This window comes from Pithys albifrons, chromosome 18, assembly GCF_047495875.1.
Source record: "Pithys albifrons albifrons isolate INPA30051 chromosome 18, PitAlb_v1, whole genome shotgun sequence".
Taxonomy (NCBI): domain Eukaryota; kingdom Metazoa; phylum Chordata; class Aves; order Passeriformes; family Thamnophilidae; genus Pithys; species Pithys albifrons.
In genome coordinates this window covers 2,024,951-2,138,061 of record NC_092475.1, presented here as the reverse complement: position 1 = coordinate 2,138,061, position 113,111 = coordinate 2,024,951, and the positions used below count along the sequence as shown (strand labels likewise).

The window sequence follows — 113,111 nt, the reverse complement described above, 5'->3', positions numbered from 1 at the left end:
GGCGTTATTACAACCAAGTTTTAACCAACTGAGCTAATCTCAGTTTCCTTTTCATTCATGTTTTTCACTGAGGTTTTCGCAGTTCAGTTGAAAGGATTTATCAGTCAGATCCTGGGTTGGGTTAACCTGAGGCAAAAATTCTCATTTCATTGAAAGTATGAGGAGGCAGAGTTGCACCCAGCTCTGGGTGAATGCAGGTCAGTGCTATGAGACATGCTCAGCCCGAGAGCTCCTGGTCCATCTCCCCTGGCCAAAGTGACACTGACCTGTCACAGTGGTGGGTCCCTGGTCCTCCCTCACTGCTCAGCTCCTCTGTGTCCCCCACCTGGGACAGGTCTCCTGCTGTGCCTCCTCTTGCTTCCTCTTGGAGACTTCCCACTCTCTGGATGCTGCTTGAACACAGAAGGGAACAGAAATTGAGTTGGTGAGGGGAAGAAACGAGGGCAGGAAATGAGGAGAGACTCTGTGGGAGAGGAGCACCTCCCGACATCCATGTTCTCTGTCCCACATTCTGGGCTGCCCTGCACACCTCAGCCATCCCTGCTCCTGCTCTAGGGCAGGACTGACTTTCCTGGGTTCACCTCTGCTTCTCCAGCATGGCTGGCACTGTCCCCCTGGATCCAGCACTGGTACCAGGGATTCAGTCCCTGCAGAACCAGCAGTGAGGGACAGGTCTCAGCAGGCACAGAAGGGAACTAGAAATGTGCTCCAAAATAAAATTGGCACCTCTGGAATAGGGGTGGGTGAATTCAAAAAAGTCAGGTGTGTGTTACCACTCCCCAGGTCCTGTCTCACAGTGTGGGAGGGCTCAGCCCACAGTCACTGCTGAGTGACATGGGAGGGTGAGGACAAGGATGAAAACATGGGGAAATCTGCAGGCAGGAGGGTGAATTTACCCATCTCGTGACAAGGTGGCAACCCCAGGGCCAAGAGGGCTGCAGGCTCTTTCAACAAGCTGGATTGTGTGTTTGCATTGGTTTCATCCCTCTGCATCTCTCTGCACACCTCGGAAAATTCCCCACCTGGGCTTCCCTCAGCAAACTCATCTCTCTGCACCTGTGAGGTCAAGGTGTGAGGCAGCTACGTGTGACCTCACCAGGAAAACTCCCCCTGACTCCTTCCACTCACTTTAGTCATTCATCTAAACCTGTTTCAAGCCCTTGGAGCTGCACTCACACTCATGGCGCTCTCCTGGCATGAGGAGGGATGTGCCCCAACAGCTCCTGCAGGGAGCATGTCAGCTCCCACCCTGAGTCACTGCCACACCTGCAGGGCTGCAGGGAGAGGGGGCTGAGAGCCCACAGCCCCCACCTAACCCCCCTCAGTGCTGTAAACCAGCCGGTCCTTTTGTGGGGCTTTATCCCTTTCTCAGCGTTTAACAGCAGAGGGAAGCCTGACGTGGAAGAACAGTGTGGGCCTGGACTTTATATGGAATGCTTGTAAGCATTTGGAAAATTATCTTCTGCGTACTAAACATCTGAGTCACCCCTGGAGAGCACTGCATCCACTTTTACATGTTATGATGTGCTGTCCTCAGCCACAGCTTACGAGGAAAAAGTCATTTAAACCATCGGGGGAAAAGCTGCTCTGCTGACTCTTCCTCTTCTCTCTCCAGGCTTTGGAAACTTCAGTGGAAACCAAAAGGGGTTTTCATCCTCTTAATTTCAATTAGATGAAAAGGTGAAATATCTCATGATCAGCCCAAGGGTGGTTTGGGAGCACTCTGGGTGTCAGGTGGTGGGAGTGGAGGTGAGGAGAACTGGGGATGGCACCAGGCAGGGCCCAGCCTGGCTTTTCCAGCAAAGTCTGTTTCCTGGAAGCCAAGAAGGACTCACGTGCCGGGGTGTTTGGCCACTGTTATAAAGGTCTGTGTTTACCAGATCCTCCACAGTCACCCTGTCGGGGAGAAAATTCCCTGCACAGAAATTCCAACTGACTCAGCAACAAGGGAACCTGGGTCAGGGACAGACCTGGGGGGAGACTCCAAACCCCTCAGCAGAGCACAACAACAACACAGGGGTGCTCAGGAAACGCCCTGTGGTGGCACCAAACCAGGGAGCTGCTGGCAGCTCAGGGCAACATCCCCCTCCCCAGCCCTCAGTGCTGCTCTGGCCAGTGCTGGGGAAAGCCTGGCAGGGCCATCCCCAGCCAATCACCCTCTCCTGCTCTGGAAAGTTGAGGTGTGTGGTTCCCACTGAAAACTGGCACAGCATGTGGGTGCCAGACATTCATCACCCCCTCCAAGGAGGGGGTGGACATGGTTGACCCACACTCCATGCGGGAGGGCCTTGAGGCTCAGCAAGGCATCACTTCTTGGGAGGATGGGAAGGAGTTGGCAGCTCTGCTCACCCTTTCACACCTATACAAGTTGTTTGAGCCCTTGGAGTCTCAGTGGTGGGACAAACTCTGGCAAACCTCTGGGTGAGAGCAAGTCTGTCAGAGCACCTGCTCCATCTGTTCTGTCTGAAGGAACAAAGGGTTTGTGCAGCAGGTGTCCAGATGGGACAGAGCAATCATGATGCCAAGTAAAACCTCCAAAATAACAAAAAAGACCTCAAACTTCCCACCTCTACACCAACACTCAGCAGAAAAAAAACGTTTCCTGAGCTCTTCTTCATGGCTGCTCTGCTCCCACCTCTGCCAGCTCCTGGTCAGAGCTGGACCCCCACAGTGCCCCTGGCCATGAGACACTGCCAGAACAACCACAGCTCATCTGGGAGCCCAGGGACCAGTGCTGGCTCCTTGGGACTCCCTGTGTGACTGCTGGAAGCCTCCAGCCCACAGCCCAGGTTTTGCCTTGCTGGTGAGAAGGGCAGCAAGCCCCAAGGAGCACACGAGGTGTCCCAGGGCCCTGAGCTCAGCCACCAGGCCCCCCAGGGGCTTCCACCTCAGCACTGAGGTCCTTTATCACAAAAAATACACAGAAAAGGCACCTCTTTCTCTTCAAAAGTAACCAAACTAAACCAGCATCCAGGACAGCAACTGTCAGCTTCTTGCCAATAATATTCCCACTTCCCCTCCCTCCCAACTCCCATGGTAAATACACATTGGAATAAGCCAGGGTGGTGTGGACAAAGAACAGGAGGTGCTTCTGTACTAAAATGTCTCCATTCTTGTTCCACTTCAGACTAAGGACACAGAATCCTTCGTGCTGAGTCAGGACTAACTGCAATGCAGCAGGATGGGAATCCCTCAGGGAGCTGCAGCCAATGCCAGAGGCTCTGGCTGCTCCAGCCTTCAATCCACCAGCTCTGGGTGTCCTGCCTTGCACTCTGCCTTGGAGCAAACTGCTGCAGCTCTGCTTCAAGTCTCACAGTGCTCCGATGGGAACCCTCCTCATCTCCTGCCCCAGCTGCTCTTGGACTGTGCTGGCACTTCTCTCCTGCCAAGGGACTTGGAGCCCGTGACACTTGGGGACTGAGCTACAAACCACTGGGATAAAGTATCTGGGAAGGGCAGAGATCAGATGGAGTGATAACTGAGCATTGGGAAGAGGGTTCTGGTCCCCTGTGAAGCTCCTTGGCTTCAAGGCCAGGCTTGAGGAAGCCTCTTGAGGGGATTGCCAGGACTGAGGGAATTGCCAGGATCAGCCCTGGCTGAACTCGGAAGTGCAAGTGGAGAGTCCCCTCAGCTGCTTTTCAGACATTTCCTTCTCTTTGTCCCTGGTGAACTGACCCAGGGCAATTATCACTGAGCTGCTTCATCCCCTTTCATCCAGATTGCCGTGGATGAACTTGTCACAGCAGCAGGAAGAGCCCAGGATGTGTCTGTGGGCAGCAAGGGGAGGTTACAATGCCCTCCTGGCCTCGGTTATGTCAACTTCCCCCTCAGCTTCCTCCCAGAGGGAAGTGTGGGGGCACTTCCACACAGTGCACACTTCAGAGAGCTTTAAACAGCTCCAAGCCGGGGGGGATATTCCTCCTCTGAACCACAAACTATTCCTGGCAACTGCTGAGCTCAAAAAGACCTATAAAAAGTCAGACTCATTCAAGGCAGATGTTGCTCTGCGTCATCTTTTCTACAGGCTGGAAAATGCCCGAGGGGGTCACTCTTGTTGACTTCCCTAAGCAACATCTACTTAAAAAACTTCTGCAGTCAGCACAAGTGCCCCAAGCCTGGTGCTTGGCTGACTGAGCAACTCTTTGCTTGCTGCAGTGTCTGGTCTGGAGGCAGACCTGGGGCTCAGGAGGGTCATAGCTGGGTTCAGCCAAGAGACATGAGCTTCCCCCCGGCAGTAAATGCCAGGGCAGGCAGAGTGCATCCCACTGGCACATCCCAGGGCAGGCAGAGTGCATCCCACTGGCACATCCCAGGGCAGGCAGAGTGCATCCCACTGGCACATCCCAGGGCAGGCAGAGTGCATCCCACTGGCACATCCCAGGGCAGGCAGAGTGCATCCCACTGGCACATCCCAGGGCAGGCAGAGTGCATCCCACTGGCACACAGCCTCACCAGGGCTGTGGGGTGGCTGGTGTTGTGTGATCATCAAGTCACACCATAGCTGGAGCTGAAAGGGACCTTAAAGTCCATCTTGTTCCAACCCCGTGCCATGAGCAGAAACACCAGCATGGAAAGAAGGATGTGCAAAAAGCAGGCAAGGGTGAGCAGGGTCAGATAATACAGAGTGGGACTCCCAAAATCACCTCCAAATGAGACTAGGAAAGGACTCTGGTAACAGAGAAATGTATAATAAAATAACTTCTTTGGTTTCTTTCTTTAGAAAACATCTTTCACACGTGGTATAAAACCAGGTAGTTAAGAAATACTTTTCAAGCCAGGTGTACAAGGGACTGGGGGGCATCTTCCCCCACCCTGTGCCTCAGCAGCAAACTTCCTTCTCAAACAAAAGCATGGCAAACAAATGCAACTGAATCCTCTGTGGGAAATACTGTTACATAACTAACCCCCCATCCCCAACAAACCCAAACTTACACAGTCTAAAACAAAGCCAGACAGTTAAAGGGGACTGGGGTCTCTGCAGAAATAATGACCCTGGGTGCAGGTGTTTCTTCTGATAAAATCCTGAGCCTTGTCAAAGGCTGGAAAATCAGTGACCAGCACCTGGAGAGCTCCCAGGAGCTGTGCTGGTGTAAGGACACTGCTGCTCATACATCCCATCCCACCCCACCAGCGGTGATGCAGCTGCCACAGCTCAGTGTCACTCCCACCCATCGCTTATCTCTCACGCTGCTTCTCAAGTTATGCTTGGAAATATAAATAAATTAAGGAAGCCACAGAAAGCAAAAAACCAAACCAAAAAGCACCCAAAAAGTCCAGTCCATGCCCTCAGGGCAGCAGGAAGCGCTTGCGGACCTTCTCCTCGATGGAGTGGAGCTTGACAACGCGCAGCGCCTTCAGCAGCTCCTTGGTGACCTCATAGTGCTCCTCCTTCTTGTGAGTGAGGAAAGTCCGGAATTTCTCCTGGATGGATGCCCTGCTCCATGGCTGCTGCTTCTTTGGTGAGCGCTCCAGGAGCTGCTGCAGGCGCTTCAGCTTCTTGACAGGCATGTTTTGGTACACCACAAAGTCTATCAGGGCTTGTTCGCAGTCGTCGCCCTCCGGAGCTGGTGGGGAAACAGCCAGAGGTTAGAGGGGACATGGGAGAGCAGGACACAGCCCTGCCAAGCCTCTCCGTGGGACATCTGCCCAGGGAGGTGGTGGCTCCCCATCCCTGGAAGTGCTCAAGGCCAGGTTGGATGGGGCTTGAAGCAACCTGGGCTGAGCTTCCCATCAGTGGCTCATTGCTGTACAGGGCAGTTGGAAAACAACGTGTAAAAGTTTCCGTAATTCTGAAAAAAGTAAATATACCTATTCCATGCTTCTCCCTGTCAGGGAGTGGAGGAAGAGGTAAAGTTCATAAAAATCTGAAGTAATTGCAATAAGTGTTTACACATGGTTTTTCCTGGAAGTTTCTGTTTTCCCACGCGGATTTGTACATCCTGTGACAGGACAAGCCCTGAGCACAGCCCCAGTCAGGCACAGGGACAGATCCAGCCTCAGCTGGTGGAAGCTGCTGGAGTGCATCCAGCACAAGGAATGAAAACAGAAAGAATTTTCAAGAGGCCAAGGCCAAAGGATTACTCAGTCAGGGAGAGAGATTAGGCCAGTTTCATGCTGTTGCAAACTAGGAATGGCTTCACTGGTTACAGTGGGGCGGGTTGGGCTCTACTGCTCTGGCTCTGCCTCTCCAGCAGGCTCAGGCTGATGATGGGCAGGTCCCTGTGTGCCCCCTGAGCAGAACCACAGGGAACCAGAGCTAAAAATACCCTTCAGCTCTGGCTGCAGGGACTGTTGCCCGACACACGTGCTGCTGACGCTGCTCCCACCTCACCACCCCCAGGCCTGTGTCCCGCTGCTGACGGAGCTTTCCCTCCCTCTGCAGGGATCATTCTCCTGGCAGGAGCTCATGGTGTGAGTCAGGTCTCAAAAGGGGAAATGCTTGGGTTGGTTGTGCCAGGAGAGGATGGAAAGGTGAAAGCTGCTGGGGAAAAGAGCCTCCTCACTGGTCACCCCCAGAGCCAGCCCTTTGCTCTGCCCTGCACCTGTTCTCTTGCCAAGAAAGGTTGGACCAGATGGTCCTTGAGGTCTCATCCAGCCCAGGGTTCTGGGATTCCCTGATCTGTGCCCACTGGCTGCTCCTGTCTGAGCTCCCAGCTCCACTGAGGCTCATCACTGTATCATGGTGAGACAACTGATACATCATCTCTATTTTTTCAGCTGACAGGTCAAAATCCACCCTACACACAGCTCTGATGAACCTTAGACTCTGCTCCATTCAGTCTGTACAAGACCAGGCTATGCTGCAATAAAAGGTTCCGGAAAACAGGCTGAAGCCCTGGAAAAGGGAGTGCAGGATCCATGGCAGGAGCCAGGCTGGGCACCTCAGCCCTTTGCACCTCAGCTGTTTGCATGACCATCAAACACCTGTTATCAGCTGCAGCTGTAAGGCTGCCAAAACTGTCCTCCTGTCCCCACATTCCCAGTTGTTCCCTGTCAGATCCAGCAGGATTTCACTGCCAGTTCTTTGTTCTGGCTGAGCAGTGGCCATTGCTTAACCCCAGCAACCCATCCTTGAGCTGTGGGCCTTACCCTGGAGGGGAGGGAAAGCAGACAGCTATATTCTATCTACAATTAATATTAATTATGGATCACTCCATACTTTTACAAGCCTTTTCACCTCGTTTTGCATCTAAGTAGGAGCAAACCACCAGAAAAAAAAAGTCACCACAAAGTCCCCTCTTGCCCTGGCACCCCGTGGCTCACCTGGTCCCTGCGTGGTGTTGCCTCTCCCCACTCCACAGGAGGTGCAGAGGGTGTCGTGGTACTGGTTGCCCTGAACGTTGGTCACCTTCCCCTGCTGCTCACAGTTCTGGTGTGGCTGGCATGGGTCGGTGCTGGAGTTGGAGGAGAAGAAACCAGGGGGGCATTCGTGGCACTTGGTGTCCTCAAAGGGGGTACCTGTGCACAGAGAGGCAATGGGACTGTCAGGGGACAAGCTGGGAGGAGAGGCAGGAGCTGATGCCACACACCACTGGAGGGTGATGCTTTAGAAATGGTCACTGCCTGCAACTCCCTTGGGAACTGCATGTCCTTGTGTGGGGCAAACAGCAATGCTTTGCCCAGCCTTGTCCCAAGCCCATGCTGGCAATTGCCTCCAGCCCCCAGACACAAGAGGACACCTCATCTCTATGAAAAGGGCCATCTCACAGCCAGGCCAGTGGGTGAGCTGCTGAACCAGCCCTTTGGTTCCCAGGGAGCCAGTGGCTCCCAGCCAAGTGAAAGTAAAAGTTGCTGAAGGCCTCCCTGGCACTGGGCCAGCCCTGCCTGGTGTCACAGGGATGGTGCCACGCAGCCAGGATTGCACCAGGCATCCTGCACATTCCCTGGGAGAGTGGGAAGAGCCTTAGCACAGCACATTTCACACCCCTTTCACCTCCACAGATCTAGTTAACAAGACAGTTCATACTTTGTCACACTCTGCTTTAGGCTGTTGCTTTGGCTTTCCCAGGGGAAGTCTTATCTTTCAGGTCTCTCTCAACCCAAACTGGTCTGTGCTTTCATGTCCCAGCCAGCCCAGCCATAACCCCAACTCCTGAGCCACTATTTGTAAATGGGAAATCCCAAAGAAGCTGGAGTCCTGCAGAGGGATTAAAGCCCCCATCCAACCTGAACACCAGCAAGCTCTGCCCTCAGCCCCCAACCCACACCATCCCCATCCAGTCAGCAGCACCCCAGCCCCAGAGTCCTTGCGGGGGGGTTCAGGTGCTGGGCTGGGGTACAATCCTCCCCACACAAGAAGCAATTTGTAAAAAGTAAATAACAAAAACCAGCTTCTCCTCAGATGCTCAACTTGCACACACAACTCCTCAGTCCTACAGCCAACCCTTCAGACAAATGTCATGTTTCATTTCAAAGAGCTTCCCTGGACTGCTTGGTATTTCACTGCATTACTGCCTTTTGTCATGTCCTATAGAAAATTAAACCCCAAACCTCAATCTTCAGCACCAGCTGAAAACAGCAGGTGTTTCTCCTCTGGCCAGTGAGCCTGGAGCTCTTCCTTCAAAAGCCTCCACACTTCAAAAGCCTCAGCACTTCAAAGCATGAAACAGGATACTGCTGGGCTTGCAGGTGCTGCCTATGCTGGTTTGTTGTGGTTTCCAGGCAGACCCTGGGCCTTGGGGACTCAGGGGGGACTAAGAAGAAGGGGAAAGTGGGAAACCCACTCATAGGCAACTTATATTTTCAGAAAGTTTGCAGACATACACAAAAAGTAACTAAAGGACCAGAGAAATCCATACGGGGAAAACAACGGGAAAATAAACCACCTAAAATCTCCTGGGAGTTACATCATGAAAGGAGATGGAGTCTCAGACTCAGGAGTCGAAACAAGGCTGATTTTATGGGTTTGGAATCTGGCCATATACCCACTGCAAGTTTTCAACACAAATTGCTCTCCAAAATCCAACCTCACAGCTACACACACCCACCAGCCCTGTCTCTGCATCATCAGCCACCTTGCCCAGTCCATATAATCAGCATTCCCAGCTCCTGGGCTACCTGATGAAAGAATAAGGGAGCTGACAAAGAAGCAGAAGCAACTTGGACCTGCCCACCTGTCCAGAGCCACACATGGCCAGCAGCTGCTCTGGGCACGGGCAAGTCCCAGCCTGGCTTTGCCTGCTGCAGTAGGTGAGGCAGTAACTGGGATCAGCATGTCCCATCCGAGTGTTGTGCCAGGGATTTCACAGGCTTTCAAAGTGAAAGCTGGGGGAAAACCCAACAAAATTCCTCCTCGGAAAAAATCTAGGAGCAGTTTCACATGCCAGCAAGGATGGCACTGTGACAGTGAGCTAAAAGGGAACAAACAGGCTGGGCTATTGGCAAGCGCTGGCTGCTGTATTTCTCCTTGATTTTTAGCTCCAATGGGGATTTAGGGGTGTGACAGGAGCCCTGTGAGCATTCACGCTGCTGCCTGTCCCGGTACTTACCCGATTTCTCCACACCCGAGCCCGGCGGACACTCGGAGTGCCTGATGCAGAGCTCCATGTCCGAGTAGTACCCCGGCTGGCACTGGCAGGCGCGGTTGTGCGTGGCATTGCACTGCTGCACCTCCAGCTGCCTCTCCCCGCAGATGACGTTGCAGTACCGGCACTTCTCCAGGTAGTTCCAGTACTGCGTGTAGTGCAGCTCCGGGCAGCTCTTGCACTCCGTGGGGCTGTCCCTGCTGCAGTGCCGGAACACGAAGGTCCCCGGCGGGCACTGCTGGCACGTCACCCTCTCGCCCGTCTCAGCGTCCTTCCATTGGTACGTGGGGTCGGCGCTGTAGCCGAGCTCGGCCAGGAGCAGGAGGAGAGGGGGAAGCATCCACTACAGCAAAGACAGCGCAAAGAGCCCTGAGCTCGTCCTCTGGCCGAGGCGGGAGCAGCAAACGCGGCTGCTGCTGCTGTTACAAAACTTGTTATTGTTGTAGGTACAATGAATTATCCTCCCTCCCTCTGCTGCCCCCAGCCCCAGAGGTAAAGCATCAGTGGTACCAGCGAGGAGCTGCCTCCCACTGTGCCTCCCCATTGCCCTCCCTCGCCATCCCAGGTGACAGAGCATCTTTCCCAAAGCCATTTGTGTTGCTTTCATAGCCCTGTTTCCCTCTTTCAGAACTCAAAGCAGATCCAATACATTCCCCTCTTTCACCCCAGTCAGTTCTCCCCTGTTTGGGGTAAGAGAGACCTTTGCAGATCAAGAAACAGATGGGAAGTTTCCAAACTGGCAAACATAGAACATGCTCCATAGCAACTAAAAGACCTCTTTGGAAACGCAGATGCTCGGGGTGGTACGGGAGAATCCCAGACCTTGTTTTATCCTCCCTTCCCTTTTCAAAGCACGTGTGCCCTACCTGAGGAGCAGACGATACTTTACCTTGGATGGATGCCCCAAACTCGGCATGTGGCAGGATGGCATCACACCGAGGGCTGCTGAGCGTCGGGATCAGAAACCTGAGGAGACAGAGGAGGTTTCTCAGGGGTTGGTGCTGGCTGGGCTGGAGCTCCTCTCGGCGGCAGTGGAGCCAATCCAGACGGACAGCATTAAAGCAGAGAGAGGGACACAGGGAAGGGCAGAATGGGAAGGGCTGCTGGGAAAGCCTGAGTTTCCTCGCCTGCTTTCCTTCGAGTCAGCCCTTCTCCGAGGGAGATGCCGGCTCTCCCCAGCCCAGGGACAGAGCGGAGCCTTATAGGGGTTGCGTGTGGGAAGCTCTAACCGCACACCCACGCAGCGCTAGACACGCGTAATCGCCCGCCGGGGGGACAAATCACCCCCAGCCCACCTCGGCCGAGGGGGACCAGGAACGGGTGAAGTGATGAGGCGGCAGTCAAGGTCTCCCATCCCTCCCCATCCCATCCGCCGGGACCGGGACCGGCTCCGCTCCCCGCACCTCCGCCCCGCAGCGCTCCGCGCCGCTCCCCGCGCCCGGGAGCACCTTTATAGCCCCGGCCCGTGGGGAAGACCCCTCTTGCGCAAGCGACGGCGACATCACAGCTCCATCCCGGCCCCCCAACCTCTCCCGCCGTCCGGACCCCTCCCGCAACCCTCCTGGACCCCGGACCCTTCCCGAACTCCTCCCAGATCCTGACCCCCTTCCGGACCCCGATGCGGCGGCCGCGGCTCCGCTTTCCCATCCCGGCGCTCCTTCTTTTCCTGAGCGCCACTTTCCCTCTCCTTTCTGCGTTTGCCTCTGAAAGTGAAGCTTTTGGGGCAATAAAATGCGTTTACCTGCGCGGAGCAAAGAGCCAGGTGGAACTGGCAGAGTTTTTCAAGGCTCTGTAAGTTTTACAGGGGGTTGAAGTGGAATTGTTTTCTGGCAAGGGGAAAGGTGGGGAAATTCCCCTACGAGCGCCTGTTCCCCGACTGTAAATGCAAAATAATTTCCCTGTAAGGGCAGCTGCGTTTCGCTGTCAGGGCACAGTTTGCCCCCCAAAGGCAGCCCAGAGGGGCCGATCCTGGCCGGGGCTGGAGGGAAGGGGCATCATCCCCCCAGCTCTGCCCACGGGCTCTGGACAGAGACCCCATGCCAGTCCCTCATCCTCCGAGGGCACTGACCCTGCCCGAACACCCCGATCTCAGTCCCCAGGCACTGCATTCCTAAAAGCTGCTCCGAACTTCAGCTCTGCCCTTCCAGGAGCCCCAAGAATGGCACTGACTGTAACACTGAACACTTACAGGTACCTTTTGTGGGACCACAACATTCAGCAGCAGAGGAGCTCAGCGCTTAAATCCATCACAGGTGACACTGCCCTAAGTCTTGGATCTCGAGGATTTGCATGGAAACTGAACTCAGCTGTGCAGGTTCAGCACCTGGCAGAGCAGCTGCTGGTGCCTCGCTCTGCACTGCCCCTGCTTCAATACGTGGGACTCCTGCCCTTTGTCCTTCTGCCCTGTCTCACCAAATTCCCTCTGAACAGGCGTTGGTGAACGTTCAAAACCAGATCACAAGCTCAAAAAGCAAATGCAAAATCTCTGAAGTGAGGGAACCACAGTGAGGACCTGAGAGAACAGAGGTTTTTCCCCTCAGGAGCCAGCAGCCAGATCATTTTGCAGATCACTACAGAGAATTAAGGATTCTGCATTTGCCTTCTGCAAGAGGGGAATGAGCTTCTCACCTCCAGCTGTCAGTCACTGGGGCTGCAGGTGGAGAATACCTTGGACTTCATTCTGAATGGTCTTTAAGATCAAGCCTACAAGACCTAAACTCACCATTCAGCAAGAAAATCAAACCCAGTTCTCTGCTACCCAGGAGAAAACCCTGATGGTCAGGGAGAATCCAAAGCTCCTTGCAATAAGTTGAGTTTCCACCCACCAAGTTTAGAGAAAGTCCTCTGACTCCAGCAGGAGCCAAGGGGGTCAGAACTCTGGTCCAAAGGCAGGGTCTGGGCTGTGTTTATTTGCACTTTACACAGAACAGGTGATGGGCTGAGTTTCACAGGCCTCTCTAAAATGGTTTTTAATTTTACTGCGACTTTATCTCAATCCCCTGTACCTCTCCAAAATAATCCTGATGATTTGTAAATGGTTTTGTCATAATCCTGGATTTGAAGCCTTCCAGTCTTTTGCTTCCTCACTATGTATCACCTCAGGAATTAGCAAACTAATCTCCCAGCACTCCAAGAGCCTGAGGCACAGACCTTGAGGGTGTTTTTTTGATGGAATTCACCACAGGACTGGACCCAGGAGGAAGCCCCACTCTGAGCTCGCCTGGCTGGAGGGTTTCAGCAGGATCCCTCTGCCCAAGACTCACCCAGCTGAGCAGCCACAAAGCGTTTCCTTCTCTGGAGGCAGAAACAGGATTGTGATTTTCCTGCCCTGGGTTTGATGTGGATCCCACAAGGTCCGTGAAGCACAGGCAGGTGGCACATCCTGGATGGTGCCTGGTGGCCATCCCTGTGTCCCTGCCAGGTTCTGCTGGCCAGGAAACTCCTCTCCACCCTGCAATGCCTTCACCACCAATTATTGCTGTTGTGAGTTTATCAATGACAAAAACGTGTCGTGGGAGTTTCTAGAGAGAGAAACACATTAGAGAGACAGAAAAGGCTTCCCCAGGCAACCTCCACCTTTTGGGGAGGTCAGAGTGTGGCACAACAACCTTTGGTTAATCTTTGTGTTTTTCTGGTCCAACAAATCTCCCAGAACAAGTTTGCTGGTCACTGCCTGGCCATTGGAAAGCAACAAAACGACTCATCAAGGACTCTCTGACCTGTGTAGTGTAGAAAAGGAATTCTGCATCATAGTCCCATGGCTCTGGCTGCACTCACTGCATCATTCACACTTTAGGGTGTTCAGCAACACCACTTTCCAAACCTTTTCTTGCAAAATAAAGTTTCTCACTAATCAGAGAAAATCTGTAAAGCAAAGAAATTCCTCAATTCCCAGCAGTTTGCCAATCAAAGACAGGGCTCATCTCTCTCCTGGTAAATATTTGCTTTGGGGGGTTTTTTGGCCTCTTTCCTAAGTCCCTTCAGCTCTTTTGGGGGAGGAAAAAAACAGCAGGAAAGGTTTATTCAGTGACACATCACTAAAATTTCAGAAAATGTTCCAGGTCTAGTCATAGCACTGCAAGGCAAGGGCAACTAAGAGATTTAATACCTACTTCCTTCTTGATCAGTAACCCATGTGTCATTTGCTTCCAAAAACCAGCAAGGAGTGTCCAGGATGGGTTTCCCTCTCCCCAGACATCCAGTACTTTGCATCAGTTCCTCTAAGCACTTAAAAGCAATATAGATTTATCTGAAACAATTCTTGTTTTCACTTTCTGGTCTTCATAAATAAAAAACTGCCTCCTGTCTTTCCTTCTTGTAAATTCAACTATTTTCAAGAGGACAGAGTATCACTCTGCAGCACATCTGACAGCTGGGGACCCCCTTCAAGTCTCATAGAATCATAGAATGGGTTGGGTTGGAAGGGACCATCTCATTCCATGCCCTTGGCATGGACAGGGACACCTTCCACTAGTTGAGATTGCACCAAGCCCTGTCCAGCCTGACCTTGGACACTCCCAGGGATGGGGCAGTCACAGCTTCTCAGGGCAACCTGTGCCAGGGCCTGCCCACCCTCACAGGGAGGAATTCCTTCCTAACATCCATCTAAACCACACAAAAACACCCTCCCAATAGGTAAAGAGGTTGCTGTTTAATGATGGCAAGTGATCTACAAAGGCAGAAATCTTGAGACTTCTCCTCTCCAAGACAGGTCAGGAAGGACGGGCTCATTAAATCCAGTTCTTTATTAAAACAAGGTGGTGAGCAGGTAACCCACAGACAGGGACAAGCTCCCCCAGGCTGGATGCTCTCCCATCTCTGGGACACCCATCTGTCCTGTGCAAGTCACTGACAGCAGGGATCCAAACTCCCAGTCCTGCTGCAGTGCCATCCCCACTGCCCCAGAAAACAGCACCAAACACAGACAGCTCCAAACCAGTTCCATCCTCTGGCAGATTCACTGGTGGGACACTGGAGTGTTTCAGAGCCTGTCAAGGTGAGTTCAGCCACTGAAGGAAAGTGACTATAAATCACTTCAGAAAGATGATTCAGTGACTATAAATCTCTTCAGAAAGATGATCCCTCTGCTGAAGAGTAAGAGAAGGAATTTCTGGATGAAGAAGTTTCCAGGACAAAAGGATAGAAATCCTGGACAAAGGACTGGAGTGTACCCTCAGCAAGTTTGCTGCTCAGCACACAACAATGAGCTACTGGAGAGGGTCCAGCAGAGGTTACAAAGATGATTTGGGGTCTGGAGCTTGTCTGTCCTAAGGAGAGACTGTGGGAGTTGGTTTAGTCTGGTTGGTTTCTCCAGTTTAGTCTGGAGAAGACTGGGAGGGGTCTCACTAATGCATCTGTCTCAAAGGTGAGTGTCACAGGACAGTGCCAGGCTCCTGCCTGGTGTCCAGTGTCAGGACAAGGAGCAGTGGCCATAAACCAAACCACAGGAGGTTTCACCTCAGCACGAGGAAGAACTTCCCATGGAAGGTGGCAATAGGGAGATCATGGGGTCTCCCTCCCTGGACACATCCCAACCCCCCTGGACAGTTCCTGTGTCACCTGCCCAGGTGACCCTGCCCTGGCAGGGGGGTTGGTCTGGATCATCTCCAGAGGTCTCTTCCACCCCCAACCATTCTGTGATTCGTCTCTTGAAGGCACCAAGACATTCTCAGCATTGTTTCTCTGCCCCAGGCAGGAACAGTCCCCAGACTAAAACAACTCCAGGAAAAAGCACAGCTAGAAAGGTGTTTTATTTGAGGGGGGAAGCGTGTCCTGTTTGTCCCAGCCAATCCCACACATCTTTTCGGATCCTTTCATTAGTGTTGCTGGATCTGGCAGCATTTTTGCAGCCCACAGCAGGTAATTTCCACCAGCAAAAGTGACCAAACCCACCGTGTCCCTGTCCTGAGGATGCCCAGAGCTCACAGCCGTGCTGTGGTTCCCTCCAGTGGCACGAGCACTCAGCTGCAGTTTCCTGGCAGAGACTTCACAGCAGACCAGGCACTGAACTATCACCAGTAAATGCCATTTTCCTGCTCCCTGTTCCCACCCTCCCTTTCCCCTGCTTGTCCTGCCCAAGGAACACACCAAGAATTAAAAATGGGCATCAAAAAGGAGTCACAGAACCTGCTCAGGAGCAGCTGTGGAGTTTTGTCCCACACAGAAAATCCAGAGCACCCCAAAAAAGCAACACATCAGCCTGGTCTGCTGCCTCTGGCAGTATCTTTTATTTGTTTTTTTAAATCTTCAACAATACAGGAGTCGTATAAAAAAGCAACAGAGAATTAAGGATGAAGAAAAACTCTCAGTGTAACTTGTGAAGGTTCAACTCCTCGACCAAGAAACAAAATAAGGCACATTTCAGGTATGGAGTTGCTTTGATTTTGGGAAACAAAGTTGGCTTCCGAGTTTCTGGCAACATTTCAGTCCAGCAAAAAGTGGTTTTTCCATGATTAAACATAATGCACACCCAGAGACCTTCTGAGGGACAGAGTTTCAAATGCTGCCCCCACGACACCATCATTTCAGATCTTTCTCTTTTCACAGCACATCTGTACAAATATCCATATTTCCCACTTACATTTCACACATCCAGATCTTTCTCTGCATTATTATTCTTGTTTTCAGGCTCTAAACCACTACCAGTGGTGCACTGGTAAGACACATGGACAGAAGGTAAAATCCACTCACAGACTTAAACATGACAGAATGTAGAGTAGCCCAAAATCATTTCAGTTCCTACCTAAAATCTGTGCTATTTTAATTATTAATCAAGTACAAAAGTTCCAGTTGCACTGCCAGCAACTACAGGATTCAAAGTGACACCAGTTTTGAATTCTATAACCAGAGGAAACAAGAACCTTTGCAAAAATGCAGCTTACTTTGCAACTTTAGCAGTTATTAACAATAACATGTTATTAACATGATATGAAAATGACCTACAGGGCACAACATTTCCACTTCTCCCTACCAAGAATGTTGGGACCCAATATCTTTATATCTGGTCATTTTTTGAAACTTTTTTTTATAATCAAACCAAGCCCTAATAAGACAAACTGGTTTTATTTACAGCAGTCATATTAGATTTAAAACTGATACAATTTTTCAGGTTAACCACTTACACCAACTACTCACAGAGAGTGGAAGTACCAAGGAATTTTATTAACCCATCTAACATGACTTATTTGTAGTGTTTTAGATTGATTAGTTCTCTCTTCTTTTTGGAAAACAAACATCAGATAACACAAGCACATGGAAACTCCTTATAAATAAAGACTCCTTAGAAGCACATTCCAAGAAATCCCATCAGGATGGAAGGTGCAATCAGGCTTTGGGTGCAAGGCAGAGGAGAAGGAGCTTCTGCTCCCCATCCACCACTGTAATTTGTCTGTAAAAAAAAAATTATCCTTCCAGCATCTCACCTGGTATTACCTGAAGGGCCTGTAAATGACAGATGCACCCAGAACATAAAATCTCAGCCTCACAGTGGCCAGAGGAGAATTCACAGGCTGAAATAACTAAAAAATTAACCTTCTTAAGTCAACCTTTTTAATTCTAACAGAGGAAAATGTTCTGCTTTGTTTCCTGCAGGGACACCTTCCAGACTTGATCCTCTCTGTAGGCAAACAAGGTGTTGGTGTTGGTGCACAGCTCGTAATCCAGAGGAAAGGAGCAGAGGGAGTGACAGGAACCTGCTCCTGCTCTGAGAGCCAGGGGACAGCCACCCCTTCTGCTGGCACAGGGGGCTTGGTGCCCTTCCTGTGGGTGGGATCATTACCAGACGAAAGCTTGGAATAATTGCTTCTTCCTCACCCTACACAGGCACTCGGGGCACTTCTTCACCTGCAGAAACCAAGGAACAACACACATGGATAAGGTATTTGTCACAGAGGAAACACCACAAATGGAGGGCATTTTTCTGTGGGCAGACAGTGACAGGGCAAGGGGCAATGGTTTTAGACTGAAAGAGGGCAGGGTTATATCAGATTTTAGGGAGAAATCCTTCCCTGGGAGGGTGGGCAGGCCCTGGCACAGGTGCCCAGAGAAGCTGTGGCTGCCCCACACCTGGGAGTGTCCAAGGCCAGGCTGGATGACACTTGGACCAATCTGGACTAGTGGAAGGTGTCCCTGCCCATGGCAGGGAAGGGAATGAGATGAGCTTTGAGGTCCCTTCCAAGCCAAACTATTCTATGATTCTACATTAAATTCTCTACCACGTTTTGCTCAACATGAACCACAAGCTGCACGAGTCATGGGGCAGCCCCCAGATATCTCATCTGCCTGTTGCAACCTCAGAGTCACCATGCAGGTACTTCACTGCCAGTAATAAAAAGAAGAGGAAAAAGTCTCCCAGCAAAGTGGTCCCAAATTTCCAGCAGTTGGCTCAGGTTGGTTCCAGCTATGACACATGTGGAGGACTGAAATCCAGGAAGGAGGAAACACAGAGCTGCAGCAGCTGCTGTGAAGTGCAGCTGAACTTTGGAGTAAAGCACCGTTGAGTGGCTCATGAGTTCTCTGAACTGCTGCTTCCTCCTGCACAGATGGGAAGGAAATATCTCCTGGGCATCCCAGGACATGGGTGGCACACGTGGCCATGAGCAGGAGAGGAACCAAGCACACTTATTTCTTCATAACCCCCCACACCTTCCTCCTCAGCAGCAGGAGACGTGAGGGCACATGAGGCACCATTTCTCCACTCATATTGCAGTTTGCTTCTTCACTAATCTTCAATTTCAAAGTCATTTGACCTGTACATGAATCCCAACTGCTCTTTTCACAGCTTTCAAAATACCAGTAAAACTAAAATGCTCTGCTTAATTCAAAGGGGGAGAATAAAAAAATATTTTAAAAAACATTGTTTGGGAGAAGGCTGCCACCTCAGGAGGCTGAAATGATGGTCACTCCCATCAGTGGCACTGCACAGGCTGCCACCTCAGGAGGCTGAAATGATGGTCACCCCCATCAGTGGCACTGCACAGGCTGCCACCTCAGGAGGCTGAAATGATGGTCACCTCCATCAGTGGCACTGCACAGGCTGCCACCTCAGGAGGCTGAAATGATGGTCACCCCCATCAGTGGCACTGCACAGGCTGCCACCTCAGGAGGCTGAAATGATGGTCACCCCCATCAGTGGCACTGCACAGGCTGCCACCTCAGGAGGCTGAAATGATGGTCACCCCCATCAGTGGCACTGCACAGGCTGCCACCTCAGGAGGCTGAAATGATGGTCACCCCCATCAGTGGCACTGCACAGGCTGCCACCTCAGGAGGCTGAAATGATGGTCACCCCCATCAGTGGCACTGCACAGGCTGCCACCTCAGGAGGCTGAAATGATGGTCACCCCCATCAGTGGCACTGCACAGGCTGCCCTGCAGCGTGGAAATGCATCATTAGAATCACAGAATGGTTTAGGTTGGAAGGGACCTCAAAGCTCATTTCATTCCAACCCTCTGACATGGGCAGGGACATCTTCCACTAGTCCAGGTTGGTCCAAGTGTCATCTGACCCTTGGACACTTCCAGGGATGGGGCAGCCACAGCTTCTCTGGGCAACCCATGCCAGGGCCTGCCCACCCTCTCAGGGAAGAATTTCTTCCTGATATCCAACCTAACCCTGCCCTCTGTCAGAGTGAGGCCATCACAAAGAAGGGTGCAGACTGTAATGGAGGCTCTGGCAGTAGGATTTGGGTTCAATAAACATGAATTGAAATAAATGGAAGGGGAGAGGAAAACTCCCTTTACCTCCCAGCAGACACTGATTTGCCAAAGACAATTTTAAGTGTAAAATATAACTGTGCAATCTGATAATATTTGCCCATATTATACAGATAGCCCAAATGGGAATAACACAGTCTCTGTGGAAGAGCTGCATGAATAAATGATGCACTGAAACACTGGAGAGCAGCAACAGAGCCCTGGAGAGAAGGATATACCCTAAAGCAGCATGTCATGGCCCAGTCTCTGCACACTGAATGACCCAACATGCTCCAGCACTAATCCCCCTAATCCCCCTCCAGCTGCAGGGAATTCTGACTGCTCCTCCAAGGGCTTCTAAAAGCTCTCAGAACTATTCACTGCCTCTCCCCACCACTCTTTCACTAAAGTAACAAATTGGAGAAGATCACAATTTGCAAATCCTGCTTTGTGAATGAGACTGTTAGTCACTTCCTCGGAGGACAATACACACCAAGGGATTTTTGAGCTGAAAAAACAGTGAGTAAGTTGTTAGCAAAGAAAAAAGGAGTTTTAAATGCAGCCCAGTCAGAGGTGACAAAGCCTGGTGCCCTCTGATGAGAGCTCAGAGAGCAGATATGGTTGCTCATTTCCTGCTGGTAAAGGTACCCCTATCCCAAACACATCCTCGCCACAGATGGAGCCAATTGCCTGCTTGACTTCCCAAGGCATGAGAGAAGTTCCATGGGAATGAGGATGGATGTGTTAGGAGATGGCTCCTCTGGGACTGGTTTCAGAGAAACACAGAATCATCTTCCTCTCTGCAATGCTGAGCTCTCCCCAGGAGGTTGTGCTTCCTTCTCAGCCCCAGGACCAGCACAGAGCAGTTCTGCCTCCCCTCTGCATCAGTTCAAGGAATATCCTAACCTACAACAGGAGAGGGTTGGAAAGCACTGAACAGGCTCCCAGGGGAGTGGTGGGGTCACCATGTCTGGCAGTGTTCAAAGAACACGTGGATGCAGCACCTCAGCACGTGGTTTAACAGAGAACACAGTGGTGGTGCTGATGACTGGACTTCATCTTAAAGGTCTCTTCCATCAGTCATGATTCTATGACTCTGATTTGACAAATTTCATTATTCAAATAACATTTGAATCACATCATAAGCTACTTAACACTCCTGTACATGGCCAACATTCATGACTATGAAGATATGTCATAAGTAGGATTATTCAGCTAACAGGCAAATACAGAAAGCGTTAATAATAAATGGGGAAATGACTCATTAATAGTAAATGAAAATTACTCATTTACTCAAACATGGGTTTGTATTGGATATCTGAATTGAAGAGAAGGAATACTTCCAGTTGGAAGGAACCTACAATGATGCTCTAGTCCAACTACCTGACCACTTCAGGGCCCAACAGGAGTTAAAGCATAAAGGGCTCTGGGGCAATGACCACTCCTCTAGGAACCCTCTTCCAGTGTCTGACTCTCTCTTGGTAAGGAACATTTCCTAATATCCATTCTGAATCTCCCTGGAAGAGCTTTGAACCATTCCCATGCATCCTGACACCAGGGAGAAGAGCTCAGCACCCTCCCTCTCCATGTCCCCTCCTGCAGAAATCCACCCCTCAGGCTCCTTTCTCCAAACCAGACAATCCCAGAGGCCTCAGCCCTCCCTCCCAGCAGGTTCCTCCCAGCCCTTCCCCACCTTGGCTGCCTCCTCTGGATGCTCTCAAGTACTTGAGTCTGATACACAGTCTAATCTAGTAGGTCAGGCTACTTTGACCTCTGGTCTAAGAGATATCAGTCAGACAAAACAGCCAATTAAAAAAATGTTTTGAGCACGTTGTCATTTATGAGCTATCAAAACACACACTCATTTGAGGATTAAGATGAAATCCAGACCTCAGAATGACCAATTTCAAGATGAAAACCACAGAACAGGCTGCTACAATTGCTCAATATACAATAGTTCTAACTCTGGATTCTTAAGCTGATGAAACAACAATTACAAGTTCAATCTTACTGGCAAAAGGAGTGAGTTTTCCCCCAGACTTTACGAAGTCAGAACTCATGGGCTGAGATAACACAACCACACTGGGGGACACTAAAATGCTTGCCTAACAAAGAAACTCCCCAGGGAGCTCATTCTGTCCTTAATCATCTCAAGCCTCAAGCAGCAGAGAATATAACCACACACTAGTAAAATTCTTGTCATGACTCTGTTGTGGCCCTTTTTGCAGCAGATGATTCTGCCTGACAGATGTTCACCCCCATCACACTGTGGCATAAATGCAAAAATTAAATGTTCAGCAACAAGGCCTATTAAAGCCTATTTGACTGCTCAATCTGTAGGAAACATGAGATGCCTTTCTTTGTCTTTCTTTTACTTTCTTGCATATATTCTTTATAATCAAAATCGCCTGCATTTTAACATTTTTGAGGAAATATGACAGAGCAGAGTGAAAATTAGTTGAACAGCTGTGGTGAATTCCCTCTAGATGTGTCTGGACATTATGGAATGAGTCCAGAGGAAGCTGCTGAGTTGATCATAAGGCTTGAGCCCCTCTGCTCTGGACACAGGCTGAGAGAGCTGGGGCTGTTCAGCCTGGAGGAGTCAGGGCCCCAGGGAGACTTTAGAGCCCCTTCCAGTCCCTAAAGGGGCTCCAAGAGAGCTGGAGAGGACTTAGGATAAGGGGGAGTTACTTCAGACTGACAGAGGGCAGGGCCAGATTGGATATCAGGAAGGAATTCTTCCTTGTGAAGATGGTGAGGTGCTGCCCCATCCCCAGGATTGTTCAAGGCCAGGCTGGACAGGGCTTGGAGCAACCTGGGCTGGTGGAAGATGTCCCTGCCCAGGCAGGAGGTGTGGAACAAGGTAAGTGTTAAGGTCTCTTCCAACCTCAGCCATTCTGTGATTCTCTGCTTATTCTATATTCCCCCTGGACTAAGTGTGACTTGGCTGTTATATTTATTTGGATGTTGGCACTCTGTTTTCTATGCTTAGCTGACATAATTCAGTGCCTCCTTCCCGAGAAAAAGGCCTTTCTCTGGAACTTGGATAACTGATTATTTTGTACTTGTTTATAGATTAACAGGCTGAAGAAGTTTCTTTCCCTGTTTTTGTTCCCAAGCTCCATTACCAGCAGCCTTGTTCATCCCCTATGAATGCTCAGAAACCCCTCAGCTCGTGTAACAAACTTCCAAACCCAGATTATTAACACTTGGCTGCCAAGTCAAATGTTGGGTAAGATGCTGCCAAACACACTGCTCTGTAGGACCAGAAAAATCCTCTTACTTAAAGAATTCCAACTTACACAGCTGGAAAACCCATCAGACAGGATGACACAGGAGATATCTGAGCAGGAATTCAGAATCACAGATTCACGGAATCGTTTAGTTGGGAAAGACCCTTGAAGATCATCGAGTCCAACAGCTGATCCAGCACTGCCAGAGCCACCTTTAAACCACGTCCTTTAGTGCCACATCTACACGTCCCCTCCAGGGATGGTGAGTCAACCACTTCCCTGGGAATTCTTTTCCTGATTTGCCTCATCCCATGACAGTGTTTTACAGTAGGATTTTGATGGGGAAAATGATGAAAATAATTTAGGAAAAAATTAAAATAAAGGCCAACATATGCAATAAAACAACACATTTTTTCAAATTGACTCGCAGCTTGTTGCCTTTGTAGTTTTAGACAGGAAAACACATGAAGGCAGCTCAGAAAGATGCAAAGGTGTAAAACCCTCAGCTTAAAGCAGAGGTCACCTCCAATCACATTGCAGAACATGGAAAACATTGAAAGAAGTGGCAAATCTTCCATCAGGATTTGGGTGTTGTTTCTGCAAACAGAGGAATTCTGTTTCCAGGCCTGTTCACAGGGTTCTCAAGACAAGCACACAATTCTACAGCAGTTTCAGGAAATAAAACAAACCAATGAACAAGAGGACCTTTAAGAACTTCTCCCAGCACGTTTTGCAGCACATGAAGCGACATGATGGACACTCCAAAGGCAAACGACCCTCAGATTTGCAGGTAGGGCAGTAGTAACTTCCTAGAACAGAGGGAGGGGGGAGAGAAAGAAAGGGAGGAGGAAATGACTAAATTCCAGTGATTGCCTGTGGAATTTTTATGCATCCAGAGCAGTCCAGAAAACAATGACAATAAACTACTTTAACAGTGCCATACCTGGCCCTACTACGTCATTTCTTTCACGTGACTGTGACCTCACTCAGCCTCACAGTGCTTCAGATCTCCTTTAGAACCTCAGATTACATCCTTCCTTTACAAGGAAGTTGTAGAGAAGAATTCAGTAAATTCTCAGGAAACTATTGCACCATTGAGACAGAGACAATGAAGCACTTTCAGAGCACGTGGAAGCTGCAGAAAGTACAAATTCTACTCAGTAAACCACTCTGACCACATTACACCAGAGAAAAACAGGCACCACTCATGTCACAGATCACCAGTGCAATTCTCATTTCTATAACTTATTACCCAGCACTAGGGAATGACATCCCAAATCTCAGCTATACCCACCACGCTCTGAATCTGTGTCTGAATCCAATGCTGAGGGAAAGATGGGCACAGCTCCAGGGTCTGTGGGTGCTCTGACACTGCTGGTTCCTTCAGATACTCCAGCCCTCAGCCACTCAAGTTCACTTTTGAGGCCAAAGGAGGAAGAGGAACACTGAATTTTCTCTGGCTCACTCTCAGAAGTGGAATAATCTGGGGATAAAAAGACAAAATCAGCATATAACCCTGGATCATGCAGAACACAACACACAGACTCTGAAAAGCACAAACAGCAGTAAATTCAACTAAGTTGCCATTATATAAGAAGAGAAACAAATTTTAATAACTCCTTTTTTGCCATACACCACTCATTTCACAGACCACCAGTGCAATTCTCATTCTATAACTTATCATTATTGCCAAGCATTAGGGAATGACATCCCAAATCTCAGCTATACCCACCATACTCTGGTCCCAGGGCCGGATCGAGATCTGAACCCAGGTCCGGATTGAGAGCTGATCCCAGGTCTGGATCCAGATCTGATCCCAGGTCCGGATCCAGATCTGCTCCCAGGTCTGGATGAAGGTCTGGGGGAAAGTCTGGCACAGCTCCAGGGTCTGTGGGTGCTCTGACACTGCTGGTTCCTTCGGATACTCCAGCCTTGAGCCACTCAAGTTCACTTTTCAGGCCATAGTAGAAGGAGGAAATCTGAATTCTCTCGAGCTGACTCTCAGAAATGTGAGACTTTTTATCTGGGGATAAAAAGACAAAACCAACACATAAACCTGGATCATGCACAACACAACATGCAGAATCTGAAAAGCACAAACAGCAGTAAATTTAACTAAGGTGCCATTGTATAAGAAGAGAAATAAATTTGAATAATTACTTTTTTGCCATACACCACTCATTTCACAGACCACCACTGCAATTCTCATTTCTATAACTTTTCTTTATTGCCAAGCATTAGGGAATGACGTCCCAAATCTCAGCTATACCCACCACACTCTGCTGCCAGTGCTGCTTCCAGTGCTGGTTCCAGTGCTGGGGGAAAGTCTGGCACAGCTCCAGGCTCTGTGGGTGCTCTGACACTGCTGGTTCCTTCAGATACTTCAGTCTCTGGCCACTCAGGTTCACTTTTGATGCCAAAGGAGGAAGAGGAAATCTCACTCTGAATTTCCTCTGGCTCACTCTTGGAAGTGGAAGCATCTGGGGATAAAAGACAGAACCAGCATATAACCCTGGACCATGCAGAACACAACACACAGACTCTGAAAAGCACAAACAGCACTAAATTTAACTAAGGTGCCATTGTATAAGAAGAGAAACAAATTTGAATAATTACTTTTTTGCCATACACCACTCATTGCACAGACCACCACTGCAATTCTCATTTCCATGACTTATCTCTGTTGCCAAGCATTGGAGAATGGCATCCCAAATCTCAGCTATACCCACCACACTCTGTTTTCAGGGCTGGGGAAAAGTCTGGCACAGCTCCAGGCTCTGTGGGTGCTCTGACACTGCTGGTTCCTTCAGATACTTCAGTCTCTGGCCACTCAGGTTCACTTTTGAGGCCAAAGGAGGAAGAGGAAATCTCACTCTGAATTTTCTCTGGCTCCTCACTCTTGGAAGTGGAAGAATCTGGGGATAAAAAGACGAAACCAACACATAACCCTGGATCATGCAGAACACAACACACAGACTCTGAAAAGCACAAACAGCTGTAAATTCAACTAAGATGCCATTGTGTAACAAGAGAAACAAATTTGAATAACTTTTTTTGCCATACACCACTCATTTCACAGACCACCACTGCAATTCTCATTTCTATAACTTTTCTTTATTGCCAAGCATTAGGGAATGACGTCCCAAATCTCAGCTATACCCACCACACTCTGCTGCCAGTGCTGCTTCTAGTGCTGGTTCCAGTGCTGGGGGAAAGTCTGGCACAGCTTCAGGCTCTGTGGGTGCTCTCACACTGCTGGTTCCTTCAGATACTTCAGTCTCTGGCCACTCAAGTTCACTTTTCTGGCTCAAGAAGGAAGAGGAAACCTCACTCTGAATTTTCTCTGGCTCCTCACTCTTGGAAGTGGAAGAACCTGGGGATAAAAAGATGAAACCAATATATAACCCTGGACCATGCAGAACACAACACACAGACTCTGAAAAGCACAAACAGCAGTAAATTCAACTAAGTTGCCATTGTGTAAGAAGAGAAACAAATTTGATTAACTACTTTTTTGCCATACACCACTCATTTCACAGACCACCACTGCAATTCTCATCTCTAGAACTGATCTTTATTGCCAAGCATTAGGGAATGGCATCCCAAATCTCAGCTATACCCACCACACTCTGGTTCTGACTCTGAGGGAAAGTCTGGCACAGCTCCCGGCTCTGTGGGTGCTCTGACACTGCTGCTTCCTTCGGATACTTCAGACTTCGGACACTCAATTTCACTTTTCTTGCTCAGGAATGAAGAGGAAACCTCACTCTGAATTTTCTCTGGCTCCTCACTCTTGGAAGTGGAAGCATCTGGGGATAAAAAGACAGAACCAGCATATAAACCTGGACCATGCAGAACACAACACACAGACTCTGAAAAGCACAAACAGCTGTAAATTTAATTAAGTTGCCATTGTGTAACAAGAGAAACAAATTTGAATAAATACTTTTTTGCCATACACCACTCATTTCACAGACCACCAGCACAATTCTCATTTCTATAACTTTTCTTTATTACCAAGCATTAGGGAATGACATCCCAAATCTCAGCTATACCCACCACACTCTGGTGCCAGTGCTCCTGCTAGTGCTGGTTCCAGTGCTGGGGGAAAGTCTGGCACAGCTTCAGGCTCTGTGGGTGCTCTCACACTGCTGGTTCCTTCAGATACTTCAGTCTCTGGCCACTCAGGTTCACTTTTCTGGCTCAAGAAGGAAGAGGAAACCTCACTCTGAATTTTCTCTGGCTCCTCACTCTTGGAAGTGGAAGAATCTGGGGATAAAAAGACAAAACCAGTATATAACCCTGGATCATGCAGAACACAACACACAGACTCTGAAAAGCACAAACAGCTGTAAATTTAACTAAGTTGCCATTGTGTAAGAAGAGAAACAAATTTGAATAAATACTTTTTTGCCATACACCACTCATTTCACAGACCACCACTGCAATTCTCATCTCTAGAACTGATCTTTATTGCCAAGCATTAGGGAATGGCATCCCAAATCTCAGCTATACCCACCACACTCTGAATCTGTGTCTGATTCCGACTCTACAGGAACGATGGGCACAGCTCCAGGGTTTGTGGGTGCTCTGACACTGCTGGTTCCTTCAGATACTGCAGCCTTCAGCCACTCAAGTGCACTTTTCAGGCCAGAGGAAGAGGAACACTGAATTTTCTCTGGCTCCTCACTCTCAGAAGTGGAAGAATCTGGGGATAAAAAGACAAAACCAACATATAACCCTGGATCATGCAGAGCACAACACACAGACTCTGAAAAGCACAAACAGTTGTAAATTCCATTAAGTTGCCATTGTATAGAAAGAGAAACAAATTTGAAGAACTATTTTTTTTGCCATACTGTTCGGTATCAGAAGTTTCTGATGCTAACAGAATCAATATTACTGAGAGACCCTTAATATTGAAATGGTTCTGTGGAAATAAGCAGAGTGGGTCCACTGCTGCTCCCACTCCACTTAGAGAAATTCTGCCTTCACCCCTAATGCACTTCAGTTTAAAGATGGCAGAACCATAACTAATTTCTTCCCTGTTTCCTTGCATTCCCCATCTCATGGTTACCTTTTATCCTACAGGTGTTTGGGTGAGTGTTTTTTAACTCAGTTTGGACACAACCAACATATATGATCCTCCTTTACAAGCCTTGGGCAGGGAGGCTCCAGCCCAGGAGAGGGACTTTTCACAGGGGCATGGAGTGATAGGACAGGGGGGAATGGCCTTAAACTAAAGGAGGGCAGGTTCAGATCCTTAGGAAGAAATTCTGCCCTGTGAGGATGGTGAGACCCTGGCACAGACTGCCCAGAGTTGCTGGAATTGCAAGGTGAGGTTGGACAAGGCTTGGAGCAACAGTGGAAGGTGTCTCTGCCCATGGCAGGGGGTGTGGAACAAGATGAGCCTTAAGGTCCTTTCCAACCCAAACCATTCTGTGATTCTGTGATCCTAAGGCTGTTCAGCACTACCCATTATAATAATAAATAAGATTCTAAACTTCAGACAACTGTTCATTCCTCACCTTGCCCATTGCTGATTCCTTTGGTCAACCAGCTCTCCAGGCTCAGGGGTTTGGGTTTCTCTTCCCTCTGCACTGGCTGCTGCAGTTGCTTCTCTCCCTCACCACAGACCATGCCAGTCAAATCCTTGCACATCTCTTTGAACTGCTCTTTGTGGTGAGGACGCACAAACATGTAAAACCCTGGCCAAAAGAAAATATAGGCAAATACATATGAAAATCAATGCCCAGTCATGGAAGACCCCTTCCTTTGGAGGGGAGAAATTCTTTGGAAGCTGAACAATAGCAGCCATATTCCTCAGAGTATCTTCCACTTGGTGCAACACAATGCCTGCATGATTTTTATAATTATGGAGCTTTCCTTGCCAGAAGGCAGATGAGTATTTATTATGAAGAATAATCCCAACCCATCTTGAATTTCTTCCATTCTGCACAGCTCAGCAGAATTACCTGACCCACCTGACAACTGATTCAAGGAAATCAGGTACGGGCACAGTATCTGGGAAAACTCTCCAGAAAGGAAATTTCTTGTTACTGTTTGGTTGACAAGGATTCACAACATATACAGAGAAATTCTGTACAAGTCAATTATGACTTATTGTCAAGCACAGACAATTCTAGCACAAAGCCCTGTGCACTCAGAACACTTGCTCAGTAATGACACTGACTGTGAGTGCTCTAAGGAGGTTATGACTCAGTGCCACATAATTCATTTTCCTCCCACTCTTCATTATGCCAAGACTAATCAAACCAGGTCATGCACCAGAAAAAAAAAAAGATATTTTTGACAATTTGCAGACTACAGTATCTATCTAAGGTCAATATAATAGTTATTGTTCTTTCCTAAAGACAACAAACTCAATCAGCATTTCCCAGCATACACCAAATGTGTAATTCCTGCAGAGGAGTTCACCTGAGGCAATCAGGACCAGCATGTAATACCCCTTCTTCTTCTCCTCCTTTAAATAATAAAGTCCAACTTCAAATTTTGAAAACCTGCAGCTTCCTAAATCTTTCCAATTAAACCCATGAAAATAAAACAAACCCAACCACTTCTGAGAAAATAAACTATGACACAGTTCCACGACTATTTCCAAGTAAAGCTTTGTAGAAGAATAGTGAATCAAAGTGTGATTGTTTACTCCAAAAGCTAAAAGTCATGTAAGAGCTTTAGCACCAGTATAGCAGTCACTGGGTCATGGGACAAAACCTGAGCCTGTTGAATAACCAGCACTGTCCTTTCTGAAGGGGAATCACTTGTGGTAACTGAGGAGAAAAAAGGGTCAAGAAAGCATCTGACTGAAGTTGGCTGGGCTGAAGGTTAGGACTGGAATTACTGAGATCTCATCTAACATTTTTAATGGACAATTTCTAACTGAACAGACAGAAACAGCATTTTATAACCTTGGCGTGTTTTGCTCTCTGAATGACCTTCTTTGAACACATCTCTCCTGCTGCCCCATTGATCTGGATTGCTAAACCAGAAGATGAGAGCCCACATGAGATCACAGCACCCACAGCTTCTTTTCAACTAAATAAAAGTGATTTATCAAACCCCTTTACTTTGCAGGAGGTGGAAGTCCTGGGGCCTCTCCGTGGTGAGTGCTGCGATCACCGATACCATCGCAGTGTAATTATCCGTCTTCTTGTAAGTCACCAGCGCCTCGTGGAACTGCCTGTAAGAGCTTTGGCCCAAAGCCCTTTGCACATCCCTGAGATAGGCACTCCTGAGGGCCTGGTGATGGGCTTCCCTGGAGCATGGAGCCTTCCCAGCCTCTTTCCTTGGAGCTCCACTGCCACTCTGCCCTGAGAGACAAAGGACACGTGAGCAGAGCTTGAGGAGAAACAAACAGGTCACTCCATCATATTGGCTTCTCATTTCATTTCCAGGGGGTTGCTGGGCTAATTCACAGTGGTAAAGCCAACCCCACACACCTCCCTCCTCCTGGAAATGCCAACGGAGCAAAGCAATTCCAGGAATCACTTTTATCAGCTTGTGGAGTTCTTTGACCTTCTCCAATGTGCCAGGAGGTCACCAAGGAATGAGCAAAAGGTGGCACAGCAGACTGTGCATGTAGGTCAGCAATAAACCAGGTTTTGTGCTCCACTAAAGGAGTAAAAGCATCTCAAACAGATCAACTCTGCTGGCCTGACACATGGGCAATTCTGAAGGACAGATTGCTCACCCATTAACAGTAAAAGGGGAAAAGGGGGGCAGGGGGTTTCCCAACAGGAAAACAATGTCAAAAAGACTATCTAAGCTGAAATAACACTCAAGAGAGCACAAGAGCAATGCAGGAGGACAGCAGAAGGTATGAGCAGCTTGGAATATCCTGCCAATCTCTAAGTGGACTTTGTTCAAAATGTCAATCTTTAATTTCTGATGTGTTTTAGAGGAAAGAGTTCTGATTTGCATATTACAGGCATACAAATATGGATGAAGGATATGATAAGAAACTGCTTTAAATAACCTGCCACATCTTTTGGCATTTAGCTCTTTAAGAATTCTTTATTGGAGGATAAAGATCTTTTAAGTTTCAAAACATGGGCTTTGTTCCATTTCCTGAAAAGGGAAAAACCTGGATGTCAGTTTAATGATCAATATCTTTTATTGCATATCCCAGAGCTTTCTAACACTTCCACAGAAGCATTTTCTACTTAAGGAGTGAGCAACAGAAATAACATATCCCTTTAATGCTATTATTGTCTCAATTACTTTTAGTGGAAACAAGTTTCTGTGAAACCACTCTAATAGTTTCAGGACAAAATAATTACCAAATATTCTGTTTTATTCAAATATTCTTAAAATACAAAAGAAGGGGGAACACAAATCGAAAGAACAACACGGCTTCACACATGAAAAACTTCTAAAGCCTTCCAGGAAACTGGCTTGTTTTGTGTGTTTTGAAGAAAGGATTAGCTTTCAACCACTCTTTATCCTCTAAAGAAAGACTTCTAAGCTGTCCAATGATCCAACTCATTTCCTTATGAGAAATACAAAAAATTCCCAGCTGTTCTCAGGAAAGCCATAATTAAATAATAATTGAGCCTTTGAGTTTGAAGATAAATACAGGACAGAGTGAGATTAGAGGGATGCACACAGAGATTACTTTTGCTGCTCTGTTTCTGCAGAACAGACAGACTGTCCACAGGAGGAGTGTCCACATCACACCCAGAACAAGCCTCTCCTTCCTACCTGCATTCCCACTGACGTCATCTAAAGTCACACCTGGCTCTGTCACGGGCCCTGGACAAACAGGAAGCACAGCACACCTGCACTCAACCTGCCCTTCCCCAGCTCAGCCTCTCCTGAAAATGTCTGGCTACAGATGGTTTCTTTCATATACACCTTGATTTAATTCACTGACTTCTGTGTTTTGTTTTGCACAATCCCTGATGAAAATCCTGCATGACCATCACCCTTACCTGCAGAGATGGTGAGCACAAAGAACACTCACTGGTGCCAGTCAGTGGGGAAATAAAACATAACACGTAGTACTTTGGGACTGTGTTTTTATTAAACGTGGAGGGTACCTGCACTGCTCAGTCCTGTTGCCAAGTGGATTCCTCCCTGGTTCAGGTGCAGTTCAGGGTTCAGCTGAGCACATGAGGCCTCGGAGAGTGTACTTTTCTCCTTACTCTGTTTTCCTTCTGCTAAATAAAACCAGTCTGTTAACAGTGAATTTAGGGAAGAATGAACATAGAAAGGTGCCTTTCAAAGTGTACCATCTTATCCTGAAAACACCCGAACAACCCAGAGAAGCTGTGGCTGCCCCATTCCCTGGAGGTGTCCAAGGCCAGGTTGGACAGGGCTTGGAGCAACCTGGGATAGTGGAAGGTGTCCCTGCCCATGGAGGGGACTGGAACTGGATGAGCTTTAAGGTCCCTTCCAACCCAAACCATTCTGGGATTCCACAGAGAGGAATTTCTCTGCTGATGAACCAACACAATGCTCTTTTAGAACTTTATTGCTCCAGGGTTTTGAAGATTTCACAAGCTCTGTGAGGACACAATCACCTTTTATTCACAATTCTGGTGGCACTATGTGGGCCATAAAGAAGACACACACAAGGTTTTTAAATCCCCAGACTAGATTTGTGATTTAAATAGACCAGTAAAATCACCTTTTGAGACAAACTGGCATCATTACTAACTCTGCAGTAACTAATGCTCAGGGGAAGGCAAGAGGATCAGAGAATCACAGAATCATAGAATTGATGGGGTTGGAAAACACCTCCCAGATCATCAAGTCCAACCCTTGGTCCAGCTCCAGTCCCTTTACCAGATCATGGCACTCAGTGCCACGGCCAAGCTCAGTTTAAAAACCTCCAGGGATGTGGAATCCACCCCCTCTCTGGGCAGCCCATTCCAATGCCTGAGCACTCTCTCTGCAAAGAATTTTTTCCTGATCTCCAACTTCAATTTCCCTTGGCAGAGCTTGAGCCCATCGTGCCCCCTTGTCCTATTGCTGAGTGCCTGGGAGAAGAGACCAACCCCCACCTGGCCAGAACTTCCCTTCAGGTAGTTCTAGACAGTGATGAGAGATCATGTTGATCAGAGACTTAGCTCAGCACTGATTAAATTAAATTGCCTTCCACCCTTGCATTTCTGTATTAGACACATCTTGCTCTAGGATGGGGTAATGTCCTTCAGACAATCCACCACAAAGCTGCTCCTCACCTGCTGTGCTGGTCTTCCTGCTCTCCTGGAGCTCCCTCTGCTCCCAGGGCAGGCTGTGCTCAGGTTTGTAGCCACAGCCCTCCCCAGTCAGGCTGCAACACTCCTCATCAAACTGCTTTTTGTGCTGAGGGCGAACAAACTGGTAAAATCCTTTCATTAGACAGAGGGAAAAGAGGGGAAAAAAAGGGAAAAAAATCAATTCACAAATGCTACAGAAATAGCAGGACTTCCCAGTGAGGCAATAAGAAAATAAAAAGGTGAAGCTAAATCAATTAAAGTCTAAATGTCTTTATCTAATGCTTATACAACAAGCACACAAGTTACACAAAAGTCAGTTATCATGCAAACATTGAGCAATTTTATTATCAGTGGGTAAAACCCATCATTTTTTCACTGTAAATAGGAAATAACTCACCTCTCAGTGAAATAGAACATGAGGTCCAAGTATCTGCAAGGCTCATCCTTTCAGTAACTGATAGATGGTTAATTTTACACCTCATGTTATTATTCATCACAGTGTTTGCCAACCAGAAACCTCAACATCAAATCAACTTTAGGTTTCAGGTGCCTGACACTCTTGAAGACTAGACTCAGACCTTGATCTGATAAATAAATATTTTCATATTTATACAGCTCATCAACAAATTTGGAAACCAACTGTGGTTACTGCTAGTACTGAGTGGTCATGCAGAGCTTCCCATTTCTTAACTTTAGGCTTTACCTCAAACAATTTACAAGATACATAACTAAGCTTTTATTATCTCAGTAGATGAAAAATGAGAAAAACTATCTATCCAACTGAAAGCCACATTCCATCTCCTATGTCACAGGGAAAAAGCTGCACCACTTTTAGACCAAGTTTAAAATAACACAAAGTTCCATGGAATGTGAATTTCTTCAGGTCAAGATGCAAGCTAACATTGGTAATTAGAGTGAGAAGATTATCTGTGTCATCTGGGGAAATAAAGTGATGAATGTTCAGCATGACAATCCTGAGTGAGCTGAACTTCAAATCTAAAATACCACTGAAAACCCCACGTCTATTTAACAGACAAAAGTCACATCCCATAAATACACCAGGGACATGAAAAATCCACTAAATGTACCTCGTAACAAGAAGTGCTTTTTTTCATCCTCTAGGAAGAGGGAGCTCATTTGGGATAACATGGCAGGGAAGTCATTTGTATTCTTGTACTCCTGCAGAGCCTTGGAGAAGAGCTGATAGTTCTGCTGGCTCAGGGTCTCCTTCACTGTGGCGATGTAGGACGTGGCTCGAGCCTTCCTGGGCTCTGGCAGCTCAGCTGTCCTAAGGGCCTGCTGGGAAGGCAGGGAGGGATTTCAGTGCAGGATCACTTCATAGAATTATAGAATCATAGAATCAGTTGGGTTGGAAGAGACCTCCTAGATCATCAAGTCCAACCCTTGGTCCAACTCCAGCCCCTTTACCAGATCATGGCACTCAGTGCCACGGCCAAGCTCAGCTGAAAAACTTCCAGGGATGGGGAATCCACCCCCTCTCTGGGCAGCCCATTCCAGTCCCTGAGCACTCTCTCTCTTGAGGAGTTCCTTTCACATGAATTGAGGTAGGAGCAATATATTTACAATTCCAGCAGAACGCTGAACAAGGAATGGTATCATGGAATCACAGAATTATTGTGGTTGGAAAAGCCCTCTGAGATCCCCAAGTCCAGTGTGCTCCAAGCACCAGCACCAGCACCACAAACCATGCCTGCCCTCACAGAACAGGCTGCAGTGTGGCAGCCACCTCTGCAGACGTGTATTATTCACCTCCTCTGATGACAAAATGACTGTTTCATGGAAACACTCCAAGAGAAGGCAGCCAAGTAACACAATTGCACAATTCTATTCTTAGGAGAAGGTTTAATAAAATGATATTTACTCCAAGCCTGACAGCTCAGCTGACTCATCATGACATCAGACAGCAACAAACTGCAAACACAACTTTCTGCACGAACCTGTTCTCTTCCTTCTCTTTTCTCCTGGACATGATCAGCTTCAGGATCAGTTTTGTTTGCCTGGTTACTGGTAGACTGACAGACAGGCAACATCCAGTTAGGACAGCACCTTGGACAACTACTGGCACACAATCACCCAGGAAATTTTCCTAAATTTATACTGACTCTTAAGCAATTAGCTGCAGAATGAGGTAACTGAGTTTGGGGACAAGGGAAACCAATAATGCACAACTGCAAAATTAACACACAATGATGACCTCCCTTAGGTAGGGCTTGGATGTGAACCTTACCCAAAACTGGTCAGTTATACCATGTGAGGCTCTACCAGCAGCTGGACCAGCTGATCATTGTAGGTTCCTCCTACAAGAATTATTCCATTCTAGTCAAAAAGAATGAAACCACCCACCACTCCTGGTCCCTGGAGAAGTTGTTCACAAAGCAGTCAATGCCAGAAAACAATTCTTTTCATCTAATAGCTCTACTTGGACCTGTGCTTGATTTGGTCTGTGATGTTTGGATTTGGGAAAGATCATGAAATAGATTTCAGATATGCACTGATAAATATTCACAATTTGGAGAAAAAACAAGCTCGTTCTGGCATCTGTGTGCCCAGAAATTGCCAATTCAAATTAAAGCAATCTACAGATCAAAGAGATGGCACAGACAGGGAAACACATACTGTATTGCTGAGCAGCTTTATTTTCTTCCTTCCTCCTTTCTGCCCATCTATTAACTTCTTCTCATACTGAAGGGAAAGTGTGGACAGATGATGTGCCTGTGAAGATTAAAAGAAAATAAGAAATGTAAAAAAAATGCTTTTCAAAGTTATTGGCCATTTAATGTAGATATTTCCAGCAGTAAAGTTTGTTAACTCAGTTTGAGACAACATTCAAGAAAGTGAAACAAGTCAAATTATTGCAACAGAGCCCAGACACATACCTGTTTCCAGAAGGTAATAATTTACTGGACAACTCAGAAAGAGACCAAACCAGAGGAAATTAAAGACAAAGTTGGTGTTGAGGGTACAGATTCCTGATCAAGCAAAGCTGGACTCACAGCAGACTGTACCAGGGCAGTCTGGGAGTGCACACAGACCTGTGTGTGACTCGTGGCTCAGACACCCCTTCACTTTCCTGCCTGGAAGTCCTTTTGTTGTGAAGAAAACCTGTATCAGGCTTTTGGGGTGCTGAGAAAGGAAGACTAAGCAGTGTTAAAGAAAATATCAGGGCAGGTGGGATGAGAGTAGCAGAAACACTTGTGGCTCAACAAGCTCTTCAGCATCTCCCATTCCCAGCAATAAATGGCTCTTAAACAAGAGGAGTGGAAATGCTTAAAAGCACAGGGTCCAATATTAGATCAGGCCAGTTATCAACCACCTTAAACACAATCACTTAAGGAAGAGAAGAAGCTGTGGGACAGCCCCACATTGCCAGCTGGTCTCTACACACCTGCTGGGAAAGAAGGAATGTGGAATGAGTTACTTCTTTGCCCTCACCTGACAAAAGAATTCGATGTGACTCTCAGTTCATTTGTCTTCACTCATGAGAGGAACCAGTGAAACAAAACAGTGCCCCTAAATTCATTCCACTCTGACTTCCAAATAAGGCTATTCAGATCACAAAGGTTCAGAGTCAAGTTAAATTAACTACAACTAAACACCAGCTCTAAAACGAACAACCCTCTTGGCCAACAATTCCAGATGTGTCAGTTTGTGGAGTCTGTTGCTGTCCCCAGAAACACAACCCTCAGTGCACTCCTAACACTGCAAGGACACCAAATTCCAGACAAACCTGACCATGATTTAAGTGCACATTTAAACATATTTTATTTAAGCATCATGAAAGGGAATGAAGAATTGGAATATAAGCAGCAAGTCAACTATTTATGATACCTTCAGTAAGTCAGAAAAATGATCAAAACCATCTTTTACTCCTGTGCTATGCAAAGGCACCACCTTGAGTGGGATGATCCAGCAGAAATAAATTTTCCAAGACAAGTTTCCATGAGGCATGTCTGATAAGGAAATCTGATTATGGAGAACTGTCATTTATTTAAATTGATTAAGAGACTATTTCTTGTATTTTTTTTCTTGGATTTTGATTTTTTGAGATGACAAAGACTTTTCTTCTTTTTCACCCCAGGCAAACCATTTCAGGATGACAGCAGCTAAATTCCCATTACTTAGGGAACAAGGACACAGTGTAACCTTGATAAAAAAAAAGATGGTAACACAGCCCTATGCTGGATGGTGAAGAAATACAGGAGATCACACCAAGGCCATCCTCAGCCCAAACCCACACTCAGTGCATCAGTGGACTCAGAGTAAAAGCTGCCTCCCCAGAGCCCCTGCATGACCCAGGACTGCACCAGATGGCTGGGGCCAGGTCACCCATTTGGGAGCAGCACAGGATGACCCCAGAGTTCTGCACAAGGCTCAGAGGAGCAGGAACACCAGGCACAGAGAGCAGACAGGAGCTGACTGCCTGCCAAGCCATCGGGTCTATCAGCTTGTCTGGCTCAGGCTCTGCCAAGTGTGCAGCTGTGTTAGCAGGACACTGTAGCTGAGTTATTAACTCCATGGGAATGTGCCAGGCTTTCCAAAGAATAAGTTTTGGTGTCTCTGCCATGGCAGCCCCTGGGTGGTGGAGACCATTTCCCACTTGGTTGCACGCAAGTCAAATATTTATTATCCTTTTATATTTTCTCTCTTCTGTACATGTCTCCATGTCCCTTAGGCCTTCTCAAATATTCCCCAGGTATTTCCACACCTCCACATTTTCTTGTAGGCATTCCTCCCCTAAGCAAAGTACTTGGGTATGCTGCAATAGGCATTCCTGGAGTCCATGCACTAGTCTGCAAGCCAGCAGGAAAATATTCCTCTGGTGGCAGCCAGGTATGGGAGCCACCCCTCCAAGAACTGCAAACAGGGATTTTGGAAAGCCTCATCACTGATGCATAAAAAATACCTATCCAAGAGGAAAGAAAATGAACAGCACAGAAGCAGCTTTGTTGATCTCAGTGGGATAGTGGATTTTTGATTCAGGTAAAACATTCCACAAGTCTGCAATATTCATTCTCTGAGGAGAATCAAAGATTTTTTAAATTCAATATTTGGTCTCACACAGAGGACAAACTGTGTATTTAACAACCTCTCCTCTGAGAGCTCTTTCCTTCCCAGAGAGTGTGAATAACTTCCAGGAACAACCAGGTCAGCAGCCTTGCAGCACAGTACAAGCAAGGCATCAATGTGGCAAGGAAACCCTTTGATTAATTTATACCAGAACTTGCAGTTACCAGTGCTGAGTACAGTGACTTTCTCCTGAGAGAGGGTTGAGCTGGAACTCTTAAGACCAAACCCATTTAGCTTTAGAGCCTGTGATTTTTACTTACAAACATCAATGCCATTACCTTTTCCTCTCCTGACAAGTCATTTTCCTCCTCTGCATCTTCACTGCTCTTCTCACTGCGCTCCAAGGCATCCAGGAGCCCAACAAACTGTCTTCTGGGTGAGGCAAACTCTTGCTCATACTCCACACACAGGCTGGATGTTCCATCTCCCCTTACTGGCATCAACAGCAGAACACAGATGACAAATTAAAATTCCACTTTATCTCTGGCATTTTCTTTGACTGAGTGATACCTCCCAGTGATGCAAAGCAGTCCACAGAGGGGTGTTGGTGGATTAAATAATCTCCCTTTTTTTGAAAAATTGCACTGTGTCACTTCATAAGAAGAGTGCTTTGATAAATCACTTCCAAAATTGCTCAAGCATTTGTTACTGCAGCCTGGTGGATTCCTTTCAAACTCTTCCTGAAGTCATGGTCATATTTAACCTCAAAATGGCTTTGGATCAATGGGGAAAAGTCTTACTGCAGCAGCTGTCTGTGTTTAATTACTTTACCTTTATGCATTTTGCCAAAACTGAGGTTTTGTTTTTAAGAGATTTTGGTATGAAACATGATTTATTATTTTTAAACAGAACAAGTTTTTTTACAGCCTACAATTCTTACAGTATCAGTACCTGTAAGACACCATCACCAAGGTCCCAACAACACATATTCTCACTAATCAGGATCCAGGAATGTTTCCTTTTAAATACAAAGATTTAGAGCTGCAAGTCGTGTTAAATTAGAATCAGTTTGATAGTTCTATGAGGCATTTTCTTAAAAAAGTACTTCCACTACTCTGTGAAATTACTTCAACACACAATTACTAAGCAAAGTTACTCTCCTCCACCTGCAGTCTCACATTCCAGCCCACCCTTAGAGATGGATCTACCAGGCAAGTGGATGGAAGGTAAACTGGTTCAGCAAAGCTCATCTCCCACTTTGCAGTTGCTCTAGAGATGGACTCAAATCAAAGGAAGGAGCAAAATTGTAAAACTGGAAATTGAGGTGAGGGAAAGTGGCAAACAACGTAATTCTTGTCAGTGACAACCAGCAGTCAACACTGGCTTAGATTTAATGTGGAATCACCCTCAGACTCCCTCATAACTAGTTTTGAACCACAGCTTTAAACACAACTTCACAGTTCTGTTCCAAAGCAGGAAGCAATCTAGAGTGCTGAAAGGAGATGCTGACATGAGAAATGCTTTATTCTGCACCATTAGCTAACCACAAAATTTAAAACAGTTTTGTTCCAATGTCCTTTTTATGTTTTCTGAGCCAGATTACTGAGTGAAAGTCATTTATAGAACAGGAGGGAAGAAGAACAGATGGAAGTCAGTGCTAGACAGAAAAACAGACTTCCAGTTTTTATTTTCAAAGCTACCTGTGATATTTCACCAAACTCCTCCTGTTCTGTGGGACACTCTCTCAAGCTCCATCTGCCTCTTTGCTCTGTAGTCGCAACCTGTTTCCTCCACTTTCTAATGCTTAACTATGTCCCTTCTGATCAGATGTTTACATCAGTCTTTGAGCTCTTCTTGCTGTCTCTCCCATTTCAGTTTCTAGTCTCTTGATCCTCCTTTTCTGGTTCAGCTCTGTGCTGGTTTAAAGGTAAACCAGCAGGAGAAATGAACCCAGCTCAGGAGAGATTACAAATCAGAGTTACAATTTACAAAAAAGATTATAATAAATGCAGTGATACGGAGAAAAATTGGGTTCAACCCACAAAAACAGACATATAACCCAGTACGATGGGACAAGAATAGAACAGTGTTCCTCAGCCCCTGTGCTGAGAGCCACAAGGACCCCTGAGTGCAAAGGAAAAGGAAAAGAAACCTGTTGGTGAGGATGATGGTCACAGTCCTGTTGAGAGTGGCAGTCCCAGTCCTGTTGGGGTTCTGGTCCTCCTCTGGATCCCACGAGTGGTACCCGAAGTACCCAAATCCGAATTTCATATGTGCTCAGGTTCAGGTGGGAATGCCAAGTACCTCCCAGCCAGGCAAGGAATTTCTCAATGGGTAATTTAACTCTGAGTCATGGGATGTTTTTGGAATCTTTGATGGTCCAGGTTGTTACAACTGCCTACTGTGCCAGTTCCTAATGGCCAATGAGCAGACATGACAACTCAGGCTGGGGGTGAAGGTGCTGATGCCTCCCCACAGGGGAGTTATCACACCTGAGTGATGGGTGTGAAGACAGAAACATTTCCCTGTCCCACAGGGTTCTCTAACACCCAGCTTGCAGCCTGAGGGGTCAGGTGTGCCCTGGGCAGCTGCTGCAAACGATCCATTATTGACAGTTCATCAGAAATGACACAGAGGGTGCACAAGACACAGTTTTGGTTACACCCACATAGTGATAACCTGGTCCTGACCCCCATAACGAGGACAAGCTCAAAACAAACAGGTGTATCTGCAAGGACCCAAACCTACCTTCCCTTTTCCTCTTCAAACTGGGGACATGATCATCCAAGTTTTTGGCTTTTTTCATGGGGAGGATCTGCTCAGAGGAAGTAGATGGTGTTGCATCGCTGTCACTGAGAGAACCAGAGTGGCCACGAGGGCCCTGGGGCAGGGGTGGGGGCATCTGCAAGCAGTTGGCAAAGTGTTACAATGGGCAAAAGCCACTTTTCCACTCTACTCCCTTTGCAACCAAAAATTTCACCAACCCAAAGACATCTCCTTCCCCCCAAAAGCCCTCTGGATTTATGGGCTTTTGAAAAATGGATCAAACAGCTTGGAAGTGAGACAGAAGAAGTGCAGTAAGCAGGCTCAGCCCTAAGTGAGCTGGTACCAGAAAAAGGATCATGACCTTCTAAAGAACCATCACTTCTAAATGTTATCCCAGCAACAACATCTTCTGGCAAAGCACATCAGACTGTGATTCTCACTTACCATGAAATTCTTACTAATAGTCAGAGAAGATCAAGTCATGCAGTATCACCCATCTGTAACTTATTAGTTTGAACAACTAGTGAGTTGTATTTGGCTAAAGCATCTTCCAGGAACTCAGCCAAGTCTGTATGTGAAATTTTAAGTGTTTATTTTAATCTTAACCTCTGTTTTGGGAACCAATTCCCTATTCTGGCTTCCAGCCTGTTTCTTGCTATAACTTTCTCCAGTCAATTAGAAAGTCTTATTACACTATTACTTTTTACATCAAGGAACTATCACAGACAACATTGGCTTCTTAATGCTAAGAGAGAAGCTGCACTTGTAAAGATGAGCCAGTGATGAACTGCAATAACAACAGATGGTTTGTCTTACTCTTTAGACTAGTCAGCTTCAATTTAAATTTAAGGGCATGACTGATTCTTCCACACACATGCCCCCTCTTGGAGGTAGAAAGCTCTTGGATGCCAACATTGGTTCCACCCAATAAAAGCCATGTTTATTTAGGAGGAACTGGAAGAGGAAGTTATTTTTGTGATCTAACCTAATGAGTTGCCCAGCATAACAACAACATCCTGTCCCAGCTGACTCCTGGAGAAAGATGAGGCATTTCTTCTTTCCCGTAAACCTTCCAATGCTTAGAAGTGACAAGTGGGTACATGTAAGTCTTGTGAGAAGTGACAAGTTGGACTCAGTGATCTTTATGGGTCCCTTCCAATTTGAAGCCATCTGTGATTTGAGATCATCTCCAATGGCTTAGCATTCCCAGTTTTCAACACTATTTAGGAAATCTGCTGGATGCTCTGAGGGGTTTTTAAAGACACTTACAGTTTCTTGAGCAACACGGAAGAAGAGGGAGACACTTCTGATTGCGTGCCCAAAGTTTTCATAAACATTCACGTAGGGACGGACCCACAAAGGCAGTTTGTTTCTCACACTACCACCTGTGAACCTGGGTGGGATTGGAAAACAGGAGAATTATTTGCCAGGTTGGGCTAAATTAATTAAATAAACTCTAGATCAGTGTTCAAAGGGACAAGGGAGGAGAAACAAGACAACAAAGGTTTGAAACAGTGCAGTAAATACAATGGTGTGATGTCTTCACTCAGGAGAAAAGGGCTTTGTTGATACCACACACCAATACCCATGCTGGAATATGAAGTTGTTGATGCTGTTGATGACCCATCCCTGGAAGTGCCCAAGGCCAGGTTGGAAAGGGCTTGGAGCAACCTGGTCTAGTGGAAGGTGTCCCTGCCCATGGTAGGGGGCTGGAACAAGCTGAACTTTAAGATCTCTTCCAACCCAATCCATTGTGGGATTCTGTGATGTTTGAGTGTCCTGGAGCCCAGGCTCACCTCTGGTCACACAGGAAGATGGCACCGTAGTCCTGGCGGTGCCTGATGACGCGGCCGATCGCCTGGTTGACGGCGCGCGACGCCTGCTGGCTGTACCACTCCCGACCAGACAGGTACTGTGAGAGGGGGGAGCAGGGGTTAACATCATCTACCAGGTAAGACACATTCTCCAGGCTGTACAGCCACTATTTCTTTCTAAAGAAATAGAAAAGTATCAAACAAGATGTGCTGACAAATCTCAAAGCAACGAGGAAAACCAAATCCTCGAATATCACACCTGACTTATAGAGCACAGAAAATTCAAGTAGGACCATCCACCTCGAGGGGCTATTTCATACAAGGTGCACTGACAGCCTTGGCAGTACAGAACTCACCATATATTTAAGACTTAGTAGCTATCCTGCAGAACAATAAATTAAATTATAATACCATTCATTCTCATGCCTGAAGCAACAGAAAAAGAAACCCAAACCAAACCACAAAAACCCCAACACACACTACCACACCCCCAAAGCAGCAATCTCCAGGCCAGTCAGCACAGGCAATTCTTCTGCCCACGCCCTCTGGACAAAACAAATCCCTCATAAAGTGAGCTGGATAATATGCTTACAAAGACTTTGCATTAAACTTTAATTCCACCATTTTTTAAAGCCTATATATTGGTCTGAGACTGCCATTGGAGACAGAACTTGAAACCTGTAATACTATTAAAAACCCAAGGTGACTGCATTTGTGACAAACTCTCAAGGCTGTCTGACTTCCTGATATCCATGGTTCCAAGAGGCTGGAAGAAAAAAAATCCAAAACCCCACAGGGACAAGAGGGAAAACAACAACACAAAAAACCAGCCAACAGTGCAAAGCTGCCCAGTCTTACCTTTGCACCTCCAGCACTTTTCCTCATTTCATCCAGAAACTGCATCTTCAGAACTACTCTGGGCTCCATACAAGGTGGAAAGGGAAGCCCAGTAATGATGACTCCTCGTCCATTGTTGTCTGCAAAGTCCAAACCTTCACTGGCCTGAAGAGACAGAATTTTCCATTATTGACAGGGTTTGAAGTGACATTTCAGAACAATTCAGCAGTTATTGGCCTTTCTTCTAAATTCAATTAATTCCCTGGCCAAGTGCAGTTTATGAATATATTATGAATAGCTTCAACTATATTTTTTGCTTTTATTACCAAGACTTTAAAAGTGGCTTTTTCCTCCAGAAGACCCCAACAAAGCACAGCTCAGGCAACACTGTTAATGCCCATCTTATTGCCAGACAAGTGGAACAGCTGTACTGTCAGTCACCACCTCTGTTTAAATCTTCCATACCCTGAGTTGTTGACAAGATATGATAAGAACACAGCAAACCTTCTCTGACAGTAAAAATTAATGGAATCATTTCAAAGCAATAAGGGAGAGGTACCAGGAATCTGCTCTGAATTCACCAGACTACAGTGCCATGCCCACCAGCTGTGCTGTGACATCTCATCAAGTCACTGTCACTCGTGTCCCCTGTACATGCTCACAGTGCTGGCAAAGCACTTTGTGAAATGAACAATCAGATTATTGAACAGACTGAAAAATAGAGAAAAAAAGCTGGTCTGTTTTGCATCAATTCCCAATTTCAGCTAAGAGAGCTGTGTCTTTTCCTCACTGACCCAACAGCCTCTTTGGAGACTGGGAACAAAGGTCCAAAACAAGTTGGATCTTCTCTTGGTACACAACAAGCAGCAGCAAAAAGGCTCTAAGAGTAATTTCTGATTTTACAAATATTTCCACTGAAAAACATAAGTCAATTTATCAGCACTGGAAAATGAAAGGCCATCAAATGTTTCCAGAGAATATGAAGATTAATGTGTTTTAAAGCCAAGCAACACATTTGGTTTTCAGCACTGTTGTTTTAACATGTTTGATTACAGTTGTTCTCATCTAATGTGTAAAGCTTTTGGTGAGCAGCCAACATGAAATATAAATATGATGCTCAACCACGTCCAAGAATCAAAGTTGTGTCCCTTTAACAGGAACAGGAATAAGGCAGATGTAAACACAACCTATTTTTGGAAAAGCTTCAGGGCACTTGGTTTTATCCCCACATATAATTATAGTCAAATAACAGAAATGTATTGAATTGCAGAATGATGTTTTTTTCTGTCAACTATACAAGCTGATCTCAGATGAAAACAAAGCTCAGTTACTTTACCTTCCCCCGACACACTGCCAAAAATGCAGCTCCACTGGAGTTAGGACAGACAATTTTATCATAGTAGGCATCAATCACCTAAAATATAAACAGGTTTAAGTAAGAGCAGGAATGGTATTATCCTGCACCAGCTAAACTTGACTTGTACACTAAGATCTCAAATGTTATCAGTTGGGCTTAGTATAATTGTGTTTACTTTCAACTAATTGCAAATGTGAGGAGACATTTTCTTAGCCAAACCTTTACACCACTGTGAAACCCAGACCACACCTGGGTAAACATAAAAGATTAATGTCAGATATTTCTGATAAGAAACTAAAACATGGACTGTCCTGTGTTTTGGCAGATCCTTAAGTAAAATAGGCAAACCAGGAAAGCAATTAATGGATATTTTTTACTCCAAGAAGGAAACAGAAGGGCTATAAATAAACAGGATGACACTGCACAATTCCTCAGCACTGAAAGCATGATGAGCTGGGAGGAAAAGTCCTGCAGAACATTAACAAATGCTGACTAGTGGAGTGACAGCTTTCCACCAGCTGGATTACTCAGCACATGTGTATTTTAGCTGCTGTTACATCACCAGATTAAAATGAAGACTGTGCTCTGCACCACCAGCCAAGAGAGGACAGGAAGGATACACAGGAGAACTACACTTCACAGAAGCACTCAGAGAGGTTTTATTTTATCCTAGAAACACTCCTTAGGGAAGGTATTTAAACATACAAACAGAGTCAGGAAACAATAAAAGTATGTCATGCAAATAACCTCTGAAAAGCTCCCTTTGTTCCTGGGTTCCACAAACATTGGCTTCACTTCTTCTATTCTTTTGGCAAAATCGTGCTCCTGTTAAACAAGGAACAGACCAGGAATGTCATGTGACAGTGAGCACACACCACAGGAACAGAAATGCTCAGGAGTGGTCACTGCTTCCCCACCACAGCCTGTTCCTCTCCCACCAAACACAGGAAGAGATGGAAGCAGAAACCTGCAACCCTCACAGTGGTTCTTTGCAGTTGGGGCAACTCAGACATCAGGCACGTGGACACTCAAGTTATGGGCACAGAATTTTAAGAAGTTCCACTTGCAATGGTTACAATTAAAGATAAAAGTGAAATGCTCATATTGGAATTTTTTTCCCCCAAGGGTTGAAACACTCAGACCAATTCTAATTAGGAGGTTTAATGAAGAGAAGGCTGGAGGAATTAAATGAAGCATGAGCTCAGATGATACAGTGTATTAAGATTCTTTTGGGTTTGGTTTCTACAGCACCACACTTCAGTGTACTGTGATCAAAATAAACAAGCCTGACCTGGGCTTTTACCTTCCAGATTTTATAACTTACTTGTTAACCAAGAATCTTTAACAGAATCCCAGAATGGCTGGGGTTGGAAGGGACCTTAAAGATCATCTACATTCCAATCCCCTGCCATGAGTACAGAAACTTGCACTGGAAGGTTTTTAATCTCCTTGGTTAAATAGCATAACTACAACCTGCCTGATGTGTGTAAGCAAACCACCTGATACAGGCAGAGCAATAACATACTCTCCAATATTGCAGGCTCTTATCCATGACAGGATATGATGGGAAGAAGACCAACAGCCCATGTGGCACAACTCTCACAAGGTTACCTGCAACAAGACAGACAAGGGCGTAGCTGAGGACATTTCCATCCTGGGATGGAGAACAGACTGCAGAGGAAAAACTCTGTATTGTGTATTAGAAGTCATTTCACTTCTTAAAATCATTTTAATAATCTTGTCAAGGTATAAACTTTAATACAGAAGCCTAACTAGCTCTCTGAAGTGTAGTGTTAAAAGGATGAAAGATACTCTGAGCTACACCAACCCCTGCAGATGAAAGGGATACAACATCCCCTGCCACATTTTCCCTTAGGATAATGGGATTTATGTTTAGATCCTTTTCTCCACTCCTTGTCCCTGCAGTCCACACACTCAAAGCAATGGATGAGGTACCATCAAACTGCTTTTGAGCTTTCTAGACAAATCTAGTCTAGTAAACACCAGTCTACTAGTGTGACTCTAGTCAAGTCTAGTTAACACTTTACCAAAAAAACACTAATCTGTGAAGGCATTTTCCTCATTTCACCTTTTAGGGCAGACTGAACACCTTGGAGCACTCTCCTCCATTTCCTTCAAACACTTCTAGAATAAGCAGATTCATTTCAATCATGTCAGCCAAGCTACACAAATGCTCTTCTTTTATTATTTGCTATCATAACAATTTTTGGATGTTATTACATTTGTAAAACATTACCTAAACAACAAATGCTGGCTTCAGGCAGGCTTGACACTGTGCCTTTAAAATATGGTAAGAAATTGCAGTGACTTCTCGTGATTCTTAATTGCTCTGCAAATGATGCCTGAGCAAATCATCTCCAGCCACTGATTTTCTAGTTCGTGTCTGTCTTGGTTTGAGATGAGCAACTGCCAACCCCCCCAAGCACAGAGAGAAAAGCCTCCCTCCTAACACCAGGGAAAGGGAGGAAAAGAGAGGGGAAAGAAAAAAAAACACTTCAAACTGCATTTATACTAAATCTACATATATTTTTCACAGAAAGAAAGAGACAATTAGAAGAGAGTACAAATATACACTCACACAAGTCTGCAACGACAAGTTCCCCACCTCAACTTCTTAACGAACACACAAATTCTACTGTCCTAACTACACATTACTTAAGAAGAAGCTTATTCCCCAGGGAGACAAACCCAAGCAGAAAGGAGAGACCCAGAACAACACATTTTACTTTCCTGAGGTACCCTGTGAGCCAGTGGTGGGCCTGGTCCTCTCCATCCCCCCTGGGACAGCATCGTGCGTCCTCCCAAGAGGAGGCTGAGAAGCGACTGCCTTAACCACTCCCACACTGGTTCCTACTGCCCTGGAGATGATGCCATAATGTGGGATGGAATACAAAATTACTGGCTAGAAGAGGTCAGCTGTTGGCTCAGCCCAGCTCAGGTCAGCTGACAGCTTCGGCCTAGTCCAAACTTCAGAGCCCAAATCTAGGCCCACCTGGGTGAACCCATAACAGTGTCACTTCCTGACTGTGTTTAGGAACCACATTTTTGACCCAAAAATGAAGTTCTGACTTGGAAATATGAAGCCAGGGACTCAAAGTCATGTTTTTGTGCTATCACAGCAGCAAAGAGCAGCACACAAACCCAGACAGCACTCAGGGCTGCACTGTGACCATTCACCTTTCCCTTATTGTGTCTTCTTTAGTATTGTTCTTTCTAATTTCTAAAAATTGTGGGTAACAACTCATTTCTGAAATCCACACACTTCACTTACCAACTGTTTTCCCCAGAGAAGATAAATAACTCTCTGAAAACCTACAAAGAAGAAAAATCAAGTCACATCACTGCAGTTCCTTTTCTGTGTTTTTCATACACAGACTACATTTGATAATCATCTAAAATAGTATATCCAGATGCTCCACTGCTCTCCTTCCTGTGGCAGGAGAACATGCCAAGAACAAAAATTAGTAACACCTTAACTATATTTTACTAATATTATGAAATGCTCTCACTACTAAGCACAGAACATCTAAATTTCAATACTTTCCAAATGAACAAGTAGAAATGGGAAGTCATACGAGTTCTATGACTAACACTGACGAAATGCAAGTGAGAATTCTGCCAGAAAATACAATGCTGTCAAGCCTGACTAGTGCTAAAACTATTTAAATAATTATTGATGAATGAGGTGTGGTGCTGCTTCAGGGCAAAAAGGGTGAAATTTGGTTGCTATGTTCACTATTACTCATAGTAAACTCCTTTAGCTTCGACTGAAAAGCCTTGCTCTCCAATGAACAATATTTATGTTCTTTCAGCCCTGACTGAAAACTCACCTGTTCTCTCATGTCTTTATGTTTTTTTCTTTTTAGTGCCCTGTAGTCCCATGTACTGTTTTCCCAGAAAAGTTTTTTATGCAGGGAAAAAACCTAACACAGATATTTTTTGTAGGACCTACAAATTCCAGTATCACCATAAAGATGTTGTCAAAACACAGTGAATGCTGTGAATTCCCTGCCTTCAAAAACACCCATGTTCCAGGCTTGGGAGGGTGCAATCCCCCATATTCCTTCTTTGAAGGACAGAATCATTAACAAAAATAAACTGAAATGACACATTAAGCTCCTGAAAAAGACAAATACAGCCTGAGATTTTATAGACTACAACTTCTCTGTAAAAATCCATTCCTGCTGTTGAGCTCCCTTCCCTTCTGTGGAACATCAGGCCTTCTTTGCTGGCAGAGGCAAAATGATGGAAGACCAGAGAAAGGCAAGAAAAATTATGATGCAAGGCTTGACAAATATTTGGGTGTGTTTTCCTTAAGGCAGAAAGACAGAGATGAAAGAGAGGCTGGTCACGGTGAGAAGTTATAAATATAAAAATAGTTGTTGCAAAGGCCAGTCATGTTTCAAGCCAATTAAGCCTTCAGCTAAGAAATTAAGGATGGGGTTCATGTCCCACCCCTGTAAGGGGCAGGGTTGTGGGTGGAGTTCCAAGCTGAGGTTGGCCAGGGCCACTAAGGACTGGCAGTGCCCTGACATGTGATCCATTCCAGCCCGCCAGGGCTCAGTTTTGAGGAGCAGAAGTTAAAGGGTGCTGTTCTTCAGCACAGTGTTCACACAAGAAAAGCATTACAGTGATCCTTTACTGCACCAGCACCCTCCTGTAAGCAGAACCCAGAATTTCAGAGCAGAATTCCACACAGAATCATAGAATTGATTGGGTTGGAAAAGACCTCCGAGATCATCCAGTCCAACCCTTGGTCCAACTCCAGTCCCTTTACCAGATCATGGCACTCAGTGCCACGGCCAAGCTCAGGTTAAAACCCTCCAGGGATGGGGAATCCACCCCCTCTCTGGGCAGCCCATTCCAATGCCTGAGCACTCTCTCTGCAAAGGATTTTTTTCTGATCTCCAACTTCAATTTCCCCTGGCAGAGCTTGAACCCCCTTGTCCTATTGCTGAGTGCCTGGGAGAAGAGACCAATCCCCACCTGGCCAGAAATTCCCTTCAGGTAGTTCTAGACAGTGCTGAGGTGGAAGGTCATTACCTGTTTTCATAGGTAGAAGAAAGTTCAGTTCCATCAGGTCCCTTGGGGATGATCCCAACCCAGAGCTGGTGTTCGTCGATGACATGAGGATTCTCCAGGCAAACAGGAAAAGGGCTGAAGAACCACAAAGGGAAGATCCCAGTCATATCCACTGCATGATTCCCTACAGGCTGCCAGTTCCAACACCACAGAATGGTTTGGGTTGGCAGGGACCTTAAAACTCATCTCATTCCACCCCCTGCCATGGGCAGGAACAGCTTCCACCAGCCCAGGTTGCTCCAAGCCCTGTCCAACCTGGCCTTGGACACTTCCAGAGATGGGACAGCCACAGCTTCTCTGGGCAAACAGAACACTCAAAAATCCTGAAATAAAACCTAAACCCATGAGGGCAGACTGTGCATTGTCAGGAATGGCACTATTCCCACATCCAGGTACTTACATCTGCATTTCCATTGTAAATGATGAGAGTGGGGACAGAGTCCCACTGGTGAGGATGATTGTCCTGACTCCCTGTTGAGCCAGCTCATGCATGCTGTACCCAGGGCTGAAACACCAATAGCTCAAAGTCTTTCCTGTATCAAATAAAGAGAAAACACTAAGAAGAAAGTCTAGGTGGAAAAAATTAGCATATGGTACATCACACGTGAACTCCTGAAAGAAAAACGTGCAGCACCTGTAGGTAAAATTCCAGATGTATGGTGTGTTCTGCTTTGGTCCTTCCCAGATTTAATTATTATTCATTAAAAGGTCATTGCTCCCTCGTAAGATAATAAGAAAATATCTCCAACCCTGCACTTGCTTGAAAAAAGAACCTTTTCTCCATGAGGAATTTCCAATGGTTATAAAACTTCCATCTAAACTTAACACAGTTAACTCCAAAACCTTTCAAGTTCTACTCAAATCTGTTGTGGGATGTGGATATACAGAGTGTGTGACACTGAAAATCTGGCATGCTGTGAGTTATCAACAGGAGGAATATAAAGAAACATGGATAAATCACATCAATCATTGCTTAGTTTATAGTTGTAGCACTGTTGGGCTTGCTGAAAACTCATCAGCTCCTCAGAGACACAGAAATGAGGGAATGAAACAAACACTCATGTGAAGAACCACAGCAGCCAAATAAAGGATGAGAGTTCATTTCTGGTTCCATTTTGCATGATTAGTTTCAATAGAAAAAAAATACATCCCACATCCAAGTATCATGTGCATGTTTTCTAAAGTTACACACTTTGCTCAAAGACTTTATTTGAAAAAAAAAAAAAGATGTTTTCAGGAAATCCCCACTGATCTCTGCCCAGTGAGTCACTGCTTAAAATTACAAGAGAACATCTATTCTTAGCTGAAGTTTTATTCTTCCATCTCATTTGGGCAAGAAGAAACCTAGAAGAAACACATTCCAAAATTTAGCAAACTTTGCAACTCTTTAATTCACACTAAGAGTTGATGCAGATTAGTTTGGATCTGTGTGTGGACAGGCCAAAAAGTATCTGCAGACAGGAGCAAACTCACTTATGTCAGGAGCCCAAGAAATTCCAGCATAAAAGCAAACTGGGCTGATCTGGGGTGGCCTGGAAGAGGACACCATCCCCCGTGTTCAGCTGGGAACAAACTTCTCTAACCCAGCATGAGAACAGCCAGTTATCCAGCTCCTGGAGAACTGGGATTGCAGTACAACTTGAGCCTGGTGTGCTGCAGTTACGTGCTAAAGTCTGACAATATTAAATCCATTTGAAAGGTCCCATTCACCAGAAGGAAAGTGTTGGGGGTAAGACAAAGCAGACCCCTGCAGCAGCTCTTCCCATTCCTGGCACAAGAGCACAAATGGCTTGCTCATAGTTTGCAGCAAACCAAGAGTAAGAGCATTTTATTGTAATGTAGAACCACAACAGTTCAATATTGGTGACATAAAGCAGGATCATGTGTCCTCCCTGCCATCCCATCCCGTCAGATCTCGGAAGCTCAGCAGGGTCAGCCCCGGATTAGGACTTGGATGGGAGACCTCCTGGGAAATGCCGGGGCTGGAGGTTCTAGTCCTGAGGACTTCACTGGCACCGTCCAAGCTCGCTCGGCCGTGGCAGATGAACCTCAGGACTGAAACGGTGGGGCCAGTTCTGTGCACGCTGAGCCTCACCTGAAATCCACTGCCCAGGCTGGAAGGGCACACCCAGGTGGGACAGCCCTGCCCAAATCTGCGTTCGCAAAGCCGAGCCACACACACACACAAAGCAGGATCTGTGCACAGGTGGCTCAGCAGGACCCTCATCAGCTCTCCCAAGCCATGTCCCACCTCCTCAGCAACTGCAGTTTGCAGAGAATGATGCCTCAGTGGATCATTTCCACAAAATCATTGGAAAACAGCTGTTCTGAAATGCTTACACTATTCCTATACCAGTACCTGTATCACTGCAGGAAACCAGAGGCTTGATCAGTCATGTCTGGCCCCTGCCAGGCTTGCACACAGCACAAGTCTCAACATCCTCAGCTGGGTTGCACAGCTAATTGCAAAGGCTGTTTTTATTTGAAAAGCAAATATACCAGACTGCACCTAATAAGTCACAGAATTCTCTGACTGCTTTGTATTTTTGCCTACAAATCCTCCAAACTATGCAATAAATCTGAAGTGGTTGTAGTAGTCTTTTCCTGCAGAGATATTTAATGAAATCTACTTAGAATTATTCCTGTAACTTTAAACTCCAATTGAGCAACATCTCAGGAAACCAGCAGTTGTAGATTACCAAACAGCATTAACTTTGTGGAAACACTTAAAAGGGGACATTATGTGCAAAACCACTAAATTCATGGAAATTCACTCTTTGAAAAATGTTACTTTTGTCCTTAAAAAAAAGAATGTCTGTAAACCTTATATTTACATTCTCAAACTGAGTAATTAAGCAGAGAGTTATGAGGCAAAGTATTTACAAAGATCCTTGGAGAGTGTTCTATTATGAAGGCTTAGGTAAAAGGATTTGTATTTGTCTTCTCAAATCAGAAAATGGTTTGTTTCCCACCTAATTATTAAAAAATATATTTAAAAATCAGGTAGAGTGAATGCTGAAGTCCAACAAAGCCAAGCTCAGGGGAGCTTTATAGGAGGCTTAGGATGATCTTTTCATTCAGAAGCCAAGTTTCTTTTCTTCCAAAGATGTTGATTTTGAAGCATGGCCATATTGAGGTTATTCCAGATCCCAAGTTCTGCAGACCATAAGGAATAAACAGGTGGAAAGAGAGACAAGGAGAGGGAGAAATCTCAGCTGAACAAGGACTAAGAAGTTGAGACTGAAACTATGAAGACCTGACAACACATCCTGAAGAACTTAGGAAGTTGTTCAAAGTAGCTCAACCCAGAGAAGGCAACAGTGCTCCAAGGCATGGCATTTTCTGCTAAGAATTCACATGATGTGGCCAAGATCCCTGACAAATCACATGAAATTCAGTCTCAGAAGGAGCCAACCCTTTGTAACACCTCCACAAGGTGTCAGTCACTTCAACAGAGAACGGTCACGGCATTTACTCTGTAGCTAAACATGAGCCTCCTTCTTGCAAAAGGCAGCTCAGCCTTAATCAACACTGATTTTGTGTCTAACACAACAGTTATGGAGGAACAGCAAATGTCATTGACCTCAGGATCAATCTTGAAGGAGGGTTTCCCCTCTTGGGCTGCTCTGAAGATTCTCTTTCCACCAATGCAAACAACCATTCCATAATGGAGACTATTTTCTGTCACTGGAATAATTGCCCCAGGAGAACTCCAGCAGTCCACAAAGCACCAGTGGCACAAGGAATTTTTATATGAAGATGGTTTATGTCACCTCACCCTTAGAAGTAAATATAAAAGTGAAAAGCCCCTCCCCAGTTATTGTATCCACACTGGAGTTGTGCTTGTTGTCTTTTATTTGGATAAGAAAGGAGCAGTAGAGGAGTTTTCAATTCAGCTTTTGCATGAACCTCCCCAAGACCAGTCCTGTACCTTGTTTTTCTGAAGATGATGAATCCCAGAGATCTGTCCTTTGTTTCTTTTTCTGATTACTGTTATCCACATGAATATGTACCTGAGGCAAAATAACAAACATTTCTAGAGAAATAAACTTGCAGTTCATCCCTCAAAAAAGCAAGCCCATGTTAAGAGTAATTAATGCAATTAGTGTCACTCCTACAGTGCTACAAAGGTTCTTTTACTTCCTATTTCCTGTTTTGCTTCCAGTCTTTCATAACTTTCTAACACAGATCAAAAAAGTTCATCCAACCAGTCATTCTGAGTCAGATTATGGGAGCAGTTTTTTATGGGCTGCTCTGAGCAGAAACAAAGAACCCAATTATTTGGGTATTTCCACCAGCATCAAACATGCAGAATACAAATAAAATACTATTGTGGTGGAAAGACTTGCTTCATTTGGCAACAAAAATAATATGAAGTTCTAAACTTGATATCTACCAAAAGATCTGTTCCTAAAATTCATTATAGTGGCACTGCCCATAAATTCCAAACTCTAAACCAATTGCAACAACTCTGGGGAAGGATTTTCAGTGTTTCTGTTGAACTTGAAAGAGAACATATTATTGCAATTACACATCAATCCTTGTATAATATGCAGTATCAAAGTCTTCAGAAATTCACATTTGCTGCAGTATCCTAATTTCACTTTAGTTTCTACAATGAATACATTGGTGGGGGCTTTTTGAGTATTTTTATTTTGTTTTTTTTCCTTCCCTGCAATCAACACCATCATTTATGTTATCCACATCCTTTCAAATCTTGGATCCACTGAGCACAGACAATAAATCCAGGGAGGAAACAGCACACAAAGCAGCCCATACCTTGTAGTATTTGGATACTGTCTGATGTGGCAGGAGCCCTGCTGTGCCCTCAGGGGGATCCACACTGAACACTGTCTGGAAAACACAGGGAAAGAGAATCATGGAGTCAATGAGGCTGCAAAACACCTCCAGGACCATCGAGTGGAACCCCTGACTGATCCCCACCTGCCAACTCGACCAGAGCACCAAGTGCCACGTCCAGCCTTCCCCTGAACACCTCCAGGGGTGGGCACTCCACCCACCACCTCCCAGGGCAGCCCCTTCCAGTGCTTGACTGCCCCTCCTGTGAAAAAATTCCTCAATTCTTCCTGATGTCCAACCTGAGCCTCCCCTGGCACAGCTTGAGGCCATTTCCTTTCGTCCTGTCCCTTGTCCCCTGGGAGCAGAGCCCACCCCTCACCTGGACACATCCTCCCTTCAGGGAGTTGTGGAGAGGCAGAAGGTCCCTCCTGACCCTCCTCTTTGGCAGGCTGAGCCCACCCAGCTCCCTCAGCTGCTCCCCATCAGACTCCAGACCCCTTCCCAGCTCCATTCCCTTCTCTGGACACAACCCAGGCTCTCAATGTCCTTCTTGCCAGGAGAGGTTTGGAACTGGACAGACCTGAGTGAGGCCTCCCCAAGCCCAGTACAGAGGAACAATCCCCTCCCTGGTCCTGCTGGCCACATATTTCTGATACATACACAGTTTTGATTTTTGCTTCCAGCAAAATCCCAAATGTATTTTTGCACTGAGAAGTATCTCCACAAATGTTACTGCTGTGATAACCTTAAATATACCTCCCTGCTAAATAAGCTCTCCTTTATATTTCTATATAAATATATAAATATATCTCATCTCTCAAGAGAATCTTGAATAAATAAGGTTTTTACAGGCTATTCCTGCTAACCACATGGGTCTCTCACTGTTCCAAAATTCAAGCCAATATCTAAATTTATTCAAACTATACAGATGACAGTATTATATTCCCACTGTTCATGACTCTGTGGATAAACAAACACAATCAGAGCCACAACTGAGAGTAAAAGAACTTTCTGAACTCCTTTAGTTTAAAATGTCACCAGTGATACCCAACACCAGAAAAACAATCAAAGTTTTAATCATATCTAATTGTCTAAATATTAAATTAAAAGTTTCTGTCAACAGTTATGCTTTTCCCCCTTTCCCATGTGTGGTGTCTCATGACTACGTATGATGCTCTTTCAAACATATGACATTCCAGTTCAGCTTCAATGGAAACAGCTGTTGTTCTCAAATATTTAAAACCTCTGGTCATTTTTCTAAACAAAATTTCTTCAGACATTTAAAAGGAACTGCCCAAGCTCATAATAATATCAGCTATTTGGTACAAGAAAGATGTTTTCCACCAGCGGAAAAAAGGAAAAAAAATTACAATTCCTGGAAATATTTACTTCTGAAAAATAGCCAAAGATATGGTGATTTTGGTAAGTGCTCTTCAAAAAGAAGAAAACATCACTTAATAAAAGCAAGCTGGTGACAAATTAAGACTCAAAGACAGGGCTCTGCAAGCAGCAAGCACTGGGTTTAACCAACACAAACTGTCCTAAATCCAGGGTAGCAAACCAGTCCCTGGCAGGTCATTTGCAGGAACTGCCCATGAGCTCAGCAGCCAAACAGGCACCTGAGCTTCCTCTTCCAAATTCAAATCACTACCCACAGCCTGAAGAGCACCCACAGACAGTCACCCCAGGCCCTACCAAAGGTCACTGGGATCACCAGACCCAGTTCTGCTTCTGCATTTTCTCACCTCTCTGCTTTGCACCCCAATTTAAATGAGGTATAACCTCACCCTCCTCTCATAACAACAGTGACATCACAGCCCAGTATAAACCATTTGTACCAGTGGACACAAACTGCTGTTACTGCAGCAGAATATCCATAAAGGTTTTACCACTGCTATAAAAATGAGATCCTGTGCCTGCCACTGCAAACACCCCCCCAAACATCCATCCCTGCAGAGCTCAGTCCTGCAAACCTACCAGGGCCTCTCAAAACACAGCCAGGTAACTTGTCCTCATCATGCAGGTCTGCACATTTTGAATGTGTTTCTTCATTTTTAGTTTTAAATGGAGTGTTATTCTCTGGTGCCCTTTTGGGCAAAAATGTTGGACAGGCCACTGGCAAACTGCACCTCCTAATTTTAGGGGGCTCAGGATTTTCATAGTCAAAGTACTGCAAGTCCAGTTCTGAAAGCATTATGTGGGTACCCACAAGTGTCACATTCAGTTCCTGTGGCACTGAAAAGACTTTTGTTTTAGAGATCTCTTAAGTTAATAATTAAATTTTCAAAAATACAGTTAAATTATCTTGTGTTTGTTTTTTTTTCCTGTTATTTCATGAGGTCTCATATTCTCAAACACTGTTGCTGGAAAGCAAAGAGCTCAGTAACTCAGCTCCACCTTGTGGAGGCTGAACTCAGGCAAATTTAAATCCAACATCTCCAAAAAGGGAGGCCAGAACTGCAAAAGAACAACTTGTGTAAAAACCAAGATCCTCCCACCAGGCAGCAGCTCTGTCTTCAAAAACTACAGACCTGCACCACTGCACATCAGGAATAAAATGGATCCAGTGCCTTCCCACAACCTTTAAACCAACTTTTCTATCTTTCAGATGTTTATAGAAAACACATTAATTACTTACCTGGATAATATCTGAGACCTTATGCAATCCAGAGGTGTTGATGAACATCCCAGTACCTGGAGAGAGAAACACATAATTACTCTTACAGCACAAACTTACATCCTCTTGTTATATCCACATCTTACCTGAATGGCCCAACACTCTGAATACAAAGACATAAAAATATCATCTGAAACAAACTAATTATTTCAAGTTTCTCTTCATTATTCAGGATGCAAAGAGAAACATAAAACTGGCACTGCTGGGAAATTGTCATCTCAGAAAACTACATAAACTTCTTAAAGCTCCTCTAGATTAAAAACTGCAGAAGAGCTAAACAAAACCAAGACAAGCACGTTTAAACTATTTGGTTACTTCTCAAAAGTTCACAGAACTTACATTAGTCTCATGGAAAAAAGAATAGAAAACTGGCTAGTCTGTTGTGCAGAGAGAAAATGAACCTTTGCTGAGAAAAACCTTGCTAAGATCCTTTGGTACAGCTACAAATAGTCCCTCCCATCACCTCTAGAGTGCTTGGAACAGTGATTGGAGAGGCAGGAAAAGGAGCACATGAAATACATGGATGGGGGGATTTGACAGCAGAAAAGATCAACAGATGCACCTGCCAAGAGTGCAAAGAGCCTAAAGGAGAAGGATGCAGGGGAAGGAAAAAGGAAGGTGTGTTGTCCACTTGCAAACTGAGCCTGTTCCAGCCTCTTCAGTGCTTTTTCTGCTGGTCAGAACTAAATCATTTTCTTAACACATGTAAAAATTGCAAAATTTTCTTTCCAGAAGGGCAAATGTAGAACAACATGCTGAGAGACATTAGAACAGAAGCTTGTTAAATCAAGGAAAAAAACCCACATTATGTGATTCCCAGCATTTCTGTTTCTTAACTCCACACCCAGGGAAGAACTTGAGACATTAAAAGTGGCACCAGCAAATCTTAACAAGCTTCACCCCCCAATCCAACTGGCTTTGGAGAAAAATTGTGTGTGTGCAAAGATCCTCTAGGGATGCAAACACACCTGTTGGCACATGCTCAGGTTTGACACAAAGTGGTTCTTAAAATTAGTTAACACGAACAGAAATCAAACATGTTTCCAAGCAGAGGACTCTGGACAAGTCTCAATAAAAACACAAGTCCTCACAGTCAGATTTTAGCTTTTAAAAGCCTTTTCATTTAATTCTAAACAAAGAAACCTTTTTCTTCCTCTCCCTTAACAAGGTAAACTTCCAATCCCCTACACTGAAGAGAAAGTCTGAATGAAACAATTAACAACTTTATACACTCACGGCCTGAAAGATACTGTAAAATCTGCTCCAGTGACTCCAAGAGGAAGGATTTGGTCTGGAATGTTATTTGGGCTTTTGCAAACAGATCAAAGATGTAGCTGCAATTTACAAAGAAAAAACAGAAATGGGTAAACACCGTAAAGTATCACATGGACACAATTACTGTAACTCTTTTATACAATTTCACCATCAACAGCAAAACATGTTCCTGTCTCCGTGAGAAAGAAAAATTTACAGGAATAACTATTTGCTTATAAAGAGAGCAAATAATATCAAAGTGACAGAAAGCACACTGACCTCATCACTCCCATTTCCCAGGACTTCTCTCCAACATACAATAGGTACTAATTTAGAAGCAGATTTGCATGGCTTTTCCAGGATTACTTTTACAATGTACAACAGGCATTAGTTTAGAAATAGACTTGCAGAGCTCTGAGGTGCCTCAGGCAGGTCACTGCAGCACTGGTAGCTGTGCTCAAATCGTGACATGAAATTGGATGGAGCACAGTGAGCTGCTTCTTCCAGCTCAGAACACCCAAAGCATTCACACAGTAGAGGATTTTCTACTCCAGAAACACTTCAAAAATTAGTTCCTCCAGAAATAATACCTATTACAGACAGGGGATTTAAGGAAACCCAAAGCCTTGAATAAATACCATTCCCAGAAACAAGAGCAGTGCTATAGCCCCAACAGCTGACCCAGCTCCACCTGGGTCTAGAATTTGCTGTACTTTTAACATGTAAGCACTTTAATGAGAAGAAATTTACCTTCCCTGTTTGGTGACTCCATTACCATTTGGTGGCAGCTCCACTGCATCAATAGCACTTTCTAGTAGGAGAAGTATTTCTTTAAAAGAATCAAGAATAAAAGAGTCATGGTGCACAGAAACTCACTTCTGGGACAGATCTAAGGCTCTTTTTCAAAGGTACTTTATTACAAAACCTGTTACCAAAGACAGCAGCCCAGCTGTTCTCTTGAGTCTGTAAACAAATCAAAATATCAAACCCACTTTCCTAAATGTTATCTTTAAATATTCATATTCAACTCTAAGCACTTCCATGATCTCAATTCCTAGATGAAGCTTAAGTCATCAGCTAAATGTTAACTCTTCTTTACAGACAGGGAAGGTTGTTCTTGGAAATGCTTTGTAAACATGAGGCATTTCAAGCTCTTGCTGTTAATTTAAGGTAGCATCATGTCCTTCCAGCTGGATGATGCAACTAATGGAATTCCAGCCCACAGACAACATCAGAAAAGAAGGGAGTTTCTAGCAAGGAAGGAAGCAACACATTCATCTGCCAAATCTCTCTTCTTGAGAAAAAATTAACTAAACACTTAACAAAATTCTTGGAACAAGCCAGACAACTTAAACTTCTATGAATGTCTCAGTTAGGAGTGGGGTCTATGGAAATGCTACATGAGCTTGATTTATAGTTGCTGACCTCTTGAACCTGTTTTAACAACAACTCTCAACAACACAAGATATAACCTTACTCTTGATCTTTGCTATATCTTCGAGTCCCATGTTCAATCCTGTTGAAGAAAGGAAAGATTTCAGAGAGGTTGTTTCATGCCTATCTCATTCCCAGTTTCCTCATGCCTTTTCAGAAATGATGACTGTGAACCTCCAGCTGTGTGTATGGAAAGGCATCTTCCCTCTTCCCCTCACTGGTGTTTGCCATGACCCCTCAAGTCACATTGGTTTGATCAAATCTCCCCATGTCTGGCAACTATTACTAATTAACAATAATTTATCTACCCATCAGAGTGTAAATTTCCCAGAAACGTTCCCCCAAAGTTATTTTCCAGTTCTTGGTAGTGGCACTGAGTAATCCCATAGAAACAGGGATTTGTGGGTGCCAACACACCTGAAGGGGCCAACTCCACGTTGAACTCAGCGTTGATCTCATTCTGCTGAACCACCTGGGCTTGTTCTTCCAGGATGACCCCGATGGCCTCGAGTGCTGAGGCCAAGTCATAGGGAGTCAGGTCAAAAGAGGAGGACTCCTCACACAACTTCTCCTAAAATGCAAGGAATGGAAGAATTATTCTCAGTGTTCCATCTGCTGTTTGCTCAGGCACTTTCAGAGCTGACACAGTCCAGGTGACCAGGTTTGATTTCATTTCTGATCTCCAGCTCAGGCCAAAGGACATTTTATAAGCACCTGATGACTCTGACTTTTTGCTTTTCTTCTGAAATGTAGAACAGATTCTGCCTCTTTCACATTATTCACATTCTACATACAGCAATTATATGACAACAAACTGTTCAAACAGGAAGTTGTTTTTATACTTAGAGAATCAGTTTGTCCTTCAAAAAAGCTCCTTCTGGCCCCTCTCACACTCTTAGGAAATATTTGTATCCCTGGCCCTTGTCCTTCTTCACTGTGCAGAGATGAGGGTGTGCAGAATAAAGGGAAGGGAGGCCATGAAAAAGAAAACAAAACCAAAAAGACACCTAAAAATGTGTATTATTCCTTTGTAAAACTTGGGCCAAAATGTATGGCAGAATAAACACTATTAAGAAAGGAAGGAAACACAATAACTTTCTATTAAAAAAGAAGGAATGGTTTAAAGACTTGTAATGGGAAAATTTGAGAAAACTCCCTCTGACTTTGAAAATTAAGTCAGACACTGTTTTGCCAGAAATTTTCATTCACAAAAAAAAACATTTTTCCTGAGGAATGAAGACAAATAGTAAAGCCAACCCTATAGAAAATTTTGACTACAATATCTGTGAATTTATAAAAAAAATATGCTGAGCCAGCTGCATGTGTAAACAATCTAATCAGAATCAATTTTATTTCAGAGTAATCACTAAGTTTCCACATATTAACCTGGAAGAGGCACTTCCATTAGAGAACTGTTGCAAAACAAGCTGTTGTTCTGGTTAATTTTTGCGTGCAGGCATCAATTACTCCTTTTTAAACACTACAAAGGGGGCAAAAATCCAGACCCTAAACAACTATGTCTGGATTTCCATCCATTTTTCAAGAGAAAAGCAGATTTCTGATGAAAGGAGCACATCCTGGATGCAGCCACGCAACAGCCTCTGGTGAGGCACAGCAGACCCTCCCGTGGCTGTTTCCTGAAAGGACACACAGTCAGAGCAGGATCCACAGCTGTGCAGCAGAAATCCCACTGGGAGGCTGCTCATGTGGCAGAAAAAGGGACATATCTCAAATGTCCCTTTGCATTTCATCATTTAGGCAAAGGGAAGAAGTTCTGAGCCAGCTAAAAGAAGAGCTCATAATGCTGCACTGTTGGTTTTTTCTTGTTTTCCTCTATTAGTGAAGACATGGAAGTATTACAAGAGTCATGTTTGCCCTCTAGTGCACTTGGGGGAGCTGATGCAGCTGAGCTTCAAAAATGGATCTTCCATGATTTCTTAGAGCCTGGAAGAGAATTCTCCAAAAAAATAAGCACCTCATAAAAGTGGAGATGTCCCTTTCAGAAAGAAACTATCACCTTGTAAAAAATCAGCAGAGTCAAAGGGCTGTTAATTAAATGACAAACTTTTAACTGCCATGGGAACAAGAAATGTCCATGAGTATCAACAACACACATCTGAGTACAGACTGTTTAACAGGGCACGGGTCTGTTTTCCTCTTTGGATCAATGGCAGGAGAGCAGAACAACTCACCACATTGTGAGCTTCATCCAGGATTACCACAGTCCCCTTCAAGTCCAAGTTGTGAGCCTTCCGACTCTAAAGGCAAGGAAGACAACAAGGGAATGGACTGAAAGGCCACTGAGAAATATTAATCTGACTGGCTGGGAAAGTGGGTGATGAGATAGATTTGGGTTTTCGTGCATTTTGAAGCTGTGTTGGTTTTTCTTTGGAAGAAGCAGCAAGTAATGGCTGTGGCTACTCAATACAGAAACCACTGAATCACTTTCTCTGGAAATGAAAGTGCTCAAATGCATCATCTAAAAGTCTACAGAGGTTACAACTTGTTATAAACAAAGAAACCCAGATGTACCACAGTGGCATGCACAAGTTAAACAGCATTAATGTCAGTCACTATTTCTGGCAATAGGAGTGGGGTGTGAAGCAGAGCATTTGTCTTGTCTTCACAAATTTATGCTGGTGTTGTCTTTGCAAGAAGTGGATGCTCTGAAAACACCACCCACCAGCACATCAGGTGACTTCATTTCACACAGAGTTTCTGTGCTTATGATGCCTAAGGCATTTTTTAAATTTAGTTTTTAATTTGTTAAACATTTGGTCTCTCTGCAGCAGTGGAGTGTAGTCTGGTTTTTGCTGTACTTAATGAATTACTCCAAATTGCATGAAGATGTCAGCACATTTGTTTCCTCAACAGAGTATTCAAAGGTTTCATTTTCTATCCAGAAAATATGGACAACTTATCACAACAGTTTTGTACACAAAGCCTGTAATTATTTCCAAGGGATATGTCCCATCTCCCCTGAAGTTTCCTTATTCCAGAAACCACACAGGTGCTGCAGAAATTAAAATGTCTCAGAATACATATAAAAATACTCTGTGTGACTGAAGATTTGTGTCCAGGAGGAGAATATCCCCAGCCAGAAGGGCACCACATTCTACAAAACTAATTCTATAAGAACAGAAAGATCTCAAACAAAGGGGAAAAAATTAAATGTGGAAAGAATTTACAGGGAAAAGCCCAAAATGGCCCCCTCTGTGGGTTCTGAACCTGAGCTGGGGTTTGATCAGTTGTGAAGTACCCACATAATACACCCACTTGCCAAGCATCATTTTTCACAGCTCATCCACTGAAAACCAATGGAAGACAAACAGAAGCACAATTGCATTTAAAAGCAAAGACATGTGTTACCTTTGGATCTAATAAATAGTTGTAAGGCATAAAAATAATGTCTGCTTGCTGCTTCAGGCTTCGAGAGAGATAATAAGGACAAGCTCTGTTGAAAAAAAAGTAATACAAACTATAATTCCTGCAGAAATATTAAGAGTGATTCAACATTCATGAACTATGATATACAAAAGTATTAATAAAAGTGACCAGAAAACTGGTTTTAATTTCCCAAGTCAGGGGGAGGAAGGTCAGAGGGGATCACTCACCTGTGCTTGCTTCCATTTTTAACTAAATCTTCAATATCCATCATGGATTGAATCAGTTTTTTATCTGTACTCTTTTCTGTAAAACATGACATTAAAACCACCAGTTTAGATAAAGGCATCACACAAAGATTTGTTGTCACTCTGATCATCACACTCATCCACTAAATTTCAGTCCTGAAAGACAGTCAAGTAACACAGAGCAAAACACACACACAGGTTTATTCTGCCAACTCTTCCAAACCTCTCTGCCTGCCTGGCAAACCTCTCCCTCTCCAAAAAATGGGGCTTGGCTTCCAAGTGAAGTAAAGGGGAGCCAGACTCACCTTCCACATTGTTGTAGAAGTGACAAGCACGAGTCATCACCTTCATTCGGCACATGTAGATCTGGAAGACAAGGTCTGTTTCAGCCCAGAGTGGCACAGCTGCTCAAACAGTTTTCTTTACACCCACTAATGAATAAATGCTAATCACAGTTCTTCAGTTTTAAAATCTCCTGTCCCTCTGTCCACAATACAAGTCAGGCTCTCTTTTTTTGCAGGACAGAACACTCAGATGCTCAGAGAAAATTTTGCTGTATTTTGCCATTAATACTTTTCAATGAAAACATTGATCCTTAACATTGTAAAAATAGCATGTAAATCAAGAACTGAAGCACTACCTTTAAATTATTATCTCTCTTGACAAACACTTAAAAGGCAGGTCAGAAAGTAAAGCAGAAAATATTAACTGTCATGTTCTACACAGTGACATCTGTGATCCCTCCCTGGATGGAAAATACCACCAGAGACTCAGAATGACATTTTGCACTCACAGAACTGACACTAAAAGTTCCCCAAGACACATTTACAACTGTTGTGTTTCCCTACAGCCCCCAGTAGTCAAACAATGTCAGAGTGAAGAATGACACACAGATGACAAAAAAGCTGCACGTTCTCCCTGCACATCCTCTCTGGGCTCTGACCTCACCTGCATGTGGTTGCTCTCCTGTTGCCTCACTTCAGGATGGATGCAAAGCTGCTCTCTGGATCCCAACACACAAATCTTTGGCCTGTTCAAACAGGATACACAAAACTGGTGTCAAAAATAAGGCAAGAGAGAAGAACAGTTTTAAATGCCTAGATTCAGTATATCATAACTGAAAGATTCAGGAGAAACAGATGAGCCCAAAACAAGGGTCAGAACCAAAACAAATCAGCCTGTACGTTATTTGACTTTCTGGCAGTGCATTTCTGTGGCAGCAGAGGGTGTTAATAAGCAGCAGCAGGAAGTCACAGCAGTATTTTACACCACCCATCACAAAATCTGGGCTCTGTTGTGACAGTTCAGCCCAGTCAGCTGGGGCCTGTCATCCACCACGAGCCATTCTGAGCTGGTTGTGACATCCAGAGCAAGGCTGTGACAGAACTGATGCACCACAAACATTCACAATGTTGTTTTCTTGCTTTTTACAAGGTTGCATCTCTACAAGAACAATATAAACAAATGACTACTCCCTGTCTAAAAAGCCCAGCCACTCACTGGCATGTCAGCAGCTGAAAGCTGTGCCAGGCAGTGGTACAACAAACCCACAAAGTTCATAGACTTACATCAGCCTGGGAAATTGAACTTGGTAACAGCTAAAAACACCCCAGGAAAATATAAAGAAAGGAAATTTAAAAAGGTAATTTTACAAGTAAATGTGCCAAGTAAAGAATCAAAACCAGATTAAATTCAGAAAATTCTATGATTGAAAGAGATAAGAGAAGCTGTGAAGTTATTAAAATAAACCAGCTCCAACAATGAAATCCAGGTTCTGTTCATGCACAGTAAGGGAATGTCATTTCTGAGGATAGTTTTTTATAAATTCAGAAGTTCAAACAGTAACTACATCAGATGGGTTCCTGCAGCTTTTCTTTGAACAGGAACACTATCCTAGATCATACTTGCCTGTAGACTGTGTTCTTCAACTCGTTAATGACTTGTGTAAGTTGAGAGTGAGTTCTGGAGGCATAAATTATTTTTGGAATGTCAGTGTAATAAGCTGCCAAAGAAGAGGAAAAAAAGCAGAAAACCATTATGAGCAGGGAAAGAAGAACCTGGGATATTCTTAGCCTCTTTTTCCCAGCTGGTACTATGGTAACAGTTTGCCTTGTAGGGACAGCAGGAAATTTTGTCATCTAACAATTCTCACACACACAAAATGAGCTAAATGAGTTTCTAATTCTCTAAGGAAAACTAAAACTATGGAAAACATGCTGAAAATCTACAAAATGGTGAAACTATGCTTGAGCTGCTCAACAACAGCTCAGTGACTTCTGTAATTACCTATTTATTAGGTGGTGAGGCCACACCTTGAGTGTTGTGTTTAGTTCTGGGCCCCTCAGTTTAGGAAAGAGATTGAGGGGCTGGAGGGGGCCAGAGAAGAGCAATGAGGCTGGAGAAGGGAGTGGATGTGGCACTGAGTGGCCTCTGAAACACCTCCAGGGACAGAGAATCCAACATGTCTTGATCCAACCCCACTGTGATCACCAGCCCAGGGCACTCTGTGCCCTGGGCTGGTGATCACAGTGAGGTTGGATCAAGGGTTGGACTTGATGATCTCAGAGGTCTCTTCCAACCCAACTGAGAAGAGAAGAGCAACAAGGCTGGAGAAGGGACTGGAGCACAGGTGCTGTGGGGAGAGGCTGAGGGAGCTGGGGGTGTTCAGCCTGGAGAAGAGGAGGCTCAGGGGACACCTTATCACTCTTTACAACTGCCTGAAGGGATGTTGGACCCAGGTAGGGATTGGTCTCTTCTCTCAGGTAACCAACAGCAGAACAAGAGGGGCTTAAGCTCTGCCTGGGGAGATTTAGATTGGATATCAGAAAGAAATTCTTTACACAGAGAGTGCTCAGGCATTGGAATGGGCTGCCCAGAGGAGGGGTGGATTCCCCATCCCTGGAGGTTTTTAAACTGAGATTGGCCGTGGCACTGAGTGCCATGATCTGGTAAAGGGACTGGAGTTGGACCAAGGGTTGGACTTGATGATCTCAGAGGTCTTTTCCAACCCAATCCATTCTATGATTCTGTGATTCTATGGATGTGGCACTGAGTGAGAATCCACATCTTGATCCAACCCCAGTGTGATCACCAGCCCACGGCACAGAGTGCCCTGGGCTGGTGATCACAGTGGGGTTGGATCAAGGGTTGGACTTGATGATCTCTGAGGTCTTTTCCAACCCAATCCATTCTATGATTCTGTGATCCTATGGATGTGGCACCGAGTGAGAATCCACATCTTGATCCAACCCCACTGTGATCACAGAGTGCCCTGGGCTGGTGATCACAGTGGGGTTGGATCAAGGGTTGGACTTGATGATCTCTGAGGTCTTTTCCAACCCAGCTCATTCTGTGACTCTGTGATTCTAAAGGACAGGTAAAGGCAGGTGCTGGCTGACCCCCCTGGGTGCAGAGAGGGTGGCACTCACTGGGCACGTCACCCTCGGTGGCCGCAGTGCCCCAGGAGGACGCGGGTCTGTCGGGGAACAGCTCCCCCCCCTTCATCCGCTGCGCGACCTTCTGTGCCGAGATGGTGTCCCTGAAGTGCTCCCGCCATGCCAGGGTGGAACAGAGCAGGCAAAGCGTCTTCCCCGTGCCTGTGGGGCTCTCCAGAATGCCATTCACCTTCTTTAATGGAGGGAGAAGAGAGAAAAGAATCAGAGAAAAATATATCAGAAAAAAATGCTTTATAGAGAGTGCTCAGGCACTGGAATGGGCTGCCCAGAGAGGGGGTGGATTCCCCATCCCTGGAGGTTTTGAACCTGAGATTGGATGTGGCACTGAGTGCCATGATCTGGTAAAGGGACTGGAGTTGGACCAAGGGTTGGACTTGATGATCTCAGAGGTCTTTTCCAACCCAATCCATTCTATGATTCTGTGATTCTGTGGATGTGGCACTGAGTGAGAATCCACCACGTCTTGATCCAACCCCACTGTGATCACCAGCCCAGGGCACAGAGTGCCCTGGGCTGGTGATCACAGTAGGGTTGGATCAAGGGTTGGACTTGCTGATCTCTGAGGTCTTTTCCAACCCAATCCATTCCATGAGTCTGTGATTCTGTGGATGTGGCACTGAGTGAGAATCCACATCTTGATCCAACCCCACTGTGATCACCAGATCACTCCATGCCCTGGGCTGGTGATCACAGCAGGGTTGGATCAAGGGTTGGACTTGCTGATCTCGGAGGTCTTTTCCAACCCAATCCATTCTATGAGTCTGTGATTCTGTGGATGTGGCACTGAGTGAGAATCCACATCTTGATCCAACCCTACTGTGGCACTCTGTGCCCTGGGCTGGTGATCACAGTAGGGTTGGATCAAGGGTTGGACTTGCTGATCTCTGAGGTCTTTTCCAACCCAATCCATTCTGTGATTCTATGAAAGGAGTAAAGGAAATAAATGAGGGATTTGGAGGTGCATCCAGAACAGGTCTTGGTGCAGCCCTTTGCAAAAGGGCAAACACCAGCTGGGAGGTCCCACCAAGGAACACACACACAGGGCCATGATCAATGCACAGCCTGCAGGACACTCTAATCAACCTAATGAGGCCCAATGAAAAAATCAGAGCCAGATATCATCCTTTTTAGAAGAATTCAATTCTCCATTCTTAGAGCAACAGGAGTGGGTCATATTATAGTAAAAAATACAAGAAAATATCATAAATTACTGAAACAAACAACCCAGAGAGTGACTCTGAGGTAACAGAGTGCTGCTCTCCTTTAGAATTGGGATTATAACCCATCACATGGTTTAGGAAGAGAAATTTGCCAGCACTTAAAACACCTCATCCTACTTGAGTGTTACAGTTTTAAAGTGTGCACCAATACCACAAGTTGCAAAAAAAAATATCAGCTGAGCTCAAGGATGTGAAAAGAGTTTATGGAGAAAATGGGCTCACAATAGTTCCAGTTTAATGCAAGGAGGTACCAAGTAGACAACAGGACACAAATGAATGCTGAGCCAGATGGAAAGGCAAAGCTTCCACCATGAGCTTGTCTGGTCTCTCAGAACAACAGGGATCAAGAGATCTGTTAATCAACCCCAGAAAAAAGGTACCTATTGTAAAAAATAAAGCTTTCTAATTTGATGTTCATTAACATTATCCCATTGTAGAGAAAATAAAAAATTACACAAATATTAACAGGGCAAAACCAAACCTCTCCTATGAGGAAAGGCTGAGAGAATTGTGATTTTTGAGGCTGGAAAAGAGAAAGCTTCAGGGTGACCTAATTGTGCCCTTCCAGGACCTGAAGGGATTCAACAAGTGAAACTATTTACAAGGGCCTGGAGTGACAGGACAAGGGGAAATGGGTTCACACTGACACTGCATAGGTTTGGTTTGGATATTGGGAAGAAATTCCCCCCTGGGAGGGTGGGCAGGCCCTGGCACAGTTTGGGCAGAGGAGCTGTGGCTGCCCCATCCCTGGAAGTGTCCAAGGCCAGGCTGGACAGGGCTTGGAGCACCCTGGGCTGGTGGGAGGTGCTCCTGCATTGGAATGAGATGAACTTTAAGGCCCATTCCAACCCAAATCATTCATGATTCTGTGATTCCATGAAATGCCAGACAGCCAAGGCCAGAGTGCATTAACACAAGCACTAATTGCTCAGTTTTATTTCCTTTTCCCCAGTCAGGCAGGAATATGCTCTCCACATTTCTGTCACCTGCCATCCAGGGTTTTTAATAACCACAAAGTAAAAACACAAATAAAAGCTCAGAGAAAATTTGGAAAAAGCAGAAAACAGACAACACAAAGGAAAGTTGAATTGTGACAAGCTCTCCTTAGAGGAATCCTTCTGGGCAGTTGGTGTCCAGGCAGAGCTGCCCCAGGGAGGCAGCCCCCACCCACCTTCTGCAGGCACTCCAGCACCTTGTCCATGTAGGCTTCCTGGCATGGGTAGGGCTGGAAGGGGAAATCCACAGTGATGCCTCTCAGTGTGATCCTGGGCATGGTCCCGTCAGGAGCCTGCAAGGAACACCCGGCTGTGACCGGCTCTGCTGTCACGGTGCTGTCACTGGCACAACACGGGGTGGGCTGGGCTGGAAAGGACCTTAAAGCTCATCCCATCCCACCCCCTGCCATGGGCAGGGGCACCTCCCACCAGCCCAGGGTGCTCCAAGCCCTGTCCAGCCTGGCCTTGGACACTCCCAGGGATGGGGCAGCCACAGCTTCTCTGGGCAACCTGTGCCAGGGCCTGCCCACCCTCCCAGGGAGGAATTTCCCCACATTCCCCACTCCCACATTCCCCATTCCCCATCCCACATTCCCTATCCCACATTCCCACATTCCCTATCCTCACATTCCCTATTCCCATCCCCACATTCCCTATTCCCACATTCCCGACTCCCATACTGCCCATCCCCACATCCTCCATCCCCACGTTCCCCGTTTCCCATTCCCATTTCCCCATCTCCACGTTATCCCCATCCCCGCGTTATCCCCATTCCCATCCCCACGCTATTCCCATTCCCATCCCCACGCTATTCCCATTCCCATTCCCATCCCCACGCTATTCCCATTCCCATCCCCACGCTATTCCCATTCCCATCCCCACGTTATTCCCATTCCCATCCCCACGTTATTCCCATTCCCATTCCCATTCCCATTCCCATTCCCATTCCCGCACCTCCCGCTACTCACTTCGCAATCCCCGCGCCCCCGTCACGTGCTGCCCCGCTCGTTCTCTGCGCACTTCCGGCGGGCGCTCTCGCGAGAGCGGCGCCGTTGCCGTGGGAACGGCCGATGAGGCGCGGCCATGGCGGGCCGGGGATGGGGCCGGGGCCGGTCCCGGGGGGATCCCGGGCCGCGGGGCTGCCGCTGCCTCCTCTGAGGGCCCCGCGCAGGACCGCCCCGAGCCCGGTGGGCTCTGGGCCCTGCCGCACCTGCGGGCGGCGAGCCGCGCTCCCCTGACAGCCGGTTGAGGCGGAGGGTCCCGCAGCCGCGTCCCGCGGGGCCGAGGCCGCAGTTGGGCCCTGGAGAGGCAGGAATGGGCTGCTCTGTCGCCAAAAGCAGCATTTCCAAAGCTTCCCAGCCCTGTCGGGGTTCCCCGTGCTAGGGCCGCCCGGGCCTGGCGTTTCTCCCCCTTTTAGCGGCGCGGGATGAGCGGGATAAGCGGTGCCGTGGGCAGGGCCGGGCGGGGAGGGGGCAGAGCACGGCCCGAGGCTTTGTGAGACCCTCGGCCCTTGCGGTGGGAGGGGTTCTGGCGCTTTCCGCCGAGCCTTGTAGCTCCTGCGTTAAAGCAGTAATGAATTCTGACGGGTCTCTGTTGTCAGGGGTGTGTTGGCCGCTCCTTTGTTCCCGGCGCTTCTTCCCCGCGCCGCTCCCACCCGTCAGGCCCCTGCCAGTGTGTCCATGCACGGCCAGGAGCGCCTGGCTCGGCATTCCGGGTGCTCAGGGCTGGATCCACCCGTGTGTGCATGAACTGCCCTGGATTCCTGGATTGCTCCGTTTCTAAAACCCAGGTGGTTTAATAAATGCATAGACATGGTTTACCTGGACCCCCAAAATCGTGCAAAAAACTGAATTTTATGGAGTTGGATGAGGGAGAAGGCAGAAATAAAATATTTTACACACATCTCTGTGTTTTATTCCTGTGTCTCACGCTGTCAGATGGTCACTGCATGGGTGTAGAACAGGATGGAGCTTCTATTGTACACTTTAAAATTACTTTTCCCTCACCAGCTGCACAGTTTGTGCGTGGAAGTTCTGGTGTTAAAAGGACAGGCCTTAAACTTTGTGTAAGTTCAACACTGTGTGTTCTGTTCTGGCCCCAAACTGTGGTACCTTCTGTGTCTTGGTGCTGAGTTAGGGGAGCTCACAAGTGTTGCTGTTTCAATTCCTTGAGCTGAACTTCCCTGGATCATGAACTGGTTTTAATTACAGGGAATGGGCTGGATTATAAACTGTGTTCAGTTGTAGGGAATGGGCTGGAGGGTGTGGAGCTCACAGACTGTTCTGGCTTGGGAGGGACCCACAAGGACCCTCCAGTCCAACTCTTCAGTCAGTGGCCCACACAGGGGATGAACCCCCGACCTTGGTGTTATTACAGCCAAGTTTTAACCAACTGAGCTCCTCTCAGGGTCATTCCTTTGGATCCTCAGGGCACTCCACACAAAGATAACAGCTGGTTTTCCCCTTGTTTCTCCCTGTGAACCCTTCAATGGGATGCCACCCATGCAAGGTTAATCTGCAAAAGAAATGACTTGGCAAAGGCTGTAAAGTGACAGTGTTGGATAATTTAGGGGAGAATAAAGGTTTAAACTCCTCATAAATACATGGAATACTGTGTTGTTATTTCCTGAAAATGCATCATTCCCCCGTGGCAGAGCTGTGTCAGTGGGTGCCAGGTGGGGTTGTTTTCCCCTGTTTAGGAGCTGCTGTTTGCAGAGTTTCCTCTGCAGGGAAGGGCTGGAAGGCTCCCAGCCCAGAGGAGGAGGGTGAGTCAGCAGTGCCCAGGCCAGCAGCAAACATGAGTCAGCACCAGCTCTGCATCTCCTGGAGGCTCCTCTGCACCAGTGACCTCACCTGCCCAGCCTGCAGAACCACAGAATCCCAGACTCCCAGACTGTTCTGAGCTGGGAGGGACCCACAGGGATCATCGAGTCCAGCTCTTAAGTCTGATGCCATGAATGGCCCTTCCCCCCAAAACCAGGACTCTGAGCACGTTAGTGGAGGGTAAGATAAAAAGTAAAGGTCCTTTAATAACACAGGGCCCACAGCCCACAGGAATACAGGATGACATCCATGTGTCCCAGTTCTTGTTTCCATGGCTTTTATAATAAGATCCCTCCAATCGTTGCTTTACACATTTCTCAGTCCAGCCCCAGTCCCACCCCTGGTCCAACCCCTGGAATTGGGTCTGGGGTCGTCAAGACCCTCTGTCTTCATCAGCTCCTCTTCCTCAGGCACACAAAGGTCTCTTGGAGCTCATCCAGTTCTGGCTTTTGGGTCACTCTGACCTGTGTTTATGTTTCATTCTGTGGGCCTCTGATATCCTTCAGCTCTACCTTGGAAAGGAGTCTGAACAAGATTAATTAACTAAAGGAATTTGAGCTCCCTGTTCTGGGACAGGGGTAGTGACAGAAAGGCATTAAACTTAAACTGTTAGAAATATTAACTTTCTAAAAATCTACAACTACTGTGTTCCTAAAATCTACAAAATGTGACCTTTGGCATCAGTCAATGGCCTTGGCATTATTAGAGCCAAGTTTTAACCAGCTGAGCAGCCACAGCTCCAGCACCGCTGCATCAGGTTCTTCTAAAAACAGAGCAGGGGAAACAAGGGGGGTGTAAGTTTAAAGAGAAACATTTATTTCTTGTTGGGGTTGTGGGAGAATTGTGAGGGTTTAGTGGAGCTGCAGTGTCTGTGTCTGGATACAGGGGTGGTAAATAAAGGTGGTGTCTTGCACTGGATTGTTGTGTTTGGCTCCCAAGGAGGGACCCTGAGTTTATAAAGCAGGATTTGGGAAAAGGAAGGGGAGATTTCCAAAATGTGTCAGAGCAGCAGAGTGGGTTGTGTGCCAGTCCAGCCTCTCCCTGCCAGCCCAGGCAGAAGGAACCAGCCCATTCCACTGCCTGCTCCTTAGTGGGTGGTGAAGATCTTGGATGAATTGTTTTTCAAGGAGAAAAAAATGCACAAAATATAAACCTTGGGAAAGATGATCCTTAACCTCTGTGGGGAAGTGGCTGAACATCACAGAGACCCAGCAAGGAGGACACTCATGCTGTGAGGAAATGCAAAGTGAATAATGGTCTTGTTTGCTCAGAGGCTGCCCAGGCAAGATCTCTCTTCCCAGATGAGATCCAGATCCATCTCAGGTGCTCCCAGATGAGCAGGAATCTCCAGGAATGGGACAGAAAAGCTTCAAGGGCCATGAAACTCCTGTGGTTGGCATGAAGGTTATTTTCCCTCATCAGACAGAAGATGAAATTCCCAGTCAATGTCCTAAGATGTGATGGTTCCCATAACAACAGTCTAAAATTTTTGTTCGTCCCCAAATTGTTTGATTCCTTTGAATCCTGATAATCCAGAGTCTTTCTGTCTCTTTGCTGTTGTGAAATAGCAACAGAGCTTTCCACCCTGATCCTTCAAATTGTTTGTTCACCATTTCTCACTGAGTGTATTCCAGTGAAAACCACCTGTACCATTTTCTCAATCAAAGGAATAAAATGTGTACACTGGATTGATGCCCAAAAGATCCTGAATGTTGGAAGAGGCAGCCAGACCCTCCTGGGACTGCTGGGTACATCAAAGCCAGACTCATCTTGAACACTGTGGGGAAATTATTCCAGCATTCAGGTGCCTGGAATGGCTCCCTTCCTCTAATCATGGCAAAGGTGTTTCAGAAACACACACAAGACAACACGTAAAGTCCTAGAGATTCAATCCAAGGAGAAAGAAGAGGCAAAAACAAGCCTTGGGCAGAACAGGGAAGAGTTAAAGGTCATAAAAAATTGCTCCTGTTGCAAACATGCATTGAAAATGTGGGAATAGTGTGGAATTTATTCTGAATGAGTTATTTTCTGTAATTTTTTTATGCAATGTGGAAGGAATGGGACACTTGGAGATTAGGGGGGGGGAAATTAGGAAAAAAGGAAAATCTCTGTTAATTTGACTGAATTTAGTAGGCACTGCCTGTGGCTTCTGTCCCCGGCCAAGCCAGAGCACTGGCAGCCACTCCAACAACCTGTAGTTCCCTGCAGCAGCTGGAATTGTTTGGGAGTGTCTGCATTGCAGCGTGCTGGGAGATGTGTGGGTTTGGGAGGGTTCCCTGCTCCAGTGTTTGTGTGATGCTCTAAAAGCACAGAAGCATTGGGCCCTAGCAACAGCCACGAATGGAAATTATGGGAATGATGGAGAACTGACAGAAAATTACAAGAAAAGGGGCTCTGCTGCCTGGAGTGAGGGAGAAACCCAGAGAATTCTCATTGAAATGAGAAGGCTCCATCTGCTGTTCCTCCTCTACTTTTATAGCAGTTTCCTCCCCAGACTGCAGCTCCTTTAGTGCCTCAGTACTGGTTCAAAAAAAACCAACAAATAAAACCAAAAAACCCCCAAACCCATGCCTAAAAGCCCATTTGAAAGCCCTCCTCCCTTTGCTGTTTGCCTAAAGCTGCTGCAAGGTTTGGGGTTTGGGTTTTGCACCTCAGCCCAGCCAAGTCAGACCCTCCGTCCTGACCCTACAGGTGAGGCTGCCTTGGTTTGAAAAAAAAAAAAATGGAAAAAAAAAATTTAAATCAACGAATTTGCTTATCCCTGCTTTCAACAAGGGAAAAAAGCCGTCTAGCCCATATCGAGCAGACAAGAAAGGGAGGAAGAAGAGAAAAAAACCCTCTTTGGGCAGCGCCCGGCTGGGTGTGTCTCGCCCCCTCCCGCGGGGCTGTGTTCTGCCAGCCAGGCTTGCCTGGGAGGGACCAGCCGTCAAAGCCACCCAGGGAAGGAGGCCCGTAGGCTCATTAATATTCTGAACTAGTGACCCTTCCCTTTCTTTGCAGCGCTCGCCGTTCGCTGTGCGCTCCAGCCTCTCCCCGCCCGGATGGCCGCAGCCCCCTCCAGCTGAGTCAGTGCGCCCTCCCCGCAGCATTGCAGCACCTCCGCAGCTCCTGCGCTCCCGCAGCACCGCCCGCTCCGCCGCACCATGGCCAGCACCGTCTCAGGTAGGACAGCCACCTCCTGCGGGGCTTCACACCGAGGCATTCCGAAAAACGGCACGTTTTAAATTTTTTTGATCGTTATTCGGAGGGTTTGGGTTGCTTTTTGTGTTTTGTTGGGGGTTTTTTCTGTGGGTTTCGGGGGAGTTCTGTGCTGAGGAGGCAGCTGGTATGGCAGCATTGTTCCCCTTCCTCCCCCATACACACACCCCTCTGATGCAAGATAGCAGGTGGGCTTTTTATTTTAATATGAATACACATGTGATAAACTTGACAATTTAAAGTATTGCTGCCGTGACATTGTGCCATTAGAAGATGCTGCTACGTGCCAATTAAATATTATTTTTGTAACGTGATGCAGCTTTTCCTTTTTTTTCCTAAGAAAAATTTGCATGCTGCGTAACTGGCTGTAAAGAAATCAGAAACAACATTTTGTTTTGTGGAGATCATTTATTACCTAAATGTGTAATGGAAAAGGAAACTGGGATAAGAGACAGTAACGCCCTAGAAAATCCCTGAATGCCAACCAGAAGGACCTGGATGGGTTTCTCTGTATTCTCAGAGCTTCCCAGCCCTGGATTTCTTCCCTAGCTCGGATTTCTTGGTTAGAAGATGCTACAGGGGAGCGGTCCTCTCATGGCGTTGGGTGAAAGGAGATGCTGCAAGGGAAGCCCTTCCTCCCTCCTGCAGCAGTGCCGGGAATCACAGCCCGGGAGCCTGGGCAGGTCTGGCTGCAGGATGGCAGCTGCCCCGAGGATGCTGCGCTGCCTCGGTCCAGCTTCCCGAAGACCTGTGTTCCCTTTTATCTGGGGGGGAGGGATTCAAATGGCTGAAACTGGGAGTGTGGGTGAAGCAGAAAAGCCTGAAATGGTGCAATGAACAGTGGGTGTGTTTAGAGCGTCTTTTTCTTTTAGAAAGTTTTCTCCTGAAATGGCTCTGGATTCTGCAATCCATGAAGAGGGGCTTGGGCGGGGGAAGCGAGATCCGGGAGGGCTGGGATGGAGGGCTGAGCAGGAGCGACAGACAAAAAGGAAGAGCAGGCAAATGCTTTGTGCCCCCCAGGCAGGGAACCAGCCCGAGAGGAGACCAGGCAACACTTTCGCTTCTTTCACTGCCCTTTGCCTGGGTTTCCTGCTGTGCATTTTCTATTTCTTTCTCCGTTTAAAAGACCAGTAGATGCAGGGGGAGAAGGACAGAGATGGAGGGGCGTGGAGGGGAATGTAAGGGCGCAGCTGATCCTGAGTGGGCTTTCCATGCAATTACAGAAGTAAAGCAGTGTTGTAAAAATGTATCTGTATGGCAGAAAGCCTCCAGCTATTGTGTATATTCCTGTGAGTATCCCTGTCTCAATGAACGTCTGCAGCAGGGCACTCCTGGGAGGTTCCACCCATCTCCTGCCTTCCCCACCGAGCAGGATCGGACCTCGTTGGCAGCGTCGGGGTGGGAGGGAAGGCTCAGACTTACCAGCCATCTAAACCAAGGTTGCATCGAACTTGAGATGGACGAGGTGGTGGCTGAAACACGCGTGGGCAGAACATGCGTTTTCCAGTTGGTGCATTCTCACCCTCCCAACCCACCACATGCCCATAGCACATTTCATCCTCCTAAAGATGCAGTTCTGCTGTCAAAGGAGACTTGTGATTATGAAAAAACATGAAACCGTGCTTCCCTGTGGCTCAGATCAAGCAGAGAAACAATTTCAAGGAGTAAAAAGTCATGAGAGAGCAGTGCTGTGGCAGGAGGGGAGAGAATAGGGCACTGTGAGCCAAGGGAGGGTCGGGGCTGAGCCTCGCCCAGCTGCCTTTGCAGGAGCAGCTCCCCATCTCCCCATCGCCTACAGCACGTACAGCAGGAATGCAGAGTAGCCTGGAAAGGCAGGAGGAAAAGGACAAGTAAATCCTTAAATTAAGAAATGAGCCTTGTTTGCTTTCTTCGTTATTTTCTTCTTTATTCTCAGCAAAAGCCGATCCGCGCTGAGGGCAGAGCAGCTGCATCGGCTGCGGCTGCTGCCGGGGGGCTTATCCCCCCTGGGAGGGTTAAACAAGCAACCAAATCCTTGGGACGGAAAGGAGCAGGGCTCGCTCCCCCCAGCCTGTCCGTGTTCTCCCTGCCGCCCCAGGCTGTTTGGGAGCTGGAGCAGCGATGGATGGGCGGCACATGCTCAGAGCCGGCTCAGCTGCGGTGCCGGCCCCGCTGCCGGGCAGAGCCCGCACCTCCTCCCGCAGCATCCGCGCAGCGCTTTGTGCCTTTGTGCGCCGCACACCAGGGCTCTGCGGGGCTCTGCGGGGCTCTGCGGGGCTTAAGGAACTCCCACACACACCGTTTGTGCGTCTGGGTTGAATAAAGAGAGCTGAGATTGTGGAATGATGCAGTGGGGTGACAGCCTCGCTGGCTTTCTCTTAGCGTGTCTGAGAAGGTGGAGCCAAGAGGGAGCACCAGGTTGTCATTCCTGACCTCATGACTGGGCATGATAAAATGGCCTTGGCAGATCCCGAGGTTTTCCCCTCCTGCACTGAAATGGGAGAGTTGTGTCACTTCAAGTAGCTCTGAGTTATCCCCTTAATCCCTTTTCTGGGTGGTGTTGGTGGACACCATATGGTGTTGCCCTGTCCTGACATTTCTACTGCCCACACTGGAGAGTCAGAGCCCGTTCTATTAAGTTCTCCATCTCTCTGTGTTCTCAAGAAATCCCTATTTTCTTTTTCTTCAGGTGTTGATGGAGTCTGTAGAGCCTTAGAAATGCATGGTACTTTTATTGGGATTTAAGGTTTACAAGACAAAAGAATATACTGTGTGCATTTTTATATTTGTGTATAAATATATATATATATTATATTTATATAAATAATAATTGGGAAATATTTGTTCTTTCTGAAATACAGACTATAAATCATACCTTATTTAATGGCACCAGGTAGGCTCTGGGAGGATGCCTCAGGTATCTCAGAAGAGCCTGTCAATGTTGGTTCAGATTTGGTGCAGGCAGTGTTCTATCAGAGGAACATATTTTCCTTCAGCAAAGGGAAAGCTGGGATTTAATGGTCTGATGTGGCAACCAGAGGGCTGTGGGTCAGCCCGTTGTGACAGCAGTGTGGGCAGCAGGGGGATTGCAACATCCAGCCGTATTGGTGTGAACGGGGCTGATGATTCTTGGTGACAGTCCTGGAGGGGACCTGAAGCTCACTAAAACTTCCATACCCCTAAATTAACTGCAAACAACACACCTGGATAGTCTCTCCCAGCTTTGCTTTTCCAGGTGGGAGCTTGTGTTTTAAAAATAAAAGTCTCCTATGCAGAGATGAGTTAAACTGATGGCCAAATCTTGGCCTGTGATTTAGAAATACAGAAGAGCCAGAGAGCAACCAAAGACCATGTGCATGTGCTGTGGCACTTTGGCACATCCCAACTGGTAAAGAGCTGCTCAGCATATTTGAAAAAAAAATCCTTTTGTTCTTTCAAGGTACCTCTGTACATGTTCAGTGCCTTACTAGAGAATCTTATACCCTCTGAATGTGTTTGTACAAATAATCCCACTGTATAATGGGCAAGCACAATAATCCTCAGTTAATGCAAAGGAAAGCAAGATCCAAAGAGTCTGTCTATGGTCACATATGTCTGTACCTGACCCATTATGGTCCTGGACTCCTGTCTTTGAGTGTCTCATGAACTGCTGCCTCATCAGGTCCCCAGTTCCTTTGCAGCTCTTTGTCTCACCCAAATTTGACCATCCAAATCTTGGTTTGCCCCAAATCCACAGATGCTCTGGGTCACTCTGCTTCCGTTTGGCTTCTTCCTCTGCTTTATCAAGCAACTCATACCACGCCTCTCTCCTTCCTGACAATCAGTCACCCCCCATCTCAGGCTCTCCTGCTGAGCCCATGGAAGAGATTTCCCTGGTTATTTTCCTGGGAGCAACCCACATATTCCAGAGCTACAGCTCGAGTGATTTGCTGATCCATTGGCTGTGCATAACAAGGGTTTATGTGACATTCAAGAGCTGCCAATAAAACCTGCAGGGAAGGAGCCAGGTGATTGGAAACCATTCCTGGGTAATAGTTTGGCAGATGTCTGACAGAAGGCAGAGTGAGCCTCACATCTGCCTGTTCTCATGGATGATCCCACATAAGCCCATGGTAATTTCTGGGCCTGAAGTCTCGTGGTGAGCAGCTGAGATGGTGTGGGGTGTCAGTGTGGGGTGTGATTGTGGGGTGTCAGTGTGGGGGTCATTGTGGGGTGTCTGTGGGGTGTCAGTGTGGGGTGTCTGTGGGGTGTCAGTGTGGGGTGTCAGTGTGGGGTGTCAGTGTGGGGTGTCATTGTGGGGTGTCAGGGTGGGGTGTCAGTGTGGGGTGTCTGTGGGGTGCCATTGTGGGGTGTCTGTGGGGTGTCAGTGTGGGGTGTCTGTGGGGTGTCATTGTGGGGTGTCTGTGGGGTGTCAGTGTGGGGTGTCTGTGGGGTGTCATTATGGGGTGTCATTATGGGGTGTCAGAGTGGGGTGTCAGTGTGGGGTGTCTGTGGGGTGTCTGTGGGGTGTGATTGTGGGGTGTGATTGTGGGGTGTCAGTATGGGGTGTCAGAGTGGGGTGTCAGTGTGGGGTGTCATTGTGGGGTGTCATTGTGGGGTGTCAGTGTGGGGTGTCAGTGTGGGGTGTCTGTGGGCTGTCATTGTGGGGTGTCATTGTGGGGTGTCAGTGTGGGGTGTCAGTGTGGGGTGTCATTGTGGGGTGTCATTGTGGGGTGTCTGTGGGGTGTCAGTGTGGGGTGTCTGTGGGCTGTCAGTGTGGGGTGTCATTATGGGGTGTCAGTGTGGGGTGTCTGTGGGGTGTCACTGTGGGGTGTCATTATGGGGTGTCAGTGTGGGGTGTCAGTGTGGGGTGTCTGTGGGGTGTCACTGTGGGGTGTCATTATGGGGTGTCAGTGTGGGGTGCAGCTGCCAAGCTGACAAAAAAAACCCAATCAACCAAAACCCAAACAAAAAAAATGCTACTGATTTCTGGTTGTGTGAGATCTGCTGCTGACCTGTTTGTGAAAACTGTGGACCAAGAAGATGGAAATGAGTTTGACTGAAGTGAAGGTCTGGCCACTATTTTTGTGATAGGATTCCTAACAGGAGAGAATGTCCAGAGGCTGCTCTACTCTCAGGGCTTATTGAGGACTGTGGTTGCTTTTCTGGTGTGTGGCATTGCAGTCTTTGTGCTGGAGGTCTCAGTTCCCTGCTCTCTGGCTTCTCTCCCTTCTCTTTAAGCTTTGCCTACATTTATAATTGGCCTGTTCTCATTTTTTTGTGATATAATATTCTTTATGCAAGCGATTTTTACTTCTCCAAAGTTATCTTCACAAGCCAAATTATTTTCTTGTAATAACCTTCCTTTGACCTTGCTATCAGAACAGAGCACATCCATTCTCATCCATTTCAACTGCCTGATTTCACATAAATGAGCCCTGCTGTGCCTCTGGTTCATTATGAATGATGGTCTTGTGCATAGATGGCCTCGCTCTGGTTTACTGGATGTCATTAAATACCAAACCAAAACCTCGTTAGGAAGCAGAGAACCAAACTTTTTATTGAATAAGAGCTGTTGAGCCCCACCCTCCAGGCACAGCATGAGCAGGAAGATGGTTCCCATTGCTCGTGCACTGCCCCAGCCCCAGCAGTTCCTCCATCTCCAGCACTGCAGCCACTCAGGGAGCAGCTGGATAATGTCCCCAGGGGTTGACTTGGAGAAAAACACTTTGCATGGATCGATGGTGTGTACAGCACTCATGCAAAGCAGAGGGGATTGGGAAATGCAGCATTTTCCACGCAGCACTAGAGGGAGCACAGGAAAGGAGTCACCAGAGACAGCTGGGAGCACCCTGAGCCTCCTGGTGCCTTGGTGAAGGTCCTGCTCATGTCCCTTCTCTTTGTAACAAGGAGAAAGTAATTTTTCCCAGGAATTATATACAGCTGGATGAAAAATGTTAATAAATATTGATTGCTGCATGGGATGTGCAATGGAACACAAGCAAACCAGAATCAGCCTGTGCTGATTGCAGGACACAAATGTTCAGAAATGTTGAGGAACTACCCAGGGCCCTCTGAAGCAAACCAAACGTGATTCTACCCCCCTTTACAGGATGGGACTCTGATATATTTTCTGTAACTTCTACAGTTTGTTCACTTGTTGGTTTACACAACTCAGTGATTTGCTATGTGGCACCCCAGTGCTGACAGCAGCAAAGTGTTATGATTTGATGATGAAGGTCATACCAGAGTGAATGGATTTGCTGCTGATCTTTCTATTGCACTGTCTGCCTAAAAAGAGATGTAAACCCTCAGTAATTCATACCTGAGTAAGCAGCCTGTCCTCATCCTCCACCCACCACCGAGAGAGGCTCTTGCTGCACCTCTGAGACTGAAGTGATGCTTTGGGATAAAGTCTCTGAGGACCTGAGTCAGAATAATTTATACAGAAATGAAATATTTGCTCAGTGTAAGCTGAATTTATTTTTGCTAACTTAGCAGAAGTAAAAATGCTAATAGATCTTCAAATAAAAATTCAGCATTCCCTGTGTAATTATTCTTAAAATACGTACATTTGTGCACTGGCTACAGCTTTTCTGGGAAGGGACTCCTTGGCCTTGTCATAATCTGGCCAGCCAGATATTTTGTTCTGGCTCAAAGGTTTTGTCCACTGGCATATATATGTCCTCAGCCCCTTATATCTCCTGGCAAATGGGGGTGCAGATACTTCTGAAGCAAGTTTTAGTCCTAAGGTTTGAAATGCTGATCTTTTACCACTGAGTTTTGGCATGTCCTTTCTGCTGCAGCTGTGGCTGAGATCCAGTTGCTGCAGGAGATCTTGAGTTGGATCTTCACTGGTACAGTTTCCTAAACAGCAACCCAGAGGTTATGGTTCTTGCTTTTATTTACTGAATCAGAGGATCTGCCTCTCCTCACAGGGTGCCTTAACTTAGCCTGTGTGTTTGTCTGTCACAGAACATGTCATGAGGACAAGGGCATCACTGTGGATGCTTCTGTGTCCCACAGGTGTAACTGCTGGCTCTGGAGCAGAGGTTGGGGGGTTCTGGGGGTCGATTTATTTCTCAGGACTTCTATCAGCGGCTCCTCATGACAAGAAAGACATTGAGGTGCTGGAGAGAGTCCAGAGAAGGGCAACAGAGCTGGGAAAGTGTCTGAAGAACAAGTTTTATGAGGAGCAGCTGAGGGAGCAGAGGGTGCTCAGCCTGGAGGAAAGAAGGGGGGACCTTCTCACTCTCTCCAGCTCCCTGAAAGGAGGGTGTAGTGAGGTAGGGATCAGGCTTTCCTCACAAATAACAAGTGATAGGACAAGAGGAAACGGTCTCAAGTTGCACCAGGAGAGGTTTAGATTAGACATTGGGGGAAATTTTTTTCATTGAAAGGGTTGTCATGCCCCAGCGCAGACTGTCCAGGGAATTGATGGAGTCACCATCCCTGGGGGGATTTTAAAGCCGTCTAGATGTGGCACTTGGGGACATGGTTTAGAGGTGGGCTTGGCAGTGCCAGGGGAGTGGTTGGACCCGATGATCTTAGAGGGCTTTTCCAACCCAAACGAGAGTCAGTCCATCCTCTGGTCATGCCGAACCCCCGACCCGCTGGTGGTGCTGCCCGGACAGCTCCGGCGCGGGGTCCGGGACGGCGATGGTTCTGAAGGGACAGCTCCGGGCGAGAGCGATGCTGCTGCTCCGGCACTCCGGGGACCCCGGGGCTGCTGCCCCTTCCCTCTGCTCCCCCTTTCCCTTTTCTGCCGGCGGCTGGTCGGGGCCCTTGGGACGTGCCGCTAATTGCATCCGACGGCTGGCGCCGGGCGGCAGCTGCACCGGCCGGGGCGGGAGGAGGACACGGAGCGCTGCCAACCCCCATCAGACCCCATCCCAGCCCTGCCAGCCCTGACCACAGCCCTGCCAACCTCCATCACAGCCCTGCTAGCCCTGACCACAGCCCTGCCAGCCCCCATCACAGCCCTGCTAGCCCTGACCACAGCCCTGCCAGCCCCCATCACAGCCCTGCCAGCCCTCACCACAGCCCTGCCAACCCTCACCACAGCCCTGCCAGCCCCCAGCCCAGCCCTGCCAGCCCCCATCACAGCCCTGCTAGCCCTGACCACAGCCCTGCCAGCCCCCATCACAGCCCTGCCAGCCCTCACCACAGCCCTGCCAGCCCTCACCACAGCCCTGCCAGCCCCCAGCCCAGCCCTGCCAGCCCTCACCACAGCCCTGCCAGCCCCCATCCCAGCCCTGCCAGCCCTCACCACAGCCCTGCCAGCCCCCAGCCCAGCCCTGCCAGCCCTCACCACAGCCCTGCCAGCCCCCATCCCAGCCCTGCCAGCCCTCACCACAGCCCTGCCAGCCCTCACCACAGCCCTGCCAGCCCCCATCACAGCCCTGCCAGCCCTCACCACAGCCCTGCCAGCCCCCATCCCAGCCCTGCCAGCCCTCACCACAGCCCTGCCAGCCCTCACCACAGCCCTGCCAGCCCCCATCCCAGCCCTGCCAGCCCTCACCACAGCCCTGCCAGCCCTGACCACAGCCCTGCCAGCCCCCAGCCCAGCCCTGCCAGCCCTCATCCCAGCCCTGCCAGCCCTGACCACAGCCCTGCCAGCCCCCATCACAGCCCTGCCAGCCCAGCGCCCTTTGGTCCTCTCCATCCTCTTCATTTGAACTGGCAGAGAGGGCCGGTCGGTTTGCTCTCCAGCAGGGAAAACGGGACGGGGAAGATCCCGATGGAGGAGAGGCAGCTGTGAAACTGCCACAACAAACCTCCTGAAGGGCAGGGAGTGCAGTGTGGAACCGTCTGCACAGAGTGCCAGTGCTGAGGCTCAAGCAATGACATACAAAGCCCTGTGCTCTTTAACGAGTGCTGGCAGACCATTAAATTGAATTAAATGAGTGGGTCAGGGGTGTGGCACATCTGCTTCATGTCTTGGTTTCACCCAGGACCAGACGTAATGGAGGAGCAGCGACCTCGTTGTCTGGTTTGTTTGTATTTAAATGATAATGTCTAAATGATAATAAATTATAATGTCTCTCATTTATTCCCAGGGACTTTTCTTGGCTCTTGGCATCACAGTAGGAGATGCATTAGCTTACTGCTGCATGCCACAACTTCTGGCCTCTCAGAGGCTTTCCAGAGGTTTTTTCCATTTAAAACAAAATCAAAGATGTCTGGCTGGAACTGTTGATGTAAACTATCCCTATTTGGTTTACATTTAATAGCAGGACTGGGCAGAGTGTTCAAATCAGAATGGGGGACAAGCTAAAAAACTGTTCAATAAAGATCTGAGCTTAAGGGATGGTTAGTTAGTAAAGGAGGGTGTTAAATAGGATGAAGCTCTGTACCTAGGAGAAAAAAATAATAGCAAATATGAAGCAGGCATAGGTTTTCCCACTTGATTAGCTCTGGAAAGGCAGAGGAAAAGACCTGAAAGATGTTCCTGAGGGCATGTGGTACACAGGATGCTGCTTTTCTCAAAACTGTTCTGCATCTAATGTCTCTTCATATCACAACATTCTGGGGTTTTTCCTGTCCTGGCCAAGGGGAGGGTCCTGCTCTGAAGGTGGCATTGGCACCTGAGCTGCAGAGTCACCTCTGGCTGGAGGTCAAAACAGGAGCTCGGTACAGAAGGGACAAACCAAGGCCAGAATCAGCAGGACATGGGGGAAATCCCAAGGCAAAGCCAAGGCAGGACACCAGAATGCCTGTGCCAGTGGCAGAGGCAGGAGCAAGGGCAACACAAGGAGGTTTGGGGCAGGTTTGGGGCAGGATGTGCAGCTGTGAAGACTCTCTTCCCCTCCCCTGAGAAGCCAGACCAGAGAGGAGCCTCAAAGCACCTATGAGAGAGCAGCACCCACTGCTGAGCCCCAGCTGCTGACCTGGGACATGGGAGTGATGCTGTGAAGGCTGCACTGATGTAATAAAGAACCCGACAGAGCACCTTGTGGTTTCAAGTCTGTCTAAGGTTCTTTGTCAAGAAATTGCTAACAGTTCACTGTCCTAAATGTGCTAAACTCCAAAAATACAGGTGAAGATTGCCCCAGAAACAGACCTGCTGCAATCTGTCCTTAGGGCAGCAGCTCATGCCCTTGTGATCACTGAGGTCTCTGTGGTGCACCCACAGCATCAGAGATCGAAGGGATTGTGTGTTTCCTGTCCTTTGCAGAAGGTTATGGGGACAACATTTGCTGTGATCAGTACCAAATACCAGACCAGCACCAAGCTCTGCCTGCGTGGCCAAGGTAGTGACAGGATCCACTTACATCCTCCCTGATCTGCTGCTGCAGGGCAAGAGGTACCTCGTGGAGTTGAGGTGCAGCTCTTCCCCTGGCAGCAGCTCCCTGGACAGTTTCATCACTCAAATGCCTCTTTGTTCTCCATGCTGCTGACTTCCTCCTGCCTCTTCACCCTCATGTCAGAAATGCTGAATTGTGGAATATTCCCAACTCGCTAGGGCTTGGGCAGTGTTTCCAGGTGTCAGTGGGAATAGTTTTATCTCAGGGACTGGAAATTCCCCTTCCAGTGGAGGGAGGTTGTGGGCAGCTGTCCTGACATGGTTGGCTCCATGGGCTGGAGTGTCCCAACAGCTTTGGAGGGAAAAATCCTGCACAGAACCTCAGACCTGTAGGTGTGGTAAATTCCTATGGTGTGTCTTCCCATGGCATTTGCTACACTGGCATCCAGTTTAACCTGCTGCTCCTTGGGGATCTTTTGACAAGCTGTGGCAGTCTGGAAAAGCCTCCATGGAGTCTGGTAGCTGCAAATGGGGTTCCTTGTATGTACTTGCTTCATTTCTCCATGAAAAAAGAGCTGCCATTGCCATTAGAATATCTTCTTACTGCTATTTCATGTTTTCCAGCCTACAAGGAGAAAATGAAGGAGCTGTCCCTGCTCTCCCTCATCTGCTCTTGTTTCCACACCCAGCCCCACCCCAATACCATCTACCAGTATGGAGGTAGGTAACCCACTCCCACAGGAGCTCCAGAAATGTTTGGATGATGCTCTCACTGGCTATGTGGGAGCTCACCAGAGTCAGAGTCTCTCTGCTTTGTGCTGGGTTGACATACAAGGCATTAACAGCAATGTGGCCTTTCTGCTATTATGGTGTGGCTTTAAATTAATTGCATTGACATGGGGGAGGGATGAAGGTGGTCACTAATTGTGAAATTCTGGAGACAAAACAAAATCACCCAGGTCAGGACACACCAGACCCTAATTCCTGTGTGAGGAGCTTGATGCTCTCAGGTGAAGACTCTTCTGAGTGACAGGTCCACGGAGTCATTGTTTTTTTTTTCCCAAAAAGATATGGAGGTGAAGCAGCTGGATAAGAGGGCATCAGGCCAGAGCTTCGAAGTGATCCTGAAGTCCCCTTCAGATTTATCTCCTGAGAGCCCAATCCTTTCCTCCCCTCCCAAGAAGAAGGATCTGTCCCTGGAGGAGCTGCAGAGGAGGCTGGAGGCTGCAGAAGAGAGGAGGAAGGTAAGGAGATGTCCTATGGAAGTAATGACTTTTCTGTGACAAGCACTAATTGCACCAAACCCTAAAACTGGTTAGCAGGAGCAATCTACAATAGCTGGGAAGGGTGTTCTGACACTGGTTATTATATTCCACTGCAAATGGTCAGATGAGATATGGGTATCATGGTCTGAGGTTCTGCAGCCTGGTTTAGGCAGGGAATTGGACTCCATCACCATGTGGAGATGTAGATGTGGCACTTGGGAACATGGACTAGGGGTGAGCTTGGCAGTGCTGGGGGAAGTGTGGGACTCAGTGAGCTCAGAGGGCTTTCCAACCTGAATGATTTGATGATAGCAGGAGAAAGGTGTCAAAACATCTTCTGAGCAAGAGTGTTATGGGATGGAAGGGGGTGACAGACTGGTCTGAGCAGAGCAGATGGTCAGGAAGTGGCTCTGGGGAGTTGAGGGGTGGAAGAGGCTCTGCAGTGTCCGGGTGCCTCTCCCTCGGCAGACCCAGGAGGCGCAGGTGCTGAAGCAGCTGGCGGAGAAGCGGGAACACGAGCGGGAGGTGCTGCACAAGGCACTGGAGGAGAACAACAACTTCAGCCGCTTGGCCGAGGAGAAGCTCAACTACAAGATGGAGCTGAGCAGGGAGATCCGCGAAGCACATCTCGCTGCCCTGCGGGAGCGGCTGCGCGAGAAGGCGAGTGTGGCACCCCGGGGCAGGGCTGGGGGCTGGGGGTGCTGATCCTGCTGGGGGAGCTGGGGCTGGGCCCTCTGGAGTCATCCCAGTGCAAGGGGCACAGGGGAGTGGGTGTTTTGTTGCTGGTGGAAAGTGGGCTGTGGAGCAGCTCCGCTCTGGAGCAGCACAAGGAGGGGAGATGTGTCCTTCAAGGTCAGTAGAGAGCATAGTCTGGGTAATCTTGGTAAGTTCAAGTTCAGAGCCACAGGATCAGTCCCACCCCGTGTACATGGGCTGCATGGCCAAAGGGCTTTGCAGGGAGTTGGATCCATGAGCACTTTTGCTGTGGGTTCCATCACCTCTGGGCTCCCACAAATGATGCTTCACTCCTTGCAGGTGTAACTCGCTGTCCTCAGGGGGTGTTGGATGGGAAACTGGTCTCTTAAGTCTGATGGAAATCCTGTGTGCAGGAGGGAAATGATGAGCACAAGAGCAGGGAGTGTTAGCGGGGTGTCATCTCTTCCATCTTTGCAGGAGCTGCACGCAGCCGAAGTCCGCAGGAACAAGGAACAGCGGGAGGAGATCTCTGGATAAAGGGCTTTTCTACACATCTAGCACCTGATTCCTGTTAACAAACCAACCAATCAACCAACCAACACATTTTATTTTGTTTGTCTAGATGCAGCATTCAGTTCTCCATCCCCCTTCCCCGGTGTTTGTCCCCCAGCTACACGCTTCTCTCTGCATCCCTAATCGTCAGTGCTTGTGGGGATTCACAGATCGTAGGGACCTCTAAGCAGAATAGCAACTAGTTCACATGAAATAGAGAATCAATCAGTCGATCAGTCAATCAAACATCTTCTTTGGAGGGTTTTGACCTTTTTTTTTTTAAAAAAAAATTCTTAAACTGATGTAAAAAAAACCAATTAAGGCATTAATAAATTCAACCAGCAGAGTCACAGAGATACAGATTTCTTACTCGGGGCTTTTCCTCCTCTTGGTTTTTGCTCTGAGGCAAATATCAATTTCAGAATAATGGGAAGAAAGTGATTATTTCTGTGTGTGGAGTTAAATAGGGAGCATCCCCTGGTTTGCCAGTGGTAGGAGAGAAGAAGGAGAGGGAGGGATGGCTTAGGAATTGCAGCGTGCAGAACCCCCAGCTTTTGGCTGCACCCAGGACCAGTCCCATGACCCAAAGTTCCCTTCTATGGGTGATACTTTGAGAGCAGGGTGATCCTTCAGGAGCAGGTGAGGGGCTCCACCCCAAGGTTGGTGCCAGATGCCCCATCCCAGCAGCCACTGCCTGGTGCCCTGGTTTGCCCTGGGCTGGAGGAGCTGTCAGACTGAGCTGCTCTCTCTCCACCCAAGCAGGGATTGAGAGGTCTTGGCTGTTCAGCCCAGGAGAACCACAGCTCTGCATCCACAGCTCTGTGGGAGCCCTGGGAGAGAAGACTTGCTCTGCAGTCTCTCCAGGGCTCCCACAACACATGATTTCACCCTGCTAGGAAAGCAAATCCAATAGAGATGGTGAAGGGTTGTGAAATAGCCTTTTAGTGAAGAGGGTAATCCACCTTCCCTCTTTCCAGAGCTGGATGTGGCTTTTCGGGACCATTACAGAGCAGACTGCTGGAGATCAAGTCCCAGAGCTCCTTGCTGAGCTCCCCAAAAGTCCCAGCTGGACACAGGAGAGATCTCTTAATGGCCATGGCTTGACATCAGGGGATTCTGCTCCTAAAAGGAAGAGCTGCCTTACTCCCAAACCTCTCTGCCTGGGCTGGGGGGAGGACAGGGCTGTTAGAAAGCTCCTGTGCTGTCAGTTACAAAAAGAAACTAAGATTTAGGGTGAGGAAGGAAACTGAGGGTTGAATTTCTTAACAGTAGCTAATGATCAGTTTATAGTAGCAGCTGTCTTAGATAAGCATCTGTGTAGAGTGCGGCATCACCGCCAGCATCGCCTCATCCATATAGTGAAGAGAAATTTTAAAAAGTTTAAAAAAAAATTTTAAAAGTAATTTAAATGAAATGTTTGTGTGTAAGAAATGGTTGAAACTGTCAAATGTCTGTGTCCCGCCTTGGTGGGATCTGAGAAGGTACCTGCGAGATATTAACCCTGTCCTACTCTCTGTGGTGCTGAGTGTTTGCTTGGTGTGTAATTCTGACCTGGAGCTTGTTGTAAATACTGTTTTTAGTACTATGATTATTATGATTATTATTCTCAGAAATGTCGTACTCATGAGCAGGAGTTGAAAACAAGAGAAATGGCCATTTTCACTCTCTTCTAGGGGCTCAGAGGGAGTCAGGAGCCTGGGCCAAGTGAAGGCAGGCTACCAGCAGGATGCTGGACCAGGCAGCAGCTGGAAAATGATGGAATTGGGAGCTGGAGGCAGCTGAGTCCTGCAGGCAGGGCGGTGAGAGCGGGATGGCTGCTCCTCGTGCTGCGGGGAGAAGGAAGGGCTGAGAGGTGAAATAGAGGTGTTGTTTCAATTCTAGTCTATATGATCTTAGTGTTGATCCAAACCTCCCTTTGTGGGGGTTCCAGGTGATTCCCTGAGCCCCAGGGAAGCCAGAGGAGCCACCAGGATTGGTGTGTGCTGGAGAAGAGGTGGTTGGTGGCAGATAGTGCCAGAGTCATCCTCCCAAACAGCTCCTGAGTCTCTGGGCTCAGTTCCTGCCTGGATCTTCCTTCTCAGTCCCTCGTGCTGCCTTGCACCTCTCTCCTCCCTCTCACTGTAGCCCAGCTGGGTCTCAGGTGGGGACTTATTCTTGTAATATCTTTCCCTGGCAAAAAGAATCCCATGGGAAACATGAAATGGCCTGGCAGATGGTGCTTGTGCAGGTGTGAGCACTGGGAAACTAATTTTTCTTCCCTCTGTCATGTCAGTGAGGTGAGGGACAGAGGATGTGGGTGGAAAATGTGTTACTGCAGGGTGAGCTCCTGCATCAGAGGGGCAGGGACATGCAGGGAGAGTTTTGCATCAGCGACATCAGGCAGCTGCTGCTGAGACACTTTGTGCCAAGGAAACAGCCTCATTGGTGGGGCTGGAGGCTTTAGGTGTCCCAGAGCTGTGTTTGCCTGGTGCAGGTGGATGTAGAAGGGATGTTCAGGAGCTTGACGCTTGTCCAGTGCCACTGGGCACTATCAGGGAAATGTGTGATTGCTTTGGCTGTGCAGTGTTGGCTGGATGAGGGGTGTCCACCCACTGCTCCAAACCCATTGTGGCCAGGAGCCATTCCCGACCGGCAGCGCATGGCACGGGCCGGGATCACAGTTATTCCATGCCTTTCCATATCCCTCATGCCAATGGCTGTGTGCAGTGGCATATTTCATGCCTCAATGGAGACTAATCAAATACCCTCATTAACATCCTTATTGCCCCAACCTCCCTCATTCCCAGACTGTTCCCATGTACTGCAGTTGTGGACACAGCATGAACCCCCCCACTCCTGGGGTCACCTTCCTTATGGTGGGGCTTGAGGTCTCCAGGGATTCCTGGAGGTGTGTATGGATTGGACTCTGTCCACACAGTTTTCAGCCCCATTTTTGCAGCAGCTTATGGACATGGGACTGTGCCTGGTAGGGAGAGCATCCTCAGGGCACATGGAGCATCCCTGCCTGGGCCATGAGTGTGGCAGCTGAGGGAGGGAGGAGAGATGAGCTGGTGACATCGTTCTGGGCATGTAAACGCCTTCCAAAGAGCCCTCCTGGAGCTTCTGATTTGGGCAAGACTGAGGAGCTGAAGCGAAATCAGCTCCCAGCTGTCACCAAGAGCTGGGCAATGGGTGAAGCTGCAGAAGAGCTGGGAAAATGGCCTTGTAGCCCAAATTACAGCTCTGCACCCAAGTTATGCCTCACAGCAGAGCTCAGCTCTGTCCGTAAATAGGCACTTCCAAGGGTGCTGACCCTTCCGACTGCTTCTGGACTGAGCCTATTCCTTGTCTTATTATTTTTGAGTCATTAAAATCTCTTTCTCTGACCCAGATATGGGGTTCCCTTTTGAGTTGACCTTCCAGGGCCAGTGGGAGTTCACGATTGCATGCATCCTACCTCGGGGGTAGGTCGGTATTGCTGCTCCCTTTCCAATGTAAACTTCAGCTTGCTTGCTTTAGCTTAGCCCAGCGTGGCTCCCTGGCCCTGGCTCTGCAATCCTGCCTCTTGGGGTTCCTTATATCCCTCCCATGGCATTCCTGTCCTCCTCGCAGTGGCTGTGCACTCAGCGGTGCACACGCACACAGAAATGCATCCGTGGAAACAATATATGCACATACACTCTGATACCACTTGAAATGAGTCAGGGAATGGCTGTTTACGGTGCTAGAGATTTCTTACTCTCCATGATAGGGACGAGATGACATAGTAAGACCAATAAACTCCACCTTTGTAGTCAGTTGTCTTTAAGTAAAGCAGAAGAGGGGCACTGGCCCACGCCCACGGTGGGTGCTCCGTGGTCCCCGGGATACAGGGATGGGCAGGGGGTGGGACCTGAGGGCAGGGGATCTCTGCCCTGGCATCCCCTGGGCCTCAGTTTCCCACACCCCGTGACAAGGGGACACGGATGCTCCCTGCCCACGGGGACCACGGGAGAGCCGACGCCTCCACGTCTCTAAAGTGCTCTGAATGGAAAGTACCAAAGTACCGAGTCGGGATAGGCAGCTGTGCATCCCGGGAGGAACAGCCCGGCCCGGGACTGCAGGCAGAGGGTTGGAAGATGACTGCGTGGGCGCAGGGCTGAGCCGCAAGCCCCAGGGCTCAGCACCGCGGTGCCCCCGGGCAGGATCCGCTCCTCCCGCCGCAGCCGCGGCCACCGCCGGGTGCGGAGCTGGCGCAGGGTCACAGAAGGACTTTCCATCCCTAACAGAGCCTTGTCCAGCTCCCTTCGGTCTACCACGTGCATTTCATTGTCAACTTGAGGTTGTTGTTGTGCAAAAGAAGTGATTATGAAAAAAATAAAGGAAAAAAAAAGAAATAAAGTTGGTATGAAACTGTATGCGTCTGTCTCTCCCCATGAACGGGTTGGTTTAGTTCCAAGGGTTCTCTTAGTATTGTGAGAATACTAATAAATTGCATTAAATGGAAAATTGGCCTAAAGATTTAACGAAATAGGCTCTAAGCATCTGAATGCTCAATGAGTACTTTGCATCCAGCATAGAAGAGGCAGAAACTGATAGTTTATGGCAATTATCAGAGGGAAACAGTAATAAATGCTTGAATGAGGGTCCTGCTGATACCCTCTATGGCTGGGAGTGAGGGTGTGCACAGAGGAAGATCAAAAAAGATATGACAGTTACAATAAATGCAGCTCTGCAAAAAACATGAGCTTCTTTATTAAGAAATCCAGTGCTTCCTTCATGAGCTTTTCATGAGAAAGGATCCAGGTTGGGCTGGACACAGTGGGAGGGAGCAGGACTGTGGTTCACAGGGAGAGGGGACCCCAATCCATGAGACTTCACATGGCCAACACTCCAAACCCCAAAATGCTCCAAAAGCTGCAACTGAAAAGAGGGAAGTTTGTAACCCACAGGGACATGTGGAGGGACACTGGCTAACCACTTCCCCAGCTGCTGGGGAAAATATCCCCCACTTGCCTTATTGGGAGGCTTTTGCCACCATGAGTGGCACCCAGTGTCACCACCCACTGCCTTCCCTGTCTTTGAAGGGATATCAAAATAGCATCGTCCTCATGGGCTTGTGATTCCGTCAAAATAACCAGTGTGGGAGACTTCCCACAGATCTCAGCAGAACTCTGTGTACAAGAAGCTGAAGGAAGACAGAAGAGGTTAAATTAAATTCCCAGGGCAGTGTTCTGTACAGAGCAGGGAGGGCAGTGCCAGGACAGTGCTGGGGCCATCACGGCGGTGGCAGTGGCTGAGCAGCCTGTGCCTGATGCTCTTCCCATACGTGCTCAGGACATTGCCTCCTGCACAAACAGGAATTCTATTTTTGCAGTGTGACCTTCCTGGTTTGGGAGATAACAACCTGACTGCAAACACAGCACTGCTCACTTTTCCCCTGAGGTTTGCTCCAGACAACTAACCCAGGCTCTTAAAAAGTGTGGATGCAGTGAACTTCTGCATTCATCTTAGGAAAGCAGACACAGTCCTTGGTGCCACACAATTCAAGATATGCTAAAGAACAAGCATGGTCACACTCTAACCAGTTAATGCAAGTCACTTCCTCCATCCTCTTGTGATGTGAAGGAGAAAACTGTGGAGGGATGGGATTGGTTGAGGTAGAGGGGTGGGAGGAGCAGAAAGGATTGTGGAGGGGCTCCCACTGCCCTCCAGCCCTTCCCAGTGTGCAGCCCTCCAGGGCTAAGTGCTGAAGACACGATACTGAAGTCTTGGATCAGCCCGTGGCCTCCCAAAATCATAGAATTAAGGAATGTTTGGCATTGGAAAGGACCTTAAGGCTCGTCTCATTTCAACACCCTGCCACTGGTAGGAATATCTTCCACTAGCCCACGTTGCTCCAATCCCTGTCCAACCCAGCCATGAACACTCCCAGTGATGGGGAAACCACAGCTCCTCTGGGCAGCCTGTCCCAGGGTCTCACCACCCTCACAGGGAAGGATTTCTTCCCTGTATCCACTCTAACCCTGCCCTCTGTCAGTTTAAAACCATTCCCCCTTGTCTTGACACTCCATGCCCATGTCAAAAGTCAAAAACCAAAACCAGATCAAGAAAGCAAAATACCTACATAACTCTTGGAAGGATCCCTGCAAAGTGCCCGAGTTGTGACTGATTGAGGGGAAGGGAAGAGAATAGCAACTCTAACAAGGTAAATGCAAAAACTTACCTGGGCAACCAAAAAAAAATAGAGATTTTGCAGAGAAATTTAGTTTGAAAAATAACAGCTCATCCTTTCTCAGCAGCTTCACTGGCACCATGGCTGGGGTGAGTCTGCCCACTGATAAAGAGGCAGAGCAGGGAGCAGATAACGTGCCAGGAGGTGAAATCATCCTGCCCTGGGTACTAAGAGGAACCCAGGGACCCTCCTGTGTCCTGGGGTTTGACACCAAAGCCACGCTTTGCTCTTTAAGAGGCCATTGACTGCTGGGAAAACTACAGTAGGCAGCATAGCTTGGGGTTTGCTGCCTTCTTACCATCTTTCTAGGGCTTCTGCTCTGCCAGGAGCTGGTTATAATGGGAAAAGGGACCTTATATCTGCCCTGTACAGCCCCAGTGGGATCCTGAGGATGTTGGTGCCAGAGGAGGCACCACCAGCAGCACCCACAGAGATACAGACAGGCTTCCATGGAAAAAGGAGTCACTGCTTCCAGTGTGTAATTTAACCTTGGTGGTTATTGCTGGTTCTCTTGGAGAAGAAATATAATTTCTTGTGAAATATCACTTTAATGGCATTTGCTTGGACAAACTGGTGAGAAACTTGGGCTAAGGGAAGGTGTCCCTGCCCATGGCAGTGGGGTGGAACGAGATGATCTTCAAGGTCCCTTCCAACCCAAACCCTTGTGTGTTTCTGTGAATGGCCTTTGCACAGGACACCATCAAAGAGCTCCCACACACCTCAGGTGGGTGGAGGCCTCTGCCCTGACAGAGCAAACCTGTGCAGGGTGTCCCTGAGCTGCATGAAACCAGCCACAAAGCAGCTGAAGGCAGGCACAACCCCTGGAATGCATCTGGGGAGCCAGGGGAGGGACACGGGGCTGGGGGTGACACACGGGAGGCAGGAGGGACACACACGTGAGGCTTGGGGGGCACACATGAGGCATGGGGGGGGACACTCAGGGGCCACACACACCCTGATGGGGACATGCAGGAGATATGGAGGGCATGCAGGGCCTGGGGGGAACGCAGGGGGCATGTAGGACACTGGAGGGGGACATGAAGGGGACATGGGGGGCACAGAGGACCCTGAAGGGGAACATGAAGGGTACATGGGGGGCACACAGGATCCTGGAGGGGGACATGGGGGGCACACAGGACCCTGGAGGGGGACATGAAGGGGACAAGGTGGGTACAGAGAAGGTACAGTGTGGGGACACACAGGACCTGGGAAAGGACAACCAGGGGACATGGCAGAGAGGGGAGGGAAGGGCATGCAGGACCCTGTGAAAAGGGTATGCAGGGTATGGGGTGGGGCAGACAGGAGACACGGGGGGGGAGAAGGGCACAGGGGGGACAAAAAGGGGGGAAACACGGGGGGGGACACACGGGGGGACACGGGACACACAGGGGATACACCGGGCACAGGAAAGACACACGGGGATGACACATGGGGGCACCAGGGGCACAGAGGACACGCAGGGGACACACGGGGGTGCACAGGGGACACACAGGGGACATACGGGGGTGCACAGGGGACACACAGGGGACATACGGGGCCCAGAGGACACACGGGAGTGCACAGGGGACACACGGGGGTACACAAGGGACATACAGGGGACACACGGGGGTGCACAAGGGACACACAGAGGACACACACGGGGGTCCCCTCAGGCCCCACGTGCCGCTCGCGCCGCGCCCCCTCCCTCTCCTTCCGTCCTCCCCTCCCTCCCTTCGCCGGGGCGGCCGCGCAGGCGCACCGGAGCCCGCCCGGTCCCTATTTCGCGGGCCGCGGCGCCCGCGCCAAATAAGTCTCGGCAGCCCGGTGCGGGCCGTGCGCCTGCGCGGGGCCCCAGAGCCGCGCGGCGGACCCCGCTCGCCCCGGCCCCGCCGCCGCCCTGCCCGCGCCCACCGGAGCGCCCGGACCCCGAGCCCGAGCGGGGCCGGCGGCACCCCGGCCCCAGGTAAGCGCCCGGCGCGGCCTCCGCCCGCCGCGGGGCCTCCGCCGCACGCGCCGCCCGGGTCCCTGCGGAGCGTCAGGACGTTACGGCGGCGGCGGCAGCGCCCGGCCGGCCCCGCGCCCCCCCGCCGCCTCCGCCTCCTCCTCCTCCTCCCGCTCCCTCCTCCTCCTCCTCCTCCTTCCTGCCAGCGGGAGCGCGCCCACGCCCCCCCCCGCCCTGCAATGTGCCCCCCCCACCCCGCCGGGAGCGCGCACCGGGGGCTGGGGGGACACACGGGGCACCCCCGGCTCGGCGGGACCCCCGAGCACCCCCGGCAGCCCGCTCGGAACGGTGTCCCCCGCATGCACCGCCGCGCTCTGCAGCCGCAGCCCCCCCGGCAGCCCCTTCCGTGTTCCCCGTGCTGCCCTCCCTGTACCCCCTGGAGCCCCTTCCCTGTGCCCCCCCCGGTCTCTGCTCTCATGCACATCCCTCTCTGTGCACCCCCAAGTGCCCTCCCTGCACCCACACCTTTGTCCCTCCCTCTGTGCACCCCCTTCACTGCTGTCCCCACTGTGCCCCCCCATTCCAGCCTCCCCCCCTCTCTGCCCTCCTGGTGCTGCACCCCAGAAATCCTTCCCTGCCCTCGCCAGTTGTGCGATGCTTTTTTTTCCTCCCCTTTTATATTTTTTCCCCCACCTCACCCCAGATCTTTCCCGCAGCCCTTGTCCCACTCTCATCACCCTGTGAGGTGCACCAGGAGGGGTGTTTGTGGGCACCCTGACCCTTGTCAGAGCTGGGATGCTCCTCGACACCCCTTGCGCCCCTCCACCACCCCATTGCTCCCTGCTGCTGATGGGGTTTTAGTCACTTTTTAGATGACTTGTGTTTTCAGGCCAGTTTTTCCCCATTCCACACTGGTTCCTCCCTGAAGGCATTTGAGAGGCACATGTGGAGTTCAATCCCATGATGCTGGGCAGGATGTCTGGAGCATCCTGGAACCGGGTGCTGATGCAGAGGCCATTGTGGGTGATGCTAATGCTGCAGGGGGGGTTTGTCCCCAAATGAAGGACAAGGGCAGGGATAGAGTGACAATAAAAATGGAAGGAGCTGAACTGAATGCAGGTGAGCATCTGCACTGCTGTGAAAACTCAAGTGCTGCTGGGCTGGCATGGAGGGGCCAGTCCACCTTGGATAAATCCATGGGCTCCTTGTGGGGTTCCTGTGGATCAGGCAGGTGCTTCTGCAGGGCATGAATCTGGTTGCAAAGTTCCATCAGACGTGTTGGGTCAGGGCCCTGCTCCAGCCGTGTCCTGGGGAAGTGGTGGGAGCTGAGTGGCATCTCTGCCCTGCTCTGTAACGCTGCTTGAAGGATTTCAGGGGGTCTGAGCTTGACCAGCCAGACCTGGACAAGGGGAACCCTTACCTGTCTGTGTGGGCTGCACCAGTACTACAGGAGATGCTTTGTTGGCACTGACTTCTCAATACCTGGGCATGGGCTGATTCGCAGCACTGTGGGCAGCAGGACATGGGAGGGGATTCTCTCTCTCTGCTCTACTCTGGTCAGACCCCTCCTGCAGTGCTGGAACCAGCTCTGGGGCCCTCAACATCAGAAGGATTGAGAGTGAGTCAACAGGAGGCCGTGAACATGCTCTGAGTGCTGGAGCATCTCTGCTCTGGACACAGGCTGGGAGAGCCCTGATGTTCAGCCTGGAAAAGAGAAGGCTTTGAGGAGATCTTGGGAGCACCTTCCAGTGCTTAAAGGGGTTCCTAAAGATCTGGAGAGGGAGTGCTGTCTTAGGTCTATTGCTGATTTATTAGAAATGCACACTTTTAAATAGTTTCCAGATGTCACTTTGTTTCTGAAGGCTTGACATGCTTTTTTAATTTGATTTTATGTGTGTGACTTTGAAGGAGGGAAGAGTCCCTGTTTTTGCCATGGAGGAGACAGTGATGAGCTCCCCTGACAGCACGACATCCTTCTGAGACAGTTGGAAACCACCTTCAAACTGAGTGTCTTCACTGAGTTTTCAGTGGATGCCAGGACCATTTTTTTTGACCTTTCTCATCCTCTGCCCTTCATCTGCTGCCCCACAGTCCCATCCATGCCCATCACACTCACCCAATCTGCAGAGCATGTTGGGTTGAACCTCCCCTCATCCCTGCTGGGATGGAGCACTTGGGGATTTGCTCATCCCCTGCTCTTTAGGGGAGCATGAGGTCCCTGTAGCCCCCTCTCCCTTTGCTCCTGCCCCACCCATGTTCCTTCCACCACCAAGTCCATCAGGGAGACCTTTGGACATGGGGCTTCTCCTTGTTTCTCTGCAGGGATCTGGTGCCCAAGGGCTGTCCCGCTCCTGTGATGGCGACACCGGACGTCAGTGTCCACATGGAGGAGGTGGTGGTGGTGACAACGCCCGACGGCGCCGTGGACAGCAGCGGCATGGAGGAGGTGAAGACCGTGCTGGTCACCACCAATCTGTCCCAGCATGGGTAAGAGACAGGGTTGTGTGCTCAGGGGATGTGCTGGAAGCCCTCCCAGCCGTGGTTGTAGCTGGCTGGGCTGGGAATTAATCCCCTCTGCTCCCTCCTGGATCGTGGCTCGCTGTGGCACCTCAGCGGTGCCTGGGGAGTCTCCAGTGCCTTGTTAGGGTCTTGCTGACACCCCTGGACTCATCCCCAGGGCTGTGCAGCTCTGAGCTTGCAGAGCAGGCTCCACTCTTTGTCTGTTAAAGCTGAGTTACCACTGGTGGCTTTGAGCTGGTGCTACCCAGAGTAAAATGCAGTACAACTTATTTATATATTTATTTATATATAGATGTAGCCAAAAACCAAAACCCCAACCCAAAATATCCTTTTCTGAGTGGATGTGGATGTTGGAATGGACACAAATCTGGTTGGAACAGGACACCAGTAGCTAAATCAATGTTTTCCTGCTGTTTATTTCATGATTACTTCACTGAGCTGTGTACCTCCCAGAGATGAGTCTGGCTGCAGCACAGTGAGGGGGGTGCAGCTGGGCTCCCCTTCCCTGAAGGTGGGGAGTTTGGGGCTGGTTTTCAGCCAAGTTCTGCAGGAACCTCCACTGCCAGCAACAGGGGGGAGAAAGGTGGCCTTGAAACTATGCAGTGCTGAATGGAGAGGCACTGCTCAAAAAAACCCCTGAGTGAACATGTCTGATTGCTCAAGTGCTGCTGCTTTGCCCAATTTCTGCCTTTTTTGTTGGAATTTCAGATTCAGGGCTGCTGTTTGTTCCGATCTGGTCTCTTCAGTGGCAGCTTGGCCACAGCCAAGGAGCCTGGCTGGTGCCTTGAGGGCCCTCGTAGCAACGGGCTCTTTGCTTTATTTCTTTACGTTTTTCATGGGATGGTACTTTGTGTTTTGGGTTTTGCTCTTTCGGTGGGTAGAAAATCCAAGTTCACACGTGGAGCTGGATCCAGGCAGGTTTATCTGATCCGGAAGTCCCTGAACTTGAAATAAGTAGGTGATGAGTGGCTGTTTATTGCTCTCCACAAGAAGATGTTTGTGTCCTTTTCTCAAACTCGTTCTTTGTGTCAGTGCCCTGGGGCTTTGGGCAGGGCAGAAAGGGACAGTGTTTATGTTACAGTGCATTCCCTTTGTGCTGCTCCGATCCAATGGGATAAAACCCATTAACAGATGAATTTCTGGTAGAGAATGGGCAGGGACAGGCAGAGACAAGAGAGCTGTCAATACTGGGATGGGCAGGATCTGCCCAGCTCCTCCTCCATATCCTGAGTCTGTGAGTGCTTCCAAGGGCCTTTTCTGTTCCCAGAAGAGAGGGTGATGGTGGGAAGGGTTCCACTCCTCTTGCTTTCTGTCCCATGGTGACTTCCTTGGCTCCCTCGGTGGAGAAGCAGCCAGATGGGAACTTTGGGATATGTCTGCTCTTGGATGCAGGAGGTTTTCTGGTTGTACAATGGCTATGAGGCTCAGCAGAATCACGTGCAGCATTGTGGTGGTGTCTGGGAACACACATCATGGCAGAGGTTGGCTCAGTGAGTTTGGTTTCCTTTTGCTCTTAGTTCCCCTCCTGTCTGAGTTTGGAAACCTGTTCTCACCCTCTCAGTATCCCCTGGATGGTCAGGAGCAGGACAGCTCCACACAGCAGAGAGGAACATTTGCATTTAGTCACAGCCACGAGCAGAGATACCTTGGCAGGTATGAAGAGATTCCCTGAGGGTTTTCCATGCAGCTCTCTGGAGAAGGGCTGCTGAGGAGGCTTCTGGCTCCCCCATGCTTGGGTGTGGTAGTGGGTCCATGGAAAGGATGTGGATTTTGGGGTCATGGAGCAAAACCTGCCCAACTCCCCTTGCTGCTCAGGGCAGTGGGGCTGGTGGAGGGTGGCAGCACAAGCCACCCACAGTCTCTCCGTGGCCTTGCATGGTCACCTTCACAGGGCTCTGCTCCCACAGCACTGCTGGCTCCCTCTCTCTTTCTCTCAGTTTTCCCTCTGTAGCACCAGTTGGGATCAGGAGAGTGACTTCAGGCATGGACTGAGATCCCTCGGTGGTGGCTCCATCACCACCCACATGGGGAGTTTTCAACTTGCCTTGTATGGCACTTAAACCAAACTCAGCTTGGGGCTGGTGCCTTTTTCTAGTGCTCCTTTGGGTATGGGTTTGCTATTAAAAAAACCCCTATAAAACCAATTGTTAAGAGCTTAATTAGTTCATGTGTTTTTAAGGAAAAGGCAAAGGGAAATGGAAAAATAATAATGAGCAAGAAGCTTTTCTCTTTGGTCTGCAATTAGAAGGGATCAGTGCTTGGTGCTCTGACAAGGTGCTTGTGTTTCTGATCAGCATCCCCAGCTCAGTGTTCTGGGGGGGACTTTTCCCTCTCAGTTTCCAGAGGAGGCAGAAGAGAGGAGAGTGGAGATGCCAGCCTGGTTTGTTATCCACACGTGCTTTCTTCTCTGCCTCCCATCTGGTTTGTGGATCCTCTTGGGGAGGAAGGCGAGAACCATCCTCCCTGGGCTTTGTCATGGCAACCAGCAAAGGCAAGACCAGCTCGGGGGGCTGCACTGCTGGGGCTTGGAAGGTCTTTGTGTTTTTTTCCTGCATCTGCCTCAGTCTGTTCTTCTGGAATGGGATGGGAGAAGCATTGTGGAGACATCGCCTTTTTTGTGGTTTTCTCTCCTCCCCAGTTGTATCTCCATGGTAGACACAGACATTAGTTGCTTGAATTTTTCATACAAGCTTGGAGTTGGTTTGTTTGTTTTCCTCTGGAGGTTTAAGGCGTGGGCTGGGTTGTTCCTCCCCCTCCAGTTGTGCCTTTTGGTCATTTTTCGGAGCAGTGCAAATGTGATGTAGTCCTGGAGGAAGCTGTTTCAGGTGCTGGCTTTCTGCTGGGAGGTTTCTTCCAGGTAAGTTGGTGGAGGTTCTTGGTCTAGTGGCAGGTGGAGGCTGGTCAGGGCTGTGGGCTGCTGGGCGGTGGTGGCTCCCTCTGGCACCCTGCTGAAGTGGCACTGCTGGCTTTTCTCCAAATGTACCTGGAGATGTGCAAGAACCCAGCAGCAAACTGATGGGGAAAAAACCAGATGACAGTTCTTCTATTCTTCTTTCAGACTGCCCCTTTTGTACTACTCCTCTGTGCTCAGATGCCTTAACTCAAAATTTACCATTTTGAGTCCTTTTGTGTTACCCATCCCCTTCCCCTCGCAGGGCTCTGGGCTGTTGGTTGCTGGGAGCTGCAGAGGCAGCGTGAGGTCCATCCCTGTTCTGTCACAGCTGGATCTGCCCCCAGCTCTCTCCTCTCTGGAGCAGCATCTCTAAGTTACTCACCTGGTGAGGCTGAGCTGCCGCCCACACCTTCCTTATCTCTGTGCTGCTCCCCACAGGTACCTGCCCTGCAGCTGCTGAGGGGAGGGATGCTTTGAAGCTGCAATTCCACCCTGGAGCTGTGTTAGGAGCCAGGATGGAAAAACCAGTTGCTCTTGAATTTCCTTGTCCCCGTGGTGTGGCACCACAGGCGGTAAATGCACTTGCCAGTGAGTCACTGGGACCGTCTTTTTATTCACCCATGGTACCAAACTGGGGTAGATTTCAGGTTTGTTTTCTCTGTACAGTCTTCCTAAAAAGTTTGTATGGCTGAAGTATGTGAAGAGCTAATTGTGTTTACCCCTCCTGCCCCTGCAGGACAAGTTTGATGTAGCAAGTCCTCATCTTCAATAACACTACCAAACATACATCTTAAAAGCAGGGTAGATTTAGAAGGGAATTGAGGAAGAAATTCTGCCCTGTGAGGATGGTGGGGCACTGGCACAGGTTGCCCAAGAAGCTGTGGATGCCCCATCCCTGGAAGTGTTGAAGCACAAGTCAAATGAGGCTTGGAGCCACCTGGTGGAGTGGAAGATGTCCCTGCCCCTGGCAGGGGATTTGGAATCAGATGGTCTTCAAGGTCTCTTCCAACCCAAACCATTTTGTTATTCTATGAAAACCCATTAGGAGTGTCCCTGCTGAGTGCTGGCTGTGACTCACAGGTCGGATCCGTAAGGGGACCAAATGGGGGATGATACCAGTTGAGGGAGTGAGGAGCATGTCCCAGGTCACAGCCCTAAATGCCTGTTCCCTCAGAGTGTGCACCAAAGCTTGTTCAAAAGGCCTGAGGCTCTGTGTGACACAGTGAGAGCTGGGATAAGAGAACAGTGAGGGTGTGGGTGCTCTGCAGCACCCACTGTGTGACTCCATGTGCAAGGCACCAAGAGAAGGTGGAGATCTCCGCTGTGGTGAGAATGGAAGCAGTTGGATAGCCAGCTATGAGTGAATATCAGGTATATTGAGTTGTAAGATGCTCAGAGATTGGATTCTGAGGGTCTATAGCTCATGTTAATGTCATTTCTGCTCACAGATCTGCTCTGGGTTTTGTCAAACTGCTTTATAGCATCTCTGTGGCTCCTTGAGGTTCTGCTCCCACAAGCATCCTGCATACCAGGGGATTCAACCAGTCCTTTGCCCAGACAGCAGCAGCATGTTTCACACATGTTTTTCCTGGGGAAATCTCAAGCAAAGCTGCCAGAAGCTGGCATTGACTTCTGAGCAAGGGGCTGTGCTGACAGCATCCCTCCACGCCAGCTCTCCAGCATGGTCTGGGCTGGAGGCAGCTCCGTGGGGCTGAGATTAAAAGGGAGGCAAGGCAGAGCCAGCCAAGCTGCTGACAGGGGCCTGCCTGCTGTGGAGCTCTTCATCTCCACATGGAAAAATGGAGCTGAGCCTCCCAAACCCAGAGCTGACTTTTAGCTCTTGTGGGGAAATGTGGTCCAAGGGACTTCTGAGGCAGGATCTCCACGGGGATCGGGTGTGGGGGTGGCACGGCCACATGGTTTAAGAATGTCTCTGACTCTCTTTCCAGTGGTGACATAAATGAAGACACTCTGGAGACTGAAAATGCAGCTGCTGCGGCTGCTGCCGCTTTCACGGCCTCCACACACCTGAAGGAAGCGGTTCTAGGTAGGTCAGCTCCTTCCATAGCCCCTTGGTTGTGCTGTGCCAGCTCCACCACTCCAAATGGGGCACAACCCTGCTCTGGTGCTGGCTGAGCAAGTCTGGGCACTGTTGTGCAGAGGTGATGTTCTCCTCTTGGACTTGGGGATACTCTCCCCGGGGATACAAGGGAGCCCAGCAGGCAGCAGGGTTGGGTGGCCAGGAGGGAGCTGGCAGTGCCTGGCTGGGCTGCTGCTGCCCTCTCCTGGTCCGGGATGAGTCTCCATGCCCAGCCATCCCTGGCTTCTGCCCTTCCACCTTGCCACAGGGATGGCAGTTTTGCAGCAAACTCACTGGCTTTGGTTACAAATAAAAGTAAATATAAGGGGCAAAGACTGTGGCTGGCTGGGCTGGAGTTGAGTTCAAACTCTAAAGCCAGGGGTGTCTCCACCTGAATAACATCATTCCCTTCTTTTTTATCAAGCATGAGGCCACTGAATTCTCAGGTTCCATGTGCTCAGCTGCAGCCAGGTTGGCTTAAATGTTCCTGGGCTGTTTTACCTAAGAAATTTGGGTGGTTGGATGCTTTAGCAGCAAAGCGAGTGTTTGTCCACAAACCCCAATACACTCCATCATGCAACATCCACCCTTTTTCATTCTTGAGTTTCAAAACTGCTTCTCACTGCATATGTGCCCTGGGGAGGTGAATGAGGGGCTGTGGCTCATGTTTCTTTTTGATCTGTCCCTTCCTCTGATCCCTGTGAGAAGTGAAGATGGCTGAAGATGAGGACAGTTTGGAGGCAGAGATTGTCTACCCCATCACCTGCGGGGACAGCAAAGCCAACCTCATCTGGAGGAAGTTTGTGTGCCCTGGGATCAATGTGAAGTGTGTGCAGGTGAGACCAGAGAGCTCAACACTGGGCTCATGCCTTCCCATGCCTGTGTCGTGGGCTCTCCTGGCCTGTCCTGGTTGTGATGAGCTTTGGTAGCTGCTTTGCATCAGAATCATGCCATGGTGGGAAAGGAGGAAATTTTCCTGCTACTGCGGTGCCTGGTGTTTTTCTTGGCCAAGTTGAGCAGCACTGGCCAGAGAGATATTGCCTCAGCTAAATGCTGTGTTGGAGAGTTTGAGAAATTTGGGCACATCCAGTATCTGCTCAGTTAGAAAGTTGATAGTTTGAGAAGTGGGGACCTGTTGAAGAGCTCCTACAGCATCCTGGGTAGCTCATGGTTAACATTTGCATGAATTCAGGAACATACCATGAGCGAGCCATTGCTGGCATTTTTACACAGCCTAAACAATACTCTGCTGAGGGAGAGTCTCACTGGGCTCTGCTGCAAGAGGGCTCCCAAAGGATGGTCCTTTTCCTTCCTAGGAGTGATGGTCTTCTCCATCTCCAAGGCAGAGGACAGGTACTGCTGCAGGTAATGCTGCTGTCACCTAAAATTCATCCTCTGCACTGAAGCCCATGTTCTTGTTCAGAGGAGCAGTTTCTCATGCACTAATAGTGGCATTGGTCAACATGGGCATGGAAAAGGGGAGGCCTGGATTTGGGAAATCCTTTGAGACAGGCTGTAAGGCAGCTTTTTAGAGAGCTGCCTGTCTGACAGCTGGACTTGAGGAACTTGAAGGGCTTTTCCAACCTTAATGATTCAATAATTCTCTGATTCTGCAGGTTGCTGTTAGGTCAGCACGTGTGTTCAGGCGTGGCTGGGTGTGTAGGGCAGTAAAAGAAAGGGAAAGAGTTGGCACGGTGTGTGCCAGCTCCCTGGAGCTGGTTTTCCATAGAAATGGGTGTGTGCTGCGAAAGGTTCCACTGATACCAACAGTTGGGCTCAGGAGCAGGAAGTCAAAGACCAAATGGGCTTCTTTCCTCTCTCCTGTGGGGCATGATGTGTCTCTGGCCAAAGATGTTACTGATCCAGCTTTTGCTGAGTCCACTGTTAGTAGGAGTGTGAGCAGCTCCCTGCTGTTAATGATACTTTGCACAGGCTATGGGTGTTTTTTCCCAGCTGTCCTGCCTGGGCTTGGCCCTTCCAAACTCACACACACCCCCAAGCCCTTGGCTTTGGGCAGCTGTTAACTAACCATCCGTGACAGGAATGTTTGGCCTTAATCTTTTTGACTCAATCAGGGTTCTCTGAGTGGGGAAGTGTCAGCCACCTCTTTGGTGGTGTGTGTTGAACTGCACGTGGAGGCTGCGGTGCAGCTGCACCCACTGCTGGGCACTGGGAAATGCCCTGGGCTTATGGCTCGTGGCACTGATGTTGCACCTCTGCCTTCTGCAGTTTGATGATCACCTAATTAGCCCCAAGGAGTTTGTCCACCTGGCAGGCAAGTCCACCCTGAAGGATTGGAAGCGGGCGATCCGGATGAACGGGATCATGCTCCGGTGAGTCTCTTCCTTTGTATCTGTGGACTCTTCTTTCTGGGAGATAGTGGTGGGGTAGAACAGAGCCTTTGGCAGTCGTTTTCCTGCTGAGGGAGCAAATGAGCCACTAAACATCTGTTTTAATGTTTGCCCCAGATGTGGTCAGCCCAATGACTTTGCTCTGTCCTTGTGCCTAAGGAATAATTTGGGGTAAGAAATATTTCTCTGGTCTTTTTAGGGCTTGAACCACACTGAGATCCCAGCTGGTGTAAGGACATTGGAAATTTTAATGGCCCCTGGTGGTCAGGCTCTGCTGTCTGTGGGTTCCCAGTGTGACCCACCAAATGGAATTTGTCTGGTTATCACTAATGCTCTGGTTGCAGCACATCTGCTTGATATCCCTTGGCAAAAAAAAAAAGGTTCTTTATGCAACCATTTATCTTGTCTAGTCTTAACTACCGTAATTCGATTCTTCTATAGTCTTCCTGAACACCAGCCTGTGATTTAATTAAAGTCTGTCTCTGCCTTTGGGCAGGATAAAAAAGCATCTCCTCTTTCTCCAGGAATCATCAGTGGCTTTGTGCTCTTTTCACAGGGTGACATTGCCTCTCCCTGCATTCTTCTGCTTCAATGCAGGCATCTCCTGTATTCCTCATATTCCTCTTAAGCAGCTTTTGCTCCACGTAGATTTTGCATAATAGGCTTAGGCTTTGACAAGGCAGCGCTTTGAGGGGGGAAAAACTTCAAGAGGAATGTGTGAAGGCAAGCCCAGCAGTCCATGGGAGCAAATCTTGGGAAGCTCAGGGGTTTGTTGGCCAGCAAGGCCTGGGAATGCTTTGGAGACAACGTGCTTAGACTGGGAAGATCCTGTGTGCCAATGTTGCCACTCCCTTTGCTTGAGATGAGACCTGATTTTAGTTTATAAGTAGGGTTATGCCCAGTCTCTTTTTGAGGTATAGAGTCAGAAAGGGAGGGAAGGAAGAGGCTCTCTGCAGTTTCACTATGAACTGAGACTTGAGCTGCCCCTTTGGCTGGAAGCTGCAGCTTCTGAGGGGATGTGCTGTTGCACCAGATAGGGACTGTCCCTTCCCCTTCTTCCCACGACAAACAAGTTCATCAGTTCCAGCAAGGGCTCCTGTTGCCTCTGAGAAGTTTGGTGTGAAAGCTGCCAGAAGCTGCATCTCAGAGCTCTTGCTGATGTGCCTGTCCCTGTGCTTGCTTCCTGTCTTTCAGGAAGATCATGGACTCAGGAGAGCTGGATTTCTACCAGCACACCAAGGTCTGTTCCAACACCTGCCGGAGCACCAAAATTGACCTGACTGGAGCCAGGGTGTCCCTGACCAGCCAGACATCGACCGAGTACATCCCTCTGACTCCTGCCTCTGCCGATGGTACGTCCAGCCATTCCCCACACCCTGAGCAGGGGCTTGGAAGCAGCAAAGCACACCAACTGTACTCTGTCACCAAGGTCCCTTATGGCTGGAGCTGCCCTTCTGCCTTTCCCAAAACCAGGCAGCTGAAGCAGAGCAATTATGTCTAGTTGTTGCTCAGTGAAGTTCCCTTCTGCCCTCACTGCTGGTCAGGCTGTGTCCATAGGGATCAGCTCAGCTTCTTCCATTGCACAGGGTGTCCAGTTAGGAGTCCCTTCTCCTCACAGCTCTAATCTGACTTCTTCCAGAATAATTTAGAGGTTTTAGAGGCTTGCTCATTGATTAGGTTTGATGAAAGGTTAAAGAGAACTGGGAGACCCAGCAGATTATTATTTCATCTGCACTTGTAAATGTATATCATAAAAGTGAGATTTAAATGATGTGGTTATGTAGCTGTAACCATGAAATCAATGGCTCTAAGCTGAAAGAGGGTAGATTTAGATGGGTTGTTGGGGAGAAATTCTGCCCTGTGAGGGTGGTGAGCAAGCACAGGTTGCCCAGAGAAGCTGTGGCTGCTGCATCCCTGGAAGTATTCAAGGCCAGGTTGGACAAGGCTTGGAGCAACCTGGGCTAGCGGAAGGTGTCCCTGCCCATGGAGCTGGAATAAGGTGAGCTTTGAGGTCCCTTCCAACCCAAACCATTCTCTGAATTTAACCTGTAATTACAGGCATATATTTTATTGGAACGCTTTTTAATTTTGAAGGACTGTATTTCTTAACAACTTTTGCTTCTGATCATTAAGAACAGCCCCCAAAGTACCCCACATCCTGAGCTCCTAGTGGTGCCTCTGAGACAGGGTAAGCCCCTTGGCTGACTCTCCAGAGTTCCCATGGCACCACATCCTGGTGTTGTGGTGGGAGGGTGATGCCAATGCACAGCACAGGCTGCTCCAAACCCTCCTGTTAAACACGGGCATCAGCTCACCAGTGGGAGACGCTTCCCATACCACTGGGCTGTGCTGGAGTAACGAGAGCCCCAAAGGCTGTGGAGTAAAGGAGCAGAGTGATTGGATTTAGTGGCAGCAGCTGAGCATTCCAAACACTCTGCACAGCTCCGTGGGGCTCTGGCCAGATTCCCATCAAGCCCGCTCCTGCGCACGGCTTGAATGACGCCGGTTCCTTGGCTCTATGGTAACAAAACTGCTGAGATTTGGCAGAGCTGGAGGGAGGGAGGGAGCCCTCCTGCATCCCTGCACAGCTGGGGGGCTGCTCTTCCCTTCAGAGGCTTTAGAAACCCCTCAGGCAAACAGTGGCTGGGTAAAAAGGACTGCCAAAAAACTCAGACTCTAAATCTGTTTGACTTTTGCCCTGAGCAGCACTGGTGTGTTTGCAGAGGAAAATGGGAAGGAAATGCTGCTCTTGAGCATGTGTTCTTGTGCTGCAAGGGTTGCAGGAGTAATCCCTGGGGGATTGCACTCCAGTGTGGAAGAAAAAGTACAGCTGGCACAGCAACCATTGGGCGTCTCCCTCTGTTCAGTGTTGAGAGTTGGATTCAAACAAAAGTGATCCTGTGCAATAGAAAGGAGAAGTCACATGCAGCAAGGGAGTGCTTCCCTTGGAAACAGCACGTGAAAATACAGGGAAAAATCAGGACTTGGGAATTTTTTTTCTTCTCTTTTTTGCTATTGGTTGCAGTGAACGGATCCCCAGCTACAATAACCATAGAAACATGTGAGGATGCCAGTGATTGGAGCACCAGCATCGGAGGTATGGCTTGGGAATCCTGCTGGGCTCGGCCCAGCCAGGGGGAGGAGATGTGGGGAAAGAGGAAAGTAGCAGGGATGAGGAGCAGGAAGGACCCTCTTGCCAGATCAGCCTTGCATGACCCTCCAGTGTGATTATTCCTTCGCTGCTTATGGGGCAAAGCTCTGCATTGTTTCCCACCGGTGTGCAGGCTGGCTGCAGCATCACCTGGGGGTGAAGTTGTTTCCAAGCACTAAGATGTCAAAGCCAGGGCCAAATGTGGCTCTAGGAGGGGAAAAAATTTCTATCAGAGTCATAAAATTGTTCTTTTCCTTGATATGCTCTGGACAATGGGCTTTTCTGTAGCATCAGTGTCCTGTTTGTGTGGGACAGGAGCTGGGAGAGCATGTCCTTCTCCAGCTGCCCCTCCTTTGGGCCCACACTCTGGTGGGCTTTGCCCCAGCCCCCTGACCTCCAGCCCAGCAGGACTGCCCCCCTGCAGGGGTGTCCACAGGGAACCCACAGCGGTTCACCATTAAATCCCTGCAGAGGATTTTGAGGTTCTTGCTTTCTCTTTCTCCAGATGACACCTTTGCTTTTTGGCAAGGTCTGAAGGACACAGGTCTTCTGGAAGAAGTGATCCATGAGTTCCAGCAGGAGTTGGTAGAGACCATGAAGGGCTTGCAGCAGCGAGCACAGGATCCCCCACTGCAGCTTGGTGGTAAGGACCTGGGCACAGGGAGAGGGGCTTGTGGATTTTTTTCTCCTGGGGGATATCTGGTTGGCACTACAGGGACATGGCTCATCAGAAAAAAAATCCCATTTTTGGCTGGTTCCTGGGCAGGCTCTTGGCTGCACTCAGGGATGCTTCAGATGACCTCAGTTCTCCAATTGCCTGTGCCAGGGGCTTCCTCTCTGCTGGCTTTGGGTCTGGACAAATGCTTGGCTTGGGAACTGAGGTGGAATTTAGGCCATCTGAATAATGATACTTCAAGCAGCTACTGTGCCAGCAGATTCCTTATCACCCTGGCTAGGCAGGAGAGGACTGTTTACACACTGGGGTCCTCTTGCCCTTTCTCATGGCTTCTGCCTTCTCCTCTTCCCCAGCCTCTTGCATTACCCTCCCTCAGATTTTGGCTGTCTCAGCTGGACGTGTTTGCTGTTGTGTGGTTTTTTCCAAGCCGTAAGTAGCTTGCATGGGGAATTTTGCTTCCTCAAAGATCTGTGTCTTGTTTTTAAGATGCTGTTTTACTCAACAACGTAGTCCAGAACTTTGGTATGCTGGATCTGGTCAAGAAGGTCCTGGCCAGCCACAAGTGCCAGATGGATCGCTCGAGGGAGCAGTACACACGGGATTTGGCAGGTATGGCCCCAGACACACTGGGGTGACACTGGTCATCGCTGCCAGTGCCTTATCTTTTGGGCTAAGAGAGTGGGGTTTATGTTAAAGCTGGTGTTTGTTAAACCAGCCGTGGTGGGACAGCCTTCTCAGTCCCTGGGAAGCTTGTGCAGGGTCCAGTTTGAGCCAAACCTCTTCTCTCTCCAGCTCTGGAGCAGCAGTGTGATGAGCACCGCAAGCGAGCGAAGGAGCTGAAGAACAAATCACAGCATCTCAACAACGTCCTGATGACCCTCACTCCTGTTTCCGTCCCCACACCTCTGAAACGTCCCAGGCTGACCAGGGCCACCTCTGGACCAGCTGCCATCACCTCCCAAGTCCTGTCCCAGCCGGCACAGCTCGCCGTCACCCCCGGCGTGCCAGTCTCTCAGATTGCCAATCTCCCTCTCGGCAAAGTGGTCTCGGCCCTCCCACCCTCAGTGCTGGGGAAGAGCCCATCCCAGCCCCCAGCTGCCAGCTCCCCAGCCTCCCCACTGCTGGGGGGGTACACAGTGCTGGCCTCCGCCGGCTCCACCTTCCCTGGCACGGTGGAGATCCACCCGGACGCTTCCAACCTGACGGTGCTGAGCACGGCCGCGGTCCAGGACGGCAGCACAGTGGTGAAGGTGGTGAGCCCCTTCCAGCTCCTGACGCTGCCAGGACTCGGCACAACCATCCAGAATGTGACACAAATAGCTCCTGGTGGGAGCACGGTTGTGACTGTCCCGTCCGGTGCCACCGAGGCCACCGGGGACGAGCACGCTGCCGCCGCCATCGAGGTGACCGCAGTGGCCGACGAGGCAGAGCAGAAGTGAGAGGGGGGACTTGCCTGGAGGGACGCTGGCCGTGCCACTCTGGGGGGAACTGCCTCTTCTCTGGCTGCACTGTGGGACGAGGAGTGGTGTCACGAGGAGCACGGGCTGACAAGACTCAGAGTGGCTCGTGTTGGGAGCAAGGAGGTTCAGGTCAGAGGAAGAGGGGGGAGGAAGGATTCTCAGAGAAGGGAATGGCAAAAATGCTCTGCCCTGTTTGGAGGAGAGAAGGAAAAAGAGCTTATTTTTTTATAAAGCTTTCCTCCCCTGTTCTCTTGGAATAGTTATCCTGCTCTGGCTTGTCAACACTGCCTCACTGGCAGGCACAGCCAGAGCAGTGTCCATCAGAGGAGTGGACAGGAGCAAAAGAAAGAGCAAATGAAGCTGCCAAGGGGTCTGGCATGAGGGGAGCTTGCTGCTCCCTGTCCCTGGGGACTGCAGGGATGGAGAGGGACTGCCAAGAGCAGGAATTCCATGGATATGTACAATCATGGACGCCAGGAAGGGCTCTCTGGCAGTGCAGGTGCAGGCCCTGGGAGCTTGGGTTCTGTGTGTGACACTGGTTCTTTTGGGTGGCAGAAACAAGTGGGAGCTGTTGTGACAGTGGTAGTGATCATGGCGGTTGCCCAGGTCTCCTGGGGAAAGGAGCGGGAAGAGAGAAACCCAGAGCGCCGGGAAGAGCTGTGACTTCTGAGGATTTAGGGTCCTTTTCTAGTTTTCTCAAAAAGAAAAAAAAAATCCATTCTTTGGGATTTTTTTAAGCCAACGGCGATTTTTAAGCCCTGGTTGGGCAGCTCATTCTGCATGGCAGAGCCGTACTGCTGAAGGTGCAGAGCTGAGCCGAGGAGCAAACGCCTCCTCCCGAGGGGGACCCTGCTGTCCTTGTCCCCAGCATCCCACCGGGCACCTCATCCTGTGGGAGCCGGGCACTGCCGTTCCCTCCCTGCCAGGTTTGAGCAGCTGTGCTGTAAACGGGGTGTTTGACCCCCCAGGACTCCTTCAGCCACCCTACTCGCTGTGGCTCACCAGGTCCCATCGCTGGGCACAGTGATGCTCACGCTGTCTCTGGCTGGAAGGAGTCGGGTGCTTGGAGTGTTGGGGTTTCTCCAAACTTAATCTGGCAACAGCAGCAGCGACAGGTCACTTTAATGAATAAATATTTTTTTGAAAGAGTGTTTCTGGTTTATTGTGTTCCTGCATCTGGGTGCCACAGATGGGGTTGCAAAGGGGGCTAAGGCAGCACAGGAACACGTTTTATTAAATAGAAATGTACGTGTCCACTGGTCTCTCTCTGGCTGTGGGTGTGCAGGGAGCCTGAAATGTGACTCCAAAGTCTGGCTGGACTGGCTGCACCCAGTGCTGATAACCACTGGTCCCCAAGCTGTCTTTGGAGGAGTCTGACACGTAATCAGGAGGAAAAGTGATCTATTCCTCTGAGGCACTAGATTTTTTTTTCACTTCAGCTGAGGCTGAGCCCGGCCGCAGCTGAGGAGGAGTCCTGCCTTATCAGAGGTTTTTGCCTCCCAGCTGCCTGCTGTTAAGATAGTGCAGTCATAACTGTGTACTTGGGACAGCAGTAGCGTGTCAGACCGAGGAAATAAAAAGGGTTGTGATCACCCTGAGCTGCCTTTTGCATCTCCAGCATGAGCAGCAGTGCTGAGCCACACCTGGGGTGTGTTTCCAGCCCAAATCCCCCAGCTCCCATGCCTGTGACGGTGAGTGAAGGTCCCTCTGCACCTCAGGGACTCCTTTCCCCAGCAGTGCTGGGGCTGGAAAACCGTGCTGGCTTTGCCCAGCCCTGGAGAACTGTGGGCCAACTACTCCAGCCATCTCTGCTTTGGACAAACTTATCCAGGTTATCCAGGGACTGTGGGAGAGGGGATGGCTGGAGGGACCTCCTGGCTCCTCTCCAAGGGTATCTGAGAGGTGGCGTGAGAGCATCAGGTGGGGCAGTTTGTGGCAGCTCTGTGTTGGTGTGAGTGCTGAGGATGTGGCAGTGGGCAGCAAGTGCCAGAGCAGAGCAGGCAGGAGGCAGCAGCTCTTCCCTGGCTCTGTGCAACTTTACCTGCCCTACAAACTGTAGATCACCTCACTGGCAAAGCATTCCC

General features: G+C 48.3%; 4 protein-coding genes across 12 annotated transcripts; 2 read left to right on the top strand and 2 right to left on the bottom strand.

Annotated features, from left to right (window-relative positions):
- Nucleotides 1-4,674: 4,674 nt before the first annotated feature.
- On the bottom strand, nucleotides 4,675-11,168 carry TNFRSF6B (TNF receptor superfamily member 6b). Of its 2 annotated transcripts, none has more exons than XM_071572687.1 (5): nucleotides 11,139-11,168; nucleotides 10,414-10,490; nucleotides 9,489-9,867; nucleotides 7,264-7,458; nucleotides 4,675-5,564 (listed from the first exon to the last, which is right to left on the bottom strand). In XM_071572687.1, exons 2-5 carry the CDS (start codon nucleotides 10,453-10,455, stop codon nucleotides 5,287-5,289), a joined length of 894 nt encoding a protein of 297 aa, XP_071428788.1. In that variant the 5' UTR covers nucleotides 10,456-10,490; nucleotides 11,139-11,168; the 3' UTR covers nucleotides 4,675-5,286. The 2 variants fall into 2 exon arrangements, with proteins under 2 accessions (XP_071428788.1, XP_071428789.1); XM_071572688.1 differs by lacking the exon at nucleotides 11,139-11,168 and adding an exon at nucleotides 10,820-10,850.
- A 4,577-nt stretch (nucleotides 11,169-15,745) lies between these two features.
- Nucleotides 15,746-70,042, bottom strand: RTEL1 (regulator of telomere elongation helicase 1). Of its 5 annotated transcripts, XM_071572681.1 has the most exons (44): nucleotides 70,014-70,042; nucleotides 69,222-69,338; nucleotides 66,804-67,002; nucleotides 65,284-65,377; nucleotides 64,324-64,405; nucleotides 63,681-63,741; nucleotides 63,358-63,433; nucleotides 63,113-63,197; nucleotides 61,936-62,001; nucleotides 60,161-60,314; nucleotides 59,787-59,825; nucleotides 59,060-59,138; nucleotides 58,292-58,389; nucleotides 57,017-57,072; nucleotides 54,358-54,432; nucleotides 53,510-53,591; nucleotides 49,979-50,111; nucleotides 49,540-49,653; nucleotides 47,768-47,808; nucleotides 46,001-46,086; nucleotides 45,223-45,300; nucleotides 44,455-44,532; nucleotides 43,140-43,283; nucleotides 42,264-42,379; nucleotides 41,737-41,860; nucleotides 40,450-40,603; nucleotides 38,040-38,194; nucleotides 35,311-35,406; nucleotides 34,632-34,706; nucleotides 33,762-33,969; nucleotides 32,656-32,805; nucleotides 31,510-31,626; nucleotides 29,539-29,781; nucleotides 27,979-28,158; nucleotides 26,970-27,158; nucleotides 26,510-26,719; nucleotides 26,074-26,259; nucleotides 25,614-25,823; nucleotides 25,180-25,365; nucleotides 24,724-24,930; nucleotides 24,183-24,473; nucleotides 23,745-23,933; nucleotides 23,156-23,259; nucleotides 15,746-17,366 (listed from the first exon to the last, which is right to left on the bottom strand). In XM_071572681.1, exons 2-44 carry the CDS (start codon nucleotides 69,321-69,323, stop codon nucleotides 17,298-17,300), a joined length of 5,481 nt encoding a protein of 1,826 aa, XP_071428782.1. In that variant the 5' UTR covers nucleotides 69,324-69,338; nucleotides 70,014-70,042; the 3' UTR covers nucleotides 15,746-17,297. The 5 variants fall into 5 exon arrangements, with proteins under 5 accessions (XP_071428782.1, XP_071428784.1, XP_071428785.1 ...); XM_071572683.1 differs by lacking the exon at nucleotides 34,632-34,706 and having other exon boundaries at nucleotides 31,510-31,629; nucleotides 33,762-33,972; XM_071572684.1 differs by lacking the exon at nucleotides 34,632-34,706 and having other exon boundaries at nucleotides 33,762-33,972.
- Nucleotides 70,043-74,792: 4,750 nt separating this feature from the next.
- Nucleotides 74,793-88,138, top strand: STMN3 (stathmin 3). 2 transcript variants are annotated; one of them, XM_071572985.1, is made up of 5 exons: nucleotides 74,793-75,080; nucleotides 85,894-85,989; nucleotides 86,338-86,513; nucleotides 87,003-87,194; nucleotides 87,708-88,138. In XM_071572985.1, the coding sequence occupies exons 1-5, from the start codon at nucleotides 75,011-75,013 to the stop codon at nucleotides 87,765-87,767; spliced, it is 594 nt and encodes a 197-aa protein (XP_071429086.1). In that variant the 5' UTR covers nucleotides 74,793-75,010; the 3' UTR covers nucleotides 87,768-88,138. The 2 variants fall into 2 exon arrangements, with proteins under 2 accessions (XP_071429086.1, XP_071429087.1); XM_071572986.1 differs by having other exon boundaries at nucleotides 74,794-75,029.
- Nucleotides 88,139-95,751: 7,613 nt separating this feature from the next.
- Nucleotides 95,752-112,139, top strand: GMEB2 (glucocorticoid modulatory element binding protein 2). 3 transcript variants are annotated; one of them, XM_071573129.1, is made up of 10 exons: nucleotides 95,752-95,917; nucleotides 98,219-98,383; nucleotides 103,259-103,356; nucleotides 104,098-104,225; nucleotides 105,619-105,722; nucleotides 106,935-107,092; nucleotides 108,766-108,837; nucleotides 109,421-109,534; nucleotides 110,054-110,176; nucleotides 110,360-112,139. In XM_071573129.1, exons 2-10 carry the CDS (start codon nucleotides 98,253-98,255, stop codon nucleotides 111,004-111,006), a joined length of 1,575 nt encoding a protein of 524 aa, XP_071429230.1. In that variant the 5' UTR covers nucleotides 95,752-95,917; nucleotides 98,219-98,252; the 3' UTR covers nucleotides 111,007-112,139. The 3 variants fall into 3 exon arrangements, with proteins under 3 accessions (XP_071429230.1, XP_071429229.1, XP_071429231.1); XM_071573128.1 differs by having other exon boundaries at nucleotides 109,397-109,534; XM_071573130.1 differs by lacking the exons at nucleotides 95,752-95,917; nucleotides 98,219-98,383 and having other exon boundaries at nucleotides 103,290-103,356; nucleotides 104,103-104,225; nucleotides 109,397-109,534.
- Nucleotides 112,140-113,111: the final 972 nt, after the last annotated feature.

What these genes read in the sequence shown, in the direction of transcription:
- STMN3 (XM_071572985.1), top strand. Translation starts at nt 75,011, where the DNA reads ATGGCCAGCACCGTCTCAGGTAGGACAGCCACCTCCTGCGGGGCTTCA. An exon ending in TACCATCTACCAGTATGGAG is followed by an intron (nt 85,990 to 86,337) that starts GTAGGTAACCCA and finishes TTTCCCAAAAAG; the next exon opens with ATATGGAGGTGAAGCAGCTG. An exon ending in GGGAGCGGCTGCGCGAGAAG is followed by an intron (nt 87,195 to 87,707) that starts GCGAGTGTGGCA and finishes CCATCTTTGCAG; the next exon opens with GAGCTGCACGCAGCCGAAGT.
- GMEB2 (XM_071573128.1), top strand. Translation starts at nt 98,253, where the DNA reads ATGGCGACACCGGACGTCAGTGTCCACATGGAGGAGGTGGTGGTGGTG. An exon ending in ATGAACGGGATCATGCTCCG is followed by an intron (nt 105,723 to 106,934) that starts GTGAGTCTCTTC and finishes CCTGTCTTTCAG; the next exon opens with GAAGATCATGGACTCAGGAG. An exon ending in TTGGAGCACCAGCATCGGAG is followed by an intron (nt 108,838 to 109,396) that starts GTATGGCTTGGG and finishes CTCTTTCTCCAG; the next exon opens with ATGACACCTTTGCTTTTTGG.
- TNFRSF6B (XM_071572687.1), bottom strand. Translation starts at nt 10,455, where the DNA reads ATGCCATCCTGCCACATGCCGAGTTTGGGGCATCCATCCAAG. An exon ending in GTTTGGGGCATCCATCCAAG is followed by an intron (nt 9,868 to 10,413) that starts GTAAAGTATCGT and finishes TCTTTGCTGTAG; the next exon opens with TGGATGCTTCCCCCTCTCCT. An exon ending in CAACACCACGCAGGGACCAG is followed by an intron (nt 5,565 to 7,263) that starts GTGAGCCACGGG and finishes TTTCCCCACCAG; the next exon opens with CTCCGGAGGGCGACGACTGC.
- RTEL1 (XM_071572681.1), bottom strand. Translation starts at nt 69,323, where the DNA reads ATGCCCAGGATCACACTGAGAGGCATCACTGTGGATTTCCCCTTCCAG. An exon ending in CTTCTACAACAATGTGGAAG is followed by an intron (nt 63,434 to 63,680) that starts GTGAGTCTGGCT and finishes CATGTTTTACAG; the next exon opens with AAAAGAGTACAGATAAAAAA. An exon ending in GGAGTCACCAAACAGGGAAG is followed by an intron (nt 58,390 to 59,059) that starts GTAAATTTCTTC and finishes TGTAAATTGCAG; the next exon opens with CTACATCTTTGATCTGTTTG.